The following is a 141,636-nucleotide window of genomic DNA, read 5'->3' as shown; positions in this document are numbered from 1 at the left end:
ACCAATCAGATTGCTTCTTTCATTTTTAAAGAGGCCTGTGAAAAATGAAAGTAGCGATCTGATTGGTTGCTATGGGCAACTGTAGCACTCTTCCCCTACACAGGTTTTGATAAATCCCCCACATAATCCTCATATTCGGACCAAGCTGTTCCTTCAAGCTACAACGCTATCTGCTATTGTGTTTTCTACACATTTGGCATTAGACACCAATACGTACACATATGAATTGCGTAGGACTAATAAGATAGTAGAATCATTGGATTCCGTGCCAGCACAGATGCCAGGGTAATGACTAATGGAAGCTGGTCCATTTTCTCATATTTAGTATTATAGTATGTGAGTAGGATTAGTACAATATTAGAAGTACAAGTATTCAGTATTAAAGGGGTACTCCGCCCCTAGACATGTTATTCCCTATCCAAAGGATAGGGGATAACATGTCTGATCGTAGGGGGTCTGGCTACTGAGACCCCCCGCGATCTCTGGCCCGGCACTACAGCGTTCAAGAACACGGAAGCCTGGGGCACGCCCCCTCTATTCATGTCTATGGGAGAGTGTGTGGTGGCTCCTACCATAGACATGAATAGAGGAGGTGTGGTGGCGAAGTTCCCTCCATGTACCAGATGACTGGGGTGCCAGCGGTGGAGATCGTAAGGGTCCCCAACAGCCGAACTCCCGTGATCAGACATGTTATCCGCTACTCTTTGGATAGGGGATAACATGGCTGGCGGCGGAGTACCTCTTTAAGGAGAGCTCCACCATAAAATGCTGCTTTGGGTGACGTTCTCTGTGAATGATGACCTAAGAGATCTCCATAGCTAGGATAGATATGGGGGGAGATTTATCAAAACCTGTCCAGAGGAAAAGTTGCCCAAAGCAACTAATCAGATCAAAATGAAAGTGAAAGAAGCGATCTGATCGGTTGTTATGGGCAACTGGGCAACTTTATCTCTGGACAGGTTTTGATAAATCTCCCCCATGGTGTGTGATACCTCCATGGACTGGAATAAGAAGTGACTGGAATAGTCATTCATCCTGTTCCCTAATACAGTTTGACTCCTGTATCATATAGAATTACACGAGTTCTATAAATGACACATAACTATAGGTGGGGTCCTGGTACAGGTTTTGACTTTCAAGATGGCTTCCATAATTTGACAATAATCTGACAATTTTAGTATCAAACAGAACAAAGTTATTTAAACCACAGATAGCAACAAACAATGCAAATTATCTAGGGTGCAACCCAGTATCAAAAGTTAGCAGGAAGCAATACATAAAATATTGTCCGGAGAGATTAGAAATAATGGAGCACTCACCCAGTTCGAAGTCTTGCAAGAGGCGGGCACCTAACAGGCAAAAGGCCGGTTGACAGGGACAATGAAATGAGGAGACCTCTCTCAGCAGTGCCACGATAGACTCTCATCTCTGATGAAGGAAAGCGTTACTTTCCGAAATGCGTTAGATGCATTTTGGCCTTGCGCTCTCCCTGTAGTAGTGATGTCACTCGCAGCACCAGCAGTACAGCAAGCCGGTGAGACGCCACCGGCCGGGGCAGATCTCCCGGCTAATAGGCTGACTGGAACCACGGACTTCTGAAAACGACTCCAAGCACAAAAAGCAAGTACAACGGGACAAGCTCCATAATATCAAGGACGCGGACTTACAGCTTAGTGGGATTTTTAAGTGGAGACAAGAACTTCCCTCTGGGCAGAGATTCTGAGTACACTCCCCATCAGGATTTTAGTAAGTGAGCCTCGATTACTATTTGTAGTTTTTATTATTAGAGCGCCGATACACATTTATATATATTGTATACAGACTCCCAAAATTGTTTAACAATGGGGCAGCCCCACCAGGTATGGAACATAGCACCCTGTAGAGAACAACCCCGAAAACAGAGGGGGGAGGAGGGAAACATAGCATGTATCGGGAGGGTACATAATAAGCTCTGTGTAGCACCTTCAAGGAGGTCTCTGTTAAAGGGGTACTCCGGTGGAAAACATTTTTTTAAATCAACTGGTGCCAGAAAGAAACAAATTTGTAAATTACTTCTATTAAAAAATCTTTACCCTTCCAGTACTTATTAGCAGCTGTATGCTACCGATAAAATTATTTTCTTTTTTAATTTCTTTTTTGTCTTGCCCACAGTGCTCTCTGCTGACACCTGATGCCCGTATCAGGAACTGTCCAGAGCAGGAGAAAATCCCCATAGTTAACCTATGCTGCTCTGGACAGTTCCTGACATGGACAGAGGTGTCAGCAGAGAGCATTGTGGACAAGACAAAAAAGAAATAAAAAAAGAACAGGATTTCCTCTGTAGCATACAGCTGCTAATAAGTACTGAAAGGATTAAGATTTTTAAATAGAAGTGATTTACAAATCTGTTTAGCATTCTGGAACAGCTGCAATGACGTCACGATCTTCCGTCCCCGTGGTCGGGAGGAATTAACCTGAGATCCTCCAGCACTTCCGGAAGCAGTTACAGGTTGGTGCTGCTTGCTATATTGCGGGGGTCCCCAGCGGCTGGACCCCGGCGATCTGACACCTTATACCCTATCCTTGGGATAGGGGATAAGATGTCTAGGGGCGGAGTGCCCCTTTAAGGCCAGAAGCTATTGAAATAAGTTTCCTCCGAATATGGGCCACCCATACCGAAATAGGGTCGCTGTTTGGTAAGGCATTATGTTCAAAATAAGATGTGAGGGTATCCGACACCTGTTGCTTAACCACAGGGTTGGTGAGGAGAGCCTCATTCATCCTCTACCGAAATGTAGTAGAAGGGCGGCCCACAAGGTCCAACTCAACTAGGACCATGTCGTGGTCGGACCACGTAGACAAGACATGACATGCATACAATAATGAAGGGAGGGTAGGAGTGTTTGTAAGAATCCAATCTATGCGAGTGTGATGATGGTGGAAGGGGAAGTAATACGTGTAACCTCGGGTAGACCCATTATGTTCCCTCCAGGTATCAGCTAGGGCCAGGGAGCGGAAGTGGTCTAGATGTTGCGTACACCATTGCCGAAAAGGTGCTCCATTGGACCGATCCAGCTTCCCATTTAGCATGAAATTGAAATCACTAGCCCAAAATAGGAGATCATAGGTAAGAGCAGAGAGACAGGAGCACAAGGAGAAAAAAAAGAGAGAGGTTCAGAAGTGGGAGCATAAGAGTTAACAAGACAGACAGTTTTACCATAGAGTGAGCCTAACAAAATAAGAAAACAACCCTCATTGTCATCATAACCAGTGGAGACTTCAAATGGCAGGGCATTATTAATACAGATTGCGACCCCCCGGATTTGGTATGAAAGAGGACAGATAGAGGACAGAGTAAGTGGGGTGGAGGTGTGCAGGGAAGGACGAGGGGGTAAAAGGGGTCTCCTGGAGACATATAATATCAGGGCGGTGATGAAAATAGTCCCGAAAGGCCTTGCGGCATTTGTGGGGGGGGGGGGGGGGGTGGAAATTAAATTCCCTCACATCATGAGACAATATACGACACTTAATGCATTGAGGGGGGCGTGGTGTGACATCAAGAGGGGCGTGGCCGTGATGTCACAACCCCTCCCATAGACTTGCAATGAGGGGGAGTGGCCGTGACATCAAAAGGGGCGTGGAAATTAAATCCCCTCACATCATGAGACAATATACGACAAATAATGCATTGAGGGGGCGTGGTGTAACATCAAGAGGGGCGTGGCCGTGATGTCACAACCCCTCCCATAGACTTGCAATGAGGGGGAGTGGCCATGACATCAAAAGGGGCTAGACCCCTGCCTTCTGCACCCAGGGTTGTAAAAGAACACCAGGTGCTTCACAGAGATCGCGGGTGTCACAGTGGCGGCATCCCCACGATCAGACATCTTATCCCCTATCCCGATTAAGATGCCTAGGAGGGGAGTACCCCTTTAACTCATCCCGCATGCCACAAATCTTCTACAGTTTTATCGTAGACGATGGTCAGTAAATCTCTGGCACAAGACAATGGGATTAAAGTAAGGAGAATACTAGAAATATACAAGGTTAATAGAGACGTCAGAGAAGTATATAAGACGTCCCATCTCCTAATATAACATTGGAGAACTATAGGGTCTCCTGCCGCAATGCAAGATGTCTTCTACCACCCAAGATTCAACGTCAAGTTTGGAATCGATTGGTAAAGGAAATTATCTATTGTTTGAATAAAGAATAAAAATTGTGATCCCCCACAATGCACTGCTCACAGAGGGGTTAACCCAGACTGTAGTCTATCTGTAAACAACAAGGGGAATAATTATATATAATATCCACTTGTGAGTCTGGAGCTTATGCTATAATTATATGTCTTCCCTCCGCTTTGGTTGGGGATCTGTACGGCTTATGATTCAGTGTGCAGCAAAAAATCATACCTGACTGACAGGTGCTACCTACAAAAATGTCCCCGACAAGGATTGATGTGCAAATGTGGTGTTACTTTACATCTCTCTATCTCATATCTATCTCATATCTATCTATCTCATATCTATCTATCTCATATCTGTCTCATATCTATCTATCTATCTCATATCTATCTATCTCATATCTATCTCTTATCTATCTATCTATCTCATATCTATCTCATATCCATATCTCATATCTATCTATCTCATATCCATCTATCTCATATCTATCTCTTATCTATCTATCTATCTCATATCTATCTCATATCCATATCTCATATCTATCTATCTCATATCTATCTATCTCATATCTATCTATCTATCTCATATCTATCTATCTCATATCCATATCTCATATCTATCTATCTCATATCTATCTATCTATCTCATATCCATATCTCATATCTATCTATCTCATATCTATCTATCTCATATCTATTTATCTCATATCTATCTATCTCATATCTATCTATCTCATATCTGTCTCATATCTATCTATCTCATATATATCTATCTCATATGTATCGATATCATACATATCTATCTCATATCTGTCTCATATCCATCTATCTATCTTATATCTATCTCTCATATCTGTCTCATATCTATCTATCCATCTATCTCATATCTATCTATCTCATATCCATATCTCATATCTATCAATCTATGATATCTATCTCATATCTATCTCTCTCATTTCTATCTATCTATCGCATATCTATCTATCTCATATCTATCTCATATCCATCTATCTATCTCATATCCATCTATCTCATATCTATCTATCTAATATCTATCTATCTATCTATCTCATATCTATCTATCTCATATCCAAATCTCATATCTATCTATATCATATCTATCTATCTCATATCCATATCTCATATCTATCTATCTATCTCATATCTATCTATCTCATATCTATCTATCTATCTATCTATCTATCTCATATCCATATCTCATATCTATCTATCTCATATCTATCTTATATCTATCTATCTATCTATCTATCTCATATCTATCTATCTATCTCATATCCATATCTCATATCTATCTATCTCATATCTATCTATCTATCTCATATCCATATCTCATATCTATCTCATATCTATCTCATATCTATCTATCTCATATCTATATCATATCTATCTATCTCATATCTGTCTCATATCTATCTATCTCATATATATCTATCTATCTCATATCTATCGATATCATACATATCTATCTCATATCCATCTATCTTATATCTATCTCTCATATCTATCTATCCATCTATCTCATATCTATCTATCTCATATCCATATCTCATATCTATCTATCTCATATCTATCTATCTCATTTCTATCTATTTATCTATCTCATATATATCTCATATCTAACTATCTATCTCATATCTATCTATCTATCGCATATCTATCTATCGCATATCTATCTATCGCATATCTATCTATCTATCGCATATCTATCTATCTCATATCTATCTATCTCATATCTATCCATCCATCTATCGCATATCTATCTATCTATCTCATATCTATCTATCCATCTATCTATCGCATATCTATCTATCTATCTCATATCTATCTATCTATCTATCTATCTATCTATCTATCTATCCATCCATCCATCTATCTCATATCTATCTATCAATCTATATCATATCTATCTATCTATCTCATATCTATCTATATCATATCTATCTACCTATCTATCTATCTTATATCTATCTATCTCATATCTATCTATCTCATATCTATCTATCTATCTATATCATATCTATCTATATCTCATATCTATCTATCTATCTCATATCTATCTATCTATGCATCCATCAGTGATTTGCAAAGTTCTCCAGAAAGAATGAAGGGGATGAGGGGAGTAGAATAAGTTTAATAACTTGTGTATTGTGAACCTTGTACCTTCTCTAGATGTTCTATGCCATGGATCAGGGTGACAGAACCCGATAGACCTTACTTGGTTCATCTCAGGCCGCCATTACGTGTAGTTGCTTGGCAACCAGACAGGACATCACGATATGGTAAGGGTAGACGGGCGAGCGTGTCTACTGATACGTGCTGTGTTGTGGAAGCCGGACACCAAGAGGAGGAAGTGAGTGTCAACAAACAATGATACTGGTAGGAAAGACAATCCAGTCAAGACCAAAGAAATGGAAACCGTAGGCACCGCCTTGTGTTTGCCGGAACACTTTCATCTGCATGAGGAGACATGTCCGAGGACAGATCTGTACTAAATGGCGGTGACCAGAGGAGAGATAATGGATGGTCATCATCTGTGGTGGCCCAGTATAGGAGTTGTCACCCCGTACCCTTGCTGTCCTGTCAGGCAGTGTCTCCTGGGCCCCTTGTACTTGTTTCCCCCCTGTATATATGTTTTGCTGTGTATTGTGATATATAATGTGTTGTTACTTTAAGAAATGTACCATGTGATTGTTACCCAGGAGGTACCAGTGACCAGGTGATCCCAGGGGTGACCTATGGGCTCCCTGCTAGTCACCCCCATATAAGCCATGGGTGGAGCTTCTCTCTTAGTTCCCGAGTCTTTGCTGAGGTCGAGTCCTAGTGTGTGTGTCCAGAGTCATTGGAGGCCTCAAGTCCGGTCTGCAGCCACAGTCAATTGCAAGTAATCTACAGTCACTGGTCACCCCCTTGGGCCCTGGCTGTACTGTATAGACTTTACCATCTGTCTACCCTCAGTAAAGCTACCGTTGTCCGTAACTTGGCATCAGAGTCATTATTGCCCCCGTGCCTAGCCCAGGATCCAGCGCTATACCTTCGGGTAGTATCGAGGATAAACCAAGCCCTGGCATCACGAACACAAGGGGTTAATGCCATCTGCGCCTAGGGTAATTCCATCTGCCCAGGATCACACCCCATTACCACGATCTATCTTGAGACGTCTGTGCCCAAAGAATTGTCCCCAAATACATTTTCTGGCTGGTGGAGCTTCTCAGTTGTAGCAGGTTGCACAACACTTTTCACCAAACGTTTCATCACCAAACCCAATATTTAGCAGACTGGAGCGGTGCCAGTCCTGAGGAGGACTCAGTAAAGCAGGTTTTTTTGACCACCATAATGTTGAAGGGGTCATATGAACAGGGCTGCCAGGGTCACCATGTCCATTAATACGACACAAAACAGGAAGGTCCCCTTGATGATCAATAGTGGGCAAGCTTCAGAGAACAGAACGCAGGACTTCCAGGTGCTGAACGGACCAACACAGGATTAGGTGACAAACGGAGTTCAACAGACCATCATGCAACGCGTTTCACAGCGCAAACGCTAATTTCTCAGGCATGCCCCAGGCATGCCTGAGGAAGCAGCATTTGTGAAGTAAAACGCATTGCATGATGGTCTATTAAACTATGGAAACACGTTTCATAGCGCAAACACCGCTTCCTCATGCCTGAGGAAGCAGCAATTGCGCTGTGAAACCCGTTGCATGATGGTCTATTAAACTACTGCAACACATTTCACAGCGCAAACGCAGCTTCCTCAGGCATGCCTGAAGAAGCAGCACATGCGCTGTGAAAGACGTTGCCTGATGATATATTAAATTACTGCAACACGTTTCACAGCTCAAACGCAGCTTCCTCAGGCTTGCCTGAGGAAGCAGCATTTGTGCTGTGAAACGCGTTGCATGATGGTCTATTAAACTGCGCAAACGCAGCTTGTGTCAGCAGAGATTACTGTGGTCAGACAGGAAAGAACTACACAACTTCCTCTGGAGCATACAACAACTGATAAGTACTGGAAGGATTAAGATTTTTAAATAGAAGTAATTTACAAATCTGTTTAAAATTCTAGTACCAGTTAATTTGTTTCCCACCAGAGTACCCCTTTAACTTTCACTTAAAGAGCAACCCCTGGGGTTTTAAGACCCCCAACCCCTTTCTTTTTTGACACATGCCGAATGGTCTGGTGCATTATGGGTTAACAGCACGGACTGTGATCACGGTAGATTGAAGTTACAGGAAGAGCAGAGAATCTATAGATTAGAGAGATGCCCGTCCATTAGGGTTTATAAATAAAACAGAATCCGAAGCCAGAAGAGACTCGCTGACCGCCGTAGACCGTCTGGCAGATCAATGTGATGTGCGTTACGAGCCAACGACCTGACATTGCCCGGAGCTAATGAACTGAGACACTCCGATTTTATTTGGTGTATTTATTTATTTTTTTGCTTAGTTAAAAGCCGGTAATTTCGCAGCATCTGTTCGACAATTGCCATCAAGTGCAACATCCTGGGTCACATGACCATCACATAAGAAAAACTCTGGATCACTGTATACGTCCAGGGTGATATCACTGGTGGTGGTTCAGATCATAAGTGGATGATTTAGATTCTTACTTTCTTCGCGTCCTTCATTTAAAGGGGTACTCTGCCGAAAAACATCTTATCCCCTATCCAAAGGATAGGGGATAAGATGTCCAATCGTGGGGGTCCTGATGCCGGCACCCCGTCATCTGTGCACGGAGCGTACTCTGCTCTATTCCGGATGACTGGCGACTACAGCCGCCACGTCTCCTCCATTCATGTCTATGGGAGGAGGCGTGACGGCTACTACGTAGCCGTCACGCCCCCTCCCATAGACATGAATGGAGAGGGCGTGGCGTGATGTCACGTACGCGGGACCCCCGCGATCAGACATCTTATCCCCTATCCTTTGGATAGGAGATAAGATGTTTTTCGGCGGAGTACCCCTTTAAGGCACAATTACATCTATGATTGTAATGGAAGTTATCGGAAGCCAAATTTGACCCTATTTATCATTGGCACAGATTAAGTTTTGAAGTCCTATTTTTTTCCAAAAAGGTGTCCAATAAAAGCTGAGTCAAGGTTTTTTTGGAGGCACAAAGATCTCTAAGATGTCGGAGGGTTACAGGATGATGGGCCATGAGGGATTTATGGGAAACAATTGCCCATTCGGACTGTATTCTAGGGTAGACCTGACTTTATCTCTTGGCGATGACTTCTTCAAATACCCAAAGCTTTTCTTCAAAGTCTTGACCAATGGTCTCAAATTATGGCTCTCCAGATGGTGCAAAACTTAAACTCCCAGCATGCTTTCTCCAGAGGATTCACACTGTTCCTAAAAGGTAAATCAAGGCTTCCCTTTCATCTCATCTCTTACCAGTGGTCTCAAACTGTAACCCTTCAGATGTTGCAAAACTTCAACTACCAGCATGCCCGGACAGCCAAAAACCTGTCTGTTTTCTCCAGAGGATCCACACTGTTCCTAAAAGGTAAAGCAAGGCTTCCCTTTCATCTCATCTCTTACCAGTGGTCTCAAACTGTAACCCTCCAGACGTTGCAAAACTTCAAATACCAGCATGTCCGGACAGTCAAAAGCCTGTCTGCATTCTCCGGAGGATCTACATTGTTCCTAAAAGGTAAATCAAGGCTTCACCTGCGGCTGTCCGGGCATGCTGGAAGTTGAAGTTTTGCAACATCTGGAGTGCCACAGTTTGAGACCACTGGCCTAGACTATCTACACTTTGCAGGCTCCTTTATCCCACTGTTACTTGGAGAATTATAACCCAGGAATAAACCCGTCTGACTTCCTACTACGTGACACTACCTGGCCAATCCTAAGATCCCCCCCGCAGAGGGGGCACCGCCGGAGCTCAGAGTGTACACTGCATGTCATCGCTGCTCATGTGGTGTGAGACACATTTGCAATGACAGTCAGTATCTCGGTATATAAATAGTACTTCCTTCCTGAGCGTGGCCTAGCTGTGCAGAATGGTTTATGAGGTGCCCGGTGTGGCGGTTCATCATGAGCTGCTGGGAAACATGAGAACCTGTCAATCCACAAGACAAAACTTTATTTCCTGAGCAATGGGTGGCGAGTATTATTATTTCAGCTTTACTATAACTGAAGACCCTTCATATAGGTGTAAATAAGGGATCTATATACTTTATATTCTTATACATAGGAGCAGTATTATAGTAGTTATATTCTTGTATATAGGAGCAGTATTATAGTAGTTATATTCTTGTATATAGGGCCAGTATTATAGTAGTTATATTCTTGTACATAGGAGCAGTATTATAGTAGATATATTCTTGTATATAGGAGGCAGTATTATAGTAGTTATATTCTTGTATATAGGAGGCAGTATTATAGTAGTTATATTCTTGTATATAGGAGCAGTATTATAGTAGTTATATTCTTGTATATAGGAGGCAGTATTATAGTAGTTATATTCTTGTATATAGGAGCAGTATTATAGTAGTTATATTCTTGTACATAGAGGTAGTATTATAGTAGTTATATTCTTGTATATAGGAGCAGTATTATAGTAGTTATATTCTTGTACATAGGAGCAGTATTATAGTAGATATATTCTTGTATATAGGAGCAGTATTATAGTAGTTATATTCTTGTACATAGGAGCAGTATTATAGTAGATATATTCTTGTATATAGGAGGCAGTATTATAGTAGTTATATTCTTCTATATAGGAGCAGTATTATAGTAGTTATATTCTTGTACATAGGAGCAGTATTATAGTAGATATATTCTTGTATATAGGAGGCAGTATTATAGTAGTTATATTCTTGTATATAGGGGCAGTATTATAGTAGTTATATTCTTGTATATAGGAGGCAGTATTATAGTAGTTATATTCTTGTATATAGGAGTGTCACGATTCGGCTTACAGGTTGTGGATCCACTGTGTCAGCGAGGGATTGGCGTGGACCGTGCCGGTGGACCGGTTCTAAGAGGCTACTGGTGTTCACCAGAGCCCGCCGCAAAGCGGGATGGTCTTGCTGCGGCGGTAGCAACCAGGTCGTATCCACTAGCAATGGCTCAACCTCGCTGACTGCTGAGAAGGCGTGGGACAAAAGGACTAGGCAGAGGCAAGGTCAGACGTAGCAGAAGGTCGGGGCAGGCGGCAAGGTTCGTAGTCAATATGGATAGCAGGAGATCTGGTAACACAGGCTTTGGACAACACTAACCGCTTTCACTGGCACAAGGCAACAAGATCCGGCAAGGGAGTGCAGGGGAAGTGAGGTATTATAGCCAGGGAGCAGGTGGAAGCTAATCAGGCTAATTGGGCCAGGCACCAATCATTGGTGCACTGGCCCTTTAAGTCTCAGAGAGCTGGCGCGCGCGCGCCCTAGAGAGCGGAGCCGCGCGCGCCAGCACATGACAGCCGGGGACCGGGACGGGTAAGTGACTTGGGATGCGATTCGCGAGCGGGCGCGTCCCGCTATGCGAATCGCATCCCCGCCGGCAATGTCAGTGCAGCGCTCCTGGTCAGCGGGTCTGACCGGGGTGCTGCAGGGAGATAGACGCCGTGAGCGCTCCGGGGAGGAGCAGGGACCGGGAGTGCTCGGCGTAACAGTACCCCCCCCCTTAGGTCTCCCCCTTTTTTTGTCCGGCAACTGCTTCACATGGGACGAGGACACTGGGAGTGATTGTAGGGTTTCCTCAAAGGCAGGCAGTACAGCAGGAGTGGGAATGGGGAGGGAGGGCAGAGGGTGAAGCTTGGCATGGGGCAGGGTGTCACCAGGACGGGGGCCACGAGGAGGCAAGGCACAGTCCTGATAAGCCTTGGGGAGACCAGGTGTAGGAGGAGGCACTGAGGCTTGCCTGATGGGACTGGGAGGGGAGGAGAGGCATTTCTTGTGGCAAGCAGAGCCCCAATTCTTGATCTCCCCGGTGGTCCAGTCAAGGGTGGGAGAATGAAGCTGGAGCCATGGCAGACCGAGGAGGACTTCAGAGGTGCAGTTGGGAAGGACGAAAAATTCAATGTTTTCGTGATGGGGTCCAATGCACATTAAGAGGGGTTTTGTGCGGTAACGCACGGTGCAATCCAATCTAACTCCGTTGACCGCGGAAATGTAGAGCGGCTTGACGAGACGGGTCACCGGGATGCAGAACTTATTCACCAAAGAATCCAGAATAAAATTCCCAGAGGCACCAGAGTCCAAGCAGGCCACGGCTGAGAGGGAGGAGTTGGCAGAAGGAGAAATCCGCACGGGCACCGTGAGACGTGGAGAAGCAGACTTCGTACCAAGAGACGCCACACCCACGTGAGCTGGGTGCGTGCATGCGTTTCCTAGACGTGGAGGACGAATAGGGCAATCCACCAAGAAATGTTCGGTACTGGCACAGTACAGACAAAGATTTTCTTCCCTACGGCGATTCCTCTCTTCCTGGGTCAGGCGAGACCGATCCACTTGCATGGCCTCCTCGACGGGAGGCACAGGCGTAGATTGCAAAGGATACTGTGGGAGAGGTGCCCAGAGATCTAGGTCTTTTTCCTGGTGGAGCTCCTGGTGTCTCTCAGAAAAACGCATGTCAATGCGGGTGGCCAAATGGATAAGTTCTTGCAGGTTGGCAGGAATCTCTCGTGCGGCCAGCACATCCTTGATGTTACTGGATAGGCCTTTTTTAAAGGTCGCGCAGAGAGCCTCGTTATTCCAAGATAATTCGGAAGCGAGAGTACGAAATTGGATGGCGTACTCGCCCACTGAAGAATTACCCTGGACCAGGTTCAACAGGGCAGTCTCGGCAGAAGAAGCTCGGGCTGGTTCCTCGAAGACACTACGGACTTCAGCGAAGAAGGACTGGACTGTGGCAGGATCATTGCGGTCCCAGAGCGGTGTGGCCCAAGACAAGGCCTTTCCAGAAAGAAGGCTCACTACGAACGCCACCTTAGACCGTTCTGTAGGAAACAGGTCCGACAACATCTCCATATGTAGGGAACATTGAGACAAAAATCCACGGCAGAGTCTAGAGTCCCCATCAAATTTGTCTGGCAGGGACAAGCGGAGGCTAGGAGCGGCCACTCGCTGCGGAGGAGGTGCAGGAGCTGGCGGAGGAGATGGTTGCTGCTGTAGCAGTGGCAGAAGTTGCTGTAACGTGGCGGTCAACTGCGACAGCTGCTGTCCTTGTTGGGCAATTTGCTGCGATTGCTGAGCGACCACCGTGGTAAGGTCAGCGAGACTTGGCAGCGGCACCTCAGCGGGATCCATGGCCGGATCTACTGTCACGATTCGGCTTACAGGTTGTGGATCCACTGTGTCAGCGAGGGATTGGCGTGGACCGTGCCGGTGGACCGGTTCTAAGAGGCTACTGGTGTTCACCAGAGCCCGCCGCAAAGCGGGATGGTCTTGCTGCGGCGGTAGCAACCAGGTCGTATCCACTAGCAACGGCTCAACCTCGCTGACTGCTGAGAAAGCGTGGGACAGAAGGACTAGGCAGAGGCAAGGTCAGACGTAGCAGAAGGTCGGGGCAGGCGGCAAGGTTCGTAGTCAATATGGATAGCAGGAGATCTGGTAACACAGGCTTTGGACAACACTAAACGCTTTCACTGGCACAAGATCCGGCAAGGGAGTGCAGGGGAAGTGAGGTATTATAGCCAGGGAGCAGGTGGAAGCTAATCAGGCTAAATGGGCCAGGCACCAATCATTGGTGCACTGGCCCTTTAAGTCTCAGAGAGCTGGCGCGCGCGCGCCAGCACATGACAGCCGGGGACCGGGACGGGTAAGTGACTTGGGATGCGATTCTCGAGCGGGCGCGTCCCGCTATGCGAATCGCATCCCCGCCGGCAATGTAAGTGCAGCGCTCCCGGTCAGCGGGTCTGACCGGGGCACTGCAGGGAGATAGACGCCGTGAGCGCTCCGGGGAGGAGCAGGGACCCGGAGCGCTCTGCGTAACAAGGAGCAGTATTATAGTAGTTATATTTTTGTATATAGGAGCAGTATTATAGTAGTTATATTCTTGTATATGTCACGATGCCGGCTGGCAGGTAGTGGATCCTCTGTGCCAGAGAGGGATTGGCGTGGACCGTGCTAGAGGATCGGTTCTAAGTCACTACTGGTTTTCACCAGAGCCCGCCGCAAAGCGGGATGGTCTTGCTGCGGCGGTAGTGACCAGGTCGTATCCCCTAGCAACGGCTCAACCTCTCTGGCTGCTGAAGATAGGCGCGGTACAAGGGAGTAGACAGAAGCAAGGTCGGACGTAGCAGAAGGTCGGGGCAGGCAGCAAGGATCGTAGTCAGGGGCAACGGCAGAAGGTCTGGAATCACAGGCAAGGAACACACAAGGAACGCTTTCACTGGCACTAGGGCAACAAGATCCGGCGAGGGAGTGAAGGGGAAGTGAGGTGATATAGGGAAGTGCACAGGTGTAAACACTAATTGGAACCACTGCACCAATCAGCGGTGCAGTGGCCCTTTAAATCGCAAAGACCCGGCGCGCGCGCGCCCTAGGGAGCGGGGCCGCGCGCGCCGGGACAGAACTGACGGGGAGCGAGTAAGGTACGGGAGCCGGGGTGCGCATCGCGAGCGGGCGCTACCCGCATCGCGAATCGCATCCCGGCCGGAGGTGGTAACGCAGCGCCCCGGGTCCGTGGAACCGACCGGGGCGCTGCAGTGAGGGAAGTGTAGCGAGCGCTCCGGGGAGGAGCGGGGACCCGGAGCGCTCGGCGTAACAGTACCCCCCCCCTTGGGTCTCCCCCTCTTCTTGGGGCCTGAGAACCTGAGGATCAGACTTTTGTCCAGGATATTGTCCTCAGGTTCCCAGGACCTCTCTTCTGGACCACAACCCTCCCAATCCACTAAAAAAAAAGTTCTTCCCCTGACCTTTTTAGAGGCCAAAATCTCTTTGACAGAGAAGATGTCCGAGGAGCCGGAAACAGGAGTGGGAGGAACAGATTTAGGAGAAAAACGGTTGAGGATGAGAGGTTTAAGAAGAGAGACGTGAAAGGCATTAGGGATACGAAGAGAAGGAGGAAGAAGAAGTTTGTAAGAGACAGGATTAATTTGACACAAAACTTTAAAAGGACCAAGATAGCGTGGTCCCAACTTATAGCTCGGGACACGGAAACGGACATATTTAGCGGAGAGCCATACCTTGTCTCCAGGGGAAAAAATGGGAGGAGCTCTTCTTTTCTTATCTGCGAATCTCTTCATGCGAGAAGAAGCCTGTAAGAGAGAATTTTGGGTCTCTTTCCATATGGTGGAAAGATCACGAGAAATTTCATCCACAGCGGGCAGACCAGAGGGCAAGGGGGTAGGGAGGGGGGGAAGAGGGTGACGGCCGTACACCACGAAAAACGGAGATTTGGAGGAAGATTCAGAGATTCTGAAATTATACGAGAATTCGGCCCAAGGTAGAAGATCTGCCCAGTCATCCTGGCGGGAGGAAACAAAATGTCGTAAATAGTCACCCAAGATCTGGTTAATTCTCTCTACTTGTCCATTGGATTGAGGATGGTATGCAGAAGAAAAATTTAATTTAATCTTGAGTTGTTTACAGAGAGCCCTCCAGAATTTAGACACAAATTGGACGCCTCTATCCGAGACGATCTGTGTAGGCAACCCGTGAAGACGAAAAATGTGTACAAAAAATTGTTTAGCCAACTGAGGCGCTGAAGGAAGGCCAGGAAGAGGGATGAAATGTGCCATTTTGGAGAATCGATCAACGACCACCCAAATAACAGTGTTGCCATGGGATGGGGGTAAGTCAGTAATAAAATCCATACCAATCAGAGACCAAGGTTGTTCGGGGACAGGTAGAGGATGAAGAAAACCAGCGGGCTTCTGGCGAGGAGTCTTATCCCGGGCACAGATAGTGCAGGCTCGCACAAAGTCCACCACATCAGTCTCTAGAGTCGGCCACCAATAGAAGCGAGAGATGAGTTGCACAGATTTCTTGATGCCCGCATGACCTGCGAGATGGGAGGAGTGACCCCATTTGAGGATCCCAAGGCGTTGGCGTGGAGAAACAAAGGTCTTTCCTGGAGGAGTTTGCCTGATGGAGGCTGGAGAAGTGGAAATCAGGCAGTCAGGAGGAATGATGTGTTGAGGAGAGAGTTCAATTTCAGAGGCATCTGAGGAACGAGAGAGAGCATCGGCCCTAATGTTTTTATCAGCAGGCCGAAAGTGAATTTCAAAATTAAATCGGGCAAAGAACAGAGACCACCTGGCCTGACGAGGATTCAGCCGTTGGGCAGACTGGAGGTAGGAGAGGTTCTTGTGATCGGTGTAAATAATAACTGGAAATCTTGATCCCTCCAGCAGATGCCTCCATTCCTCAAGTGCTAATTTAATGGCTAGAAGCTCTCGATCCCCGATGGAGTAGTTCCTCTCCGCCGGAGAGAAGGTCCTGGAAAAAAAACCACAAGTAACAGCATGCCCGGAAGAGTTTTTTTGTAGAAGGACAGCTCCAGCTCCCACTGAGGAGGCATCAACCTCCAATAGGAAGGGTTTAGATGGGTCAGGTCTGGAGAGCACGGGAGCCGAAGAAAAGGCAGACTTGAGTCGTTTAAAGGCGTCTTCCGCTTGAGGAGGCCAGGACTTGGGATCGGCATTTTTTTTTGTTAAAGCCACAATAGGAGCCACAATGGTAGAAAAATGTGGAATAAATTGCCTGTAATAATTGGCGAACCCCAAAAAACGTTGGATGGCACGGAGTCCGGAGGGGCGTGGCCAATCTAAGACGGCAGAGAGTTTATCTGGGTCCATTTGTAGTCCCTGGCCAGAGACCAAGTATCCTAGAAAAGGAAGAGATTGGCATTCAAACAGACATTTCTCTATTTTGGCATAGAGTTGATTATCACGAAGTCTCTGAAGAACCATACGGACATGCTGGCGGTGTTCTTCTAGATTGGCAGAAAAAATCAGGATATCGTCCAGATATACAACAACACAGGAGTATAGTAGATCACGAAAAATTTCATTAACAAAGTCTTGGAAGACGGCAGGGGCGTTGCATAGACCAAAGGGCATGACCAGATACTCAAAGTGTCCATCTCTGGTGTTAAATGCCGTTTTCCATTCATCCCCCTCTCTGATGCGGATGAGATTATAAGCACCTCTTAAGTCCAGTTTGGTAAAAATATGGGCACCTTGGAGACGATCAAAGAGTTCAGAGATGAGGGGTAGGGGGTAGCGGTTCTTAACCGTGATTTTATTAAGACCGCGGTAGTCAATGCAAGGACGTAGAGAGCCATCTTTTTTGGACACAAAGAAAAATCCGGCTCCGGCAGGAGAGGAGGATTTACGGATAAAGCCCTTTTTTAAATTTTCTTGGACGTATTCAGACATGGCAAGAGTCTCTGGGACGGACAGAGGATAGATTCTGCCCCGGGGTGGAGTAGTGCCCGGGAGGAGGTCAATGGGACAATCATAAGGCCTGTGAGGAGGTAGAGTCTCAGCTTGTTTTTTGCAAAAAACGTCCGCAAAGTCCATATAGGCCTTAGGGAGACCGGTTACATGAGGAAGCACAGGGACACGGCAAGGTTTACTGGGAACCGGTTTTAAGCAGTCCTTGGAACAAGAGGGCCCCCAACTCTTGATCTCCCCAGTGGACCAATCCAGGATTGGGGAATGGAGTTGAAGCCAGGGAAGTCCAAGAAGGATTTCAGAAGTGCAATTGGGGAGGACCAACAGTTCAATCCTCTCGTGATGAGATCCGATGCACATTAGAAGGGGCTCCGTGCGGAAACGTATAGTACAGTCCAATCTTTCATTGTTTACACAATTGATGTAGAGGGGTCTGGCGAGACTGGTCACCGGGATGTTGAACTTGTTGACGAGAGAGGCTAAGATGAAATTTCCTGCAGATCCAGAGTCCAAGAAGGCCACAGCAGAGAAGGAGAAGGCAGAGGCAGACATCCGCACAGGCACAGTAAGACGTGGAGAAGCAGAGTAGACATCAAGGACTGTCTCACCTTTGTGCGGAGTCAGCGGACGTCTTTCCAGGCGGGGAGGACGGATAGGACAATCCTTCAGGAAGTGTTCGGTACTAGCACAGTACAGGCAGAGATTCTCCATGCGGCGTCGTGTCCTCTCTTGGGGTGTCAGGCGAGACCGGTCGACCTGCATAGCCTCCACGGCGGGAGGCACAGGAACAGATTGCAGGGGACCAGAGGAGAGAGGAGCCGGGGAGAAGAAACGCCTCGTGCGAACAGAGTCCATATCCTGGCGGAGCTCCTGACGCCGTTCGGAAAAACGCATGTCAATGCGAGTGGCAAGATGGATGAGTTCATGTAGGTTAGCAGGGATTTCTCGTGCGGCCAGAACATCTTTAATGTTGCTGGATAGGCCTTTTTTAAAGGTCGCGCAGAGTGCCTCATTATTCCAGGATAATTCTGAAGCAAGGGTACGGAACTGTACGGCATACTCGCCAACGGAAGAATTACCCTGGACCAGGTTCAACAGGGCAGTCTCAGCAGAAGAGGCTCGGGCAGGTTCCTCAAAGACACTTCGAATTTCCGAGAAGAAGGAGTGTACAGAGGCAGTGACGGGGTCATTGCGGTCCCAGAGCGGTGTGGCCCAAGCCAGGGCTTTTCCAGACAGCAGGCTGACTACGAAAGCCACCTTAGACCTTTCAGTGGGGAACTGGTCCGACATCATCTCCAAGTGTAATGAACATTGGGAAAGAAAGCCACGGCAAAACTTAGAGTCCCCATCAAATTTATCCGGCAAGGATAGTCGTATTCCAGAAGCGGCCACTCGCTGCGGAGGAGGTACAGGAGCTGGCGAAGGAGATGATTGCTGGAGCTGTGGTAGTAACTGTTGTAGCATAACAGTCAGTTGAGACAGCTGTTGGCCTTGTTGCGCAATCTGTTGTGACTGCTGGGCGACCACCGTGGTGAGGTCAGCGACAACTGGCAGAGGAACTTCAGCGGGATCCATGGCCGGATCTACTGTCACGATGCCGGCTGGCAGGTAGTGGATCCTCTGTGCCAGAGAGGGATTGGCGTGGACCGTGCTAGAGGATCGGTTCTAAGTCACTACTGGTTTTCACCAGAGCCCGCCGCAAAGCGGGATGGTCTTGCTGCGGCGGTAGTGACCAGGTCGTATCCCCTAGCAACGGCTCAACCTCTCTGGCTGCTGAAGATAGGCGCGGTACAAGGGAGTAGACAGAAGCAAGGTCGGACGTAGCAGAAGGTCGGGGCAGGCAGCAAGGATCGTAGTCAGGGGCAACGGCAGAAGGTCTGGAATCACAGGCAAGGAACACACAAGGAACGCTTTCACTGGCACTAGGGCAACAAGATCCGGCGAGGGAGTGAAGGGGAAGTGAGGTGATATAGGGAAGTGCACAGGTGTAAACACTAATTGGAACCACTGCACCAATCAGCGGTGCAGTGGCCCTTTAAATCGCAAAGACCCGGCGCGCGCGCGCCCTAGGGAGCGGGGCCGCGCGCGCCGGGACAGAACTGACGGGGAGCGAGTAAGGTACGGGAGCCGGGGTGCGCATCGCGAGCGGGCGCTACCCGCATCGCGAATCGCATCCCGGCCGGAGGTGGTAACGCAGCGCCCCGGGTCCGTGGAACCGACCGGGGCGCTGCAGTGAGGGAAGTGTAGCGAGCGCTCCGGGGAGGAGCGGGGACCCGGAGCGCTCGGCGTAACAGTATATAGGAGGCAGTATTATAGTAGTTATATTCTTGTATATAGGAGCAGTATTATTGTAGTTATATTCTTGTATATAGCAGGCAGTATTATAGTAGTTATATTCTTGTATATAGGAGGCAGTATTATAGTAGTTATATTCTTGTATATAGGAGCAGTATTATTGTAGTTATATTCTTGTACATAAGGACAGTATTAAAGTAGTTATATTCTTGTATATAAGAGCAGTATTATAGTAGTTATATTCTTGTATATAGAGGCAGCATTATAGTAGTTATATTCTTGTATATAGGAGGCAGTATTATATTAGATATATTCTTGTATATAGAGGCAGTATTATAGTAGTTATATTCTTGTATATAGGAGCTGTATTATAGTAGTTAAATTCTTGTATATAGCAGGCAGTATTATAGTAGTTATATACTTGTATATAGGAGCAGTATTATAGTAGTTATATTCTTGTATATAGGAGCAGTATTATAGTAGTTATATTTTTGTACATAGGAGGCAGTATTATAGTAGTTATATTCTTGTATATAGGAGACAGTATTATAGTAGTTATATTCTTGTATATAGGAGCAGTATTATAGTAGTTATATTCTTGTATATAGGAGCAGTATTATAGTAGTTATATCCTTGTATATAGGGGGCAGTATTATAGCAGTTATATTCATGTATATAGGAGCAGCATTATAGTAGTTATATTCTTGTATATAGGGAGCAGTATTATAGTAGTTATATTCTTGTATATAGGAGCAGCATTATAGTAGTTATATTCTTGTATATAGAAGCAGTATTATAGTAGTTATATTCTTGTATATAGAAGCAGTATTATAGTAGTTATATTCTTGTATATAGGAGCAGTATTATCATAGTTATATTCTTGTTTATTAATACATGTGCCATTGTCTCTCTAGTAAAACATAGCAGAGAACAGTGAAACTAACAGAGGCAGGACATCTAGCAGTGAAGGAGTTAATAGTAGTCGTATGATGAGTGTTTGGGGACAGAAGGAATCTCATTAGGTTTTAGTCAGGATACATCAGTAGCTGTAAGCTGGGGATAAGCAAACAAAGAAATTAGGGAATTCGTTCTCTTTGCTATAATTTACCTGTATGTGCGGCTTAAGGACATAAGCACTTAAATGAGACAATATTTTAATTTGCAGGCATAAGTAATTTAAAGAGGTACTCTGGAGGAAAAATAAATGTTGTCAAATCAACTGGTGGCAGAAAGTTAAACAGATTTGTAAATTACATCTATACAAACATCTTAATCCTTCCAGGACTTATCAGCTGCTGTTGTGTAGTTTTTTCCAGTCTGACCACAGTGCTCTCTGCTGACACCTCTGTCAATGTAAGGAACTGTGCAGAGCAGGAGCAAATCCCCATAGCAAACCTCTCCTGCTCTGGACAGTTCCTGACATGGACAGAGGTGTCAGCAAAGAGCACTGTGGTCAGACTGCAGGGAGTCGTAGTTTTGCAACAGCTGGAGGCACCCTGGTTGGAAAACACTGCAAAAGACCATCAACATCGAACAATAACAGCAGCAAAAAGACGAGTGAAGGACATTGGGTTTGTGTAAGATTTTCACGGTCGTATTATAGAGACTCCTGACATTTACAGGGAAGAGATGAAATCACCTTGAGTCAGGCAAGAGCTGAGTCACAGAGAGACGTCAGAATGAAAAGAAAGGGTTAAGGAGACTACAGCATGGGGTACGGCTGGGCATGGGTCTTGGGGCTGAAGCTCTGGGTCTGACACCCATAAGCTGCGGTTCTGATACTTGTGCTCGCACCTGCGCAGTAGCCAAAACCTTTATTTGTGGAAGTAGCGCGGTTCAGTGTTTTACAGAGGTTTAAAGCCTGCAAGGGGCTGTTTGTTTGTTTTTTTAAATCCCGCTCCCACTGGATTTTTGACCATTACCGCCCACTCCCACAACATGTGTGTCCAATCCTGCCCGCTCCCCCAACATGTGTGTCCAATCTCTCCCGCTCCCACAACACGTGTGTCCAATCTCCCCCGCTCCCACAACACGTGTCCAATCCCACCCGCTCCCACAACACGTGTGTCCAATCTCCCCCGCTCCCACAACACGTGTGTCCAATCTCCCCCGCTCCCACAACACGTGTGTCCAATCTCTCCCGCTCCCACAACATGTGTGTCCAATCTCCCCCGCTCCCACAACACGTGTGTCCAATCTCTCCCGCTCCCACAACATGTGTGTCCAATCCCGCCCGCTCCCACAACACATGTGTCCAATCTCCCCCGCTCCCACAACATGTGTGTCCAATCCCACCCGCTCCCACAACATGTGTGTCCAATCCCACCCGCTCCCACAACATGTGTGTCCAATCTCCCCCGCTCCCACAACACGTGTGTCCAATCCCACCCGCTCCCACAACACGTGTGTCCAATCCCACCCGCTCCCACAACACGTGTGTCCAATCCCACCCGCTCCCACAACACGTGTGTCCAATCTCCCCCGCTCCCACAACACGTGTGTCCAATTTCCCCCGCTCCCACAACACGTGTGTCCAATCCCACCCGCTCCCACAACACGTGTGTCCAATCCCACCCGCTCCCACAACACGTGTGTCCAATCCCACCCGCTCCCACAACACGTGTGTCCAATCTCCCCCGCTCCCACAACACGTGTGTCCAATCTCCCCCGCTCCCACAACACGTGTGTCCAATCCCGCCCGCTCCCACAACACGTGTGTCCAATCTCTCCCGCTCCCACAACATGTGTGTCCAATCTCCCCCGCTCCCACAACATGTGTGTCCAATCCCACCCGCTCCCACAACATGTGTGTCCAATCTCCCCCGCTCCCACAACACGTGTGTCCAATCCCACCCGCTCCCACAACACGTGTGTCCAATGCCACCCGCTCCCACAACACGTGTGTCCAATCTCCCCCGCTCCCACAACACGTGTGTTCAATCCCACCCGCTCCCACAACACGTGTGTCCAATCCCACCTGCTCCCACAACATGTGTGTCCAATCCCACCCGCTCCCACAACACGTGTGTCCAATCCCACCCGCTCCCACAACACGTGTGTCCAATCCCGCCCACTCCTACAGCATGGGTGTCCAATCCCGCCCGCTCCCACAACATGGGTGTCCAATCCCGCCCGCTCCCACAACACGTGTGTCCAATCCCGCCCGCTCCCACAACATGGGTGTCCAATCCCGCCCGCTCCCACAACATGGGTGTCCAATCCCGCCCACTCCCACAACACGTGTGTCCAATCTCCCCGCTCCCACAACACGTGTGTCCTATCCCGCCCGCTCCCACAACATGTGTGTCCAATCCTGCCCGCTCCCCCAACATGTGTGTCCAATCCCGCCCGTTCCCACAACACGTGTGTCCAATCCCGCCCGCTCCCACAACACGTGTGTCCAATCCCGCCCGCTCCCACAACATGTGTGTCCAATCCCGCCCGCTCCCACGTGTGTCCAATCCCGCCCACTCCCACAACACATGTGTCCAATCCTGCCCGCTCCCACAACACGTGTGTCCAATCCCACCCGCTCCCACAACACGTGTGTCCAATCCCACCCGCTCCCACAACACGTGTGTCCAATCCCGCCCGCTCCCACAACATGTGTGTCCAATCCCGCCCGCTCCCACAACATGTGTGTCCAATCCGGCCTGCTCCCACAACATCTGTGTCCAATCCCACCCGCTCCCACAACACGTGTCCAATCCCACCAGCTCCCACAACATGTGTCCAATCCCACCCGCTCCCACAACATGTGTGTCCAATCCTGCCCGCTCCCACAACATGTGTGTCCAATCCCGCCTGCTCCCACAACATGTGTGTCCAATCCCACCAGCTCCCACAACACGTGTGTCCAATCCCACCCGCTCCCACAACACATGTGTCCAATCCCACCCGCTCCCACAACACGTGTGTCCAATCCCGCCCACTCCTACAGCATGGGTGTCCAATCCCGCCCGCTCCCACAACATGGGTGTCCAATCCCGCCCGCTCCCACAACATGGGTGTCCAATCCCGCCCGCTCCCGCAACACGTGTGTCCAATCTCCCCGCTCCCACAACACGTGTGTCCAATCCCGCCCGCTCCCACAACATGTGTGTCCAATCCTGCCCGCTCCCCCAACATGTGTGTCCAATCCTGCCCGCTCCCACAACACGTGTGTCCAATCCCACCAGCTCCCACAACATGTGTGTCAAATCCCGCCCGCTCCCACGTGTGTCCAATCCCGCCCACTCCCACAACACGTGTGTCCAATCCTGCCCGCTCCCACAACACGTGTGTCCAATCCCACCCGCTCACCACAACACGTGTGTCCAATCCCGCCCACTCCCACAACACGTGTGTCCAATCCCACCCGCTCCCACAACACATGTGTCCAATCCCGCCCGCTCCCACAACATCTGTGTCCAATCCCGCCCGCTCCCACAACACGTGTGTCCAATCCCGCCCGCTCCCACAACATGTGTGTCCAATCCTGCCCGCTCCCACAACATGTGTGTGCAATCCCACCCGCTCCCACAGCATTTGTGTACAATCCCTACTTCTCCTGCAAAGATTTTATCACAGCTTTTTAGAGATAGGCCCCCTTTACAATATCCTTACCCCCCTCCCCCCCCCCCCGTGCCATTTCATCAGCCCCCTTGACCCATTTCATCAGCCCCCTGTGCAATTTCATCACCCCCTTGTGCCATAGTGATAAAAAGGGTGAAAAGCTCATACACATTCCTATGTCAGCCGAGTCAGACTGGAGAACATGTGCGCCAAAATAAGTGGTAGCCTGCGGTAAATCTGCTAACCATGCCTCCTGGAAGCGCACAAGAAAAATGACAAAAACAGTGCAGACAAAAGAAATATAACAAAACATGAGAAGATTATTCCGGGGCAAAACACCCTGCACACACTATATCGCAGGCGGACACAAAAGTCAAAATTCTGCCCCTGAGTCCCATCTTAGGGATTATGTCAGGTGAATGTGATTTGCTATATACTCACTGCATAGATGAGCTGTATACATACAGTAGAATTCTATATACACGGTCAGGCGAGACTCCGCTCCTAAAATGTCTAGAAAGTGATGTGAACCTTCTGTGTTACTGGGCCATAGATATCAGCCAATGACCTCCCTTGTTATATGATCAAACAGTGAACATGAAGAGCTATAGATGAGACGTCCAGGACATTAGGAGGAGTAGGCAGCTGCCTAGGGCACCAGTGAGGTGGGGGCACAATTTATGTCTGGTGCTGATAAGGCTATACATTGCAGGAAATGATGAGGATTCTCTGTGACATCAATGAATGTCCATACAACAGGGACTGAAGATTGGGCATTCTGGAACCCCCCCGCCTGGGGCGCCAAAGGAGCTTGTCCCACCCTTGTATCCATGCAGGTACCTGCAGTAAGGGATGCCCCTCATTTCTGCCTCTCTATAAGCACTTTCCATGGGACACTGAGTGGCGCCCACTAATCTGGTTTTATGAAGGTATCTCAACATGCCCGGTGCTACATCCCAGGTTGGATACATCCTCTTCGGATACGTATCTAAAGGCACCACGATGAGGCAGAAGGCTCCAGATCACCGCTGAATCACATCCCCATCATACGTCTGCCCCCATCATCATCTCTCCTAGACAAAAATAGATTCCATGCCCTGGATCTTTCAGAGCTACCAACGCTGGCAGGTGACAAGATGACGAGGCCATTTACACCCCCCCCCCCCCCCCCAAACGCTACGACCCCCTCAGATCTGTCAATGCCCCCCCCACATTCCATTATTCATCATGTCATTGTCATTTGCATATTTAATGAAGTCTCATTTCCTACACATCAATAGACTGCGAGAGGATGACGACAGGAAGTCACTGTGGATTCCCTGCCTGTAGGTGGCGCCAGCAGTATGACTCGCTGCATGACTAACACAGGAGCCATAAAATAACTTTATGTGAAGTTTAACACATCCTCCTGACGCTCTGAGATCCCAAGTGTCACTTACTCTTAAGTACCCACTGACAACTGAACGGATTCAACTGCAACAAGGTGAAATACGTCTTAATGCGATTTATTAGGAGAAAGAAAAAACTAAAATGCATTCCCTCCCCCAGCACTGCGTCTTCCATAAGAGCTTAAAGGGGTACTCCAGTGGAAAACGTTTTTTTTTTTTTTAAATGAACTGGTGCCAGAAAGTTAAACAGATTTATAAATGACTTCTATTAAAAAAATCTTAATCCTTCCAGTACTTCTTAGCGTCTGTATACTACAGAGGAAATTCTTTTCTTTTTGGATTTCTTTTCTGTCTGACCACATTGCTCTCTGCTAACACCTCTGTCCATGTCAGGAACTGTCCAGAGCAGGAGAGGTTTGCTATGGGGATTTTCTCCTGCTCTAGACAGTTCCTGACACGGACAGAGGTGTCAGCAGAGAGCACTGTGGTAAGACAGAAGAGAAATCCAAAAAGAAAAGAATTTCCTATGTAGTATACAGCAGCTAATAAGTACTGGAAAGATTAAGATTTTTAAAATAAGTCATTTACAAATCTGTTTAACTTTCTGGCACCAATTGATTTAAAAAAAAAAAAAAAGTTTTCCAGCGGAGTACCCCTTTAATGCGATTTATTAGAAGAAAAAACCTACTGCGCCCTCTCCCCCAGAGCTGCATCTTCCATGAGAGCTTAAAGGGGTACTCTGCTGCTCAACTGTTCCGAACGCTGGAGCTGGCGCCGGGAGCTCATGACGTCATAGCCCCGCCCCCTTATGATGTCTCACCCCCTCAATGCAAGTCTATGGGAGGGGGCGTGACGGCTGTCACGCCCCCTCCCATAGACTTGCATTGAGGGGTACTCCGGTAGAAAACATTTTTTTTTTTTTAAATCAACTGGTGCCAGAAAGTTAAACAGATTAATAAATTACTTCTATAAAAAAAATCTTAATCCTTCCAGTACTTATCAGCTGCTGTGTACTACAGAGGAAGTTCTTTTCTTTTTGGATTTCTTTTCTGTCTGACCACAGTGCTCTCTGCTGACACCTCTGTCCATGTCAGGAACTGTCCAGAGCAGGAGAAAATCCCCATAGCAAACCTCTCCTGCTCTGGACAGTTCCTGACATGGACAGAGGTGTCAGCAGAGAGCACTGTGGTCAGACAGAAAAGAAATCCAAAAAGGAAAGAATTTCCTCTGTAGTATACAGCAGCTAATAAGTACTGGAAGGATTTAGATTTTTTAATAGAAGTCATTTAGAAATCTGTTTAACTTTCTGGCACCAGTTAATAAAAAATAAAAAAATGTTTTCCAGTGGAGTACCCCTTTAAGTAATGAGGCATCTACGGCAGCAGGAATCAGCCAGTTTAGAAGGTTTTGCTCACATACCAGCTGAGTACCCGGCGTTGCCCCATCTTCTTACCAAATCCAGGAAAAGCGGCGCAGGTCTTTCATTTGTGTTGACTTCAATAGCATTTCTCCTATAGCTTTACACCTTAAAATAATCAATAATAAATAATAATAAAGTGACATCTGCTACTTCCCTTCATGAGCTTCAGGAGACTGCGAAAGATTGGTGGCACGCACCAGCTTTCCTAGTCTCCTGAAGAGCTCCAATATGGCTGCTTCACTAGACAGATAATGTCTTTAGGAGACTGGGAAAGCTGGGGGAGTACTGTGAGGCCTGCAGTGTGTACTGCCTGCCACCCAGCTTTTAAAGTTTCCTGTAGAGAATATCTGTCTGGTTAAACAACCATATTGGAGCTTTTCAGGAGACTGGGAAAGAGGGTGGCATGCATACTGCATACCACTGAGCTTTCCCAGTCTCCTGGTACTCCAGTGGTAAACCATTTTTTTTATTTTTTTATTTATTGAACTGGTGCCAGAAAGCTAAACAGATTTGTAAATTACTTCTATTAAAAATCTTAATCCTTCCAGTACTTATCAGCTGCTGTATGCTCCGCAGGAAGTTGTATTTCTTTCTGTAGTTCTTTCAGTCTCACCACAGTGCTCTCTGCTGTCACACTCCCTCCCATAGACTTGCATTGAGGGGCAGGGTGTGACATCACACAGGGGGCGGAGTCGTGATGTCACGATCTTCCGTCCCGGTGGTCGAGATGGACTCAGCCTGAGGACCTCCAGCAGTTCCGGAAGCGGCTACAGGTGGGTGCTGCATGGTAGATCCAGGGGGTCCCCAGCAGCGGGACCCCGGCGATCTGACATCTTATCCCCTATCCTTTGGATAGGGGATAAGATGTCTAGGGGTGGAGTACCCCTGAAATGAAACGCTATGGCAGGAGACCCAGGAGGACCCCACTGCTGACATTTTGCCAAATTTAATTTTGCCAAAATGAACTTCAGTAACCAAAATCCTTCTGGGAAACATCTTGTGGACAGATGAGACCAATATAGAGCTTTTTGGTAAAGCAAATCATTCTACTGTTTACTGAAAACGGAATGAGGCCTACAAAGAAAAGAACACAGAACCTACAGTGACATATGGGGGAGGTCAGTGATGTTTGGGGTTGTTTTGCTGCCTCTGGCACTGGGGGCCTTGAATGTGTACAAGACATCATGAAATCTGAGGATTACCAATGGATTTTGGGTCGCACTGTACAGCCCAGTGTCGGAAAGCTGGGTTTGTGTCCGAGATCTTGGGTCTTCCAGCAGGACAATGACCCCAAACATACGTCAAAAAGCACCAGAAATGGATGACAACAAAGCGCTGGAGAGTTCTGAAGTGTCAGCAATGAGTCCAGATCTAAATCCCATTGATCACCTGTGGAGAGATCTTATAATTACTGTTGGGAAAAGGCGCCTTCCAATAAGAGACCTGGAGCAGTTTGTAAAGGAAGAGTGGTCCAACATTCCGGCTGAGAGGTGTAAGAAGCTTATTGATGGTTATAGGAAGAGTGGTCCAACATTCCGGCTGAGAGGTGTAAGAAGCTTATTGATGGTTATAGGAAGAGTGGTCCAACATTCCGGCTGAGAGGTGTAAGAAGCTTATTGATGGTTATAGGAAGAGTGGTCCAACATTCCGGCTGAGAGGTGTAAGAAGCTTATTGATGGTTATAGGAAGAGTGGTCCAACATTCCGGCTGAGAGGTGTAAGAAGCTTATTGATGGTTATAGGAAGAGTGGTCCAACATTCCGGCTGAGAGGTGTAAGAAGCTTATTGATGGTTATAGGAAGCCACTGATTTCAGTTATTTTTTCCAAAGGGTGTGCAACCAAATATTAAGTTAAGGGGCCAATAATTTTGTACAGCCCATTTTTGGAGTTTGGTGACATTATGTCCAATTAGCTTTTTTTCCTCTTTTTTGGTTTAGTTCTAATACACACAAAGGGAATAAAAATGTGTATAGCAAAACATGTGTTACTGCAATCCTTTCCTGGGAGAAATACTTCATTTTCTAGGAAAATTTCAGGGGTGCCAACATTTACGGCCATGACTGTAGGACAGGTCCAACCCAAGATGCAAAATGCCAACGTCTGTCCGGGCATGCTGGGAGTTGTCATTTTGCAACATCTGGAGGTCCGCGGTTTAAAGACCCCTGTTCTACACAATGAAGATTAGAGGCCATTAGACGTGACAGGTCCAACCCAAGGGCAGGTCCAACCCAAGTTCCTTGACCCACTGTGTCACTAATCTTCTACACCAGTGGTCTCCAAACTTGTGGACCTCCAGCCGTTGCAAAATGCCAATGGCTGCCGGGGCATTCTGGGAGTTGTCATTTTGCAACATCTGGAGGTCCACGGTTTGAAGACCACTGTTCTACACAATGAATACACATGTTATACATGTTACAATATGGTATAATACTAGACTCTTCATAATAACACAAAATACCAGCCTAAGCAGCAACATAAAATACCAGATATTAACCCAGCGTGAACCTTCTCTCCAGCAATTGAGTAGATCCTACCCCCCCCACCTAAAAGTGCATACTTCTCCTCGCTCACTGCCTGTATACAAATGGGTGTGTAGTCCATAATACGAATACATCTGTAGCTTTCTCTCTCTTTTTCCTTGCTCTCACACACAGATCCACACGCACAATGTGACATCACTCAGTACAAAGGGTGGAGTGAGTGAGACCACATTGAAATCAGTTCTGTCTGTAGGGGAAGGGAATTTCTTTGCAGACAACAGCGGCAGCAGCAGCAGCAGGAGGATCTATCAGCTCAGCCACATCCACCCCGGTTGGCATCAAATAGGGAGGAACACCCCAGTCTACCAGAAGAGGAGCACAGCTACCCCTTGTCTCGTAAAGTACAGAGAGGACTTGGTGCTGGTCTGGGGTTGGAGAAGTTACCATCAACCTGAGATACCCCAACACCACTTTATCGTCTTGACAACAAGGAGACGGTAGGGCTAATGGACTTTTTGTGGGTTGTTAGAAGAGGGTTTCGAGGAAGGGTTACTGTATGGAAACCAGGGAGAGGGATGGCGGCATGAAAGGGGTGTGTTGGGAGTGGCACAGGGACAGCTTTGGCACAGACCGGCTTTCGACTTCTCTGCTTCCCATCGTGAGAATCGTCCTATCTTGACATATAAACTACTGTTAGGCGACTTTTTGGTCATGTATTCAGAAGTGATGGAGTTAGGTCTCCTCGTGTGTGGATTCACTTAGTCAACTTTTGCCTTGGAGACGCCTCCGAGACGAAAGAGAAGACAAGCAATTGGAAATTTAGGGCTGGTCTACCATCCCGGGTGTGGATAATTCAAGAAGGAGATGAAAGGAACTCTTGAGAGATTTTGGGATGTGGGAAGTTCTTTGTAGGGTATCTGATAGACTTTGTTGATCGATGATGAAGGAATAGAGGTTGAGGTTCCTCATATCATCTGAGTCATTGCCGTTGCGTCTCATATAGATAATGTTTCTGATGGGTCTGATATATAGATGATGTCCTCGTTAAATATGATACGGATATATCCATGACTTTTCTATTGAGTCTGGTACCGATATATTGATAACGTTTCTATTGAGTCTGATACCGATATATTGATGTTTCTGTTGAGTCTGACACCGATATATCGATGACGTTTCTGTTGAGTCTGATACCAATGTATCGATGACGTTTCTGTTGAGTCTGATAACGATATATCGATGACGTTTCAGTTGAGTCTGATACCGATATATCGATGACGTTTCGGTTGAGCCTGATATTGATGACATTGAATCTGTTCGGGACTGATGCTTATTTATTACAATATGAAGGAGTTTGTGGTGCTAGTAGTTCGTTGCCATCTAATATGCTCCCACCTCTCTCCTCCCTGTCTCAATATTGGTCCTTGTAGTCTCCTGCTACATAGTTGAGTGTCCTGAGAATCAACGCTCAAGTCAGATTCGGAAGTTTGGGCGTGGGATAGGGGGAGAGACAGCACAGAGGAGGCTGACAAGCCCACTTCCTAGTGTCTGTATCAGGCGGAGAACATGCAATACAATGGACTCTCTGGTGTATTAACTCACGCTCGGTCTGATCTAGCAGAGTCACGCTCGTACACAAGAGGCTGATCATTCCATGCAACGTCAAGTACATTACCCGGCAACGCAATGAATGTAAAATGCGTTACTCATAAATATTAGACAGGGTAATGGCACGCAGCAGGCATGATCCAGCTGTAAAATATGCACAAAATACAAGACATTTAAAGGGGTAAGCTGCCTTGATATCCTGCCAAACAGTGGAATAAGTCCAGTAGGTATCCATAGACCAGTGTGTTTCAGGGTCTAAACATTTACCACCAGATGGTGACTCTCAAGTGGCTTTAGGGCTACAAGCCTCAGTATGATTTGACATCATTTGACCCCCTTTAGGGACTACAGATCCCAACATACACTATGTTCATGCAGGATATATGTAGGGCAGACATGGAGAGGACATGCGTAACGGCGTGATGGTCTACATAGTGTCATTCAATAGGAAGCTATGGAGGGAAACACATGAGGGCTGACATGTGACAATAAGTGGGGCATTCATTTAGGAAGCTGAGCATTAACTAGTTCTGTCACTGGGGAATTTGCTATTTCCTGTTTGCTTGCCTGACAACACCAACGATGAGGGCGTCCATGGGGGCCACAGGCACGAGGCAGTAGTTGGCAGGAGAGTAATGTTAATGTCTGACAACCACTGTCCATCTCATGACTATGAATGACATATGGCACAACGGTACTACAATATGGGTACAGGTTGTCACTGTGCCACCATCACATCTAGGGTCGCCCCCCCCCCCGGACGGTATTTTACCGACCCTGCCAGTATTTTATATAAAAAATACCGGCAATGCAATGGCCGGTATTTATCCAACCAATCCTGCAACTTCCGGAATGTTGCACCATAGACTATTCCAGTGTTTCCCAACCAAAATGATTCCAGCTGTTGCAAAACTACAACTCCCAGCATGCCCGGACAGCCGTTGGCTGTCCGGGCATGCTGGGAGTTGTAGTTTTGCAACAGCTGGAGCCACCCCTGGTTGGGAAACACTGACCTATACTATATACTACTATATAGTCCAACATGCTGGGAGTTGTAGTTTTGTAACAGCTGGAGGCACCCTGGTTGGTAAACACTGACCTATACTATATACTACTATATAGTCCAACATGCTGGGAGTTGAAGTTTTGCAACAGCTGGAGGCACCCCTGGTTGGGAAACACTGACCTATACTATATACTACTATATAGTCCAACATGCTGGGAGTTGAAGTTTTGCAACAGCTGGAGACTCTCCTGGTTGGGAAACACTGACCTATACTATATACTACTATATTGTCCAACATGCTGGGAGTTGTAGTTTTGCAACAGCTGTAGGCACCCCTGGTTGTGAAACATTTAATTATACTATATACTACTATATAGTCAAACATGCTGGGAGTTGTAGTTTTGCAACAGCTGGAGGCACCCCTGGTTGGTAAACACTGACCTATACTAAATACTACTATATAGTCAAACATGCTGGGAGTTGTAGTTTTCGTTTGGGGCAGCTTCTGAGCCAAAGGCTGTATCAGGGCATGCTGGGAGTTGTAGTAACTAACTGTAACTCCCGAATTTTATTTAAAAAAAAGCGATCAAAAAGTCACATCAAAACAAAAATGATCCTGTTAAAAACTACAGATCAGGGCACAAAAAATGAGCCTCATACAGGCCCCGTATAAGGAGAAATAAAAAAGTTATAGGGGTCAGAATAGGACAAAATATTCGCCACAAATGTGTATCCTGTGATGTCACGCATATATAATTAATTATGCAAATTAGCATGGCCGCTATGTTTTATGAAAGAAAGGTGGCGACCCTAATCACATGCCTACTGGGATGAGAAAAAGTTGCCATGTGGACCCAATGCAACTGAATTTGACAATTGACATTAACCTTTGGCTGCAATGTGTCATGGGCCAAGTGTTACTACAAACCATGATAACAGACAATGTGCTCCATGAAAAGTGCGAGACTGTGTGCCAGCCATAGTGCCTCTGCTAACAGTGCCTAAGTGACCCATAATCGATACCAGTCAGAATGCCCTACAAACAGTGCTAGGACAGCGCCTCCTTTATGTGCTATGTTAAACAGTCAGAGTTCCCCATAAGCAGTGCCAGCAGTGCCATTAATAAACAGTGCCCCAGAAACAGTGCCAGACAGAGTGCCCCATAAACAGTGCCAGACAGAGTGTCCCATAAACAGTGCCAGACAGAGTGCCCCATAAACAGTTCCAGACAGAGTGCCTCATAAACAGTGCCAGAGTGCCTCATAAACAGTGCCAGAGTGCCCCAGAAACAGTGCCAGAGTGCCCCAGAAACAGTGCCAGAGTGCCCCAGAAACAGTGCCAGACAGAGTGCCCCATAAACAGTGCCAGACAGAGTGCCCCATAAACAGTTCCAGACAGAGTGCCTCATAAACAGTGCCAGAGTGCCTCATAAACAGTGCCAGAGTGCCCCAGAAACAGTGCCAGAGTGCCCCAGAAACAGTGCCAGAGTGCCCCAGAAACAGTGCCAGAGTGCCCCAGAAACAGTGCCAGACAGAGTGCCCCATAAACAGTGCCAGACAGAGTGCCTCATAAACAGCGTCAGAGTGCCCCAGAAACAGCGCCAGAGTGCCCCAGAAACAGTGCCAGACAGAGTGCCCCAGAAACAGCGCCAGAGTGCCCCAGAAACAGTGCCAGACAGAGTGCCCCAGAAACAGTGCCAGAGTGCCCCAGAAACAGTGCCAGACAGAGTGCCCCAGAAACAGTGCCAGACAGGGTGCTCAGGAAAGTGACAAATAGAGAGCCTCAATTAATGGTGTCTCATAAACAATGCCAGAGTGTCCCATTAACAGTGCCTCTGCTTATAAAATGCTATTATAATTCCTCATAACCAGTGCCAGCCGGTGTGTTTATTTCCTGTGCCTAAGCCCCATAAACAGTGTCAGTACAGTCTCTTAGATACTGAAGATGTTGCCTGACTTTTCATGAGAGTGGTAACTTATGATGGTTTTAGAGGCCTCTCATACAGCTCTCTCGTTCCAACTAGAAGTCTTAGAACATGACTGGGAATGTGTACCAACCCAGAAATCTCTCCAGAAAGAAAGAATACCAACCTGTAGACAGATGTTTAAAGGGGTACTCCAGTGGAAAACTTTTATTTATTTATTTTTTTTAAATCAACTGGTGCCAGAAAGTTAAACAGCTTTGTAAATTACTTCTATTAAAAAATCTTAATCCTTCCAGTACTTATTAGCTGCTGAATACTACAGAGATTTCCTCTGTAGTATTCAGCAGCTAATAAGTACTGGAAGGATTAAGATTTTTTAATAGAAGTCTTTTTGGAACACAGAGATCTCTGCTGACATCACGAGAACAGTGCTCTCTGCTGACATGTCTTTTGTGTCAAAGAATTATAGCAGTGTCTTTTGTGTCACAGAATTATAGCAGTGTCTTTTGTGTCACAGAATTATAGCAGTGTCTTTTGTGTCACAGAATTATAGTAGTGTCTTTTGTGTCACAGAATTATAGTAGTGTCTTTTGTGTCACAGAATTATAGTAGTGTCTTTTGTGGTACAAAATTATAGCAGTGTCTTTTGTGGTACAAAATTATAGTAGTGTCTTTTGTGGTACAGAATTATAGCAGTGTCTTTTGTGTCACAGAATTATAGTAGTGTCTTTTGTGTCACAGAATTATAGTAGTGTCTTTTGTGGTACAAAATTATAGCAGTGTCTTTTGTGGTACAGAATTATAGTAGTGTCTTTTGTGTCACAGAATTATAGTAGTGTCTTTTGTGTCACAGAATTATAGTAGTGTCTTTTGTGTCACAGAATTATAGTAGTGTCTTTTGTGGTACAGAATTATAGTAGTGTCTTTTGTGGTACAGAATTATAGTAGTGTCTTTTGTGTCACAGAATTATAGTAGTGTCTTTTGTGTCACAGAATTATAGTAGTGTCTTTTGTGTCACAGAATTATAGTAGTGTCTTTTGTGTCACAGAATTATAGTAGTGTCTTTTGTGTCACAGAATTATAGTAGTGTCTTTTGTGTCACAGAATTATAGTAGTGTCTTTTGTGGTACAGAATTATAGCAGTGTCTTTTGTGGTACAGAATTATAGCAGTGTCTTTTGTGGTACAAAATTATAGTAGTGTCTTTTGTGTCACAGAATTATAGTAGTGTCTTTTGTGGTACAAAATTATAGCAGTGTCTTTTGTGGTACAGAATTATAGCAGTGTCTTTTGTGTCACAGAATTATAGTAGTGTCTTTTGTGTCACAGAATTATAGTAGTGTCTTTTGTGTCACAGAATTATAGTAGTGTCTTTTGTGGTACAGAATTATAGTAGTGTCTTTTGTGGTACAGAATTATAGTAGTGTCTTTTGTGTCACAGAATTATAGTAGTGTCTTTTGTGTCACAGAATTATAGTAGTGTCTTTTGTGTCACAGAATTATAGTGTCTTTTGTGTCACAGAATTATAGCAGTGTCTTTTGTGTCACAGAATTATAGTAGTGTCTTTTGTGTCACAGAATTATAGTAGTGTCTTTTGTGGTACAGAATTATAGTAGTGTCTTTTGTGTCACAGAATTATAGTAGTGTCTTTTGTGTCACAGAATTATAGCAGTGTCTTTTGTGTCACAGAATTACAGAAGTGTCTTTTGTGTCACAGAATTACAGTAGTGTCTTTTGTGTCACAGAATTATAGTGTCTTTTGTGTCACAGAATTATAGCAGTGTCTTTTGTGTCACAGAATTATAGTAGTGTCTTTTGTGTCACAGAATTATAGTAGTGTCTTTTGTGGTACAGAATTATAGTAGTGTCTTTTGTGTCACAGAATTATAGTAGTGTCTTTTGTGTCACAGAATTATAGTAGTGTCTTTTGTGTCACAGAATTATAGTAGTGTCTTTTGTGTCACAGAATTATAGTAGTGTCTTTTGTGGTACAGAATTATAGTAGTGTCTTTTGTGTCACAGAATTATAGTAGTGTCTTTTGTGGTACAAAATTATAGCAGTGTCTTTTGTGGTACAAAATTATAGCAGTGTCTTTTGTGGTACAGAATTATAGCAGTGTCTTTTGTGTCACAGAATTATAGTAGTGTCTTTTGTGTCACAGAATTATAGCAGTGTCTTTTGTGGTACAGAATTATAGCAGTGTCTTTTGTGTCACAGAATTATAGTAGTGTCTTTTGTGGTACAGAATTATAGTAGTGTCTTTTGTGTCACAGAATTATAGCAGTGTCTTTTGTGTCACAGAATTATAGTAGTGTCTTTTGTGGTACAGAATTATAGTAGTGTCTTTTGTGTCACAGAATTATAGCAGTGTCTTTTGTTTCACAGAATTATAGCAGTGTCTTTTGTGTCACAGAATTATAGTAGTGTCTTTTGTGTCACAGAATTATAGCAGTGTCTTTTGTGGTACAGAATTATAGCAGTGTCTTTTGTGTCACAGAATTATAGCAGTGTCTTTTGTGTCACAGAATTATAGTAGTGTCTTTTGTGTCACAGAATTATAGCAGTGTCTTTTGTGGTACAGAATTATAGCAGTGTCTTTTGTTTCACAGAATTATAGCAGTGTCTTTTGTGTCACAGAATTATAGCAGTGTCTTTTGTGTCACAGAATTATAGTAGTGTCTTGTGTCACAGAATTATAGCAGTGTCTTTTGTGTCACAGAATTATAGCAGTGTCTTTTGTGTCACAGAATTATAGCAGTGTCTTTTGTGTCACAGAATTATAGCAGTGTCTTTTGTGTCACAGAATTATAGCAGTGTCTTTTGTGTCACAGAATTATAGCAGTGTCTTTTGTGTCACAGAATTATAGTAGTGTCTTTTGTGTCACAGAATTATAGTAGTGTCTTTTGTGGTACAGAATTATAGTAGTGTCTTGTGTCACAGAATTATAGCAGTGTCTTTTGTGTCACAGAATTATAGTAGTGTCTTTTGTGTCACAGAATTATAGTAGTGTCTTTTGTGTCACAGAATTATAGCAGTGTCTTTTGTGTCACAGAATTATAGCAGTGTCTTTTGTGTCACAGAATTATAGCAGTGTCTTTTGTGTCACAGAATTATAGTAGTGTCTTTTCAGAATTATAGCAGTGTCTTTTGTGTCACAGAATTATAGTAGTGTCTTGTGTCACAGAATTATAGTAGTGTCTTGTGTCACAGAATTATAGTAGTGTCTTTTGTGTCACAGAATTATAGCAGTGTCTTTTGTGTCACAGAATTATAGCAGTGTCTTTTGTGTCACAGAATTATAGCAGTGTCTTTTGTGTCACAGAATTATAGCAGTGTCTTTTGTGTCACAGAATTATAGCAGTGTCTTTTGTGTCACAGAATTATAGCAGTGTCTTTTGTGTCACAGAATTATAGCAGTGTCTTTTGTGTCACAGAATTATAGCAGTGTCTTTTGTGTCACAGAATTATAGTAGTGTCTTTTGTGTCACAGAATTATAGTAGTGTCTTTTCAGAATTATAGCAGTCTTTTGTGTCACAGAATTATAGTAGTGTCTTGTGTCACAGAATTATAGTAGTGTCTTTTGTGTCACAGAATTATAGTAGTGTCTTTTCAGAATTATAGCAGTGTCTTTTGTGTCACAGAATTATAGTAGTGTCTTGTGTCACAGAATTATAGTAGTGTCTTGTGTCACAGAATTATAGTAGTATCTTTTGTGTCACAGAATTATAGCAGTGTCTTTTGTGTCACAGAATTATAGCAGTGTCTTTTGTGTCACAGAATTATAGCAGTGTCTTTTGTGTCACAGAATTATAGCAGTGTCTTTTGTGTCACAGAATTATAGCAGTGTCTTTTGTGTCACAGAATTATAGTAGTGTCTTTTGTGTCACAGAATTATAGCAGTGTCTTTTGTGGTACAGAATTATAGCAGTGTCTTTTGTGTCACAGAATTATAGCAGTGTCTTTTGTGTCACAGAATTATAGTAGTGTCTTTTGTGTCACAGAATTATAGCAGTGTCTTTTGTGGTACAGAATTATAGCAGTGTCTTTTGTGTCACAGAATTATAGCAGTGTCTTTTGTGTCACAGAATTATAGCAGTGTCTTTTGTGTCACAGAATTATAGCAGTATCTTTTGTGTCACAGAATTATAGTAGTGTCTTTTGTGGTACAGAATTATAGCAGTGTCTTTTGTTTCACAGAATTATAGCAGTGTCTTTTGTGTCACAGAATTATAGCAGTGTCTTTTGTGTCACAGAATTATAGTAGTGTCTTGTGTCACAGAATTATAGCAGTGTCTTTTGTGTCACAGAATTATAGCAGTGTCTTTTGTGTCACAGAATTATAGCAGTGTCTTTTGTGTCACAGAATTATAGCAGTGTCTTTTGTGTCACAGAATTATAGCAGTGTCTTTTGTGTCACAGAATTATAGCAGTGTCTTTTGTGTCACAGAATTATAGTAGTGTCTTTTGTGTCACAGAATTATAGTAGTGTCTTTTGTGGTACAGAATTATAGTAGTGTCTTGTGTCACAGAATTATAGCAGTGTCTTTTGTGTCACAGAATTATAGTAGTGTCTTTTGTGTCACAGAATTATAGTAGTGTCTTTTGTGTCACAGAATTATAGCAGTGTCTTTTGTGTCACAGAATTATAGCAGTGTCTTTTGTGTCACAGAATTATAGCAGTGTCTTTTGTGTCACAGAATTATAGTAGTGTCTTTTCAGAATTATAGCAGTGTCTTTTGTGTCACAGAATTATAGTAGTGTCTTGTGTCACAGAATTATAGTAGTGTCTTGTGTCACAGAATTATAGTAGTGTCTTTTGTGTCACAGAATTATAGCAGTGTCTTTTGTGTCACAGAATTATAGCAGTGTCTTTTGTGTCACAGAATTATAGCAGTGTCTTTTGTGTCACAGAATTATAGCAGTGTCTTTTGTGTCACAGAATTATAGCAGTGTCTTTTGTGTCACAGAATTATAGCAGTGTCTTTTGTGTCACAGAATTATAGCAGTGTCTTTTGTGTCACAGAATTATAGTAGTGTCTTTTGTGTCACAGAATTATAGCAGTGTCTTTTGTGGTACAGAATTATAGCAGTGTCTTTTGTGTCACAGAATTATAGCAGTGTCTTTTGTGTCACAGAATTATAGCAGTGTCTTTTGTGTCACAGAATTATAGCAGTATCTTTTGTGTCACAGAATTATAGTAGTGTCTTTTGTGGTACAGAATTATAGCAGTGTCTTTTGTTTCACAGAATTATAGCAGTGTCTTTTGTGTCACAGAATTATAGCAGTGTCTTTTGTGTCACAGAATTATAGTACTGTCTTGTGTCACAGAATTATAGCAGTGTCTTTTGTGTCACAGAATTATAGCAGTGTCTTTTGTGTCACAGAATTATAGCAGTGTCTTTTGTGTCACAGAATTATAGCAGTGTCTTTTGTGTCACAGAATTATAGCAGTGTCTTTTGTGTCACAGAATTATAGCAGTGTCTTTTGTGTCACAGAATTATAGTAGTGTCTTTTGTGTCACAGAATTATAGTAGTGTCTTTTGTGGTACAGAATTATAGTAGTGTCTTGTGTCACAGAATTATAGCAGTGTCTTTTGTGTCACAGAATTATAGTAGTGTCTTTTGTGTCACAGAATTATAGCAGTGTCTTTTGTGTCACAGAATTATAGCAGTGTCTTTTGTGTCACAGAATTATAGCAGTGTCTTTTGTGTCACAGAATTATAGCAGTGTCTTTTGTGTCACAGAATTATAGTAGTGTCTTTTGTGTCACAGAATTATAGCAGTGTCTTTTGTGGTACAGAATTATAGCAGTGTCTTTTGTGTCACAGAATTATAGCAGTGTCTTTTGTGTCACAGAATTATAGTAGTGTCTTTTGTGTCACAGAATTATAGTAGTGTCTTTTGTGGTACAGAATTATAGTAGTGTCTTTTGTGGTACAGAATTATAGTAGTGTCTTTTGTGTCACAGAATTATAGCAGTGTCTTTTGTGTCACAGAATTATAGTAGTGTCTTTTGTGTCACAGAATTATAGCAGTGTCTTTTGTGGTACAGAATTATAGCAGTGTCTTTTGTGTCACAGAATTATAGCAGTGTCTTTTGTGTCACAGAATTATAGCAGTGTCTTTTGTGTCACAGAATTATAGCAGTATCTTTTGTGTCACAGAATTATAGTAGTGTCTTTTGTGGTACAGAATTATAGCAGTGTCTTTTGTTTCACAGAATTATAGCAGTGTCTTTTGTGTCACAGAATTATAGCAGTGTCTTTTGTGTCACAGAATTATAGTAGTGTCTTGTGTCACAGAATTATAGCAGTGTCTTTTGTGTCACAGAATTATAGCAGTATCTTTTGTGTCACAGAATTATAGTAGTGTCTTTTGTGTCACAGAATTATAGTAGTGTCTTTTGTGTCACAGAATTATAGCAGTGTCTTTTGTGTCACAGAATTATAGTAGTGTCTTTTGTGTCACAGAATTATAGTAGTGTCTTTTGTGGTACAGAATTATAGTAGTGTCTTGTGTCACAGAATTATAGCAGTGTCTTTTGTGTCACAGAATTATAGCAGTGTCTTTTGTGTCACAGAATTATAGTAGTGTCTTTTGTGGTACAGAATTATAGCAGTGTCTTTTGTGTCACAGAATTATAGTAGTGTCTTTTGTGTCACAGAATTATAGTAGTGTCTTTTGTGTCACAGAATACATTACATAATTTTGTGTCACAGATTAAACAACATCATTTTGTATAACTGAATAACTGTGGTGTTTTCCGTATCACAAATTTTTGCAGTTTATTCTGTGCCACGAAATGAAGTGTGCGCATTTTCTGCTACAGAGGATTTTGTAAAACAAAATAATATTCTGGGCCACCAAATCCCTACTAAGTCCCAGCCCCGCCCCCGCTCATTAGAGAATAATACCGTCTACAGAAGGAGTTTATAATGAAAAGATCCGACTCCCTCTTGGGCCGCACTCCGCATCCTGCTGGATTAATAGCGCACTACGAGGAGATTTCCGTACATTAGTGACATTAATGGGAATTTCTATCTTAATTTATTTCCCAGATTGGTGTCACGTGTTCTCGCTCTCCTTTGGGGACCCTAAAATTCTCATGCGTTGAGACAGACGCGGCCTGTGTCCCTGATGCAGCTGCAGCCGGTGCTGACAGAGTTAAAGGAGGCATTGAGAGTGAATGAATTAAAGGCATCCAGGCGGCTTCCTCCAGTAACATTAGCAGGCCAGCCATGTAGATAACGCTGGTATTACACAGCCGGCAGGAAGTCAGACCGATTGTCACAGTGCGAGGAAGAAGAATTTAGGATTTAAGCACAGGAAGAAACAAGTTAGGGAGGAAAGGAGGGGGGGGGGGGTCCAGTTGGCTATGACCTATTTTGATGGTACTGTACCTTTAAGAAAGTGGTTAATTAATTACACAGCTGAAGAGAAACTTCTGACCTATTTTTGAGGTGTATCGCAGGCGAATTCTGTCATTCCATACAGAATCACCACATTATACCGAAACTATCACCCGTGTGCCGTCATCAGCACCTCTAAAAATACCGAACTGGGGCGGCAATCTCTCAGAATTTTTTGTTATGGCCGGTTGAACATGTTTCCGTTGGTTTTACATGTTGCTTCCCAGCCTGTCCGCGTTTCGATCTTCAGACCCACAGTCAGACCTAGACTTGCGGCCGCAAGGGTGCATGAACACCACATTTCCAGGCTACGGCTGGGAAAACCATGCGCTCCCGTACCCCAGCCGGACCAGCGCTTAAATCCATTGACTTTAGTGAGCCGACCAGAGTCACCGTTTGACTCCGGTCGGCTAATTTCTGCCCCGTATCCGGTTATGTGACCGGACCTAAAATCCGGGTCAAAAATAAGCCGAGCGGAGTCATACGGTGACTACAGTCAGCTCATTTAAGTAAATGGATTTCAGCGCTGGTCCGGCTGGGGTACGGGAGGGCATGGTTTACCCCTTCCACAGCCAGATCCGGCAGCCGTAGCCTGAAAACGTGGTGTGCATGCACCCTAATATGGTGACATACAATGCAGCTGTATTAGGCCTCGGTCTCTACCAATATATTGCACACCCTGTTGTCACTCCTATAGCCCCCCAGAGCCAATGCTAACAGGTTATAAAGGATTAGAAAAACATGGCTGACTATTTTCAGAAATAGCGCCACACACTAAACGAATGCCGGGTGCAGCTGGGAGATCGCGGGGGTCCCAAGCGCTGGGACCCTCGGGATCAGACATCTTATCCTTTGCATAGGAGATAAGATGTCTAGGGGCGGAGTACCCCTTTAAGGGAAACAGTGGCATGAGAGGGCTCCTGTGCATATCCACTCTTCCACATGGTTATGATGCTCTCCTTGAAGGGGTACTCCACTGGCCAGCGTTCGGAACTAAATGTTCTGAACGCTGTTTTCACGCTACGGGGGTTGGCCACACCCCTCTAGGGGCAGAGCAGAGTAGAGAGTGGACGCCAAAAGAATTGAAATGTCGATTCTTTCCGCCGAGTGAATTTCTTCTGCCGGATTCCACTCGGAAATTCTGTTGTAGTGGAGTCCCATTGTTTTTGGAAAGACAGCACATTTCCGAGTGGTCCTAGTAACTGTTCTTCCAGCGCCCGCTCTTTCAAGAATGTGTTTTCTCTGCGAATATGCCGCAAAGTGAACATAGCCTTATAAATTATAAATGGGTGAAGTCATTGAGGCTGAGGTCACACTCCGTTAGTTATTCTGTCAGACATATCCGACGTATACGATAATGGAGAGCGGCGGATGCAATTCGTTTAACCGGATGTGCTATTTTCAGCATGGTCTGGAGAGATTTTTCAATAATGACCAATCACAGCTTAGCTTACATAGCTGTGGTAAAGTGAAAGCTGAGCTGTGATTGGTGGGTTTTTCTCTCACACAGATTCAAAAATCTCGGCCTTTGTTTTAATGGACAACTTTGAAATCTGTTATTTGTATACTTACATACCCCCGCATATGTCCTCTGCCCGCAATGACATCACTACCGACCTCTTGTCATCAGCGCTCCCGCATTATTTTTTGGTTTTTTATTCCAGAGTATTTATACATCTGTGTATGTCACCATTGTAAGGACCTGACAAAGGGAAGGTCCTTACACCATGCGAAACACATTGGCCCTGATTTACTAAGAGTGTTCTGTACGTTTCTTTGTGGGTTTTAACTCCCTACAATTTTTTTCCCACGGTACAGTGACCCCCTGACCTACGATGGCCCCGACATACGATCACTTCAACATACGATGGCCTCTCAGAGGCCATCGCATGTTGAAGGCAGCATCAACATACGATGCTTTTGTATGTCGGGACCATCGCATAAACGGCTATCCGGCAGCGCAGACTGCTTCAGCTGCCACCGGATAGCCGTGGTCCACTGACGATCACTTACCTGTCCTCGGGGCTCCGTAGCGTACTCCTCGGGATCCCCTGCATCGCCGGCGCCCTCCTTCATCGTCATCATCTCGCCGCACACGCCGTCCCGTCATTCAATAGGAGCGGCGTGATGTCGGCGACGGAGAGCAACGTTCCCAGGCAGCAGAGACCTTCCCGGAGCATCGGGGACACGCCGAGGACGCGGCGACAGCGATGGAGGGCGACATCCCGGGCAGCGGTGAAGAGCGGTGACGGTCCGGAGCAGCGGGGACATGTGAGTATAACCTCCAATACCAGTGGTCTTCAACCTGCGGACCTCCAGATGTTGCAAAACTACAACTCCCAGCATGCCCGGACAGCCGTTGGCTGACCGTTGGAGACCACTGTCCTATACTTTACATTGCACGGATCCCTCAACATACAATGGTTTCAACAAACAATGGTTCATTTGGAACGGATTACCATCGTATGTTGAGGGACCACGGTATTTACTTTCCCTACATTTTGCACTTTTCCCTACACCACATTTTCTGTGGAAACCTTAGTAAATATGTAGTTTTTTTGTGAAAAATGTCGGGGACACGCCCCTTTTCGATTACCACACCCCCTTTTCCCGATTACCACACCCTTTTTCCCGATTACCAACCTCGTTTTTCTGAGTAAAATGGAGAGTTTGTCGTCAATTCTAGCACAAATTCTGGCGCAGACTGAATTTCTGGGACAATGCGCCAGAATCTGGCGCACAACCCGACAAAACATGTCGGGTTTACAATAGTAAATCAGGGACATTGACCATTTGCATAAATAATGTTTTTTTCTTTTATCTACCAAGTCCGTTACCTGGTCATTTGCTCGTTGCGCTGACGCCTACGTGCGTATCGCTATTTCTCCACAAACTTGCTTGTTAAACCTCACCGTCTCCACTTGGCTTTGGGTCTCAGATGCCGGCTGTCACAAGGATGTCTATGAGAGACATATTAGACATTTTTGAATGCTATTTTACAGTATTCTGCCGACGCGGTCAGGTGATCGAATATCCATCACCTTTTACAGATAACCGTATCTGAAAATGATAACTACACTTAGATAGCGCCATATTCTCTGTTTCCTTTTTTTTCTACATACTTTCAGCTGTTTTTTTTTTTTCGAGCTATAGCTTTTCCTACAGCCCAAAAAAGGGAACAATATGGGCAAAAAAAAAAAAACGGCGCCAAAAAAGTGAATAGAACGGCCTGATGGCTGAAAATATATCTGTACTTATGGCTCAATGGACACCGTGTGAACGTAGTGTTATGCGCCACGGGGGTGTGATGAGATGGGGTTGGGGCAGATGTTGTAGCCCAGGGGCAGATGGTGTTAACCCCTAAATGTTCGTGACGCCAGGGCGTGGCTTTACCGAGAACCACCCGAACGGTAGCTCCGCTAGTCCTAGTTAGGCAGGGCAAATGAGAGTCCAAGGCCAGGTCAGGGTTAATGGTAGCTTTACTGAGGTAGACAGATGGTACAGTCTTTACAGCTAGGCCAGGATCCCAGAGAGATGACCAGTAACACAGGGGACCTCGCAGCTTCCTGGGACTTGCAGTGACTTGACAGACTTTAGGACAGCCACGCTGACTATAATAGACTTGACTGTAGGTAGTGACAGCAGACAGAGATGACTTACTGACCTGTGGCTGTAATTTAGGCTTGAGGCCTCCAGATGTGCTGGACAGTGGTTCTGAGACGTCTGGACTGGATTTGACCTCAGGATCTAAGAGAGAGATTGTAGTACCTCCCCCTCTTATAAAGGGGCTGAGCAAGGAGCCCATAGGCTAGTTGCAGGTCATCTGGTCACCTGGTGCTTTCTTCAGTGGGCCGAACTAAGATACAGTTGGGCCCGTTTGGATTATTTTCAGCAGACTAAAAAGCGCAGCCTGCTACACTATCCGGTCCGCTGAAGATTGCGCATAAGGCCCAAACAGTGGCCCTGTTCAAGCCATTGAAATAAATGGTGTCCGCTGCTCTCCAACACCTTAAACCAGTGTTTCCCAACCAGTATGCCTCCAGCTGTCGCAAAACTACAACTCCCAGCATTCAGCGGGGTAGATATGGGGGAGCACAGCAGGGTAGATATGGGGGAGTACAGCGGGGTAGATATGAGGGAGTACAGCGGGGTAGATATGGGGGAGTACAGCAGGGTAGATATGGGGGAGTACAGCAGGGTAGATATGGGGGAGTACAGCAGGGGTAGATATGGGGGAGTACAGCGGGGTAGATATGAGGGAGTACAGCGGGGTAGATATGGGGGAGTACAGCGGGGTAGATATGAGGGAGTACAGCGGGGTAGATATGGGGGAGTACAGCGGGGTAGATATGGGGGAGTACAGCGGGGTAGATATGGGGGAGTACAGCGGGGTAGATATGGGGGAGTACAGCGGGGTAGATATGGGGGAGTACAGCAGGGTAGATATGAGGGAGTACAGCGGGGTAGATATGGGGGGAGTACAGCGGGGTAGATATGGGGGGAGTACAGCGGGGTAGATATGGGGGAGTACAGCGGGGTAGATATGAGGGAGTACAGCGGGGTAGATATGGGGGAGTACAGCGGGATAGATATGGGGGAGTACAGCGGGGTAGATATGAGGGAGTACAGCGGGGTAGATATGGGGGAGTACAGCGGGGTAGATATGGGGGAGTACAGCGGGGTAGATATGGGGGAGTACAGCGGGGTAGATATGGGGCAGTACAGCAGGGTAGATATGGGGGAGTAAGGCAGGGGTAGATATGGGGGAGTACAGCAGGGTAGATATGGGGGAGTACAGCGGGGTAGATATGGGGGAGTACAGCAGGCTAGATATGGGGGAGTACAGCGGGGTAGATATGGGGGAGTACAGCGGGGTAGATATGGGGGAGTACAGCGGGGTAGATATGGGGGAGTACAGCGGGGTAGATATGAGGGAGTACAGCGGGGTAGATATGGGGGAGTACAGCAGGGTAGATATGGGGGAGTACAGCGGGGTAGATATGGGGGAGTACAGCAGGGTAGATATGAGGGAGTACAGCGGGGTAGATATGGGGGAGTACAGCAGGGTAGATATGGGGGAGTACAGCGGGGTAGATATGAGGGAGTACAGCGGGGTAGATATGGGGGAGTACAGCAGGGTAGATATGGGGGAGTACAGCGGGGTAGATATGAGGGAGTACAGCGGGGTAGATATGAGGGAGTACAGCGGGGTAGATATGGGGGAGTACAGCAGGGTAGATATGGGGGAGTACAGCGGGGTAGATATGGGGGAGTACAGCGGGGTAGATATGGGGGAGTACAGCGGGGTAGATATGGGGGAGTACAGCAGGGTAGATATGGGGGAGTACAGCAGGGTAGATATGGGGGAGTACAGCAGGGGTAGATATGGGGGAGTACAGCGGGGTAGATATGAGGGAGTACAGCGGGGTAGATATGGGGGAGTACAGCGGGGTAGATATGAGGGAGTACAGCGGGGTAGATATGGGGGAGTACAGCGGGGTAGATATGGGGGAGTACAGCGGGGTAGATATGGGGGGAGTACAGCGGGGTAGATATGGGGGAGTACAGCGGGGTAGATATGAGGGAGTACAGCGGGGTAGATATGGGGGAGTACAGCGGGATAGATATGGGGGAGTACAGCGGGGTAGATATGAGGGAGTACAGCGGGGTAGATATGGGGGAGTACAGCGGGGTAGATATGGGGGAGTACAGCGGGGTAGATATGGGGGAGTACAGCGGGGTAGATATGGGGCAGTACAGCAGGGTAGATATGGGGGAGTACAGCAGGGGTAGATATGGGGGAGTACAGCAGGGTAGATATGGGGGAGTACAGCGGGGTAGATATGGGGGAGTACAGCAGGCTAGATATGGGGGAGTACAGCGGGGTAGATATGGGGGAGTACAGCGGGGTAGATATGGGGGAGTACAGCGGGGTAGATATGGGGGAGTACAGCGGGGTAGATATGGGGGAGTACAGCGGGGTAGATATGGGGGAGTACAGCAGGGTAGATATGGGGGAGTACAGCAGGGTAGATATGGGGGAGTACAGCAGGGTAGATATGAGGGAGTACAGCGGGGTAGATATGGGGGGAGTACAGCGGGGTAGATATGGGGGAGTACAGCGGGGTAGATATGAGGGAGTACAGCGGGGTAGATATGGGGGAGTACAGCGGGATAGATATGGGGGAGTACAGCGGGGTAGATATGAGGGAGTACAGCGGGGTAGATATGGGGGAGTACAGCGGGGTAGATATGGGGGAGTACAGCGGGGTAGATATGGGGGAGTACAGCGGGGTAGATATGGGGCAGTACAGCAGGGTAGATATGGGGGAGTACAGCAGGGGTAGATATGGGGGAGTACAGCAGGGTAGATATGGGGGAGTACAGCGGGGTAGATATGGGGGAGTACAGCAGGCTAGATATGGGGGAGTACAGCGGGGTAGATATGGGGGAGTACAGCGGGGTAGATATGGGGGAGTACAGCGGGGTAGATATGGGGGAGTACAGCGGGGTAGATATGGGGGAGTACAGCGGGGTAGATATGAGGGAGTACAGCGGGGTAGATATGGGGGAGTACAGCAGGGTAGATATGGGGGAGTACAGCGGGGTAGATATGGGGGAGTACAGCAGGGTAGATATGAGGGAGTACAGCGGGGTAGATATGGGGGAGTACAGCAGGGTAGATATGGGGGAGTACAGCGGGGTAGATATGAGGGTGTACAGCGGGGTAGATATGGGGGAGTACAGCAGGGTAGATATGGGGGAGTACAGCGGGGTAGATATGGGGGAGTACAGCGGGGTAGATATGAGGGAGTACAGCGGGGTAGATATGAGGGAGTACAGCGGGGTAGATATGGGGGAGTACAGCAGGGTAGATATGGGGGAGTACAGCGGGGTAGATATGGGGGAGTACAGCGGGGTAGATATGGGGGAGTACAGCGGGGTAGATATGGGGGAGTACAGCGGGGTAGATATGGGGGAGTACAGCGGGGTAGATATGAGGGAGTACAGCGGGGTAGATATGGGGGAGTACAGCGGGGTAGATATGAGGGAGTACAGCAGGGGTAGAGTACAGCGGGGTAGATATGAGGGAGTACAGCGGGGTAGATATGGGGGAGTACAGCAGGGCAGATATGGGGGAGTACAGCAGGGCAGATATGCGGGAGTACAGCGGGGTAGATATGGGGGAGTACAGCGGGGTAGATATGGGGGAGTACAGCAGGGTAGATATGGGGGGAGTACAGCGGGGTAGATATGGGGGGGGTACAGCGGGGTAGATATGGGGGAGTACAGCGGGGTAGATATGGGGGGAGTACAGCGGGGTAGATATGAGGGGAGTACAGCGGGGGTAGATATGGGGGAGTACAGCGGGGGTAGATATGAGGGAGTACAGCGGGGTAGATATGGGGAGTACAGCGGGGTAGATATGGGGGAGTACAGCGGGGTAGATATGGGGGAGTACAGCAGGGTAGATATGGGGGAGTACAGCGGGGTAGATATGGGGGAGTACAGCGGGGTAGATATGGGGGAGTACAGCAGGGTAGATATGGGGGAGTACAGCGGGGTAGATGATGGGGGGGGTACAGCGGGGTAGATATGGGGGAGTACAGCGGGGTAGATATGGGGGAGTACAGCGGGGTAGATATGGGGGAGTACAGCAGGGTAGATATGGGGGAGTACAGCGGGGTAGATATGGGGGGGGTACAGCGGGGTAGATATGGGGGGGGTACAGCGGGGTAGATATGGGGGAGTACAGCGGGGTAGATATGAGGGAGTACAGCGGGGTAGATATGGGGGAGTACAGCGGGGTAGATATGAGGGAGTACAGCGGGGTAGATATGGGGAGTACAGCGGGGGTAGATATGGGGGAGTACAGCGGGGTAGATATGGGGGAGTACAGCGGGGTAGATATGGGGGAGTACAGCGGGGTATGATATGGGGGAGTACAGCGGGGTAGATATGAGGGAGTACAGCGGGGTAGATATGGGGAGTACAGCAGGGTAGATATGGGGGAGTACAGCGGGGTAGATATGAGGGAGTACAGCAGGGTAGATATGGGGGAGTACAGCAGGGTAGATATGGGGGAGTACAGCAGGGTAGATATGGGGGAGTACAGCAGGGGTAGATATGAGGGGAGTACAGCGGGGTAGATATGGGGGAGTACAGCAGGTGTAGATATGGGGGAGTACAGCAGGGGTAGATATGGGGGAGTACAGCGGGGTAGATATGGGGGAGTACAGCGGGGTAGATATGGGGGAGTACAGCGGGGTAGATATGGGGGAGTACAGCGGGGTAGATATGGAGGGGGTACAGCGGGGTAGATATGGGGGAGTACAGCGGGGTAGATATGGGGGAGTACAGCGGGGTAGATATGGGGGAGTACAGCGGGGTAGATATGGGGGAGTACAGCGGGGTAGATATGGGGGAGTACAGCGGGGTAGATATGGGGGAGTACAGCGGGGTAGATATGGGGGAGTACAGCAGGACACATGAGGTGACTAGAGCAGGACACAAGAACACATGACCACCCTTTACCATCTTTGTACACTCACGTGACTCACCTATGGGGCTGCAGACCGTCTACAGTGTGACAGGATTTCCTTCTGCTGCTTCTCTACAGCCCCCTGCAGTACCAGGCCCAGCCAGAAGGAGCTGCCGATCTCTACAGAGGGGAGCGGGATGTGTGTAATACAGAGGGGGAGGGGGATGTGTGTAATACAGAGGGGGAGGGGGATGTGTGTAATACAGAGGGGGGGATGTGTAATACAGAGGGGGGGGGGAGGGATGTGTGTAATACAGAGGGGGGGATGTGTAATACAGAGGGGGAGAGGGATGTGTGTAATACAGAGGGGGAGGGGGATGTGTGTAATACAGAGGGGGGAGGGGATGTGTGTAATACAGAGGGGGAGGGGGATGTGTGTAATACAGAGGGGGGGGGGATGTGTAATACAGAGGGGGGGATGTGTAATACAGAGGGGGGGGGAGGGATGTGTGTAATACAGAGGGGGGGATGTGTAATACAGAGGGGGAGAGGGATGTGTGTAATACAGAGGGGGAGGGGGATGTGTGTAATACAGAGGGGGAGGGGGATGTGTGTAATACAGAGGGGGAGGGGGATGTGTGTAATACAGAGGGGGAGGGGGATGTGTGTAATACAGAGGGGGGGGGAGGGATGTGTGTAATACAGAGGGGGGGGGAGGGATGTGTGTAATACAGAGGGGGGGGGGATGTGTGTAATACAGAGGGGGAGGGGGATGTGTGTAATACAGAGGGGGGGGGATGTGTAATACAGAGGGGGGGATGTGTAATACAGAGGGGGGGGGGAGGGATGTGTGTAATACAGAGGGGGGGATGTGTAATACAGAGGGGGAGAGGGATGTGTGTAATACAGAGGGGGAGGGGGATGTGTGTAATACAGAGGGGGAGGGGGATGTGTGTAATACAGAGGGGGAGGGGGATGTGTGTAATACAGAGGGGGAGGGGGATGTGTGTAATACAGAGGGGGGGGGAGGGATGTGTGTAATACAGAGGGGGGGGGGGAGGGATGTGTGTAATACAGAGGGGGGGGGAGGGATGTGTGTAATACAGAGGGGGGGAGGGATGTGTGTAATACAGAGGGGGGGGGAGGGATGTGTGTAATACAGAGGGGGGGAGGGATGTGTGTAATACAGAGGGGGGGGGAGGGATGTGTGTAATACAGAGGGGGGGGGAGGGATGTGTGTAATACAGAGGGGGGGGAGGGATGTGTGTAATACAGAGGGGGGGAGGGATGTGTGTAATACAGAGGGGGGGAGGGATGTGTGTAATACAGAGGGGGGGGGAGGGATGTGTGTAATACAGAGGGGGAGGGAGGGATGTGTGTAATACAGAGGGGGGAGGGATGTGTGTAATACAGAGGGGGGGGGGAGGGATGTGTGTAATACAGAGGGGGGGGGATGTGTGTAATACAGAGGGGGGGGAGGGATGTGTGTAATACAGAGGGGGGGGAGGGATGTGTGTAATACAGAGGGGGGGAGGGATGTGTGTAATACAGAGGGGGGGGGAGGGATGTGTGTAATACAGAGGGGGAGGGAGGGATGTGTGTAATACAGAGGGGGGAGGGATGTGTGTAATACAGAGGGGGGGGGGAGGGATGTGTGTAATACAGAGGGGGGGGGATGTGTGTAATACAGAGTGGGAGGGGGATGTGTGTAATACAGAGGGGTGGGAGGGATGTGTGTAATACAGAGGGGGGGAGGGATGTGTGTAATACAGAGGGGGGGGAGGGATGTGTGTAATACAGAGGGGGGGAGGGATGTGTGTAATACAGAGGGGGGGGGATGTGTGTAATACAGAGGGGGGGAGGGATGTGTGTAATACAGAGGGGGGGAGGGATGTGTGTAATACAGAGGGGGGGGAGGGATGTGTGTAATACAGAGGGGAATGTGTGTAATACAGAGGGGGAGGGGGGATTTGTGTAATACAGAGGGGAATGTGTGTAATACAGAGGGGGAGGGGGGATGTGTGTAATACAGAGGGGAATGTGTGTAATACAGAGGGGGAGGGGGGATGTGTGTAATACAGAGGGGAATGTGTGTAATACAGAGGGGGAGGGGGGATGTGTGTAATACAGAGGGGAATGTGTGTAATACAGAGGGGGAGGGGGGATGTGTGTAATACAGAGGGGGATGTGTGTAATACAGAGGGGGATGTGTGTAATACAGAGGGGGAGGGGGGATGTGTGTAATACAGAGGGGAATGTGTGTAATACAGAGGGGGAGGGGGATTTGTGTAATACAGAGGGGGATGTGTGTAATACAGAGGGGGAGCGGGATGTGTGTAATACAGAGGGGAATGTGTGTAATACAGAGGGGGAGGGGGGATTTGTGTAATACAGAGGGGAATGTGTGTAATACAGAGGGGAGGGGGGATGTGTGTAATACAGAGGGGGATGTGTGTAATACAGAGGGGGAGCTGGGAACACAGTGGAGGAGTCACACACTGAGAAGCCGGTGTGAGGTGTTTTTTAACCACCTCACTCCGGGACAGGAAGTGCAGTGAATAAATTATGCAAATGCGCTGACCCCAGGCGGGAATGGAGATCACAGCAGAGGGGAAGAGGCAGGAAGCTTCTCCTCCGCGCTTCTCTCTGGTCATCAGTCACTGTTAGTAAGTGTTATAAAGAGAACATACTGGTGGCGGGTCCCATCTCTCTCCCGGGCCCCATCCCTCTCCCGGGCCCCATCTCTCTCCCGGGCCCCATCTCTCTCCCGGGCCCCATCTCTCTCCCGGGCCCCATCCCTCTCCCGGGCCCCATCCCTCTCCCGGGCCCCATCCCTCTCCCGGGCCCCATCCCTCTCCCGGGCCCCATCCCTCTCCCGGGCCCCATCTCTCTCCCGGGCCCCATCCCTCTCCCGGGCCCCATCCCTCTCCCGGGGCCCCATCCCTCTCCCGGGCCCCATCTCTCTCCCGGGCCCCATCCCTATCCCGGGCCCCATCTCTCTCCCGGGGCCCCATCCCTCTCCCGGGCCCCATCCCTCTCCCCGGGCCCCATCTCTCTCCCGGGCCCCATCTCTCTCCCGGGCCCCATCTCTCTCCCGGGCCCCATCCCTCTCCCGGGCCCCATCCCTATCCCGGGCCCCATCTCTCTCCCGGGCCCCATCCCTATCCCGGGTCCCATCTCTATCCCGGGCCCTTGGGCAGTGACCGGTCAGTCCCTGGGCTAATCTGCTTCTGGCCCGGACAGTATTTTACATACAAAATTACCGGCAGGAGGATGGAAATACCGTCTGGGAGGAAACCCTACCTGATGTGAGGAAGAAAATGGAGCCAAGTAGGCCTGAGAATCCCCTAGTGGACCTCCCAGCAGCACAAAGGGGAGATTTATCAAAACCTGTGCAGAGAAAAGCGCGGTGCAGTTGCCCATAGCAACCAATCAGATCGCTACTTTCATTTTAATGGCCGTGTGGAAAATGAAAGAAGCGATCTGATTGGTTGCTATCTCCCCAGAGATTGGGGGCATAAGGAGATAAGGACAATAATATTAGTGTGGACATTATAGGAAAGAGAATGGAAACATCAGGGTCCCGGATAGCGGTGAGCGCAGATGTGGCGCCGATTTCCCTCTCGCCGCTGAATACTCTGTTTACCCCAATCTCTCTCCCACGCCCTCCGGATCCGAGTCGCGATGACGCGAGGGGAGACGCTTACGCGGCGGAGCCTGAAGTTCACGTTTGTTTTTCAACCCATAAACCGGCACTTTCCAATTGCGCGAGATGCATTAAGGCGGAAAGCGAAGAAAGTTGTATTTCCCCCCGAGGAAAACTTAAAAATAAATAAAGTTGCGATGCGTGCGGCGGCGGCGGCGTCTCACAGGAATCTCTGAATGCAGATAGCGCTGGGGTCTTCTCCTTATTGACTACTAATGTACTTTGTATAGAGAATTCCTCCCGGCTGTCAGTGAATGGAAACTCCCTCCTCATGCGGACACATGATCCAATAGAGAGCTGTCATACACTGTAGTGCAGTGATCCCAACCAGGGTGCCTCCAGCTGTTGCAAAACTACAACTCCCGGCATGCCCAGACAGCCAACGGCTGTCTGGGCATGCTGGGAGTTGTAGTTTTGCAACATAATCCTGTCCGGCTGCAGCATTATCTTTGTCCTGACTGAAGCACAGGCAGGGACAATATCCAGTAAAAGAGGACGGGACTAGCACTCCTCTGTGCTCACTCCTGTCCTATCAGACTACAGCATGACAACAGAGGGGAGGGGGTTACGGAGCAGCCTGCAGGGATTGGATGAAGAGACCCAGCACAGCAGACCCAGGGAGGAAGTGAGGGCGGGACTAGCACTCCTCTGTGCTCACTCCTGTACTATCAGACTACAGCATGAAAACAGAGAGGAGGGGTTACGGAGCAGCCTGCAGTGATTGGATGAAAAGACCCAGCACAGCAGACACAGGGAGGAAGTGAGGGCGGGACTAGCACTCCTCTGTGCTCACTCCCGTCCTATCAGACTACAGTATGACAACAGAGGGGAGGGGGTTACGGAGCAGCCTGCAGGGATTGGATGAAGAGACCCAGCACAGCAGACCCAGGGAGGAAGTGAGGGCGGGACTAGCACTCCTCTGTGCTCACTCCTGTCCTATCAGACTACAGTATGACAACAGAGGGGAGGGGGTTACGGAGCAGCCTGCAGTAATTGGATGAAGAGACCCAGCACAGCAGACCCAGGGAGGAAGTGAGGGCGGGACTAGCACTCCTCTATGCTCACTCCTGTCCTATCAGACTACAGCATGACAACAGAGAGGAGGGGGTTACGGAGCAGCCTGCAGTGATTGGATGAAGAGACACAGCACAGCAGACTCAGGGAGGAAGTGATTGCATAGTGAGGATGGGACCACTGCTTGCCTTGGACACACCCCTTCCTGAGCAGTGGATGTTAGAATGAGTGAACAGCAGAACAGAGGGATTTGTGAGCCAAATACGGAAGCTAGACACCTGATGACCTAGTGAGTATCATATAGAAGCATTATTGTTTTTCGGTGATTTGAAAGGTACGCTTTAAAAGGGGTACTCTGCCCCTGATTGCGTGGGGTCTGGCCGCTGGGACCTCCGCAATCTCTGGCGCGGCACCCCAGTCATCCGCTCCGTGCCGGATGACGATGGACAGCGGGCTGTGTACTAGCCGTCACGTCCCCTCCCATAGACATGAACTGTGCGGCGCTGGACTAGAGATAGCGGAGGTTCCCAGCAGCCGTACCCCTGGCATCAGACATCTTATCCGCTATCCTGTGGATAGAGGGATAAAATATCTAGGGCGGAGTACCCCTTTAAAGCGCAACTCTCATGAAATCTGGGTGCAATAAGCTGCATACATCCTTTGTACTGTCTGCAGGTGGCGGGTATAGCAATGTTTTTACCTAATATTTGGCGGCTTTCATTACCCCAAAAAATGCTTTTTTGACGGTCGGATAGGCGTGGCGCGAGGTACGCGATGCTCTGCCGCCACCACGCCCACCCCTTGTATGTCAGCGCTGGGACCGCTGTGTGATTGACACACAGGTCCCAGCGCAAGCGCCGTTCAGCTAATCTAACGTGCGTGCCGCTGTGTGTCATCCAGCGAGCGCTCGTTCCCGCTGCCGTCTTTCTCCTCAGTGCGCCTGTGCAGTACTAGCTGGATGGCACGCATGCACGGCGCGCACGTTAGATTAGCTGAAAGGCGCATGCGCTGGCACCTGTGTGTCAATCACACAGCGGTCCCAGCGCTGACATACAGGGGGTGGACGTGGCGGCGGCGAGGCATCGCGTACCTCATGCCACGCCTATCCGATCGTCAGTGGCTTTCATCGAAAGCATTTTTTGGGGTCATGAAAGCCGCCAAATATTAGGTAAAAACATTGCTATACCCACCACCTGCAGACAGTACAAAGGCAGCATGCAGGTTATTGCACCCAGATTTCATGATGGTTGCGCTTTAAAGGGGTACTCCGCCCCTAGACATCTTATCCTCTATCCAAAGGATAGGGGATAAGATGTCAGATCGCGGGGGTCCCGCCTCTGGGGACCCCTGGGATATCGGCTGCAGCACCCACCTCAACGGCTTCCGGCAACGCTGGAGGCTTCGGATCCCGACCACGTGAGCGGAAGAGCGTGACATCATGCCCCGCCCCTCAATGCAAGTCTATGGGAGGGGCGTGATGACTGCCACGCCCCCTCCCATAGACTTACATTGAGGGGCGGGGCGTGACGTCACACGGGGGCGGAGTAGTGACATCACGCTCTTCCGCTCGCGTGGTCGGGATCCGAAGCCTCCAGCGTTGCCGGAAGCTGTTGAGGTGGGTGCTGCAGCCCAGATCCCGGGGGTCCCCAGAAGCGGGACCCCCGCGATCTGACATCTTATCCCCTATCCTTTGGATAGGGGATAAGAAGTCTAGGGGTGGAGTATCCCTTTAATATCTGTTGCAACATTGCCACTTTAAGACTCGAGTCCACCATCTTTATACACTGAGTTGTATTCCATTTTTAGGAAATCAAATGAAGGGAGATCCACAACAGAAGAAGAAAATGGCCGACAAGGGACAGAAGTAGATGAGTCTAGACAGGTTTTACATAATATAAAGTCTAGACAGGTTTTACAAAAAAAAAAAAAGCCCCAAAAAATAAAATGATTTGTTTGTGTATGGAAATGGGAAGCAGCGCTGAGAGGGAAGTGGAGGTCAGATGTGAGAGCAGCAGAACAGATTTTACTTCCTCTATAAAAACGCCTGTCAGCCCCGGCGCTCACTGCTGGATCCATAACCCAAAACTGTTCCCACAGATGGATGAGGCGCCGCCTCAGTATTAACCCCTTCCTAACCACACATCCCAGTTTTGCAAAGTAATTTTTCCTAAATCATAAAGTATCCCACCCCCCTCCTCTGCCAGGAGCCTGCACATAGGCAGATTAGGGTACTGCCATGGGGTCCACATACGCCCCCTCCGTCTACAAGGTTTCTTAGGCTGCATTCACACCACGATTTAACCTTCGGATGCACAGATACAATTTCGGGAAGCTCAAATCGCCTGAAATCGTATCTGTGTCTGGATAGGTACGGACAGATACGGAGCCATTAATTATTATGGAGCTGTGACCCGATCGTAGTCAGCTAGTGACTACCATCTGGTCATTTTCTCCGAGGATCCGACTTTTGACTCGGACTGAAAATCGTGGCAGACCAGATGGTAGTCACTAGCTGACTACAGTCGGGTCACAGCCCCATAATAGTTAATGGCTCCGTATCTGTCCGTACCTATCCATGCACAGATGCGATATCGTCAGATCGTGGTGTGAATGCAGCCTTATTCTATTTTCTCATTTCTATTACAGATTCTATGTTTCTATTGGTTCAGACCTAAAGCAAATCCTCATAGTAGGCAGCAAAATAAAAGAAAACATCAAAGGGGGATCCTTCAAAACCACCCAATAAATGATTCCGGCATTGTGAAGCCGGGTCTCAGTAGCTTCAGTGACTGCGCTCAATAGATGTCACCACCATGACAGAGAACTACACTCCGAATATATTTCATATCTACCATAAAGCAGAAGGGCCCATGGGGCATATTATATAGTAGCTGTGTTCTTTTCCGTATGGGCCAGTATTATAGCAGTTATATTCTTGTATATAGGAGCAGTATTATAGTAGTTATATTCCTGTATATAGGAGCAGTATTATAGTAATTATATTCTTGTATATAGGAGCAGTATTATAGTATTTATATTCTTGTATATAGGAGCAGTATTATAGTAGTTATATTCTTGTATATATAGGAGCAGTATTATAGTAGTTATATTCTTGTATATAGGAGGCAGTATTATAGTAGTTATATTCTTGTATATAGGAGGCAGTATTATAGTAGATATATTCTTGTATATAGGAGCAGTATTATAGTAGTTATATTCTTGTATATAGGGAGCAGTATTATAGTAGTTATATTCTTGTATATAGGAGCAGTATTATAGTAGTTATAGTCTTGTATATAGGGAGCAGTATTATAGTAGTTATATTCTTGTATATAGGAGCAGTATTATAGTAGTTATATTCTTGTATATAGGAGCAGTATTATAGTAGTTATATTCTTGTATATAGGAGCAGTATTATAGTAGTTATATTCTTGTATATAGGAGCAGTATTATAGTAGTTATATTCTTGTATATAGGAGCAGTATTATAGTAGTTATATTCTTGTATATAGGAGCAGTATTATAGTAGTTATATTCTTGTATATAGGAGCGGTATTATAGTAGTTATATTATTGTATATAGGAGGCAGTATTTTAGTAGTTATATTCTTAGTTACCATCACTCTTTATAATAATGCGGAATAGAACTAGGTAACATGGTTATATGGTATTAGTTTGGGTTTGGGTCGGCGGATTTAATGGGGTCAGAGATTAGAGAGAGTCAGGGTAATCTCCATGCTGTGATCTGTTTGGAATAGAGACGTCTCCGGATGCGGTGACAGTGGTGGCACGGCTCCATCTCTCCGCCACTTTAGGATGGGGCTTTGCAAGGAGAAGCTTAGAGGCTCAGCCCTTCAGTGCTATACCTTGTGTCGGCCCATCTGTTGGCGGCAGTCAGCTGACTCATGTTCTGCAGATTTCTCTTTTGACCTGAATACTATGGGGCTCGTTGGGACTGAGTAGGAGGAGAAGGGATGAGGGGGGGGGGGGGGGGGGGGGACATGCTTTCAGATCGCTGCAAAATCTCCATCATCAGATAGGAAATGACTTGCAGCTAATCTGGAAGAGAATGCATCCCATTCACCAAGTCAGGGCACGAATTCTATGTTGGCCATTAGCCAACATATAGACCAGCGTTTCCCAGCCAGTACGCCTCCAGCTGTTGCAAAAACTACAACTCCCAGCATGCCCGGACAGCCGTTGGCTGTCCGGGCATGCTGGGAGTTGTAGTTTTGCAACAGCAGAAGGCACGCTGATTGGAAAACACTGATATAGACCCTATGCAACCAAGGAAAATTTTGCGACTTTATGTGCATTTTCTGAGATTCCTCTTTTTTAGAGAAATTTTACCATGTGGTGAAAGTGATTTGACCTATATTCACACTTGAGGTGTTTTATGACGATCTGACGCCTTGGCTGTTTCTGCTGCGATTTTCCGAATTCACTGTAAAAATCATTCATGTTTACTGGGATTTGTACAATTGTGGTATAATAGCAAGACATGCATTGTGTGAACACAGCCTCAGGGGAGGTGTATAACTACAATACACATAGATAGATAGCAACAGGAGAATACAGCAGCACACTGCTAGCACAAAGATATAGATAAAACATGAGTATATAGATAGAACATGAAAAGCTATACAGCTGTAGTGCAATAAATGAAAATATGAAACTATGAAATTATGAGGTACTTAGCTTGCAAATTTAGCGGCCAAATAGCTTGGACCGTCCCACCACGGTAAGGTGACCTCATTCTGGGACGGACCCTACACTATGAATATGCCTCTGTGTGAACATAATTTCATAGTTTCATATTTTCATTTATTGCACTACAGCTGTATAGCTTTTCATGTTCTATCTATATACTCATGTTTCATCTATATCTTTGTGCTAGCAGTGTGCTGCTGTATTCTCCTGTTGCTGCATATTTAGCCCAGCAGCCTGCACCTGTGAGCCAGGTCTATACAATAGTTTGGAATCAATAGTGCTGGCCAACTTATTCTTTGGTTGTATTACACATACGGGGGGAGTGGCTACCTCCATGTTGGTTCTTGCACCCCACCCACCTCTATTAGGTGTATTTAAGGTGCCTTGGATGTTTCAGACCTTGCAATGCCTGCTGTACTGTTCACACAGAGGCATATTCATAGTGTAGGGTCCGTTCCAGAATGAGGTCACCTTACCGTGGTGGGACGGTCCAAGCTATTTGGCCGCCAAATTCGCAAGCTAAGTACCTCATAATTTAATAGTTTCATATTTTCATTTATTGCACTACAGCTGTATAGCTTTTCATGTTCTATCTATATACTCATGTTTTATCTATATCTTTGTGCTAGCAGTGTGCTGCTGTATTCTCCTGTTGCTGTATATTTAGCCCATCAGCTTGCACCTGTAGGCCAGGTCTATACAATAGTTTGGAATCAAATAGTGCTGGCCAACTTGTTCTTTAGATAGATAGATCGATACCTAATACCATAGAGATAGCAGCAGCAGTATACAGATAGAGCTGGAGGGGAGGTGTATAACTACTATATATCCTGATCCCATAGAGATAGCAGCAGCAGTATACAGATAGAGCTGGAGGGGAGGTGTATAATACTATATACACTGATCCCATAGAGATAGCAACAGCAGTATACAGATAGAGCTGAAGAGGAGGAGGATAACTACTAGATATCCTGATACAATAGAGATAGCAACAGAAGTATACAGATAGAGCTGGAGGGGAGGTGTGTAACTACTATATATCCTTATCTCATAGAGATAGCAGCAGCAGTATACAGATAGCACTGGACGGGAGGTGTATAGCTACTATATATCCTAATCCCATAGATATAGCAGCAGCAGTATACAGATGGAGCTGGAGGGGAGGTGTATAACTACTATATATCCTAATCCCATAGAGATAGCAGCAGCAGTGTACAGATAGAGCTGGAGGGGAGGTGTATAACTACTACATATTCTGATGCCATAGAGATAGAAGCAGTATACAGATAGAGTTGGAGGAGAGGTGTATAACTACTATATACCCTGATCTCATAGAGATAGCAGCAGCATACAGATAGAGCTGGAGGGGAGGTGTATAACTACTATATATCCTGATCCCATAGAGATAGCAGCAGTATACAGATAGAGCTGGAGTAGAGGTGTATAACTACTATATATCCTGATAGCATAGAGATAACAGCAGTATACAGATAGAGCTGAAGAGGAGGAGTATACCTACTAGATATCCTGATACAATAGAGATAGCAACAGCAGTATACAGATCGCGCTGGAGGGGAGGTGTGTAACTACTATATATCCTGATCTCATAGAGATAGCAGCAGCAGTATACAGATAGGTCTGGAGGGGAGGTGTATCCTGATTCCATAGAGATAGCAGCAGTATACAGATAGAGTTGAAGGAGAGGGGTATAACTACGATATATTCTGATCTCATAAAGATAGCAGCAGCAGTATAAACATAGAGCTGTAGGAGAGGTGTATAACTACTATAAACCCTGATCTCATAGAGATAGCAGCAGCAGTATACAGATAGAGCTGGAGAGGAGGAGTATAACTACTATATATCCTGATCCCATAGAGATAGCAGCAGTATACAGATAGAGCTGGATGAGAGGTGTATAACTACTATATATCCTGATCTCATAGAGATAGCAGCAGCAGTATTCAGATAGAGCTAGAGGGGAGGTATATAACTACTATATATCCTGATCCCATAGAGATAGCAGCAGTATACAGATAGAGCTGGAGGGGAAGTGTATAACTACTATATATTCTGATCCCATAGAGATAGCAGCAGTATACAGATAGAGCTGGAGGGGAAGTGTATAACTACTATATATCCTGATCCCATAGAAATAGCAGCAGTATACAGATAGAGATGGAGGGGAGGTGTATATCTACAATATATATAGTATAGTAAATTTCCTGTAATTCCTTTTGAAAAATGTGAAAAAAAATTAAAAGAAAAATTAACCCTTTTACCTTGACTTGTGGTAGCACAAGTTTTTAGTTTTTTTTTCCCTTTAGGTGATATCTAAATTTTAATATTTGCTAAAACAGTTTCCGCCAAAAACAGCCGTTGATTCAGGAATTATTTTTTTTTTGTATTTATTTTTGTAAATGTAACTTAAAATTGTGTATTTTTTTCCGTGTAACCTCTACAACAACAGAACCTTTCAGACACTATATTTTATGCCTTTTTGTGCTTTTTACGGGCCTTATATACCCAGTAGTTCAAGGTCCTGGGGAACACGGAGATAAAAGTGTCATTGTTCGCTCCAACCGCAGTGCACCCCCTCTCCATTACTCCTTTTGTTTGCTCCCCACAGTATTTTTGCATAAAGACATCAGCCGTCCGGACATTCCATTCTGTTTAAAGGGGGGGGGGGGGGGATTCTGGATGAAATCTATGGGAGCAAAGCCTGAAAATGAGAACGTTGTGTGGAGCAGGTTAAAAGGACAAGAAGAAAACTAAAGCAGACGGATGTTTGGAAGAAAGTGACGACGAATTTGGAGGCTTAAGAAGCCGCGTCTGGGAGAGTTGGATCATAGAATACCAATGACGCCTGGGATTCCCCCGAAACGTGTAAAACAGCTTCACCAGGGGGAAGCGAATTAAGAAGAAAATGATGACAGACACTTGGCAGATCTCGAGACGTCTTCCTTACGGCCCTATATATACTCCATCTAATGTCTATGGCAGTGTTTTTCAAACCAGCTGTTGCGAAACTACAACTCCCAGCATGCCCGGACAGCCGAAGGCCCTATATATACTCCATCTAATGTCTATGGCAGTGTTTTTCAAACCAGCTGTTGCGAAACTACAACTCCCAGCATGCCCGGACAGCCAAAGGCTGTCCGGGCATGCTGGGAGTTGTAGTTTCGCAACAGCTGGAGGCACACTTTAGAAAAATGATCTTTGGCTTGCGCTACACAACATTTTCTGTAAGCAGTTTTTATTTGTTTATTTTACAATATAGTAAAATAATAAATAAATTAATTAATTAATTAAATGTAAATATGGTAAATATATATATATATATATATATATACACATATAGTAAAATAATAAATAAATTAATTAAATGTAAATAAATAAATATATATATATATATACATATATAGTAAAATAATAAATTAATTACCGTAATTGTAAATATATATATATATATATATATATATATATATATATATACACATATAGTAAAATAAATAAATAAATTAAAGGGGTATTCCAGGCAAAACCTTTTTTTTTATATATATATATATATATATATATATCAACTGGCTCCGGGAAGTTAAACAGATTTGTAAATTACTTCTATTAAAAAATCTTAATCCTTCCAATAGTTATTAGCTTCTGAAGTTTCCTGTCTAACTGCTCAATGATGATGTCACGTCCCGGGAGCTGTGCATGATGGGAGAATATCCCCATAGGAACTGCACAGCTCCCGGGACGTGAGTCATCAGAGAGCAGTTAGACAGAAAACAACAACTCAACTTCAGAAGCTAATAACTATTGGAAGGATTAAGATTTTTTAATAGAAGTTATTTACAAATGTTTAACTTTCCAGAGCCAGTTGATATATATAGAAAAGTTTTGGCCTGGAATACCCCTTTAAATGTAAATATGTACATATATATATATATATATATATATATATATATATATTAAATATAAATTTTTTTTTTTTATAAACCCTTTGACCTTGACTTGTGGTAGCATCCTGGAGTTTTGTGTTTTTCTTTAGGTGAACATTAATATTTGCAAAAAAACACTTTTTTTTTTTTCAATTACATTTTTTTGTTTCATTAATTTTTGAATTTTGTCAGTTAGTATTAGAAATTGTAAAAATTCTTGCCATTAGTTAAAAAATTAATGAATAGACAAAAAAAACTTAAATACATCCTTTGACCTCAACTCGTGGTAGAACCCCGCTAATTCTTTTTTTTTTTGTTTGTTTTTTTATTTTTTTTTTAAGGTGAAACCTGAATATTAATATTTGCTAAAACTTTGTAACTTTTTTAATTAGAATCAAAATTGTTCAATTTGAATTTTTAAATGTTGTCAATTAGTATTAGAAATTGTAAAAAGTCTTGCAATTAATTAAAAATAAGTAAAATTAAAAAAATGTAATGAACCATTTGACTTCAACTTGTAGCAGAACCCTGGTGCTTTTATTTTAAAGGTGAAACTTGAATATTTGCTAAAACTAACTTTTTTTTATTACAATCAAAATAGTTCAATTCAAATTTTTTAATTTTGTCAGTTGGCATTAAACTTTTTTTTAATGATGTTTTAGAATTTCTTTAAAGGGAAAAGTTCTTTCATGATGAGTGGCTGAAGGCTGTTCGTGCAGGGAGTTGTGGTTTTGCAACAGCTGGAGGCACATTCTTTGGGAAACACTGGTCTGTGGCCTAGGGAACATTTTCTGTATGCAGAATTTATTTTCTTTTACAGAATACAATATAGACAATATAGAAAAAGTCTTGCAATTCATTAAAAAAATTCACACAATTATTTTCAAATAAACCCATTGACCTGCAGTATTTTTTTTTTTATTATTTTTTTTTTTTTTTTTTTACAAAATGGTAAAATTATTCCAATTAAATTAAAAAATTTCACAAAAAAAAAATCAAAAACTTTTCTACTTTTCTAATGAACCCATTGACCTCAACTTGTGGTAGCACCCTGGTGTTTGAATATTAATATTGGGTTAAACTTTTATTTTTATTTTTTTACATTACAATCTAAATTGTTTAATTAGAATTTTTTAATTTGGTAAAATTAATATTAGAAATTAGAAATTCTATTTTTATTGAATTATTTTCTTTCTTTCTTTTTATTTATTTATTTATTTGAAGGAAGATGCTATTTCAGGCCTCGCGATGAACAGCCGCAGATCTAGGTACTGTAGGTGAACATTTTTGCTTGCAGTCACGCAGCTCTATGCGCTGAGGCTTTCTCTGACAGCAAACCGAGTAACGCAAAGTAAAAATGGCAGCAGTGGGGGATCTGAGGTCCGGTTACGGCGGGATAGCTGAGCCGGCGGCGGTGGATTATACAACAATTCGATGTTGTCACTTTTCAACACAATATTTTCTTTCCTCCATAAATACCTGTGTGAATTATTCATTCGGCGGCTCGGAGGGAATCAGATGGTATTTTTTATTTTTTTTTGCTTCTTAAAGGAGGAAATCCTGGAAGTGTTTCTAGATCCTCATCGCACCTCGGAAGAAAAGTGCCGGAAGATAAGATCTTGTAGCTGAGGAATAAAATCCTAAAGTACGGTAAAGACTGACACAGGCAGAGGAGTAGACATTAGAGTTCACCTATTTTATCAGGAGAATAAAGGACCCCAATAGAATGGAGCGGTGGGATGCGCATGCGCGCTGCCGCTCCACTCATTCCCTATAGGACCTGCTGGTGACAACCGAGTACAGCATTCGGCTATCTCTGCAGCTATAATAAAGAATGAATGAAGAGGTGCGCGACCCACTGCTCTAATCTATTGAGAGACTTAGGTCTCCATTCTCGTGAGTCCCAGTGGTCGGACCTCCCGTGATCAAAATACTTTGCAAACCATATTTTGTAAATTACGGTATTCATGAAATGTGAAGGGTTAAACTAATCCGTGTAAACCAGAGATGTCCCGATACCATTTCTTTTTTTAAGGCCGAGAACTTTCATTCAAGTACTCACCAATAGCAATTACCGATTCTTAAATAACAAAACAATAAAACAAATAAGTTGTGCTGTATTTTGGGAACACTGTGTGGCACTACTATATATTGGGGCACTGTGTGGCAATGCTAAATATTGGTTGCACTGTGTGGCACTACTATATATTGGGGGCACTATGTGACACTGCTATATAGATTGGGGGCACTATGTGGTACTGTTATATATTTAGAGCACTGTGTGGCACTACTACATACTGGGGCACTATGTTTCACTGCTTTATATTAGGGGCACTATGTGGCACTACTATATATATTGTGAGACTATATGCTACTGCTATGGAGGGCACTGTGTGAGACAGTTATATATTGGGGGCACTGTGTGGCATTACTATACACTCAGGTACAGTGTGGCCCTGCTATGTATCTGGGGCACTGTGTGTCAATGCTATATATTTGGACACTGTGTGGCACTGCTATAATAGCAATGCCACATAGTCTACCCATTGCATAAAAGTGCAACGTGGAAACAGGTAGGGACATCATCTACATTGACAGCTTTAATTAACCTCTCCACAGATATATTATTGATGCCCATATATACAGCTTTAATTTACCTCTCCACAGATAATTATTGATGCCCATATACAGCTTTAATTTACCTCTCCACAGATATATTATTGATGCCCATATACAGCTTTAATTTACCTCTCCACAGATATATTATTGATGCCCATATACAGCTTTAATTTACCTCTCCACAGATATGTTATTGATGCCCATATACAGCTTTAATTTACCTCTCCACAGATATATTATTGATGCCCATATACAGCTTTAATTTACCTCTCCACAGATATGTTATTGATGCCCATATACAGCTTTAATTTACCTCTCCACAAATATATTATTGATGCCCATATACAGCTTTAATTTACCTCTCCACAGATAATTATTGATGCCCATATACAGCTTTAATTTACCTCTCCACAGTTATATTATTGATTCCCATATACAGCTTTAATTTACCTCTCCACAGATATATTATTGATGCCCATATACAGCTTTAATTTACCTCTCCACAGATATATTATTGATGCCCATATACAGCTTTAATTTACCTCTCCACAGATATATTATTGATGCCCATATACAGCTTTAATTTACCTCTCCACAGATATGTCATTGATGCCCATATACAGCTTTAATTTACCTCTCCACAGATATGTTATTGATGCCCATATACAGCTTTAATTTACCTCTCCACATATATGTTATTGATGCCCATATACAGCTTTAATTTACCTCACCACATATACGTTATTGATGCCCATGTGCCGTATAGGGTGGCTGAGGAGCTCCATGCACAACCATGGAGGGTTTTATAGAATATATTGTTATAAATTGATTGTTTTTACACCTATTCAAGGCAGGATGACCCTGAACGTGACCTTAGTCAGAAAATACTGAACAATGTATAATGGGCTGCGCCGCTGGAGGATCCTCCGAGATACTTTGAGCAGAAGATTGTTTAGCAAAGGCGAAAAGGTTGTAAATCAAAAAAAGGAGGGGCCGCGTTCACACAGACTCGTCAGTTGCCATGGCGATTTCATTGCACATAGATGGAAGAAAACATACTCTTCCCTCAAGGCCTCCCTCCCATCTTGTCTGTGCGCGCTAAGCCAATTTTCACATCTAACGCGTTCTGTCGAACCCCACAGAACAGCTCGGTGGGGAGCGGTGGGAAGGGGTTAACGGGGAGGGGGGACGCAAAAGAAGGGACATATAGAAGATGGGCACAGCAAGGAGGGGGGTTACATTATGATATGAGGGGAATTGAATAGGAAGGTGTTAAAATGAAATGAAAGCAGAAATTAGGTACCATAATAATTTTAGGGGGATTCGGTGTCGTACTGCTGCTTTAGGGTATGTTCACACTACAGAAAAGCCGCTCACAAGATTCTGATCCTTCAGCGGTAGGACCGCGCGGACCTGCACCCTCACCATTGACGGCAATGCAGTCTGCACGCTATTTTGCCAAAAGAATAAACATATTTACTCTTTCGGTGGATCGGTTTTAGCGTTGGATTTCTCCGCCACTGAAATTCCGTAGTGTGACTGGGTCCGCAGAAGAGTTTACACAGAGAAATTCCTGAGCACAATTCCGCGCATGGAAATTCTGTAGTGTGAACCTACCCCAAGAACCATGTTACCACAACTGAAAATGTGCGGAATGTCTGCCAGGTGGGGCTAGGACCGCTCAGAAAGGCCCTGTCTCATCGACGGCAATGCATTTGCGAGCGGAATCCAATGAAAGAATAGGCATGACTATTCTTTCTGCAAACCCCAGAATCAGGATTTCCGTGGCAAACGCTTCTGCCATGTAAACAGTGCAGCAGAATCCCATTGAAATCAATTCCGCTCGGAAATTCCACCGTCTGAACATAGCCTCAGCTATGGGACAAAGTAGTCTGGGGTAAATTGTATAGAAGATCTGCAGGACCTGGGACGCCATCATAGTTTTAACCTTAAAGGGGTACTCCGATGGAAAACAATTTTTTTTAAATTAACTGGTGCCAGAAAGTTAAACAGATTTGTAAATTACTTCTATTTAAAAATCTTAATCCTTCCATTACTTATCAGCTGCTGTATGCTACAGAGGAAGTTCTTTTCATTTGGAATTTCTTTTCTTGTCTGAACACAGTGCTCTCTGCTGACACCTCTGTCCATGTCAGGAACTGTCCAGAGCAGGAGAGGTTTGCTATAGGGATTTGACCCTGCTCTGGACAGTTCCTGACATGGACAAAGGTGTCAGCAGAGAGCATTGTGTTCAGACAAGAAAAGAAATTCAAAAAATAAAAGAACTTCCAGTGTAGCATACAGCAGCTGATAAGTACTGGAAGGATTAAGAATTTAAAATAGAAGTAATTTACAATTCTGTTTAACTTTCTGGCACCAGTTGATTTAAAACATATTTTTTTTCACCAGAGTACCCCTTTAATTACCAAACAGCTCCACATTTCTAAGCTACCTGGAACCAGGGTAGGCTCTGCCTATAGGCAAAATAGGCAACCGCCTAGAGCGCCCCCTTGATGGGGGGGGGTGGCGCTCTGCCTGCCGCAAGAAAGACAACCAGCATCTGAACCAATTGCTCAGCCAGCAGCATGAGAAGGAGGTTTGTTACAGTGTGTCACCCAAGTAGTAAGGAGATTACATGAGGAGGTGGTTTGTTACAGTGTGTCACCCCAGTAGTAAGGAGATTACATGAGGAGGAGGTTTGTTACAGTGTGTCACCCTAGTAGTAAGGAGATTATATGAGGAGGAGGTTTGTTACAGTGTGTCACCCTAGTAGTAAGGTGATTACATGAGGAGGAGGTTTGTTACAGTGTGTCACCCTAGTAGTAAGGTGATTACATGAGGAGGAGGTTTGTTACAGTGTGTCACCCTAGTAGTAAGGAGATTACATGAGGAGGAGGTTTGTTACAGTGTGTCACCCCAGTAGTAAGGAGATTACATGAGGAGGAGGTTTGTTACAGTGTGTCACCTCAGTAGTGAGGAGATTACATGAGGAGGTTTGTTACAGTGTGTCACCACAGTGTAAGGAGATTACATGAGGAGGGTTTGTTATAGTGTGTCACCCCAGTAGTAAGGAGATTACATGAGGAGGAGACTTGTTACAGTGTGTCACCCCAGTAGTAAGGAGATTACATGAGGAGGAGACTTGTTACAGTGTTTCACCCCAATAGTAGACTAATAACATGAGGAGGAGGTTTGTTACAGTGTGTCACCCCACTATTAGGCTAATAACATGAGGAGGGGGCTTGTTACAGTGTGTCACCCCACTATTAGGCTAATAACATGAGGAGGGGGCTTGTTACAGTGTGTCACCCCACTATTAGGCTAATAACATGAGGAGGGGGCTTGTTACAGTGTATCACCCCACTATTAGGCTAATAACATGAGGAGGGGGCTTGTTACAGTGTCTCACCCCCAGTATTAGGCTGATAACATGAGGAGGGGGCTTATTACAGAGTGTCACCCCAGAAGCAAGGTGCGGCTAGTCAAAGGCCGGAGGCAAAATTAGCTTTTGCCTAGGGTGGCAAAAATCCTTGCACCAGCCCTGCCTGAAACCGTGAGGCTACGTTCACACAGGCACAAAAGACGCCATTTTGGACAAAAAAATAGAGGGGTTGTACTTCATGTCCAAATGCGATAAAGCTGCCATTGAAGTCAATAGTAACTTCAGGGTCGGCATCCCGCCCCTACACACACACACACTCTCTCAGAGAGAGTCGGGGTCCTTCATGTTTAGCCAGGATTAGGGCAGCTCCCCGCCCCTCCAATTCTATGGTGCCAAAGAACATGGCTCCCACTTTCACCTGTCAGGTCATTACTAGTTGGGAAACTTAAGTTGTTCCTTGGGGCCCTCAATCTAAAGATCACGCTATATCATCTTCTATCCACATTTGAACGTGTAATTCCCCTTTAAGAAGCACAATGTACTCTATTTACTCCTGTGCATGGTGAGGCGGATTTATGGCATCAAATTCCATAGAAAAATATAGGCGTTCCCATAGCAACCAATCAAATGGCTGTGTACAATCACCATAGTGCTGTTGATAAATGAGAGTAGAAATTTCGACAGCAGTGTTTCCCAACCAAGGTACCTACAGCTGATGCAAAACTACAACTCCCAGCAAGCCCAGACAGCCGAAGGCTGTCTGGGCATGCTGGGAGTTGTAGTTTTGCAACAGCTGGAGGCACCCTGGTTGGGAAACACTGATCTACGGTGTTGTTGTTATGGGGCAACTACACTGCTTCCCACTACCCACCTTGGCTGCATTAGCAATGACCGTCATCCTGCTTTACATTCATACAGGACGCTCCGCCACAGCCTGAGTCACCGCTACTCTGCAGATTTGGGTGGAAGAATAATTCTCTGTAAATGTCACTAGGGAAATTTTTTGGGTATCTGAAGGAGAAAGCATTTCCTGTCTGCAATGATCCTCTGAGACAATGTCATGTGTAATCCATCCCAGGAGACATGCCCAATTTATACCAGCTGTACATATATAATTATATACAGTATATACCAGATTATACCAGCATGGTCCATATCACTATATACAGGAGATATATAACTTATACCAGCTGTACATATATAATTATATACAGGTATATACCCAGGATATACCAGCATGGTCCATATCATTATATACAGGAGATATATAACTTATACCAGCTGTACATATATATTATATACAGTATATACCCAGGTTATACCAGCATGGTCCATATCACTATATACAGGAGATATATAACTTATACCAGCTGTACATATATATTATATACAGTATATACCAGGTTATACCAGCATGGTCCATATCACTATATACAGGAGATATATAACTTATACCAGCTGTACATATATAATTATATACAGTATATACCAGGTTATACCAGCATGGTCCATATCACTATATACAGGAGATATATAACTTATACCAGCTGTACATATATAATTATATACAGTATATACCCAGGATATACCAGCATGGTCCATATCATTATATACAGGAGATATATAACTTATACCAGCTGTACATATATATTATATACAGTATATACCCAGGTTATACCAGCATGGTCCATATCACTATATACAGGAGATATATAACTTATACCAGCTGTGCATATATAATTATATACAGGTTATACTAGCATGGTCCATATCACTATATACAGGAGATATATAACTTATACCAGCTGTACATATATAATTATATACAGTATATATCCAGGATATACCAGCATGGTCCATATCACTATATACAGGGGATATATAACTTATACCAGCTGTACATATATAATTATATACAGTATATACCCAGGTTATACCAGCATGGTCCATATCACTATATACAGGAGATATATAACTTATACCAGCTGTACATATATATTATATACAGTATATACCCAGGATATACCAGCATGGTCCATATCACTATATACAGGAGATATATAACTTATACCAGCTGTACATATATAATTATATACAGTATATACCCAGGTTATACCCGCATGGTCCATATCACTATATACAGGAGATATATAACTTATACCAGCTGTGCATATATATTATATACAGTATATACCAGGTTATACCAGCATGGTCCATATCACTATATACAGGAGATATATAACTTATACCAGCTGTGCATATATAATTATATACAGGTTATACTAGCATGGTCCATATCACTATATACAGGAGATATATAACTTATACCAGCTGTACATATATAATTATATACAGTATATACCCAGGATATACCAGCATGGTCCATATCATTATATACAGGAGATATATAACTTATACCAGCTGTACATATATATTATATACAGTATATACCAGGTTATACCAGCATGGTCCATATCACTATATACAGGAGATATATAACTTATACCAGCTGTACATATATATTATATACAGTATATACCAGGTTATACCAGCATGGTCCATATTATTATATACAGGAGATATATAACTTATACCAGCTGTACATATATAATTATATACAGTATATACCCAGGTTATACCAGCATGGTCCATATCATTATATACAGGAGATATATAACTTATACCAGCTGTACATATATATTATATACAGTATATACCAGGTTATACCAGCATGGTCCATATCACTATATACAGGAGATATATAGCTTATACCAGCTGTACATATATAATTATATACAGTATATACCAGGTTATACCAGCATGGTCCATATCACTATATACAAGAGATATATAACTTATACCAGCTGTGCATATATATTATATACAGTATATACCAGGTTATACCAGCATGGTCCATATCACTATATGCAGGAGATATATAACTTATACCAGCTGTACATATATATTATATACAGTATATACCAGGTTATACCAGCATGGTCCATATCACTATATACAGGAGATATATAACTTATACCAGCTGTACATATATAATTATATACAGTATATACCAGGTTATACCAGCATGGTCCATATCACTATATACAGGGCATATATAACTTATACCAGCTGTACATATATAATTATATACAGAATATACCAGGTTATACCAGCATGGTCCATATCACTATATACAGGAGATATATAACTTATACCAGCTGTACATATATAATTATATACAGCATATACCCAGGTTATACCAGCATGGTCCATATCACTATATACAGAAGATATATAACTTATACCAGCTGTACATATATATTATATACAGTATATACCAGGTTATACCAGCATGGTCCATATCACTATATACAAGAGATATATAACTTATACCAGCTGTACATATATATTATATACAGTATATACCAGGTTATACCAGCATGGTCCATATCACTATATACAGGGGATATATAACTTATACCAGCTGTACATATATAATTATATACAGTATATACCCAGGTTATACCAGCATGGTCCATATCACTATATACAGGAGATATATAACTTATACCAGCTGTAAATATATAATTATATACAGTATATACCCAGGTTATACCAGCATGGTCCATATCACTATATACAGGAGATATATAACTTATACCAGCTGTACATATATAATTATATACAGTATATACCAGCATGGTCCATATCACTATATACAGGGGATATATAACTTATACCAGCTGTGGATATATATATTATATACAGTATATACCAGGTTATACCAGCATGGTTCATATCACTATATACAAGAGATATATAACTTATACCAGCTGTACATATATAATTATATACAGTATATACCCAGGTTATACCAGCATGGTCCATACCACTATATATAGGAGATATATAACTTATACCAGCTGTACATATATAATTATATACAGTATATACCAGGTTATACCAATTTGGTCCATCGTGCAGAATAAATCTGTAGCTATATTCCCTGTGATTTTCCATTATAAGAAGATATAATACCGCCATGAGATTGATGTAATGTGAGACAAGATGACCCGATGGGGCGCAGTGACCTCCATCCTGCTGCAGCTACTTAGAAATATCACTCGTTCGGAATGGCATTATCATTCTGCGAGACATGGTCACCACGGATGACCGCGGGACTGTCTGGTGACAAGATGGTAACAAGACGTCTGGCTCCCTTTAAAATGCCACTAGTAGAATTAGTCTGAATGCCAATTTCTAGCAATGCCCATGTTCTAGCTTCTTAAAGGCACGGTGTCATTCACATTTTGGATGCAAGCCAGTCCCAGAGCTTTCCTTACGGATTAGAATAAAATATAAGACATGTCTGGGGGGCGTCTTATTCTAAATTTATTGTAGTTTAGAGATCGGTGTTTTAAGTAAATTAGATCTTGACTTGTTATATATTGGGGGGCGCTGTTTTATTGTTGTCTATGCAGGGAATGTTTTGTGCTAGTAGTGGACAAAAGAGGTACTACAGGTGATAGGTAAAAACCAGGTTAGGAGGAATAGAATGGATACCAGTGTTTCCCAACCAGGGTGCCTCCAGCTGTGGCAAAACCACAACTCCCAGCTGTGACAAACTACAACTACCAGCATGCCCGGTCAGCCATTGGCTGTCCGGGAATGCAGGGATTTGTAGTTTTGCAACAGCGAGTCTTTGCCCTTAACCTGTCACCGAACAAGTAGAAAACTTTATTCAACCTTTTGTCGACCTTTTAAAGGGCAGCGCAAAAGTGGGAGAAGCAGGAGGGGTTGGGAAACTGAAAGCCTCCCCCCCCCCCCCCCACCCTCAACCAGCAAACACCCCCACCATTCTGCAGCCTGACCTTTTTGTAAGGAAATGTCAGCAGTGTCCTGTGATAACCTTAATATCCTTTATTTCTCGCACAAAAATGATCTGTCTGTCCCCCATCAGAGTGCTTGCACCCCCTCCCTGCACCAGACCCCTCCCTTATCAGACCTCCTGGACCCCCTCCCCGCACCAGACCCTCTTCCAACAGAGTACCTGCACCCCCTCCCTGCACCAGACCCTCTCCCACTAAAGTACCTGCACCCCCTCCCTGCACTAGACCCTCTCCCACTAAAGTACCTGCACCCCCTCCCTGCACCAGACCCTCTCCCACCAAAGTACCTGCACCCCCTCCCTGCACCAGACCCTCTCCCACCAAAGTACCTGCACCCCCTCCCTGCACCAGACCCTCTCCCACCAAAGTACCTGCACCCCCTCCCTGCACCAGACCCTCTCCCACCAAAGTACCTGCACCCCCCTCTCTGCACCAGACCCTCTCCCACTAAAGTATCTGCACCCCCTCCCTGCACTAGACCCTCTCCCACCAAAGTATCTGCACGCCCTCCCTGCACCAACGTATCTGCACCCCCTCCCTGCACCAAAGTATTTGCACCCCCTCCCTGCACCAGACCCTCTCCACCAAAGTACCTGCACCCCCTCCCTGCACCAGACCCTCTCCACCAAAGTACCTGCACCCCCTCCCTGCACCAGACCCTCTCCACCAAAGTACCTGAACCCCCTCCCTGCACTAGACCCTCTCCACCAAAGTACCTGCACCCCCTCCCTGCACCAGACCCTCTCCACCAAAGTACCTGCACCCCCTCCCTGCACTAGACCCTCTCCCACCAAAGTACCTGCACCCCCTCCCTGCACTAGACCCTCTCCACCAAAGTACCTGCACCCCCTCCCTGCACCAGACCCTCTTCACCAAAGTACCTGCACCCCCTCCCTGCACTAGACCCTCTCCCACCAAAGTACCTGCACCCCCTCCCTGCACCAGACCCTCTACACCAAAGTACCTGCACCCCCTCTCTGCACCAGACCCTCTCCCACCAAAGTACCTGCACCCCCTCCCTGCACCAGACCCTCTCCCACCAAAGTACCGGCACCCCCTCCCTGCACCAGACCCTCACTCATCACAATACCTGCACCCCCTCCCTGCACCAGACCCTCACTCATCACAATACCTGCACCCCCCTCCCTGCACCAGACCCTCACTCATCACAATACCTGCACCCCCCTCCCTGCACCAGACCCTCACTCATCACAATACCTGCACCCCCTCCCAGCACCAGACCATCACTCATCACAATAACTGCACCCCCCTTCCTGCACCAGATCTTCACTCATCACAATACCTGCACCCCCCTCCCTGCACCAGACCCTCACTCATCACAATGCCTGCACCCCCTCCCTGCACCAGACCATCACTCATCACAATACCTGCACCCCCCTTCCTGCACCAGACCCTCACTCATCACAATACCTGCACCCCCTCCCTGCACCAGACCCTCACTCATCACAATACCTGCACCCCCTCCCTGCACCAGACCCTCACTCATCACAATAACTGCACCCCCCTCCCTGCACCAGACCCTCACTCATCACAATACCTGCCACCCCCTCCCTGCATCAGACCCTCTCTCATCACAATACCTGCACCCCCTCCCTGCACCAGACCCTCACTCATCACAATACCTGCACCCCCTCCCTGCACCAGACCATCACTCATCACAATAACTGCACCCCCCTCCCTGCACCAGACCCTCACTCATCACAATACCTGCACCCCCCTCCCTGCACCAGACCCTCACTCATCACAATACCTGCACCCCCTCCCTGCACCAGACCCTCACTCATCACAATACCTGCACCCCCCTCCCTGCACCAGACCCTCACTCATCACAATACCTGCCACCCCCTCCCTGCACCAGACCCTCACTCATCACAATACCTGCACCCCCTCCCTGCACCAGACCATCACTCATCACAATACCTGCACCCCCCTCCCTGCACCAGACCCTCTCCCACCAAAGTACCTGCACCCCCTCCCTGCACCAGACCCTCTCCCACTAAAGTACCTGCACCCCCCTCCCTGCACCAGACCATCTCCCACCAAAGTACCTGCACCCCCTCTCTGCACCAGACCCTCTCCCACTAAAGTATCTGCACCCCCTCCCTGCACCAAAGTATCTGCACCCCCTCTCTGCACCAGACCCTCTCCCACCAAAGTATCTGCACGCCCTCCCTGCACCAAAGTATCTGCACCCCCTCCCTGCACCAGACCCTCTCCACCAAAGTACCTGCACCCCCTCCCTGCACCAGACCCTCTCCACCAAAGTACCTGCACCCCCTCCCTGCACCAGACCCTCTCCACCAAAGTACCTGCACCCCCTCCCTGCACCAGACCCTCTCCACCAAAGTACCTGAACCCCCTCCCTGCACTAGACCCTCTCCACCAAAGTACCTGCACCCCCTCCCTGCACCAGACCCTCTCCACCAAAGTACCTGCACCCCCTCCCTGCACCAGACCCTCTCCCACCAAAGTACCTGCACCCCCTCCCTGCACCAGACCCTCTCCACCAAAGTACCTGCACCCCCTCCCTGCACCAGACCCTCTTCACCAAAGTACCTGCACCCCCTCTCTGCACCAGACCCTCTCCCACCAAAGTACCGGCACCCCCTCCCTGCACCAGACCATCACTCATCACAATACCTGCACCCCCTCCCTGCACCAGACCCTCACTCATCACAATACCTGCACCCCCCTCCCTGCACCAGACCCTCACTCATCACAATACCTGCACCCCCTCCCAGCACCAGACCCTCACTCATCACAATACCTGCACCCCCTCCCTGCACCAGACCCTCACTCATCACAATAACTGCACCCCCCTCCCTGCACCAGACCCTCACTCATCACAATACCTGCACCCCCCTCCCTGCACCAGACCCTCACTCATCACAATAACTGCACCCCCCCTTCCTGCACCAGACCTTCACTCATCACAATACCTGCACCCCCTCCCTGCACCAGACCCTCACTCATCACAATAACTGCACCCCCCACCCTGCACCAGACCCTCACTCATCACAATACCTGCCACCCCCTCCCTGCACCAGACCCTCTCTCATCACAATACCTGCACCCCCTCCCTGCACCAGACCCTCACTCATCACAATACCTGCACCCCCCTCCCTGCACCAGACCCTCACTCATCACAATAACTGCACCCCCCTCCCTGCACCAGACCCTCACTCATCACAATACCTGCACCCCCTCCCTGCACCAGACCATCACTCATCACAATAACTGCACCCCCCTCCCTGCACCAGACCCTCACTCATCACAATACCTGCACCCCCTCCCTGCACCAGACCCTCACTCATCACAATACCTGCACCCCCTCCCTGCACCAGACCCTCTCTCATCACAATAACTGCACCCCCTCCCTGCACCAGACCCTCACTCATCACAATACCTGCACCCCCTCCCTGCACCAGACCCTCTCTCATCACAATACCTGCACCCCCCTCCCTGCACCAGACCCTCACTCATCACAATACCTGCACCCCCTCCCTGCACCAGACCCTCACTCATCACAATACCTGCACCCCCCTCCCTGCACCAGACCCTCACTCATCACAATACCTGCACCAGACCCTCACTCATCACAATAACTGCACCCCCCTCCCTGCACCAGACCCTCACTCATCACAATACCTGCACCCCCCTCCCTGCACCAGACCCTCACTCATCACAATACCTGCACCCCCCTCCCTGCACCAGACCATCACTCATCACAATACCTGCACCCCCCTCCCTGCACCAGACCCTCACTCATCACAATACCTGCACCCCCTCCCTGCACCAGACCCTCACTCATCACAATACCTGCACCCCCCTCCCTGCACCAGACCCTCACTCATCACAATACCTGCACCCCCTCCCTGCACCAGACCCTCACTCATCACAATACCTGCACCCCCTCCCTGCACCAGACCATCACTCATCTGTTTTTGCAGCCTTTAAGGGCTCGTATGAATGAGCTTGGAAAGATTCACTGTGACATCCGTGCGATAACTACAGAAACATTTTTGATAGAGTTGTCCTTTAACTCTAAGTGACAGGTTATGACATAGAGAATAAAAGAAGTGGTACTGTGCAGTGTCCATATATACGGAATAAGAACAGATACTGAGGAACTCTTATTTTATATAAAATACAAAACATAAACCAACATAACATCCATAACAATGATAATCAAATGAACATAAATAAACCTAAAACAAATTATAATATCACAAACAAAAACAAAATCCCTTCTGGTCCAGGACAACACACACTACATACCTATATATACACACACTACATACCTATATATACACACACTACATACCTATAAATACATACCACAAATCTATATAACTATATACACAACAAACCTATATAACTATATACACCACAACCTATATACACATCACATACCTATCCAAAATGTTTTATATAATATACACACAAAAACAATAATCAATAACAAAATAAGAATTTACTCATAATATCCCCCACCTTCCCTATAACCTACACATAAATATACACAAAATATAAATCAAATATTATAACCTTATTCATAATACTCTTAATACTCCTATACATATATACAACCCCTATACATATATACAGTCCCTATACATATATACAACCCCTATATATATATATAATATATATATATATATATATATACAATTCCTATACACATATACAGTCCCTACACCATAACACCAACCCCTCAGGGCTCCTGTTCAATGTCTGTAAGCCGCCTACATCTTTTCCTCTTTATCAAAACAAAACAAAAATGTCTGGTGACAGCTTCAGCCCATCACCAGGGAGGAGATTACTGGGTCAGGGCACCTTAAAGGAGAACCCCCTCCACAGGGAAGAGGCTGCAAATGCCCCCAACATTTCATACTCCAAAGAACGAACCTTCACCAGGTCACCAAGAGTGTTTCTACAAACCTCATCCACTGGGAGGATTTTCTGTCTCGTCGACACTAAACACCTCACTTGCCACGTGTGATACCTGACCACTGCGCTGACTATAAATGAAGTGCACCGGTCCCGGACACCCATATCTTTGAAGGCCCCATAAAGCCACCCAGCATAGGAAAGGGCAGCCAGCCGATGGAAGCTCCCACCCTTTGATATACCTCTATATTGAAAGGGCACTGAAGCAGGAAGTGGTCCATGTCCTCCAGCACACCCCCACACTCCTCCCAGGGACAACCCTTTTCATTGGAGTTCCTGTACTTCAGATTGCCCCTTACATATAGCTTACCATGGAAGCCTCGCCAGGTCAAGTCTCAATACTTCAAGGGGATCCTAGGTGAATTTAAAAGAGACAACCCAATCCCTTGATCCCGACCTGAGCAATCCTTGGGGGCCAGTGTTTTCTGGAAATGAGTCAGCAAGACCCTGTTATCGAGGATTTTCCTCGGCAGAGTTCTTACCTCCCACATTCCCAGCCCCCACCTCCTGATGACCTTCAGAACCAGTGTAGCATAAGTCGGGAGATGCCCGTGTGGCGTGCGAAGATCCTTCACTTGACCGCCTCTCTCCCATTCCTGGAAGAAAGGCTGAAACCATCTCCTGCAAGAGACTACCCATGGAGGAGCCCTCTCTGTCCAGAGGTTTGGTATATTGGTCTTTAAAAAGGAATTCACTAGGAATACCACCGGGTTGACCATACCCAACCCACCTAGTCTCCTCGTGCGGTAAGTCACCTCCCTCTTAATTAGGTTCAGTCTGTTCCCCCACAACATTAGGAAGAACAGACTGTGGACCCGGGCCCAGAGAGGTTCTGGCAAAAGGCCAAATAGATTAACAACGGGTGCAAGAAAGACCTGATCAAGAAGACCCTTTCCCTAAAGGTCTAAGACCAACCTTTCCACTGTTCCACTCTTTTGGAGACATCTCCCAGTCTGCTTTCCCAATTTGGTGTGGGGTAATCCCCGGGACCAAATTCGATGCCCAGAATTTTTGCAGATTCCTGGGGCACAGGGAGGGTGTCCGGGAGACAAAACTCAGGGTCTCCACCTCCCAACCAAAGACTTTTTCACTTGTCCCGATTGATCTTAGACCCGGATGCCCCCGAGTAGCAATCCACCTCCGACATCACCCACTCCACCTCCCCTTGCGAAGAGACAAAAATGGAGACATCATCAGCATATGCCACTACCCTTAAGGCAGAATCCGGCACCGCCGGGTCCATCATCACCCCCGCCAATGGTCCCTGATCGATCCTTCGAATGAAGGGGTTAAAGCAAAGGGCTTAACGGACAGCCTTGACACACACCAGACTCCACCTCAAAAGGGCGGCTCACCCAACCGTTTACCAATGGAAAAGTCTCAGCCCCTGCGTACAATGTTCTCAGCCAATCCACAAACCCCCCTGGCAGACCGTATTTCAAAAGAGTGGACCAGAGATAATCGTGATCAACTTGATCAAAAGCCTTTGACTGGTCCAAGGACAGCAGAAACCCCTTCCAGTGACCAGCCCCACCCTGCTCCACGGCCTCGTGGACATCCAGCACCGCACTAATAGTGCTACGACCGGGAACAGAGCAGTGCTGGGACCCTGAAAGGAGCTGGGGTGCAAATTTCACCAACCTGTTGAATAGCACTTTTTCCAGGATCTTTCTGTCCACATTGAGAAGCGCTATGGGACGCCAATTCTCAATGCGGCACGAGTCTTTACCCTTTGACAAGATGATCAGAGCTGACCTCCTCATTGACTTCGGCAGAGTGTCCAAGGATAGGCACTCATTTATTACTTCAGTCAAGAGGGAAACCAAAGTGTCCTTAAAGGTCTTATAAAACTCGGATGTTAAGCCATCCGGCCCTGGCGACTTTTTGAGGGCAAGCCTCTCAATCGCCAGCTTCACTTCTTCTACTCTGATCTTCTCTGTCAAAACATTAAGAGAGGGGTCTACTCCTGACTGGGAAATGGCATCAGCCAGGAAAGCCGACATCCTGCCCCGATCTAGATCTCTCTTCCCCAAGAGGTGCGAGTAAAAGGCTCTGACGACCTCCAGGATCCCCGATCTGGACTTGTTCAGAGATCTTGTACTATCGATCAGGCCGGTCACGATCTTACAATCCACTGACATCTTACACCTCCGGCAAGGGTCGGGCGAGCGGTACTTCCCGAAATCCCTCTCGAAAACCAAATATGCGTGTCTATCATACTGGCACTGCTTTAGCAAAGATTTCACTCTGGAGATTTCCTCTCGGTCACCTCCAGTCCAGACCAGAACCTCGAGTTTCCTTCTTAGTTCCTGATAGAGGCGATCCCTATTCAGACTCCTAAGGTTCGCAGTCTGGCGGAAGAATCTCGCCGCCCATTTTTTGAACATCTCCCACCACTCTGAGTGAGTGCTGCATAAGTCCAGTAATGGTACCTGGCTCTGAAGAAACTCCTCAAAGGACCGTCTTATCTCCTTGACTTCCAGGAGAGACGAATTCAGCTTCCACAATCCCCTTCCCATCCTGGGGGTCTCTGAAACATTCAAAGAAAACATAATCAAACAGTGGTCGGAGAACTCTACCTCCACAACCTGCAAAGGTGAAGAGACAGACTCCTCCTTCAAAAAAAACTATCTATCCTAGACCTAATCTCTCTACCTCTAAAGTAAGTGAACCCGCTGTGACCTGGGGTGTGCCGGATGTGGACATCCGCCAGGCGAGGTTCACTAGCTATTATATTCAAGGCGACGCTATTGTAATCTAGCCAATCTCTGGAGCCTCCCCTATCACGAGACCTTGTGACAGTATTAAAGTCTCCTCCGAAGATGACCTGCCGGCTAGTAAAAAGTAGGGGCTTAATCCTCATAAAGAGACTTTTCCGGTCCCACCTAGTCTGTGGACCGTAGATGTTTATAAGACGTAATTCTTGTCCCTTCATGAGGACGTCTAATACCAGACATCTCCCCATTTCTAGCTCGATTACACGTCTGCATTCTACCTGAGCGGTTTTAAAAAGAACCGCCACCCCGCTATACGGCACGGCCGCAAGAGACCAGTGAGAGGGCCCATGGCACCACTCACGCTTCACCTTATGGATAGCGGTTAGATCTGTTAACCTGGTCTCCTGCAAAAATAAAATGTCGGCCTCAATTCGGCCGAGAAAATCAAAGGCCGCAAATCTTGCCGCATCTGACTTTATGCTGGCGACATTAATACTCGCCAGCGTCAATGGGGAGGGTGCCGTCATCATGTGTGATCAAGCTAGACAGCCCTCTTCTTCCCTCCCTTACCCTGAGCATCATCATCAGATTTCCCCACATTGCCCCTTTTTAAGCACACAGACATATCCATAATTTTTTCAGAGCTTCCCTCTTTTCCAGAGGTCACCTCCTGCACCTCCCTTGGTCCTGGGACAGCCCCCCCCCCCTAATTACGAGAGAAGAAGGCTTGATGCTTCCCGAAGGCCTCACTTCGGACACCGGCACCTTGTCCCTGGCCTCCTCATCTGAGGAGGAGATGTCATCCTTGAGGACTTGGCACCGGTTAGGGCTATCTACCAGAGGGGAGCAGGTAGATCCTTCCGCTGGTGCCTGGACAAGGGTGAGGGGGACCGAATGATCCCACTCCAGAGAAGGGGAAACCTTCTCCTTCCTCTTCATCCTCTTTTTTCTAGCACCCGATTTTCTCTTATTCTTTAGCCACTGTTTGCTCTCCTCATCCATACTCTCTCCTGGAGAGATGGTAGCAGTGATGGCCCTTTTCTCCTCCTGCTCTCCATCCAGTCTCCTGACCTCCTCCTCCAGCCCACCATCCCTCAGGTCCTCAGCAGAATCCACCATCTGAGGGTCAGGTAAAGCTACCTCAGCTGCCACCTGAGGAGCCCTTTCCCTTTGGCGTGCCTCCAAACGCCTCAGCCTAGAAGGTGTCATTCTTTTCCTCCTTGGACCAGTAGTCTCCCTGCCTCCGCCGGTACCCTCCCGGGTGGAGTCAGCATCTCGGCTAACCCCAACTGGAGATTCCACCGCATTGGCAAAAGAGACCGGACATCGGCTGAAGGGGTGACCGAGGTCACCACACAGGTGACAACAAATGTCCCCACAGGTTGCGGCGAGACGTCCTATCCCTCCACACAACGTGCACTTCTGGACCCTACATTGTACGCTGAAGTGTGTCGGGTCACCGCACCTATGGCAGACCTTCAGCTGTCCCTGGTAGAAGACCAGGATCCTGTCCCTCCCCAGAAAAGTCGAGGAGAGAATGTGGGTGACAGAATTACCTTAAACCTTCAACTTGACCATGAAGGTCCAGGCCCCTGACCAGATACCAAATTCATCCCTGTTCTTCTGGGGAATCCTGACCACCTCTCCATAACGCCCAATCCAGGTCATGCCATATCTATGCAAGAAAGAGATTCGTTACATGTTAATACCGTCACTTTCGTGATGTTATTCTGGCGAGAAATTGCCTGGACAGCAAAATCTCGCCACTCAGGTTCTATCTTTGCCAGCACGTACCAAGACCAAAAGAGCTCGAGCCCTTCGGCCCGGATTAAACTGACATTGAAAAATGGGGTACCATGAGGATGTATCAGGGCAAAGATGTCATCTGCCCTGAAATCCATCTTGAGGAGGAGCTCTACCACCTTTGTCCTGCTTGGACAAGTATTATTGCCCCTCCACCTAAGACGGACCACATTCCTCCTGGTGACCCCAGACCCAGCTGTGGGGAGTGACCATGACTCCTCTCCTCTCCTTTGCTCTCGGAAGGCCCAGAGGCCGTGCCTCTCTATCCAAAAGGACAGTTCTACCTCTCTACCCTCTACAGTGATAGATTTATCCCCCCTCCGCAAGGCCTCCAGAAAGCGTCTCTGAAGGTCACTATTCCCAGGACCAGAGGGTGCAGGATTCTCATGTGGCCTACGTGACCCGGCAGCAACACTGGCATAACTCCTGTTGGGTACCTCTGATGGACCAATCACTCCAGCATCCCTTTCACTCCCCACAGAAACCATACTCTCCCCCCCTCTCACACTCACATCCCCTCCATCCATCCTCTCATCATCCTTCCCATCCTCCCTCACTCCCTCTCCCCCATTCACACCTCCATTCAGTCCTGGACCAGACCCCACAGACAGATCCCCCGTATGTACAGCATTTACAGTATGTACAATATTTACAGGTGTGACCTCAGCGTCCTCGGGTGATCCTGACCAGTCTTGCTCCGCCACAATTACAGACTCTGACTGGTCAGGAACACCCTCTGCTTCACCGGCCACAGGAAAGTCCTTTGGGGCAGGAGGCCGTTCAGATACAGGAACAGTTTTTGGGATTTTGTCCACAGAACCTCCTGCCCCCATGGGTTCAAGGACAGTCCCTTTAATTTTTTCAACGGCTTTAGCAGCTGCCATAGCCAGTCCAGCCTTGGCCGGTTTTATTATCCCTGCCGAGGTGCCGCCTGCCCCAATCGCAGATGAGGTTCCCTCACGAGAAGCCTCTGCAGACGACACCCCGACAGTAGAAAACACACCTTCTGCAGACCCCACCGCGGAGCCTGCTATGCCCATGGCACCGCTTATCTCCGCCCTCGCTCCTTCTCTCCGGGACCAAAGCTTTACCCCTGCCCGCCTTGCCCTGACCCGGCGCCGAAGAAAAGCAGCCTCCCGCTGGGTTGCTGACCTCACCAAACATGTCCGGCTTCACAGCCAAAATTGCTCCGACGCTCTTACCGCTACTACAAGCTAAAACAGTGTCACGTGACTCTCCTGTAGGAACCTCCATACTCTGCCCACTGCTCTTCCCCTAAATAGAACCCACCGCGGGGCCCTGACTAGGTGGAGCTGGGGAAAGGGGGACATAAGAAAATGACACCGACTCACCCCTTTTCTTGTCACCTCTCCTCTTTCTCCTCATCCAGTACAGGGTCATCTCTGAAAGTAGAGCTCTCCAAATGAACCAGAGACTCCATCTCCCTGATGACCGCCATGAGTCTCCACCCGGGGTCACTGCTGTCCTCCTCCGGGATCCTGGCGCTGAGGCTGGAGGTGCTTGTCCAAGGCAGATCCCGCTCTGAGACCCCTGTGATGGATCCTGGGTCATAATGGGGTCACCATCCTCCTCTGCTCCAGCCATGGGGTCACTTAACCCCTTAATTTCCTCAAACCTCTCCTGGTTACTTAGCTTTTCCAGAAAAGGACCACTGTTGGTCTGGATGTCCATCCGTTTCTTTTCAATCATGTTCATTTCAGTTTTTATCTTTGTAATGTCCTTATTGGCCTCTGCGCGCATGCTCCCGGTCGTGGTGTTTGCCCGCACTCGAGCGCTTTTCAGCTCTGCCATTCATTTTAAAGGCCCGCAGAAGATAGGCAATTCTTGAGCTGTAGTCGCTGACAGACTCCTGGGGCCTCCACACACCCCAATCCTTCACATTCAAGTTTTCCACCAAAACCTCTCGGCTTAGGCTTGGATCCAGAGGGGGGGGGGGGCAGGAAAAACATTGCTGCTTCCCCCACCAGGTCTCCTTACACCCTCTGAACAGGCCAGTCGCTGTGCTTCCTCTGTCCCCGCCGGCCTACTACGGGAACCAGAGGCCTGGGTCTCGCTCTCCTCCTGCATCCCAAGAAAACCTACTCCCCTCCAGGCAGAAGGGAGCAGGAACCACTCAGATCGCCTCCCAGCAGCAGCACTGACTCTACAGACAAACCACACCCGATCCACCTGAGGTTTACACCCAGTATACAGGACAGGAGAAGTGGTACTGTGCAGTGTATATATACAGAATAAGAGCAGATACTGATAATTACACCCAGTATACAGGACAGGAGAAGTGGTACTGTGCAGTGTCCTTATATACAGAATAAGAGCAGATACTGATAATTACACCCAGTATACAGGACAGGAGAAGTGGTACTGTGCAGTGTCCATATATACAGAATAAGAGCAGATACTGATAATTACACCCAGTATACAGGACAGGAGAAGTGGTACTGTGCAGTGTCTATATAAAATCTGACTCTTCTGGGGGATTATATATGATGTTTCTCTATATAATATTGTGAAGTAAAGCAGATGATGGGGATGCTTGAGTGACATCTTAGGTGAGGAAGTCGCTTTTAAATAAATGTTATGACAGGAAAGGATCTGGACAATGTCGCCCTAACTTCCTGACAGTGACCCCGCTGATATATATACAATCCCATATTATACAGAAGATGGTGTAATATATGTGTAATACATGAGTCTATACACCAATCAGTCATTACAGGGAATGGTGTCTGTCGGGGGGGGGGGGGGGGATACATCAGGCAAGGGGTTAATGTTATGGCCGTTCAGTGTCTATGTAGATGCAGACACTACAATTTCCATTATGTAATGTTACTGATAATAATATTGTCCAGGGACAACTGTGGGTGTCGTTGTGGGGCACTGAGGCTGTCACTGTTATGGAGGTTCCATTGCTGTCACTGTTGTAGGGCACTGGGGCTGTTATAAAAAGCCAATGGCTGCCACGTACTCTGGTTGTCACTGTAATGGGGGTACTCTGGTTGTCACTGTAATGGGGTACTCTGGTTGTCACTGTAATGGGGGTACTCTGGTTGTCACTATAATGGGGTACTCTGGTTGTCACTGTAATGGGGGTACTCTGGTTGTCACTGTAATGGGGTACTTTGGTTGTCGCTGTTATGGGGGTACTCTGGTTGTCACTGTTATGGGGGTACTCTGGCTGTCACTGTTATGGGGGTACTCTGGTTGTCATTGTTATGGAGGCTCCATTGCTGTCACTTTCATGGGGTACTCTGGTTGTCACTGCTATGGGGGTTCCATTGCTGTCACTGTCATGGGGGTACTATGGCTGTCACTGTTATGGGGGTACTCTGGTTGTCACTGTTATGGGGGTACTCTGGTTGTCACTGTAATGGGGGTACTCTGGTTGTCACTGTAATGGGGTACTCTGGTTGTCACTGTAATGGGGGTACTCTGGTTGTCACTGTAATGGGGTACTCTGGTTGTCACTGTAATGGGGTACTCTGGTTGTCACTGTAATGGGGATATTCTGGTTGTCACTGTAATGGGGTACTTTGGTTGTCGCTGTTATGGGGGTACTCTGGTTGTCACTGTTATGGGGGTACTCTGGCTGTCACTGTTATGGGGGTACTCTTTTTGTCATTGTTATGGAGGTTCCATTGCTGTCACTTTCATGGGGGTACTCTGGTTGTCACTGTTATGGGGGTACTCTGGCTGTCACTTATGGGGGTACTCTGGCTGTCACTGTTATGGGGGTACTCTGGCTGTCACTGTTATGGGGGTACTCTGGTTGACACTGTTATTGGGATACTCTGGTTGTCACTGTTATGGGGGTACTCTGGTTGTCACTGTTATGGGGGTACTCTTGTTGTCACTGTTATGGGGGTACTCTGGTTGCCACTGTTATGGGGGTACTCTAGTTGTCACTGTTATGGAGGTCCTATAACTGGGCACCTATATGGATTCTGATCACCTCCATATTAAAGTCAAGAAACCAAAAACAAGAAATGTTATGGTGTGGAAAGAGTTAAGTAGTAACCTCCCAAACTGCCCATGAGGCTGGTCAGCTGATCAGGCCTGGTCCTTGTGTAAGGGCACAGAGTTATCACAGGGGCCTGTCGGGGTCAAGTCCTTAGGGAAAAAAAAATGTAGGAACTCACCCAAGATTTCAACTCAAGGCCTGGTCCTGCTAATGGGAACGGTATTCCTGCTGTGGAAAAAGTGCAGGAACTCAGTTCCCACACATTCCTGCAAAGCTTGAGCCCTGGGTCTGGTCCTTGTGTAAGGACACAGCGTTATCAGCGGCTGAGCGGCCTTGTATCTAATATTAGAATGTGTGTTATTTCTGCCGAGTTGCTGTATCTAAGCATACCAGGTGTAAAAGCGACTGCTGAATCTCCGTATCTAAGCCTATTATGTGTCACACTGCCTGATGAGCTTTTGTATCTAAGCCTATCATATGTTATACTGTCTGCTGAACTGTTGCATCTAAGCACATAGTTGATACTCTCATCTTAGATGCTATCATGTGAGATATTTTCTGCTAGGCATCTGTATCTAAATCTATCCTGTGTGATACTGTCTGCTGAGCCTCAGTATCTAAGCACATCATGCATGATACTGTCTGTTGAGCTGGAGTATCTAAACCCATCAGGTGTTATGCTGTCTACTGAGCCTCTGTATCTAAATCTATCATGTGTGATACTGTCTGCTGACCCTCTGTATCTAAGCACATCATGCATGATACTGTCTGTTGAGCTGGTGTATCTAAACCCCTCATGTGTGATACTGTCTGCTGAGCTTCTGTATCTAAATCTATCATATGTGACTCTGTCTGCTGAGCCTCTGCATCTAAACCCCTCATGTGTGATAATGTCTGCTGAGCCTTTGTATCTAAATCTATCATGTGTGATACTGTCTGCTGAGCCTCTGCATCTAAACCCCTCATGTGTGATAATGTCTGCTGAGCCTCTGTATCTAAATCTATCCTGTGTGATACTGTCTGCTGAGCCTCTGTATCTAAATCTATCATGTGTGATACTGTCTGCTGAGCCTCTGTATCTAAATCTATCCTGTGTGATACTGTCTGCTGAGCCTCGGTATCTAAATCTATCCTGTGTGATACTGTCTGCTGAGCCTCTGTATCTAAATCTATCCTGTGTGATACTGTCTGCTGAGCCTCGGTATCTAAATCTATCCTGTGTGATACCGTCTGCTGAGCCTCGGTGACTAAATCTATTCTGTGTGATACTGTCTGCTGAGCCTCGGTATCTAAATCTATCCTGTGTGATACTGTCTGCTGAGCCTCGGTATCTAAATCTATCCTGTGTGATACTGTCTGCTGAGCCTCGGTATCTAAATCTATCCTGTGTGATACTGTCTTCTGAGCCTCGGTATCTAAATCTATCCTGTGTGATACTGTCTGCTGAGCCTCGGTGTCTAAATCTATCCTGTGTGATACTGTCTGCTGAGCCTCGGTATCTCAATCTATCCTGTGTGATACTGTCTGCTGAGCCTCGGTATCTAAATCTATCCTGTGTGATACTGTCTGCTGAGCCTCGGTATCTCAATCTATCCTGTGTGATACTGTCTGCTGAGCCTCGGTGTCTAAATCTATCCTGTGTGATACTGTCTGCTGAGCCCCGGTATCTAAGCACATCATGCATAATACTCTCTGTTGAGCTGGAGTATCCAAACCCCTCAGGTGTGATACTGTCTGCTGAGCTGCTGTACCCTGACATTACGGAGCGCTGTCCTGTGTGACCCCTCTTGCGGTGTACGCCGGCTCTGGCACATATGGTGGATACGGGTTTGTCGCAGTGTCTGTGCGGTGCAGCCGCCTGCAGTACACTCCCCAGTCAGTGTCACATGTGATAACCATCAGGATGGTGCCGACAGTATATGGCACAGTCATCTTTGCCCTGTGTGGTAACCTCACAGACAGCATGTCCGCCTCCGCTGGGCACCAGTTACGTAATAGAAGGGGGGCGGTCCCAGTGGCACTGACCATGGTATTAAAGGGCAAGTAGCACTAATTTACTAAGTGCTATCCACCTATATCAAGCCCACCCCATCAGCCTGTAGTGTGTCTAGTGTTGTATTTAGGTTTTTGTGCTGCCCTAGACCTACAAGTTAGGGGGCGGAGCTTCCTAATGGGTTCGGGGCGGTGCTTATCTGGGAGGGGTGGCGACCTCAATACATATAACTTGATAAAGTTGGTGGCAGCTGCCAAGATTAATATTCTTGTCCCAAGCCACCGCCCCTGATAAAGTAGTGCCCTAGGCCTGGGCCTTGTTGGCCAAGTTAAAGATACAGGGCTGGATGTATCTACTACTTACCGCTGCTATGTGTGTCACCAACTGAGGGCACCCAATTACCAGATAAGAACCAGATAATTAACACTTGGAAGAGCAGAGTCAGTACCTTAGGACCCATCTGTGTTGTTTGTTGGGGCTGTCCATTACTACTTTGCCCCCTTAATGTTCAGTATTAGGGTTTATTCACACTTCTGAATTTCCACTTTCGGAATTCTGCCTCAAATTAAAGCCCATAGACTTCTATGGGATTCCGCACTCCCATTCACACTTCTGAATTTCCGCTTGCGGAATTCCGCCTCAAATTAAAGCTCATAGACTTCTATGGGATTCCGCACTCCCATTCACACTTCTGAATTTCCGCAAGCGGAAATTCAGAAGTGGGAATGGGAGTGCGAAATCCCATAGAAGTCTATGGGCTTTAATTTGAGGTGGAAATCCGCCGTGTGAATAGACCCTTAGTTGTCAGTAGTGATGGGCCCATAGTGCCCTTTGGGCCCGTCACTACTGACAACTAAGGGTCTATTCACACATGTATGTGTTACTACATTGGGAAGCCCCCTAACCCCACAGTACAGTTTAGGGGTTGGGTTCTAGTAGCTAAAACTGTGGCTCTATTAATAAAGTGTTTAAAGGGGTACTCCCATGGAAAACTTTTTTTTTTTTAATCAACTGGTGCCAGAAAGTTAAACAGATTTGTAAATTACTTCTATTAAAAAAAAAAATCTTAATCCTTCCAGTACTTTTTAGGGGCTGTATACTACAGAGCAAATGCTTTTCTTTTTGGATTTCTCTTCTGTCACAACCACAGTGCTCTCTGCTGACCTCTGCTATCCATTTTAGAAACTGTCCAGAGCAGGAGAAAATCTCCATAGCAAACATAGGCTGCTCTGAACAGTTCCTAAAATGGAAAGAGGTGTCAGCAGAGAGCACTGTGCTCGTGACAGAAGAGAAATCCAAAAAGAAAAGAATTTCCTCTGTAATATACAGCCCCTAAAAAGTACTGGAAGGATTAAGATTTTTTTTAAATAGAAGTTATTTACAAATCTGTTTAACTTTCTGGCACCAGTTGATTAAAAAAAAAAAAAAAAGTTTTCCACCGGCGTACCCCTTTAAAGAAATTGTAACTTCCCCTCTCCTAGGGGTGCAAAGATTTTTGGGGATCATTCACTAGATTCCTTAAAGAGGTGGGGCTGAGGAATAACTCCCCCAACACACTTGTACATATTATATGGTAATTACCTTTAAGTTACTTCTCTTATCGATGTTTAACGCTCCAGGTAAATGTATACACTAATACTGGGTCCGTGGGGGCGGGGCATGGCAGAGCACACCCCAGAAGAATCCAAGCCCTGCCCCTGCAGACCCTATACCACTACTAACACAGTGTATTATTTTCTGGACTGTTCCTTTAAAATATATCCTTTTTTCCAAATAAAAAGCCACATTGTTTTAATGATTTTTACCGACCAGCGCCAATTAACCTGTGGTTAGCCAATTAATTCCTGTGGCTGACACCTCGGCAGAGGATACATGATGATTATTACACCGACATGAAAAAGCGGAGGACGTGTAACCTCATTAAAACAGCATCAATTGTGATTCTTTCAGGAGACGGCAGGCCTCACCTGCTGCACACATCTTCCAGGACGTCACCTGCTCCAGTTTTTAGCATTTCTCTTCACACCCCTCGGATCTGCCCCTCCCCCCTCCGTCTCCCATGCAATCAAGTGTAAAGATGCAGCTAATAACTGTTAATTAGTTTCCCCGAGCTGTGAGCGGGGAGGGGTGGGGGGGTTGGGGGGGGGCGATCACGTCAGGCTGCTCCCAATTTACATGGAGTCTGTGATATTAGGGATTAGGGGGCTTGTATAGAGAATGTATAGCGAATGGACCTCTTATGTCCTCTCAATCCCCTTAAAAAAAAAAGAGATGCCCCTCAAACCTTTTCGGAAGGCTACTGCTAGGGATTAAAGGGGTACTCCGGTGGAAAACTTTTTTTTTTTTTTTTTTTTATCAACTGGTGCCAGAAAGTTAAACAGATTTGTAAATTACTTCTATTAAAAAATCTTAATCCTTCCAGTACTTATTAGCTGCTGAATACTACAGAGGAAATTATTTTCTTTTTGGAACACAGAGCTGTCTGCTGACATCACGAGCACAGTGCTCTCTGCTGACATCTCTGTCCATTTTAAGAACTGTCCAGAGTAGGAGAAAATCCCAATAGCAAACATATGCTGCTCTGGACAGTTCCTAAAATGGACAGAGATGTCAGCAGAGAGCACTGTGCTCGTGATGTCAGCAGAGAGCTCTGTGTTCCAAAAAGAAAATAATTTCCTCTGAAGTATTCCACAGCTAATAAGTACTGGAAGGATTAAGATTATTTAATAGAAGTAATTTACAAATCTGTTTATCTTTCTGGCACCAGTTGATTTAAAAAAAAAAAAAAAAAAGTTTTCCACCCGGAGTACCTCTTTAACCCCTAAAGGACTCAGCCCATTTTGGCCTTAAGGACTCAGACAATTTAATTTTTACGTTTAAATTTTTTCCTCCTCGCCTTCTAAAAATCATAACTCTTTTATATTTTCATCCACAGACTAGTATGAGGGCTTGTTTTTTGCGCGACCAGTTGTCCTTTGTAATGACATCACTCATTATATCATAAAATGTATGGCGCAACCAAAAAACACTATTTTTGTGGGGAAATTAAAACGAAAAACGCAATTTTGCTAATTTTGGAAGGTTTTGTTTTCACGCCGTACAATTTATGGTAAAAATGACGCGTGTTCTTTATTCTGAGGGTCAATACGATTAAAATGATACCCATTATTATATATTTTTATATTATTGTTGCGCTTAAAAAAAATCACAAACTTTTTAACCAAATTAGTACGTTTATAATCCCTTTATTTTGATGACCTCTAACTTTTTTATTTTTCCGTATAAGCGGCGGTATGGGGGCTCATTTTTTGCGCCATGATCTGTAATTTTTTTTGATACCACATTTGCATATAAATAACTTTTAATACATTTTTTATAAATTTTTTTTTAATAAAATGTATTAAAAAAGTAGGAATTTTGGAAATTTTTTTTTTCGTTCACGCCGTTCACCGTACGGGATCATTAACATTTTATTTTAATAGTTCGGACATTTACACACGCGGCGATACCAAATATGTCTATAAAAAATGTTTTTTACGCTTTTTGGGGGTAAAATAGGAAAAACGGGCGTTTTACTTTTTTATTGGGGGAGGGGATTTTTCACTTTTTTTTTACTTTTACTTTTTTTTACATTTTTTTTTACACTTGAATAGTCCTCATAGGGGACTATTCATAGCAATACCATGATTGCTAATACTGATCTGTTCTATGTATAGGACATAGAACAGATCAGTATTATCGGTCATCTCCTGCTCTGGTCTGCTCGATCACAGACCAGAGCAGGAGACGCCGGGAGCCGCACGGAGGAAGGTGAGGGGACCTCCGTGCGGCGTTCTGAATGATCGGATCCCCGCAGCAGCGCTGCGGGCGATCCGATCGTTCATTTAAATCGCGAACTGCCGCAGATGCCGGGATCTGTATTGATCCCGGCACCTGAGGGGTTAATGGCGGACGCCCGCGAGATCGCGGGCGTCGGCCATTGCCGGCGGGTCCCTGGCTGCGATCAGCAGCCGGGATCAGCCGTGCATGACACGGGCATCGCTCCGATGCCCGCGGTTATGCACAGGACGTAACTGTACGTCCTGGTGCGTTAAGTACCACCTCACCAGGACGTACATTTACGTCCTGCGTCCTTAAGGGGTTAATAGCTCCCTATCGCCTAAAGGGGTACTCCGGAAATCCTTTTTTATTTATTATTTTTAAATCAACTGGTGCCAGAAAGTTAAACAGATTTGTAAATTACTTCTATTTAAAAATCTTAATCCTTCCAGTACTTATCAGCTGCTGTATTCTACAGAGTAATTTATTTTCTGTCTGACCACAGTGCTCTCTGCTGACACCTCTGTCCATGTCTGGAACTGTCCAGAGCATTAAGAGTGCGCTTTAGGCAGCTGCCTACTTTGCCTATAGGTAGAGCCGACCCTGGCTGTGGGCATCATGAGTGGCACATGGTGTCTCAGTGATACCACCACTCCTAGCGCCATATAGCTGTGTATAGACAATAGAATACCGTACAACCAAGAAGCTGAAGCTGTTAATTCTTAGGAATGTGGAGAATTTTTATCTCGGCATATGGGGTGTGAAGTATGAAGACAAACCGGGTGTTGTGTCATTAACAGTTCATCACCTCGACTCTGCCAGCGCCATACAGCGTGCGACAACTCGACACACTCAACACGCCATGTCAATGGCGGCTCATTCACAGAAAGCCTCCGATCTGTTACTTCCGTCACATGACAACCTGAACTACTGCAAACATTACAGGAACTGTACTAATAAGTGTCATGATATCTGAACCGAGCAACACATCACCTGACCAATCATGTATACGGCTAACTGTTCTGTACATAAGGAGCAGTATTATAGTAGTTATACTCTTGTATATAGGAGCAGTATTATAGTAGTTATATTCTTGTACATAGGAGCAGTATTATAGTAGTTATATTCTTGTATATAGGAGGCAGTGTTATAGTAGTTATATTCTTGTATATAGGAGGCAGTGTTATAGTAGTTATATTCTTGTATATAGGAGCAGTATTATAGTAGATATATTCTTGTATATAGGAGCAGTATTATAGTAGTTATATTCTTGTATATAGGAGCAGTATTATAGTAGTTATATTCTTGTATATAGGAGCAGTATTATAGTAGTTATATTCTTGTACATAGGAGCAGTATTATAGTAGTTATATTCTTGTATATAGGAGGCAGTGTTATAGTAGTTATATTCTTGTATATAGGAGGCAGTGTTATAGTAGTTATATTCTTGTATATAGGAGCAGTATTATAGTAGTTATATTCTTGTATATAGGAGCAGTATTATAGTAGTTATATTCTTGTATATAGGAGCAGTATTATAGTAGTTATATTCTTGTACATAGGAGGCAGTATTATAGTAGTTATATTCTTGTATATAGGAGGCAGTGTTATAGTAGTTATATTCATGTATATAGGAGGCAGTGTTATAGTAGTTATATTCTTGTATATAGGAGCAGTATTATAGTAGTTATATTCTTGTATATAGGCGCAGTATTATAGTAGTTATATTCTTGTATATAGGAGCAGTATTATAGTAGTTATATTCTTGTATATAGGAGGCAGTGTTATAGTAGTTATATTCTTGTATATAGGAGCAGTATTATAGTAGTTATATTCTTGTATATAGGAGCAGTATTATAGTAGTTATATTCTTGTATATAGGAGCAGTATTATAGTAGTTATGTTCTTGTATATAGGAGCAGTATTATAGTAGTTATATTCTTGTATATAGGATCAGTATTATAGTAGTTATATTCTTGTATATAGGAGGCAGTATTATAGTAGTTATATTCTTGTATATAGGAGCAGTATTATAGTAGTTATATTCTTGTATATAGGAGGCAGTATTATAGTAGTCATATTCTTGTATATAGGAGGCAGTATTATAGTAGTTATATTCTTGTATATAGGAGGCAGTATTATAGTAGTTATAGTCTTGTATTTAGGAGCAGTATTATAGTAGTTATATTCTTGTATATAGGAGCAGTATTATAGTAGTTATATTCTTGTCTATAGGAGCAGTATTATAGTAGTTATATTCTTGTATATAGGAGGCAGTATTATAGTAGTCATATTCTTGTATATAGGAGGCAGTATTATAGTAGATATATTCTTGTCTATAGGAGCAGTATTATAGTAGTTATATTCTTGTATATAGGGGCAGTATTATAGTAGTTATATTCCTGTATATAGGAGCAGTATTATAGTAGTTATATTCTTGTATATAGGAGCAGTATTATAGTAGTTATATTCTTGTCTATAGGAGCAGTATTATAGTAGTTATATTCTTGTATATAGGAGCAGTATTATAGTAGTTATATTCTTGTATATAGGAGCAGTATTATAGTAGTTATACTCTTGTATATAGGAGCAGTATTATAGTAGTTATATTCTTGTATATAGGAGCAGTATTATAGTAGTTATATTCCTGTATATAGGAACAGTATTATAGTAGTTATATTCTTGTATATAGGAGGCAGTATTATAGTAGTCATATTCTTGTATATAGGAGGCAGTATTATAGTAGTTATATTCTTGTATATAGGAGGCAGTATTATAGTAGTTATAGTCTTGTATTTAGGAGCAGTATTATAGTAGTTATATTCTTGTATATAGGAGGCAGTATTATAGTAGTTATATTCTTGTATATAGGAGCAGTATTATAGTAGTTATATTCTTGTATATAGGAGCAGTATTATAGTAGTTATATTCTTGTACATAGGAGCAGTATTATAGTAGTTATATTCTTGTATCTAGGAGCAGTATTATAGTAGTTATATTCTTGTATATAGGAGGCAGTATTATAGTAGTTATATTCTTGTATATAGGAGCAGTATTATAGTAGTTATATTCTTGTATATAGGAGCAGTATTATAGTAGTTATATTCTTGTATATAGGAGCAGTATTATAGTAGTTATATTCTTGTATATAGGAGGCAGTATTATAGTAGATATATTCTTGTATATAGGAGCAGTATTATAGTAGTTATATTCATGTATATAGGAGCAGTATTATAGTAGTTATATTCTTGTATATAGGAGCAGTATTATAGTAGTTATATTCTTGTATATAGGAGGCAGTATTATAGTAGTTATATTCTTGTATATAGGAGCAGTATTATAGTAGTTATATTCTTGTATATAGGAGCAGTATTATAGTAGTTATATTCTTGTACATAGGAGCAGTATTATAGTAGTTATATTCTTGTATCTAGGAGCAGTATTATAGTAGTTATATTCTTGTATATAGGAGGCAGTATTATAGTAGTTATATTCTTGTATATAGGAGCAGTATTATAGTAGTTATATTCTTGTATATAGGAGCAGTATTATAGTAGTTATATTCTTGTATATAGGAGCAGTATTATAGTAGTTATATTCTTGTATATAGGAGGCAGTATTATAGTAGTTATATTCTTGTATATAGGAGCAGTATTATAGTAGTTATATTCTTGTATATAGGAGCAGTATTATAGTAGTTATATTCTTGTACATAGGAGCAGTATTATAGTAGTTATATTCTTGTCTATAGGAGCAGTTTTATACATTTTACTAATTTTATCTTCATCTTATTTCCAGGCTGCCATGGAGGAGTACGACGCTTTGTTGCAGGAGCTTTCTGAAAACATTACCAATGAGGATTTAGACCAATTAAAATCAGCCTGCAAGGAGGATATCCCCAGCGAAAAGAGCGAGGAAATCACCTCCTGCCAAGACTGGTTCAATTTCCTGGAAAAACATGATAAATTGGCAAAAGGTAAGGCCTGAATACTGGGGCATGACCTATGGCTGGATAATCTCCAGATAACAGGGGCCTAATATCCCCTTCCTATTGTATAACACACCGCGCCATGACCCTGGGGGGAGAACTGTTTCTGGCTAGAGCTGTTCTAGGTAAAGTCTTCATACCTGGAAGCTACAGATGAAACTTAATGGAGTTATCCAGGATAAAAAAGACGTAGCTGCTTTCTTCTAAAAACAGCGCCACTCTTGTTCTCAGGTTGTGTGAGGTATTACAACTCAGGTGCATTTCCTTCAGTAAAACTGCAATACTAGACATAAGGGTGGCGCTGTTTCTGAAGAAACAAAAGAGCAATATATTTCCTAATCCTGGATAACCCCTTTAATATGATTTTTGTGGATATTTAGGGTCCAGGTCTTCATGAACACTAGACGGTTATTAAAGGGGTACTCCGGCCCCAAGACATCTTATCCTCCATCCAAAGGATAGGGGATAAAATGTCTGATCGCTGGGGTCCCGCCGGTGGGGACCCCCGAAATCTAGCATGCAGCACTCACCTGTAAGTACTGCCGGAAGCGCTGGAGACTCTCAGTCTTATGCCTCCAGACCACGGGGACGGAGTATCGTGACATCACGACTCCGCCCCCCGTGTGACATCACGTTCCGCCCCCTCAATGCAAGTATATTTAAAGGGGTACTCTGGCCCAAAGACATCTTATCCCCTATCCGAAGGATAGGGGATAAGATGTCTTGGGGCCAGAGTACCCCTTTATAATATGAACTACAAAATACAGCAGCTTGTGGAGTTTCCATATTGCTATTGAAAAATAGTTCAGATATGTTGTTATATTCTCATATTTGTTAAAGTCAAATTCGGGTTTCAGAAAATTGTATTAAAATTAGACTATCACCAGATATGTCACTATTATAGTGCTAACACAACTTGTAACGGCTTCAGTGTGCAATTGCGTTATTCACCCCTGACAGGAAGTTGTGTAATCCTCTCATTGTCAGTGAGGTGTTGTCTCAGTAGCTACCAGGCTCCTCCCTCTCTCTAAACAGAAAGTTGTGTAGTTCTCTCATTGTCAGTGTGGTGTTGTCTCAGTAGCTACCAGGCTCCTCCCTCTCTCTGAACAGAAAGTTGTGTAGTCCTTTAATTGTCAGTGGGGTGTTGTCTCAGGAGAGAAGCCTGGTAGCTACTAACAGGACATTGTGTAGTCCTCTCATTGTCAGTGTGGTGTTGTCTCAATAGCTTCCTGGCTCATCTCTCTCTACTAAAATAAAGTTGTGTAGTCCTCTCATTGTCAGTCTGGTTTTGTCTCAGCACCAATGTCTCAGGAGGTTTGACTGGATCATTAGCCCTACCCCCTTAGTGATGTCATCACTTTTAACCATGCCTTATAGGTACATCACCATCTCCTTGTTACACATATACATATTTACACCATGCTGCCTTGTGATGAGCAATGCCACAGGCATTGGAGCAGACAGGGAATGAATAGCAGGTGCTGCAACCTCACTGATTGTGTGATAGTCTGCTGTGAAATTAGATGTCCTGCAACATCTCTGGACGAGGAACTGGCAGGAGCGCTGTGGGAAGGGAGAAGGCAGGGTGGAATGGAAAGCAATGAATTCTGGGAATTGTAATACTGAGCAACTGCTCAACCACAACGTACAGGACTGAAACCCCCCAAAACAAATGGATTTTGGGGGTTTCAGACATGTAAGCAATGCTATATACCTCTGCTGCTTTTTTATTATTATTTTTTTTACCTGATTTAACGGGAATCTGTCAGTTTCATGCTGCCCTAACAACGGACAGCATAAAACTAGTGCCGAGACATTATGAATTACTCTGACCCGCTCGGGCATAACTTGTCATCAGGGCGGGTCCTGGAAGCTGCTCCCCACTCACCGGCTTGAATAATGGGTGAGATTTATCAAAACCCATCTAGAGGAAAAGTTGCCGAGTTGCCCATAGCAACCAATCAGATCGCTTCTTTCATTTTTCAAATGCCTTTTCAAAAAATGAAAGAATCGAGCTGATTGGTTGCTATGGGCAACTCAACAACGTTTCCTCTGGACAGGTTTTGATAAATCTCCCCCAATGTGTCATCCCTTATATACACATATATTCTATACACTGCTAGAGAGAGACACGTCACTCAAGCCTCAAGGGTGGGGCCCAGCCACAGGAACCCGCCCCCGAGGACCGGTGACTGGACTGATTGCTGTAACCTAGTGCCCTCTGTTCCCCCTTTATATGGTGTAATGGACGACACCTTGGTCGCCATATTGTATTTGACAGACCATGCCTACAAATAACCCCATATTAGGCTGCATTCACACCACGTTTTTGCAATACCGTTCCCGTATACGTTTTCAGTGTAAAAACCGTACGGAACCGTATTGAAAACCGTATGCATTGACTCTCCATTTAAAACCGTATGCCAAAAGATGCATCAGGTTGTGTCCATTTTGCATTCTGTACGGTTTTGTCAGTTTTTTTTCCCCGTAACTGAAACCGTAGTCTACTACGGTTTTCGGTCCGGGTGAAAAACTGTATTAAACCGTATACGTTTTTTTTTTTAACATGGAAGTCAATGGGAACTGTACAGAACTGTATGTGCGTACGGTCCCATCTGGTTTTCACCAAACGGATTTTGACTTTGCTCAGTTTTTTTTTTTCTTGGAATTTCAATCAAACAAGTGAAACTTTATTCAAAATGGAGGGAAAAGTTAAAAACGTGTAAGTTTTTGTCTTAAAAAAACGGATGCAACCGGACATCATTTTTCAAACTGTATACGGGTTGACTTTTGTACACACGTTTCGATACAGTTTAGTCCGGTTTTGAGGAATCCGTTTTTCATCAAAAACCTGAGGCGGGAACCGTACTGCAAAAACGTGGCGTGAATGCGCCCTTAAGTCATGATAAATCCGATTTGCTGGCGCCGGTTTTCACAGATACATCCGCCTTAGGGGAGCACTGGTGTCTGCTGCGATTTTCTTTATACCGGGGACGTTAGCTGAGGAGAAGCAACGGTTACAGAAGTGCTTATGCCCTATGGCGCAATCGGAGGGAGGGGACCCACACCGAGGCCTTTACATCAATTCTCAGCTGGTCAGGCCCGTCTTAGAGTCTCTCTGTTGCCATGCCAATGCTTGTCTGATGCCTTCGGAGGGACCACCGCCGGCGACGCTGCTCCCCTGCCGCTGTGAAAACGTTTAACCCTTTGTCATCTATTAAACCGAGATTTATTTAAAGGCTCCTGGCGGGAAAAAAAAAAAAAAAAACACAAGCGGTGTATATCCACAAGCGGTGTACCGCGCCCAAAACGTCTACCATACACTTTGGTGAGACCAGCTGTCTATAGTAGTGTTTTTTTCCAAAGAGTGTGTCTCCAGCTGTTGCGAAACTACAACTTCCAGCATGCCCGGACAGCCGAAGGCTGTCCGTGCATGCTGGAAGTTGAAGTTTCGCAACAGCTGGAGACACACTCTTTGGAAAACACTGATCTATAGTATATGGGGGTCTTCAAACTCTTCCCCAACAGAGGATGCAGGAGAGAAGGGTCAGGAATGTTGGATTTCAACTACTCGACCCTTTAGTTTTCAGAGAGTTAAAGGGGTACTCCAGTGGAAAATATATATATATATATATATATATATATATATTTTTTTTTTTTTTTTTTTAAATCAACTGGTGCCAGAAAGTTAAACAGATTTGTAAATGACTTCTATTAAAAAAAAAATCTTTAGCCTTCCAGTACTTTTTAGCCGCAGTATGCTACAGAGGAAATTCTTTTCTTTTTGAATTTCTTTTTTTGTCTTGTCCACACTGCTCTTTGCTGACACCTGATGCCCGTATCAGGAACTGTCCAGAGCAGGAGAAAAATCCTCATCGCAAACCTATGCTGCTCTGGACAGTTCCTGACACGGACAGAGGTGTCAGCAGAGAGCACTGTGGACAAGACAAAAAAAGAAATTCGAAAAGCAAAGAATTTCCGCCGCAGCATACAGCTGCTAATAAGTACTGGAAGGATAAAGATTTTGTTAATGGAAGTAATTTTGTTTTTGTTAATGATTTTGTTATGATTTTGTTAATGGAAGTAAAATACTAATCTGTTTAACTTTCTGGCACCAGTTCATTTAAAAATAAAAAGTTTTCCACTGGAGTACCCCTTTAAGATGATTTCGGGGGGTTGTCTGGCTACAGCTTACCCTTCCTCTTGCCATTGGAAACACATAACAACATGTATGGGCCGATTAGGAGAGATAGCCATTGGCCAAAGAGACCTTAGTCTGACAGCTATTGAAGGTATGTATATGGCCACCTTTGGGCACGTATTTAGGTTACCATTAAAGGGGTAATCCAACATAAGGTTACTTTATTACTTACCTGCCAGACAGTAATGGACATGCTTAGGAAGGATCTGTGCTTGTTATGGGGCTAAATGGCTGTGTTGTGAGTCCACCATAATGCTACTGCTTTCTTTTTGTGAAATGGCTATTTCCCGTTGGAGTTCCCTCCCTCCAACTACAAGTCACAGAATCCCTTGTTTGTAGGTGTGAGGTCACTACACATCAGTCACCCTGCCCATTGCAGCACAGCTAAGCTCCCTTCCATGCTGTGCTTTGCTTGAAACTACAATTGTGAAGGATCTCCCTCCCACCCAGTGGTCGCTCCACCAACTGAAGCACTGTCATGCTCCCTTTCAACACCTGACTTGGGATGTAATGTCTCGGTCTGCACTGCAACCTATGAAAAGCCTGAGACAACACTTATTTTGTAAGCTGCTAAAAATGAACATTGGCAAAGATCACATAAGGATTGTAAGACCACCCATCAAACACAGGTACAGACACTATATTATGAACAGCAATAGAAGGAAGAACAGAGCACTCACCATAAGGGGCTTGGTTGAGGTAACTTTATTCCATATCAATTGGTAAAATACAGTGGGCACTGAGGGTAGAGGGAGCGGGGAGGCAGGTAGCGCTTCGCAGGGTGGGCCACAGCAGCCGTTTCACGCACAGCCACATATCATCATCATGCATAGCAGTGCGGCGTGCAGCTCAAAGAGGTGGGTGCCGATTGCAAGATTGCAGTGGTCCCCAACGGCGGGACCCCCACGGTCAGACATCTTATCCCATATCCTTTGGATAGGGGATAACATGTCTTAGGGCCGGAGTACCCCTTTAAGGAATTTCTTTATCAAAGTGTCAGTCCACCCAAGTGCCAATTCTGATGTCAGATATATATATATACAAAATTTTTGAATTTGGGGCTGTTACCTGTCATCCATGTGTCTGTGGTCACCAACCCAAGTCCTGTTCTGATCAGTAATAGTGAAGAGCGGCGCCCCCCCCCCCCCCCCCCTCTTATCTCCAGTCTTGTTTGCACAGGAGATTGTTATTTTCACACTATAATTAAAGTGACATTTCTCTCTACATTGGCGCGCTGGATCTGGATGACCTTTCCTGAGCTTCGGCATCTCATTGCCAACCTGGTTCCCTGGCAACGTGGAGCTTGGTCCCTCTAACTCTGAGCAGTCTACGTTTTGATCTGTAAATGCAGAGGGAAGGACAGAATCGTGAAGCCATCGAGACTCGGGGCCAGGACACAACTCATTGAACCACGAGAGATTGGCAAGATGGAGACCTTAAAGTATTGACATTGGTGACTAAGTAGGCATATTGCACCTGGATTAAAGGGGTACTGCGGTGGGAAATAATTTTTTCAAACCAACTGGCGCCAGAAAGTTAAACAGATCGCGGGTCCCCAGCAGCGGGATGCCTGTGATCAGACATCTTAAGATGTCTAGGGGCAGAGTACCCCTTTAAGTATAGGTGTTTTCACCTATATTTTCTCCTTGAGATAAATTAAAGGAGTACTGCAGTCATAGACCACTTATCTCCTATCCTGCGGAGAGGGGATGAGATGTATTAGGCTGCAGTACCCCCTTTAAATAGGGGAGTTCTACCATGCTATTACCCACGTGTAGGTTGCTCCCTTTAACACGCTGAGATATACCCATGCGAGGTGTGAAATAACAGGCACAGCTCTGCTACATCTGTAGAGTAGAAATAAAACAAGACTTTAAAGAATTCAGCCATTCTCCTCTTTCCAGCCACTCAAAACTTCCTACGCCTGGATCGGAGGCATGAACGGTATTTATTACTGTATTACTCACGACCAACCCATTGATGGCTCCAGTCCTCCAGGCCACGTTCCTACAAGTCGGTCAAGACTGGGACCGGGTGAAGGAGTGGTTTATCAATAATTTATCGCAACGTCTGGAGATCTGACTGAGGGTTTTCCTGAAAACCGACCAAAAGGCGTTTACAAGAGATTTGTTGGATGTGACCGGGGGTGGTGGGTGAGGAGGGGGGGGGGGGGATGTGTCGGGACTGAACAATCCCCGAAGTAAATGCAAGGACGAGGCCTTTGTTATCCGGCAGAACAATCCGTGAAAGCCTGAGCCATGTTGAATCCAAACAACCAAAGCATTGTACCTTATGTCACCCGGCATCAGGATCTTGTCTGCAGATCCAATGAGAAGACAATAAAGCTTCTCTGAAAACACAAGGGAAGGTTTATTATTACAGAACGGCCAAAGCGGCAGATCGAGCGATATAGACATTTTAGTTGATTTATATAATAATTTATAGATTAATTAACTAAATATATTAAAATGTATATATATATATATAGTAAATTAATAACAAATTTATATAATAATTTATACATTAATTAACTAATATATTAATATATAAATGAATTAACTAATTTATATAATATAAAAATGATATACATTAGTTATTTAATATATAAATTAGTTATTTAATATATTAATATATATATAAATTAACTCATTTATATAATTTATATATTAACTAAATAATATATTAATATATATATATATCTATACAGTAAATGAATAACTAATTTATATAATAATTTCTAGATTAATTAACTAAATATATTAATTTTACATATATATATATATATATATAGTAAATGAATAACTAATTTATATAATAATTTATATATTAATTAACTAATATATTAATATATAAATGAATTAACTAATTTATATAATGTATATATTAACTAAATAATATATTAATATATATATATATCTATACATTAAATGAATAACTAATTTATATAATCATTTCTAGATTAATTAACTAAATATATTAATTTTACATATATATATATATATATATATATATATAGTAAATGAATAACTAATTTATATAATAATTTATATATTAATTAACTAATATATTAATATATAAATGAATTAACTAATTTATATAATATATAAATGATATACATTAGTTATTTAATATATAAATTAGTTATTTAATATATTAATATATATAAATTAACTAATTTATATATTACCGTAACTAAATAATATATTAATATGTATATATATATATATATATATATACAGTAAATGAATAATTTATATACCGTAATAATTTATAGATTAACTAATTTATCTAATAAATTATATATTATTAATATATATATATATATATAAATTAACTCATTTATCTATTTATTAACTAAATAATATATTAATATATAAATGAATGAACTAATTTAAATAATATATAAATGATATAAATTAGTTATTTAATATATAAATGATATAAATTAGTTATTTAATATATAAATGATATAAATTAGTTATTTAATATATAAATTCATATATATAAATTAATTAACTAATTTATATAATAATTTATATATAAAATAACTAATTTATATAATATTTTTTTTTTTACTATTTCTACCACACACACCATATAAAAAAAAAAAACAATCTCCGAGATATTGTTAGTTATCACGTGTCCACATGCAGGAGACGGGCTCCATAGACTATAATAGAACCCATCTCCTGTAATAAGTCAGACTACAGACGAGCCAGGGAGTGAAGTGCGCTGCCTTTCACTTTACCCGGCTATAATTAACGATCTGAGGGGGACCCCGATTGATCTTAACTTTTGACATGTCTGTGTGACTGGGTTGTCCAGGATAAAAAAATAAAATAAATGATTTTCTTCAAAAACAGCGCCACACTTGTCCATGTCTTGCTTTTGGTATTGCAAGTCAACCACTAGGCTGTAATACTACAGACAACCATATAAGTATTATATATAGGAAAATGGAGGTTGTAAGAAGTCATTGAGGTATTGTATATGGGAAATGGAGTTTGTCGGGGTCATATAGGTATTGTATATGGGAAATGGAGTTTGTCGGGGTCATATAGGTATTGTATATGGGAAATGGAGTTTGTCGGGGTCATATAGGTGTTGTATATGGGAAATGGAGTTTGTCGGGGTCATATAGGTGTTGTATATGGGAAATGGAGTTTGTCAGGGTCATATAGGTGTTGTATATGGGAAATGGAGTTTGTCAGGGTCATATAAGTGTTGTATATGGGAAATGGAGTTTGTCGGGGTCATATAGGTGTTGTATATGGGAAATGGAGTTTGTCAGGGTCAAATAGGTATTGTATATGGGAAATGGAGTTTGTCGGGGTCATATAGGTGTTGTATATGGGAAATGGATTTTGTCAGGGTCAAATATGTATTGTATATGGGAAATGGAGTTTGTCAGGGTCATATAGGTGTTGTATATGGGAAATGGAGTTTGTCGGGGTCAAATAGGTATTGTATATGGGAAATGGAGTTTGTCGGGGTCATATAGGTGTTGTATATGGGAAATGGAGTTTGTCAGGGTCATATAGGTGTTGTATATGGGAAATGGAGTTTGTCGGGGTCAAATAGGTATTGTATATGGGAAATGGAGTTTGTCGGGGTCATATAGGTGTTGTATATGGGAAATGGAGTTTGTCAGGGTCAAATATGTATTGTATATGGGAAATGGAGTTTGTCAGGGTCATATAGGTGTTGTATATGGGAAATGGAGTTTGTCGGGGTCATATAGGTGTTGTATATGGGAAATGGAGTTTGTCAGGGTCATATAGGTGTTGTATATGGGAAATGGAGTTTGTCGAGGTCATATAGGTATTGTATATGGGAAATGGAGTTTGTCAGGGTCAAATATGTATTGTATATGGGAAATGGAGTTTGTCGGGTCATATAGGTATTGTATATGGGAAATGGAGTTTGTCGGGGTCATATAGGTATTGTATATGGGAAATGGAGTTTGTCGGGGTCATATAGGTATTGTATATGGGAAATGGAGTTTGTCGGGGTCATATAGGTATTGTATATGAGAAATGGAGTTTGTCGGGGTCATATAGGTATTGTATATGGCAAATGGAGTTTGTCGGGGTCACATAGGTATTTTATATGAGAAATGGAGTTTGTCGGGGTCATATAGGTATTGTATATGAGAAATGGAGTTTGTCGGGGTCATATAGATATTGCACATGGGTAATGGAGGTTTGTCAGGGGTCATATTGTAACATCTGCACTCTGGCCGTGATCGCTCTCTTGTCATGTCCCCGCTGTCGGCGGGGCTGGGATACGGATGGCGGGGCGTGCCCGCTTGCCGCAGAAAGTCCGTCCCGCTTTGTGGGGACGGCACCTTAGACTCCGCTCCCTGGCATGGCCCGCGTCATCATCCTCCACACAGGCCCAGAGGATCCACTACCTGCCGCGACCCTTACACATATCAGTATTCTACATGGGAAATAGAGGTTGTCAGGGGTCATATATGTATTGTACATAGGTAATGGAGGTTGTCAGAAGTTATATACATATTGTACAGTGAAAATGGAGGTTGTCAGGGGTCATACATGTATTGTACATAGGTAATGGAGGTTGTCAGAAGATATATACATATTGTACAGTGAAAATGGAGGTTGTCAGGGGTCACATAGTTATTGTACAAAGGAAATGTACAAAGGTTGACCAGGGTGATACAGGTATTGTATATACAAAATGGAGGTTGTCAGGGGTCATATAAGTATTGTACATGACTAATGGAAGTTGACAGAGGTCATTGAAGTACAAAACTTTATGTGTGAATGTTTAGGTACACATTAAAGGGGTACTCCACCCCTTGACATCTTATCCCCTTAACCCCAGAGGCTTGTGACATCACGGCCATGCCCCCTCAGTGCAAGTCTATGGGAGGGGGCGTGATGGTTACGTCACGAGTCTCCGCCCCGCATCGCCAGTAATCCGGCACGGAGCGAAGTTCGCTCCATGCACCAGATGCCTGCGGTGCCACTGGACATGGGATAAGATGTCTAGGGGCGGAGTACCCCTTTAAAGGGGTTATCCAGGAAAAAAACTTTATTTATATATATATATATATATATATATATATATATATATATAATCAACTGGCTCCAGAAAGTTAAACAGATTTGTAAATTACTTCTATTAAAAAATCTTAATCCTTTCAGTACTTATGAGCTGCTGAAGTTGAGTTGTTCTTTTCTGTCTAAGTGCTCTCTGATGACACGTGTCTCGGGAAACGCCCAGTTTAGAAGCAAATCCCCATAGCAAACCTCTTCTACTCTGTGCAGTTCCCGGGACAAGCAGAGATGTTAGCAGAGAGCACTGTTGTCAGACAGAAAACAACAACTCAACTTCAGCTGCTGATAATTATTGAAAGGATTAAGAATTTTCAATAGAAGTAATCTACAAATCTGTTTAACTTTCTGGAGCCAGTTGATATATAAAAACGTTTTTTCCTGGAATACCCCTTTAAGTCTGGTAGATAGGGTTATCTTCTTGACTGATGCCATTATTTCACAGGGGTTATGTTTCTCTTAGGCTAAGTTTCCACTTGTCTTTTTTTCTGGCAGTTTTTGGACATCTGCCACTGCAGTTTTTGAGCCAAAGTCAGAAGTGGATCCATAAGGGAGGAGAAGTGTAAGTCCTTCCTTTATATGTCCTATTCCTTTTGAATACACTTCTGAGTTTGGCTCTAAAACTGCAGTGGCAGGAAAAAAAACAAGCGGAAACTTAGCCTAAAGGAGTGTTATAAAGACATGTAACGACTAAGAGGCCATTGATGTTCCACTGGGAATTCTGGGAAATAAGAATATCCTTTCTTCCCACAATTTTAGAGGAATTTGTCCTTGTGACACGTTCCCCGCTTAAAGCACAACATGGCTGCCCTGTGTCTACATTTCAGGATCGGGATATCACACTATGATCTGTATACGATGTGATATTTTAATGCAGAGTTTGTACATTTCCCAGATAACCTGTCCTACATAGAACACATCTTCGAGATCTCTCGACGCCCCGACCTTCTCACCATGGTCATCGACTACAGGACCAAAGTTTTGAAAATTTCAGCAGAAGAAGAACTCGACACAAAACTCACTCGGATCCCTAGTGCTAAGAAATACAAAGGTAAGTCAATGAGACCGATTCTCCACTATGGCCCATAGTATAGGTTAGAAAAATAAAATAAGCCATAGGAAATACGAGAACCTGTTGACTGAGGTGAACTAAAGGCCAAGGGTCAGGTAGAAGAAAACGCAATATTAGAGGGAATAATGAGGAGATCCTGGAACTGCTATGGGCGGCCCAAGAGCATTAAAGGGATATTCCAGGAATAAAATAAAAAAACAGGCCTATTTTCTTTCAAAGACCTTTCCCTGTCTGTCTCCAGATTGGGTGTAATTCTGCAGCTCAGTTCCATTGAGGTGAATGGAGGCAGGTTGTAATACCACACCCAAAGTGGAGACAGACAGGGCGCAGTCTTTGAAAGAAAAAAGGCCTAATTTTTGATTCCTGGAATACACCTTTAAAAAGAAACATGTAATATGATTGATCTTCAGAAGCATTCGAAGTGGGGATCTGGTCTGGTCACCTTCATTCAGGACGATTAAAGGGGTATTCCGGCCAAAGACATCTTATCGCCTATATAAAGGGGGATAGGGGATAAGATATCTGATCGTGGGGGGCCCTCCGCTGGGACCCCCTCCCCCCGTTATCTCCCTGCAGCACCCGCATTTTATAGCTCCTCTTTGCTTCCGGGACTGGAGACATGACACCACGCCCCCTCCATTCATGTCTATGGGAGGGGGCGTAAGATGTCTTTGGCAGGAATAACCCTTTAAAACTAGGACAACGCTACCTAACTCATGCCCATCTGTGCCACCTAATAGTCTTCATCTCTAGGTTCCATGATGGTCACAGTTCCCGTGGTGACCACCTAGGCCCACTAGCATTGACTGCCTCTCCTAGTGATCAGAATGGTTCCCCTTGTAATAAGGTTGCTCAGGCGTTTCGTTCCTCTGCTGTCTAATATCTTAGCGCTTACTTCTTTTACCCAATAAATGTTTTTAATCTTTGTTTCCTCCCCCCTCAGATATTATAAGGCAGCCTTCAGAAGAAGAAATCATCAAATTGGCCCCACCACCAAAGAAAGCCTGAAGAAGGCGAGAGGAGAACGAGAGAAGACTCAATCCTATTTGGTCTCCATTGTTCTATCCCTCTTGTTTACCTTACACCTCCCTGGTCTCACCCTGAGTTATCCCACCACAGGAGTAGAGATTGGGGAGGGGAGGGGGACGGGGAGCGAAAGGAAAATCCGCACCCACCGATGACCACTAACAAGAGTCCTAATCCCGTTGTGTGTGCTCCGTGACCTGCAATCTGTCCTACGATGCGTTTCGTAAGCGTGTGTATTAAGTAGAAGCATTTTTTTTATTTTAGATATATATATATATATATATATATATATCCTTATCGTTGGATAATGTGGCTAAATACGGTTCTAATTTTATTTTTTTGTGGTTTGGAGATTTCTATGCAAATGGAAATAAGGCCCTTGTACATTTTTATCCCCTTTGTTGTTTCTACCCGGTTAGCCATGACCTTGGCGGAAACAGAGAGCGTAGTGCAGTCAGAAGAGCATTGAGTGTGTGTGTTGGTGTGCCGTGTCTTTATGTATTGACTTGTATCCATGTCCCGTAAAGTATGAAGGTGGCCATTTTGAAGGCGGAGGGTTAATGTTTTGTAGGACACAGTGACTTCTCTAAAGCCTTTAACCAGTTCTACAGAAAAGAAAACAGTTTTAAAAATGGCCGCCTCCCGTTACAGGTGCACTTTCTTAAAGGAAACGGTGATTGGTCTCCTCTGAACATTCCATTGTATAGAATATAAGTCTCCACTTTTGGCTACAAAATTTTATAGTCATTTCACTACATAACGGTCAAGTATTTTTGCACAACAGCAATGGAGCTGGATGTCTTAGGGGCTTGGAAGCAAAAAATGGAGGCCAAAGCCAACAAATCAAAAATTCTAGTCGACAAAACAAATGTCCTTGTAATCTATTAGACATAGGCAACTCAGTGGTCTTGGGCGAATGTCTAATGGACGCATAGCAGCTCTTTGACGCCACCTGTTGGAGGTAGTTTCCTCTAGAAATTGGGGGAACTTAAAGGGGTACTCTACTCCCCAGGGTTCGGAACACTTAGTTCCGAACACTGGGTGCAAGCTTCAGGGGTTGCCACGCCCCCTTTGTGGTGTCACATCTCGCCCCTCGTGACGTCACACTCCCCCCCCCCCTTAATGCAAGTCTATGGGAGGGGGAGTGACGGCCGTCACACCCCCTCTCATAGTCTTGCATTGAGGGGAGTGGAGTAACCCTTTATGGTGGTGTCAGAGAACTGCTTTGCATATCCTTCTTCCCAGAAATCCCAGCGGAGCTTAATTGGCCTATAGGGGCTCATTCACACTACGGAATACTCCAGGCTTAGATTCCATCTGCAGCGTGCGCTGGCAACACAAGCCGACGCTAGGACCACTCGGAAATGCGACTTCTCAATAGGGGGCAACGCATTTCAGAGCGGAAAATGTTCATTCTGGGATTTGGAATTTCTGTAGTGTGAACGGTGCAGCAAAACGCCATTGAAAACAATGGGAGACTGCTGCACAGAATTCCGCTCAGAAAATACGTAGTGTGAATGGGCCCCTGAGTCTCCACACGTCTTTATGGTGCTCTCCTTAAGGAGAAACAATAAACCTTTGGTATCATATGGGGAGATTTATCAAAACCTGTGTAGAGGAAGAGTGAACCAGTTGCCCATAGCAACCAATCAGATGGCTACTTTCATTTTCCAGAGGCCTTTTTTTATTTTTTATAAACCTGATTGGTTGCTATGGGCAACTGGCCGGCTTTTCAAGGTTTTGATAAATCTCCCCCATTGGATCCGCAGCCAAAGAGCGGCCAAAGACTTAGCATGGGCGACAGAAGCCAACAATACATACAGGACATGACTCGTGCCAGGGCTTAAGTCCTGCAGGAACGCATGGGAACGGAGTTTCTGCACTTTTTTTGCAGCAGCAACAACAACAACAACAACAAAAATTTAGCGCCACAAAAAAGTACAATAAAAGAGATAGTCAACGACAAATCCTACTGATTCTGCATTCTACGATTACTGTAAAAGTAGACTAGAATATATTTCAAAGGAAAAAACAAAACAAAAAAAGGGATAGGATGGAATAAATAGATGGGTAGATGTTTAATGGAACGTGCCAGCGCTTTCATGCTGCCCGAACCACGAGTCATCAAGGCAGATTCTCCCCTCCAGCCTTGATTTATAGATCTGTCCCTGCACCCAAATGGGTACAGATCTGTCAATCAAGTCTGGTGGGATGGGAAGAAGACAACAGGGACCGCCCCCGATGACGTTGTGGTTCGGGGAGCATGAAATTGATGACGTTGAGAAAGGATTGATAAAAATTAGGAGAAAAGGTGATAAGTAAGTAATAAAAGGCTGTAGTATAGAGCAGTGTTTCCCAAATAGTGTACCTTCAGCTGTTGTAAAACTACAACTCCCAGCATGCCCGGACAGCCTTCGGCTGTCCGGGCATGCTGGGAGTTGTAGTTTTGCAACAGCTGGAGGCACACTGTTTGGAAACACTGGTATAGAGAATGAAAGACATGTACTGTAGGTAGTGTAGTGAGTGCGATAGATAAGTGAAACAATTAGGGGGAAGATAAACAGCAGATGAGAACAGCCATCTTCTAGAAACAGTGCCACTCACGTTCATAGGTCAGGTCTGGTATTGCAGCTGAAACCCATCTAAGTGAATAGGGCTAAGCTGCAATAACACAAACCACCAAGAGCAGTGTCCTTTCTGGCAGCCATGTTTCCTTAAAATTCATACAACCCCATACAATTTAAAGGGGTACTCCGGTGTTTTTTTTTTTTTATCAACTGGTGCCAGAAAGTTAAACAGATTTGTAAATGACTTCTATTAAAAAAAATCTTTGCCCTTCCAGTACTTTTTCAGCAGCTGTATGCTACAGAGGAAATTCTGTTCTTTTTGAATTTCTTTTTTTTTGTCTTGTCCGCAGTGCTCTCTGCTGACACCTCTGTCCGTGTCAGGAACAGTCCAGAGCAGCATAGGTTTTCAATGGGGATTTTCTCCTGCTCTGGACAGTTCCTGATACGGGCATCAGGTGTCAGCAGAGAGCACTGTGGACAAGACAAAAAAAAAAATTCAAAAAGAAAATAATTTCCTCTGTAGCATACAGCTGCTAAAAAGTACTGGAAGGGTAATGATTTTTTAATAGAAGTCATTTACAAATCTGTTTAACTTTCTGACACCAGTTGATTTAAAAAAACCTATATATATATATATATATATATATATGTTTTCCACCGGAGTACCCCTTTAATGTTTGGGGGGATGTGGTCGGAGCCTGCTAATTTTCTATTAACACTATGACCAATGGATAAATTGGCGATACTATTGACTATTCCGATAATGGTAAGATACCCGAAAACCTTAAGCTGGCCATTGGCTGAACCGCCCAATTTCGGCATGATCGGCTGCCCATCAGGGTAGAGAAGGATCGGGCATGTTGGGTTTCAACTGCCCGATCCTTTTGTTTCCAGAGAAATCGAGTCGGGCGTCCATATGTATAGAGGATCAAGAGAGATAGCTGTAGTCTGGACTGACCATTCCATTACAACTATTGTATGTGTATGGCCACAGCAAAGTTTCCCAACCAGGGTGCCTCCAGCTGTTGCAAAACTACAACTCCCAGCATGCCCGGACACATGGTCAACTGAAGCAGAGCGTTCATATGTATAGAGGATCAGGAGAGATAGCTGCGGTCTGGATAGGTATTACCCCGACAACTATGGTACGTGTATGGCCAGCAGAGTTTCCCAACCAGGGTGCCTCCAGCTGTTGCAAAACTACAACTCCCAGCCTGCCCGGACACATGGTCAACTGAAGCAGAGCATTCATATGTATAGAGGATCAGGAGAGATAGCTGCGGTCTGGATAGGTATTACCCCGAGATAGTATCCCAAGCGGTGTGCCTCCAGCTGTTGCAAAAGTACAACTCCCAGCCTTCGGCTGTCCGGGCAGGCTGGGAGTTGTAGTTTTGCAAAAGCCAGAGGCACCCTGCTTGGAAAACACTGGACTAGAGAGAGATAACCAGCTGAATGTGATGTGTGAAAACCGATATAGTGTTTAGATTCAGAGAGCAAGTGCATATACAAGAAAAAAAAAATACAAAAACATTTTTTTTTATATTAATAAAAAAAAATTATTGAAGGTTAAACAGGAACGGGTGAGGTGAGAGTTAAAAATGGCCAGAGTTACGAAGGCTCAAAACAGCAGGAAGGAAATGACAGAATCGGGCAGCGCACATGTTTTCTTGATAAAGAAAAAATAGAATAAAAATAATGTATTCAGAAAAAGCAAAAGCAAAAAAAAAAATTTCTTGGTGAATGTGGATGCTGCTTAAAAAAACAAAAAAAAAGCGATTTCCGCTTTTAATACAAACACTAAAAGAGAATGCAGTAATAATATCCCACCAGACAGAGGTGGCTGCAGCTGGATGAACAATAACACGTAATGAGGACTGAAACTGGAGTGAGAGGCACAGCTGCACCGCGCCGGCTCCCAGGAGCCGCGCCAAAAAATGGGCCGACCTTGGACCCCGAAACAGAACAACCGGGTCTGACTTCTCCCTCCGCAAGTTAACCCATTACTGGGTGCTCAAACTGTACCGAGCGAGACGTGGGCTCCATTTCTTGTCCATAAAATGTTATTTTTTCTCCGGACGAGCCCCCAATTTCTGGCTCACCCGAAAAGCTTATTAACAGATGACAGATAGAAGGTTACAATCCTGTAACCCAAATCCTAAATGACATTAAATGAAATAATATATGGATTTTATTGCAGTAAAAGCTGGGGATGTTTCGGCGGGGACTGCCCATACTCTTAGGCCAAACCGAAGGACTTAGGCCAAACCGAAGGACTTAGGCCAAACCGAAGGACTTAGGCCAAACCGAAGGACTTAGGCCAAACCGAAGGACTTAGGCCAAACCTAAGGATTTAGGCCAAACCTAAGGATTTAGGCCAAACCGAAGGACTTAGGCCAAACCGAAGGACTTAGGCCAAACCGAAGGACTTAGGCCAAACCGAAGGACTTAGGCCAAACCGAAGGACTTAGGCCAAACCTAAGGATTTAGGCCAAACCTAAGGACTTAGGCCAAACCTAAGGAATTCCTAATAGCTGTAGCCTCAATGAAGATTCAGCCAGCAGCTATTAAAGGTTTATGGTCACTCTGACCCAGACTTTTGGTTGGCAGAGTAGTAGGACCTAGGTCTCCAAACTGTGGACCTCCAGCTGTTGCAAAACTACAACTCCAAGCATGCCCGGAGGCCAAACAGTGGGAAATAGTCAGAGGTAGCTGTTGACTGAGTGACGTTCGGCCAGCAGCTATTAAAGGTGTTTGGTCACTTTGACCCAGGCTCTTGGCTGTAGCAAATGGAGTAGGAACTAGGTCCCCAAACTGTGAACCTCCAGCTGTTGCAAAACTACAAACTCCTAGCATTCCCGGACAGCCATTGGCCAAACAACTTTAGTGGGCGATCGGGAGAGAGAGCTGTTGACTGAATAAACTTTGGCCAGCAGCTATTAAATGTGTATGGTCCCTTTGACACTGGTTCTTGGCTGTAGTTATTGGGGTCAGACCTAGGTTTTCAAACTGTGGACCTCCAGCTGTTGCAAAACTACAAACTCCTAGCATTCCCGGACAGCCATTGGCCAAACAACTTTAGTGGGCGATCGGGAGAGAGAGCTGTTGACTGAATAAACTTTGGCCAGCAGCTATTAAATGTGTATGGTCCCTTTGACACTGGTTCTTGGCTGTAGTTATTGGGGTCAGACCTAGGTTTTCAAACTGTGTACCTCCAGCTGTTGCAAAACTACAACTCCCAGCATTCCAGGACAGTCATTGGCCAAACGACTTTAGCGGGTTATTGGGAGAGAGAGCTGTTGACTGAATGACGTTTGGCCAGCAGCTATTGAAGGTGTTTGGTCACTTTGACCCAGGCTGTGGGCTGAAGCTTATAGTGTAGGGCCTAGATCTTAAAACACGGACCTCCAGCTGTTGCAAAACTACAACTCCCAGCATGCCCGGACAGCCGTTGGCTGTCCGGGCATGCTGGGAGTTGTAGTTTTGCAACAGCTGGAAGGTCCACAGTTACGGATTCAAAAATGAACATTTAGTACGGAAAAGTCCATGTCCTCTCGGTGCCCCTGACAAAAACAGGAATGAAAACTTCGCCGTTCAGACATGAAATCCCCCGTATACCAGCCGGATTCTTGTCTACTCCTGTTTCATCACAATACAAACACACCGCGATTTAACCCCCACCTATCCACTAGCTGCCAAAAAAGAGCACTTCCCCTACATCTATATAAGAACACTGGTATAGGATTTCGAGATATTGATAATTTGCCCTGACGATATGCGACTGTCAAAACACGCTGGGACTTAGTTCCGATTCGAAAAAGCACTGCACATTGAGAAGACCTACACGTCTCCCGTGGCCCCTGATACGAAGTCGAACTCCAATTGAAAGCTACTGAAGAAGTAGTGGCCAAATACACAAGCGGAAACTATTATGGAACCACAAGCGCCATAGTGCCCTGACAAGGCCAGACCACTAGGGTTTAATCTACCATTAGAAATAATAGTATATCGAAAGAACATCCTGCTGCGCAAACCACGAAGCAAGGCTATAAAATAACAAATGAAGTAGTAGTCATATATATATATATATATATATATATATATATATACATACACACACAACACTCACTAAACCTACTAATTTTATAGGATCAGCTGACCATTTTGCACATAAAGGGGACGTCTCATTTTTCCCATGACGACAGATGTTGGGAAGAGAAGGATCGGGAAGGATCTTGGGAAGATAAGCCGCTGCCAGGAGGTGTCTGTCAGCGTCTACCTCACTTATCAGAATTCAGAAAACTTAAACTTAAAGGGGTATTTCAGCCCCAAAAACATTTCCCTATAGACAGAGAATAGGGGATAACCCAGAGGCCATAGAACAGAGACCCAACAATCCCTGACTGGTTAAAGGGATTACCCAAGATTAGAAAAATACGGATTCTTTTTCCGCAAAAACAGCGCCACCCTTGTCCACAGGTTGTGTGAAGTAATGCAGCTCAGTCCCATCGAGCTCTAATACCAGATAACCTGTCGACAAGAGTGGTGCTGTTTTTTGCAACAAAAAAAAATCCTGGACAATCCTCTAAGACAGAATCACCAGAGCCGGGTGTACAAAGACTGGTGGGGTACCGGGAGCAGCATCCTTATGGTAGCATGAAAAGATTGGTAAGGCGAGGATTACTACTCTTTTTATTCTATTACAGCATTGTATACTCTTTGCTAAAAATTTCTTGGGGTTGAAAAACTCATCTAAGGGTGGGGTCACTCGTGGCGCATCCGCATCGTCAAATACGCTGCGGATGCCTGTCCCTAGAGTGTGCCTCCTGCTCTGGTCTGCTCGTAGCAGCAAACACACAGTGATCTCACAGGCATCACAGCAGCTCCCCCTGCTCCCCGAGCTAGGCAGAGAGCGGCCGCGATGGTTGCGAGTACACTGCGCATGTGCGCGGCGACTCACAGATTACTGTGTGTCGGCTCGTAGCGGTGGATTGCTGCTACGAGCAGACAAAGCAGGACAAACGGGCACAGCAGGAGGCACAAATTGGGGGGGGGGGGGGGGCGGTAGCCCATGTAGCCCACAGGTGACCCTAGCCTAAAAGTGCAGATTTCTTCCAAAAACAGCGCCACCCCTGTCCTCAGGTTGTGTGCGGTTTCGCAGCTCAGTTCCATTTAAGCAAATGGAGCCAAGTTGTAATACCGCACACAACCTGAAGGGCAGAGGTGGTGCTGTTCTCAGAAGAAATCAGCTGTTTTTTCTATTCCTGGATAACCTTTTTAAGGGGAAAATTATTGTTCCACAATGATTTGGACACTAGACCTTATACTGTTATTCCTAGCGAACAGATGGAAAACAGATCAGGGAGATTTCCCAAAAGTTAAGAAGGGGGGGGGGGGGGGGTCAGTCACATTCCTGCTTCCTACAGACGGATTCTTGATGATTATGGTCAATGAGAGGGGAGGGGGGGGCCTGCGGCAGGCCGGGGCAAGTGAAAATTGTAATGGATCCAGTGCGACCGTAGAAAAAAGCAAAACGTAACTATATTATGTACCGCAACTTATACGCAGTGTGTTAACAGGTTAAGCAGCCGTTACAGAAAGGATATAATAACCAGGCGGGCGCGATGACAGATGAAATCCAATGATATTTCCCAGAGAAAGGGAAAATGTCAACGAAAGGTTAGAAATGAAAAGTAAAAATAGGAAAAAAAAAGAAGTAGTGAAACAGAAAGTAAAACCCACCCTGAGCCTTTAGGGGGCGCAATCGCGGAGATAACTATGTATTTTAATTACTTTAAACTAGTTAAAATGTCACTGAATTGATTGAAAGTGCAGCAGTGGTCGTCTGGGCATGCTGGAAGTTGTAGTTATGCAACCTCTGGAGGGTCACAGTTTGGAGACCACTGGTCTGACATAACCCAAATAATGTTACATGAATAGAATAAAAATACTATATTATAGAGCTGCCAGCAGATGGCAGTGTTGGCAGTGGTTGAGTATGACCGCTTTTGGCCTAGACCGCCAGGTGTTTCATCTATTCACCGGACGGTCCTCGGAGATTTTCAAAAATAAAAGTGAATACAAAAATGTTTTCTGTATCGTTGGCTTCTGCTTCCTATGTTTCAGAGTAATTTGTGGATTCGTGGCCACGTTCAGCAGGCGGCATTTGCGTGCGGAATTCTGACGATCCCATTCACACAGCAGAATTTTCTGCTGCGGCAATTCCGCGATCCGCAAGATTTAAAGCCCAGTTTTGAGGACACAGGATTACGATGAAATTCTGTTGGCGGCTGAACGGAAGCTTGGAGATTTCACGTTCGTGACGTCATGCCACACCCCCTCCATGCATGTCTATGGGAGGGGGTGTGACTGCTAGTACGTAGCCGTCACGGCTCCTCCCATAGACATGAACGGAGGGGGCGCGGCGGCTGTAGTCGCCAGACATCCGTCATGGAGCAGAGTTCGCTCCGTGCACGGACGACTGGGGTGCCGTTCCGGTTCCTTTGGATAGGGGATAAGATGTTTTTCGCGGAGTACCCCTTTAAATTTTGCAGAATTCCATTCAGAGCCCCATTGAAGTTAACAGGACTCTGAATTGGAGCGGAATTTGTGTTTTCGAAATCACAGAAATTCTGCTTGAATTCTGCTCAACTTCTGCGTGAATTCCGCTTTGGCAAAATTCGGCTTTTCTGCGTGGAATAGCAGTGTTACCGCTGTGTGAACATGGCCTTAAAGGGGTACTCCACTGCTCAGCGTTTGGAAGAAACTGCTCCGAACGCTGGAGCCGGCAGCTCTTCATGTCATAGCCCTGCCCCCTCGTGACGTCACGCCCCGCCCCCTCAATGCAAGTCTATGGGAGGGGCCACGCCCCCTCCCATAGACTTGCATTGAGGGGGCGGGGTGACATAATGAGGGGGCAGGGCTATGACATCACAAGCTCCCGGAGACGGCTTCAGCCTTGGGAACAGTTTCTTCCAAACGCCACGTACCCCTTTAAATAGAAACCAGTCATGACTTTCATGCTGCCTTAACCATGAGTTTGCCCGCCGGCCTTGATTGGCCCCCGCCGGTCTTGACTGATATAGACCTCTCCCTGTTTGGGTATAGGGAGAAATCTATGAATCGAGGCCGGTGGGGGAAGGAAGAAAACACCAATGACTTGTCGTTCAGGCAGCATGATAGTTTCCCTCAGGGGTCAAGTCCCAGGAAAAAAAGTGTAGGAAAAAAGTGTCTACTCAAGAGCTGGTCCTGCAGGATTCCTGCTAATCGGAACGACGTTTCTGCTGTGAAAAAAGTGCAGTAACTCAGTTCCCATGCGTTCCTTCAGGACTTGAACCCTGGTTTCCCTTAAAAGAACAATATAGATTTTTTGTCCTGCTTCCACACAAGTGTGTCTACTCCATTTTGCCCTCCTTGATTAACCTTTTGTGGGTTGATGTTGCCTCACAGGAGACCTTTATACTCCTAGTATTGTAATCTGAGCTCTCGCCGGCACAAGTGCCGCTGATTATAAAGGACACCAGCTTTGCTGACTGCTGCGCCGATAGTCGCACGCGGCCAAACACAGGGAAAATAAAAATAAAAAGACAGATATTTTTTAATTGTTCAATCCGGAGCCAATCACCCACTCCTATTGTTTTCGGATATCACTCATTATTGCCAAGGGCGAGAAGAACTCCGTGCTATCACCGATTCTTTCAAACTGCTGGGAGGGAGCGTGTTATGTTGTTGTTGTTGTTTTGTGCCGTGTTTGTTGCTGAAATTTTTTGATGTTGAATATCGAAAAAAAGGTTTACTCTATCCCCAAGAACAGAGGGAAGCCCCCCCCCCCCCCCCAGCATAAACTACCTAGATCAAGAAGCCATGGTGAAGTTTTGAAGACGACCGTTCCCCTCGACAAAGGGAATCATGTATCATACGGGGAGTCTAAAGATCTAAACTCCCCAAGGCTAAAACAAATCAAACCATAGCTGCAGGAAATTCTAAAATATATTTTGTTAAAAAAAACTATTTTATGCTGTATATCGAAGAGAAGAATGCCTTTAACGTATAAGCCAAACAGACCCAAAGTGGTTACTCGGTCTAAAGGAAAATTCCGCCATATTGAACTGTAGGGTGATGATATTTTATTGTGATCACCGGATGGTTGATGGGTGATGTGATGGCCATTGCTTCACCCTTAAAGGAGTAATCCAGTTTAGATAAATGTATTCTTATCCAAAAGGATAGGGGATAAGTGTCAACTCAAGGGGGTCTGACCACTGGGTCCCACAGTGATCTCCTGTCGAAACACGCCCTCCATGCACCTCTATGGGAGAGACAGAGATACACGAGTAGAGTGCTTCAGCTCTCCCATAGAGAGACATGAAAGACACGTGCCAACCCTGGAGATCACGATGAGTCCCAGTGGTCAGACCTCAAACCCCCCCCCCCACAATGACACATCAATTAATTATTAATAAATTTGCCTAAACTGGATAACCCCTATTAGATGTAATATCATATACACCCAATTCATGGTTGGAAGGAAGTTCCATCCGGGGCCATCACTACCACCTTCTAGGGTCCGGCCCAAAATATATTTAAATAATGTAGTTGCACAATGTTCTCATCCTATCACACACTCCAAGACAGCATACTGTAAAGTCAAGAAGCCAAAATTGCCATAAGCAAAGTATATATATTTTTGTAACATTCGCCTACCCATCCCTTAATACTGTGCCTTCCAGACTGATAGACTGCAGACTGTTTTCCTTTTATTTGTTTGTGGAAGAAGTAGGGGTTAGAAAGCTTACTTACTATGGCTGCCGAAAACTTTACCCCCGATAGAAGAGAATCCTTACACTTTGCTACCTAGTTCTGCCGAACATCACTAGATTTCTGAATTGTGGGGGCTCGTCCGGGATCTTGATTTGGGATCGGTTTATCCAGACGTTAGGGAAAGTGCATCAGAGATAAGAAATGGAATTAAAAAAGGTCCCAAGATATTTTTCCATTATAAAAAATAAAAAAATAAGAAGCTTTAAAAACATTTGCATCAATATTCTGTATTTTGTCCTTTAGTAACACACGAGATAAGTTGACAGTTCAAGGTCATGAAATTACTTTATACTGTGACCTTTAAGGATCAACAAAAGGGGATTTCTGATAGGGATTAAGGAGTGATAAGCTCCACACAGGTCAGAGTTCAACGTAATGTGCATCATTTCCAGACAGCTAATATTACGGCCTGAAAATCTTAATAAACACTATATGAGTATGCAGATATTGCTACTAAAAAGGTCTGACATACAGCCAATGCCCCTTACCCTGACGGTACTAAACAGAAGGTTAGCCTAAAAAATCACAAGCCCCCCGCCAATAACAGCCCCTTTTCCTTCTTATCTCCAGCCTAAAAAAAAAAAAGGTGTTATCCAGTGATAGAAGACCAGAGCTGCTTTCTTCCATAAACAGTGCCACACCTGTCCTCAGTTTGTGAGTGGTATTGCAGGTCAGTTCTATTAAAGCGAATAAAGCCATGTGGCATTTGCCCAGGCTAGTGTTATATTAGCAGATCTGTCCATTTTGACAAACTTAGTAAAGGAGATAAAGACACACAAGAAACAAAGCTGCAAAAATTACATTGGGTAAAAAAATAAAAATAAAAAAAAACCACCTGGTAGAAACAAAAAAAAATTACCCTACATTTTAAATGTAGCACTATTCTTAGAATTGTTTAGCTCTATTTAAAGGGGCACTCCGCTGGAAAACTTTTTTTTTTTTTTTTAAATCAACTGGTGCCAAAAAAGTTAAACAGATTTGTAAGTGACTTCTATTTAAAAATACTAATCCTTCCGGTACTTATCAGCTGCTGTATGTTCTACAGGAAGCGCTTTTCTTTTTGAATTTCCTTTCTGTCTGACCACAGTGCTCTCTGCTGACACCTCGGTCCACTTTAGGAACTGTCCAGAGTAGGAGCAAGTCCCCATAGAAAACCTCTCCTGCTCTGGACAGTTCCTGACATGGACAAAAGGTGTCAGCAGAGAGCACTGTGGTCAGACAGAAAGGAAATACAAAAAGAAAAGAATTTCCTTTGTAGTATACAGCAGCTGATAAGTACTGGAAGGATTAAGATTTTTTAAAATAGAAGTAATTTACAAATTAAAAAAATTAAAATAAATTAAAAATAAATAAAAATAAAATGTTTTCCAGTGGATTACCCCTTTAAGCTCTAGATTACATCACTGGAGGAGGATATCCACCTGCACCATTCATACAAAATACAGCAAAACCTCTCTTGAAGACCACCTCTTTGAGAAGACCACCCCCTTAACCAGACCAAATTTTGTGTGACAGTATTTCAGACCTCCCTATGGTTTTGCCTTGTGGCAATTTCCTTAAAGGAGACCATGCCCCTATTTTTTTGGGTAGTGTTTTCTCAAACAGGCTTCACTGTATACTCTAATGACATCTATCTCCACTTTAAAGGGGTACTCCGCTGCCCCAGCGTTCGGAGAACAAAAGGGCGGCAGGGGGCCACGCCCCCTCAATGCAAGTCTATGGGAGGGGGCGTGACGGCCGTCACGCCCCCTCCCATAGACTTGCATTGAGGGGGCGAGGTGTGTCATCATGAGGGGCGTGGCTGAGACATCATAACCCCCGCCGCCCGCACCTAGCGTTCGTTCTAAAAGAACATTGGGCGCTGCACAGAGATCCTTTGGATAGGGGATAAGATGTCTAGGCGCAGAGTACCCCTTTAGGGTACGTTCACACGGGCAGATTACCTGCGGAATTTCCGCAGTGAATTTGCTGCGGAAAGTCCGCAGCGGATTTTGCCATCATTGACTTCAATGCATATCTGCCTCTCTTGCGGATTTTCTGCTGACCCATTGAAGTCAATGGTAGCAAAATCCGCTGCGGATTTTCCGCAGCAAATAAGCCGCGGAAATCCTGCAGGTAATCCGCCCGTGTGAACGTAACCTTAAGGCACAAATCTGGACGCACAAGAATAAGCAGATGACAAAGGATATAGTAAAAGCATACAGACCTATATATTTTATAAATATATATATATCTTGTACAAAGTGTCCTCGATTATCTGAAAATTTTCTTCGAATATGCAGAAATCTAAAAAAAAATTCAATAAAAAAAAATATATATATGTTGTTTCAACAGCCATTATATACCCACTCATGATCTGGTCGCTGCCTATGGAAAAAGCCATATTAGATAAAGGAAAAATAAAAATAAAAAAGAATGATATCTAACCCTAACATTAAAACATAGTCACACAACACACACTTGTTTCCCTATTTTTATTTTTTATTTTTATTGTGAATTTTTTTTTTCCATATATTTGGTCTCAGTATTGACAAACTCTTGTTTATTAGCTCTTTCCCAGCATCCACCGCTCAGACCGTGTTAACTGTGTGTACATATATATTATAAATATATGTATATTAAATATACTAAGTGTTCCTCTGGCTGTTTAGTGTTAATTTATTGCTAAGCTGCAGGACTTGAGATGAAAGACTTCACTTTTGGGTTTCTATATTGCAATATAAACCGATGGTTGTGGAGAAAAAAAAAAAAGAACAAATAAAAAATATAATAATATTTTATATATCCGGACACAGAAGAAAAATCGAAGTAAAATATATATTTTTCAGACTGCTGTCATCGTGAAGAGGCTACATATGGCTCCGAAAAAATAAAAAAATACTACAATATTTTTTCCCCATGTAAAAAAAATAAAAAAATAAAATAATATATATTTAATAATAATAATTCTGATAAATATATTTAATATATTAGTGATGTGCCAAAAGTGGGTAAGGTATAAAAATGTTATTAAAATTATTATTTTTTTTTTTATTTGACAAATTTAAAAAGTACCTGTCATCAAATAAACTGTTCTAAACGAACTCAGACTTTGTGCAATCTCCCAGCAGGAGAAAGTGGGCGTTTCCCAGCAGGTATGACATCACTGAAGCCTGCTGGGGGACCATTTCCGCCCTCACATGGTTGCAGCGCTGTGATGAATAGAAGACCTCAGGCTCTGTGCATGTTTCAGTCTGTGTTGCTTATCAGTGAGGCTCTCCTGCAGGTTTCAGTCTGTGCAGCTTTCAGTGAGAATCTGTGGAGCTTTCACTTTCTGTGCAGCTGTCAATCAAGCTCCGTGCAGAGAAGCACTTTCTGGGTTTGGACTCCTGCCAGGCCGGGAGAAGACCGAACACACTGTATTAATTGTGGCAGGGAACAGAACAGAGCCACCTAGTGGCCGTTTTTTATATAACATTTTAAACATATTTATGTTGATAATTTTAAAAGCAAGTGAATGGGAAAGTGTCAGCTAATTACACAAGGAACACTATATTTAAAGATTTATTTGGTGACAGTGACTCTTTAAATTTTAAGAATTTTTTTTATTTTTATTACATTTTCACCAATTATTATATGGCCTCTACCTAAATATGATGGAGAAATGTGTGTGTGTGTGGAGGGGGGGAGGGGGATCCCTGAATTAGAGAGAGCCTGTTATCACTTTCATGCTGCTCAGACGACAATACATCAGGGCGGTCCCTGGTGCTTCTCCCCGCCCCATCAGCTGTGATTGACAGCTCTCTGCTCATTCAGGTACAGGGAGAGGTCTATCAATCAAGCAGGGAGAAGCCACCAGGGACCGTCCCAATGACTCATGGTTCGGGCAGCATGAAAGCAAAGACTGATTTGCTTTAATTTACATGGAAATGCTCTAACTGTTGTAAAGCTACGACTCCCATCAGGCACGATAGGAGCTTTGGTTCTGCAACGGGCGGAGAGCCATAGGTTTGGGAACGCTGACAGTCATGGTCCTTCCACAGTGACAGCATAAGTAAAAAAAATAAAAAAAGGGGACAATTATTAAAAGAAGTAAAAAAAAAAAAAAAAGTTAAATGTGAATCTAGAACTTTTAACAGCATATTGCACTGACCACTTGGAACACCTTCCATCATAAGTCCCTTGTTTGGTAAAAATTTTGTTATAAAAATAATCATAAAATTAAAATTGAAAAAAAAAAATGTAAAAAAAATAAAATACATAAAAATTCAGAAAATGCATATATTGTTAGAAAGAATGGAAAGTGAATAAATCCAGAGCTTGGCTTTAGCATTCTATTGAAATTGCAAGAAAAAAAAAAAAGTGACAAAAATAATTGTGCTAATAAAAGTTTATTGTATTGAAAAGTATATTGTGTGTTGTGACTGTTTTTTTTTTTTTGCACTAATAGAAAAAGGGGAGAAGCGTTTAATTAAAGAGGAAACCACTTTAATTCTCCAGGTTATCTTTGGGCTCACACAGGTCTAAATCATCTGAATAAGTTTAATACATAACATGGCTATCTGCGCCACCAACAGGGGGAGCTTAAGAGCTTTCCGCATACATTGTTATTGATTTGAGAGGACTTAAAGGGGTACTCCGGTGGTGGTAGTATTTTTCACATCAACTGGCTCCGGAAAGTTAAACGGATTTGTAAATTATGTCTATTAAAAAAAAAAAATCTTAACCCTTCCAGTACTTAGCTGCTGTATGCTCCACAGGAAGTTGTGTAGTTCTTTTCTGTCCAACCACAGTGCTCTCTGCTGACACCTCTGTCCGTGTCAGGAACTGTCCAGAGCAGGAGAGGTTTGCTCCGGGGATTTGCTCCAACTCTGGACAGCTCCTGACACGGACAGAGGTGTCAGCAGAGAGCACTGTGAATGAAAGGACTACACAACTTCCTCTGGAGCATACAGCAGCTGATAAGTACTGGAAGGATTAAGATTTTGAAAACAGAAGTCATTTATAAATCTGTATAAAAGTTTCTGGCACCGGTTCATTTGAAAAAAAATAAATAAAAAAATAAATTACGTTTTCCACCGGAGTACCCCTTTAAAAGGAAAGCCATTATCAGTGTCACCCGCATCACCCGCACTAACCTATTGGTACAGGCTGGTAGTGCGGTTGACACTGAGGATAACAATACTTACCTATCCCCGATCCATTTGTCCATTATCTTCCTTTTTCCAGCGGCAGTCCTGATGCACAGTAGGAGCCTGTGACGTCACCACTGCTGCTTCCCCTAGGCCTGCTTGCAGCGGGACCGAGCAGGGACATCAGCGTGCTCCTGCTATGCACCAAGCCTGCTGCCATAATAAGGAAGATGAACAGGAAAATGGATTGGGGGTAGGCAAGGATCGTTCTAACCGGTGTCACCCGCACTACACACCTCTACCGAGAGGTTAATGCGGTTGACACTGATGACAGATTCTCTTTATGTTCTATTCACACGTACAGTATTCGGCGCAGATTTTCTGCGCAGGATTTTCTGCTGCAGATTTCAATGTAAACTGAATGACTGAGCACAGCTTGAAATCCTGCGCATCAAATCTGCGCAGAATACTGTATGTGTGAATAGAACCTTAAATGGAATGGGATCTTGAAGTCTGCAGCGGGGGGGGGGGGGGGGGGGAGACAAAAAAAAAACTTTAAAATTAAAAATCAGTACAGAATTTTGGAGAAGAGAAACATACTTACCTGCCAATCAGAAGACACCAAGCCGCCCCCCACTGCTGTCTGCTTGGCCAAATCACTGCATGTGTGAGCCTTTATTGTTGGAACAAACCAGGAAAAGAAAGAGAAAAATAAATAAAATAAAATAAAAAAATAAAAAAGGAAAAAGAAGATCAAAAAAATGGAAAAAGAAAAAAGAAGAGAACAAAAGGACAGCAGCAAGGACCTGAAAGTAAAAAGGTAAAAAGGGAACATCCAGGACTAAAGTTGTCCTCAACACAATTACAGAAAATTATACATGGGTCCCTCAAGTTCCAATATTAATTGGTTCCAGGATGACCATTGTATGTAGAAACCATTGTATGTTGAGACCAGAACTCTATGGAAACCTGGTAATTGGTTCTGAAGCCACCAAAATGTCATCCAAAAATAGGAAAAAGTGAGGATTAAAGAAAAATAAGTAGATAACTAATATAGATAAAGCAAATCCTTACATATAAAAGTAACAAAGATCTGCTGGGAGCTGTAATCACTGTCTATTTCAGTGTTTCCCAACCAGGGTGTCTCCAGCTGTTGCAAAACTACAACTCCCAGCATGCCCGGACAGCCAACGGCTGTCCGGGCATGCTGGGAGTTGTAGTTTTGCAACAGCTGGAGGCACCCTGGTTGGGAACCAATGGTTTATGTAGTTTATGTACTATGGTTTATGTACTATACAGTACACACAGTGTCCCAAATGGAGCCGCCCTTACTTGGTGTCCAAAGGAGTAACTAACCCTGACACAGGTAAGGAGTAGTACAGAACTTGTAGTTCCTCCCTGTACTGTAGGGGGCGCTACCAGACAGCCAGTCAGTGCATACGCTTCAGTAATACAGGTAAAGAGTACAGAACATGTAATACCTCCCTGTACTGTAGGGGGCGCTACCAGACACCAGTCAGTGCATACACTTCAGTAATACAGGTAAAGAGTACAGAACATGTAATACCTCCCTGTACTGTAGGGGGCGCTACCAGACACCAGTCAGTTCATACGCTTCAGTAATACAGGTAAAGAGTACAGAACATGTAATACCTCCCTGTACTGTAGGGGGCGCTACCAGACACCAGTCAGTGCATACACTTCAGTAATACAGGTAAAGAGTATACAGAACATGTAACACCTCCCTGTACTGTAGGGGGCGCTACCAGACACCAGTCAGTGCATACACTTCAGTAATACAGGTAAAGAGTATACAGAACATGTAATACCTCCCTGTACTGTAGGGGGTGCTACCAGTCAGGCAGTCCGTGAATGAATTTCAGTAATACAGGGGTTTTACCAGTGAATGCCCATTCTGATTGGTCGGTTCTTCCGGCCATTGACACGTTTCACAGATCTGGACATTGTATGTTGGAGTCTGGTTTCAACTTACGATGGTCCAGAAAAGACCATTGTATGTTGAGGCCATTGTAAGTTGAGGGATCACTGTATAATAAAAAAAAATAAAAAAAAATCCTCTATAAATATCTATAGATAGTAATAAATATGAATGTTTATATTTTTAATTATATAAATATTTATAATCTAAAAATGTACCCAATCATAAAATAACTAACTATATATATATATTTTTTTATATATTATGTAGTTTTGCAACATCTGAAGGCACCCTGATTGGGAAACACTGGTCTAGACAGCGAACACATTTTGGACAAACAAAATTTGCGCAGGCATTTCTGTGACAGCAATACATATCTAAGCAGAATCGGTGAGATAAACGAACTGGTACACGGCAGCGGAATCCCAATGGCAGCATTGGGACTGGGAATTTCCACGAATTCCTCCCAGAATTCCCAGTGGGGCATAATTTGCCTATAAAAAAAATAAAAAGATGGCACTAGGACCACTGGGAAATGTACTCAATAGACGGCAATGCATTTCAGAGCGCATTTCGGGCACGGCTCGACACCAGGGCCGGTTTTAGACTAAGGCAAAAATAAAAATGGGGCCCATGGGTCACATGACCAAAGATCACCATGTTGAATTGTGCTGCATCTCAGCTGAAGGCCATAACACAAATGCATTATGGGGTCCAAATCTAAGCTTTATATGGGGAGATTTATGAAAACCTGTACAGAGGATCAGTGGTGGAGTTGCCCATAGCAACCGATCAGAGGCCTTTTTAAAAATGAGAGTAGCCTCCTCTACATAAATGTCATAAATCTCCCCCACAGTGAATGCTTTTTGATTAAAGCGCAAATGTCACATAAATATAGGTCAATAACCCGTCAGCACAAGCCGATCCCTGGTATACAGCAGCCATACAATTGCTTTGGCTTCCATGCTGTAAATATGACATTTATCTATAGTTGCCAAAAAAGTCAGAGAGGTGTAATCAGGGATCTGCAATCTCTTTTCCGATATAACAGCACCGCCCTGGCACCGCTCTCTGACTGAGAAAGAAACACAACTGCGTGCCAAGTCAGACGGGGGCGGTGCTGTGACGCCAGAGAAAAGAGGCTTCTCAGCCCCGGGTATTGTAGATCCCTGGCCGCTCCTCTCTGACTTTTGGCAACTGTGGGTAAAAGTAATTTTTTACAGCATAGAAGACACAAAGTGCCAAAACAGAGAGATGGCCGCAGTATACCAGTGATCAGCTCGTAGGCCGCAGTATACCAGTGATCAGCTCGTAGGCCGCAGTATACCAGTCATCAGCTCGTAGGCCGCAGTATACCAGTCATCAGCTCGTAGGCCGCAGTATACCCGTGATCAGCTCTTGGTCTGCAGTATACCCGTGATCAGCTCGTAGGCCGCAGTATACCAGTGATCAGCTCGTAGGCCGCAGTATACCAGTCATCAGCTCGTAGGCCGCAGTATACCAGTGATCAGCTCGTAGGCCGCAGTATACCAGTGATCAGCTCGTAGGCCGCAGTATACCAGTGATCAGCTCGTAGGCCGCAGTATACCAGTCATCAGCTCGTAGGCCGCAGTATACCAGTCATCAGCTCGTAGGCCGCAGTATACCCGTGATCAGCTCTTGGTCTGCAGTATACCCGTGATCAGCTCGTAGGCCGCAGTATACCAGTGATCAGCTCGTAGGCCGCAGTATACCAGTCATCAGCTCGTAGGCCGCAGTATACCAGTGATCAGCTCGTAGGCCGCAGTATACCAGTGATCAGCTCATAGGCCGCAGTATACCAGTGATCAGCTCGTAGGCCGCAGTATACCAGTGATCAGCTCGTAGGCCGCAGTATACCAGTCATCAGCTCGTAGGCCGCAGTATACCAGTCATCAGCTCGTAGGCCGCAGTATACCAGTCATCAGCTCGTGGGCCGCAGTATACCAGTGATCAGCTCGTAGGCCGCAGTATACCAGTCATCAGCTCGTAGGCCGCAGTATACCAGTGATCAGCTCGTAGGCCGCAGTATACCAGTGATCAGCTCGTAGGCCGCAGTATACCAGTGATCAGCTCGTAGGCCGCAGTATACCAGTGATCAGCTCGTAGGCCGCAGTATACCAGTGATCAGCTCGTAGGCCGCAGTATACCAGTGATCAGCTCGTAGGCCGCAGTATACCAGTCATCAGCTCGTAGGCCGCAGTATACCAGTCATCAGCTCGTAGGCCGCAGTATACCAGTCATCAGCTCGTAGGCCGCAGTATACCAGTCATCAGCTCGTAGGCCGCAGTATACCAGTGATCAGCTCGTAGGCCGCAGTATACCAGTGATCAGCTCGTAGGCCGCAGTATACCAGTGATCAGCTCGTAGGCCGCAGTATACCAGTGATCAGCTCGTAGGCCGCAGTGTACCAGTGATCAGCTCGTAGGCCGCAGTATACCAGTGATCAGCTCGTAGGCCGCAGTATACCAGTGATCAGCTCGTAGGCCGCAGTATACCAGTGATCAGCTTGTAGGCCGCAGTATACCAGTCATCAGCTCGTAGGCCGCAGTATGCCTGACTTCCACAGGTGGGGGTTGTGCTTACAGCCAGGACGTTTGGCATTTGCCAGAGAACACCAAGATTCACACTGAGCACATGTAACAAGAGTCTGGAGACGCCGTGGACAACATTCTGCTGCCTGCAACATCCTCCAGCATCACTGGTTTGGCGGTGGGTCAGTAATGGGGTGGGGTGGCATTTCTTTGGGGGGGGGGCCGCACAGCCCTCCATGTGCTTGCCAGAGGTAGCCCGACTGCCATTAGGTACCGAGATGAGATCCTCAGACCCCTTGTGAGACCATATTCTGGTGCGGCTGGCCCTGGGTTCCTCCTAATACAAGACAATGCTAGACCTCATGTGGCTGGAGTATGGCAGCAGTACGAGGAAGGCATTGTAAGAGGAAGGCATTGATGCTAAGGACTGGCCCGCCCGAGCCCCAGACCTGAATCCGATTGAGCACATCTGGGACATCTCGCTCCATCCACCACAGACTGTCCAGGAGTTGGCGGATGCTTTAGTCCAGGTCTGGGAGGACATCCCTCAGGAGACCATCCTCCACCTCATCAGGAGCATGCCCAGGCGTTGTAGGGAGGTCATACGGGCACGTGGAGGCCACACACACTACTGAGCCTCATTGGGACTTGTATTAAGGACATTACATAAAGTAGGATCGGCCTGTAGTTGGTTTTCCACTTTGATTTTGAGTGTGACTCCATATCCAGACCTCCATGGGTTGATACATTTGATTTCCATTGATAATTTTTGTGGGATTTTGTTGTCCGCGCATTCAGCTATGTAAAGATGAAAGTTTCATAGTTCATTCATTCAGATCTAGGATGTTATCTTAGGGTCCCCTTAATTTTTTTTTAGCATTGTATATATTTGAAGATTTATCACAGTCGGAGCTACTGGAATAAATCTGGACCAGATTTTAATCCGGGCCATTCAGTTGACGCCATATTTTTTTTTTTGTTAAACCAACCCCCCCTCCCCCTCGTTAAGTAAATAAAACCAAGCAAATCCAGAATTAATTTCTCTTATTGCATTTATTTCTATATAATAATATATAATATTCAATTCTTTAAACTTAACAATTCGCAAATTCATAAACATCCAGCTCAGATAGTCAGATTAATAAAACAGTGATAAAGCAAAAAGCCATTGACTGCTTCAAAATCCTCAAAAAAGGGTCAAAGTTTGGTTCAGCCAGGTTTTTTTTTTTCTTTTTTTTTTTATTAGGTCTCAGAAATGCACAATATTTGTTGGCGGGTGAAGAGAATGTATTTTGTATATTTTATTTAATTTTAATTTTTTTTTAGGATTTTATATATATATTTTTAAAGAGGTTTAATGAAAACTAAAGAGGAAAATACAAAAAAAAAAAAAAAAAAAAATAAAGAAAAGTGCAAACAATCGCATTCTATACACCGTATCCTGCCAGGTAGGAGAAGGATATTGACTCCAAAGAGCCAAGAGACAATAAGTCCCTGTACTGAACCGATTACGTTTCTGATCATGAACCTGTTTTCTCAACATGGCGGCAACCACCCAAAAAAATATTCAGCCACAAAAAAATATTCAGCCTAATACATCACTAGGACCGTGTGTTATTGTGACATCACTATTAGAGATGAGCGAAGTTACAGTACATTCGATTCGTCACTAACTTCTCGGCTCGGCAGTTGATTCCTTTCCCTGCATAAATTAGTTCAGCTTTCCGGTGCTCCGGTGGGCTGGAAAAGGTGGATACAGTCCTAGGAGACTCTTTCCTAGGACTGTATCCACCTTTTCCAGCCCACCGGAACACCGGAAAGCTGAACTAAATTTATGCAGGAAAAGTCATCAACTGCCGAGCCGAGAAGTTCGTGACGAATCGAATTTACTGTAAGCTCGCTCATCTCTAATCACTATTTCTGAGTGATTGAAGAGATCAGTGGTCTTCAACTTGCGGACCTCCAGATGTTTCAAAACTACAACTCCCAGCATGCCCGGACAGCCGATGGCTGTCCGGGCATGCTGGGAGTTGTAGTTTTGAAACATCTGGGAGGTCCGCAGGTTGAAGACCACTGGAATAGATGAATGGCTCACAACATAGGGGAGATCTACTAAGATAAAAAGCCTAAAAAAAAAATATATATATATATATTATTTCATGTATTCAAAAACATTTTTTGCAAGATGAGCAAGGGGGGGGTGGGGCTAGAAAAAAAAAAACTTGAACAAAAAAACATAAAAAAATAAATATCACTCAAAAACTCAAGCAATGAATGCACAAGGAGCTCCGTGCATATTTTCTTGTCATGCAAATTTTACTTTATTTTATTCACACGGCCTTTTTAAGACTTCAAATTTTAATAGGTTCAATAGAAGAGAGAGAAAAAAAAATAGATAAAAAAAAAAAATGATTCCAGAAAAGATGTGGGGTTCAAAAAGAGGCAGACACGTTAAAGAAGGGGGGGCGGGGTATACAAGCTGGCTTAAGATGGCGGCTTTCTTTTTTGTTTTTTTTTCTAGAAAAAAAAAAAAATTACATACAAAAATAACGCTTACTCTCGCCCTTCTGATACTCGTGTTTTTTTTTTATTTTTATTTATTTTATTATTATTATTTTCATCATCTCCATATAGTCCCTCTTTCCCTCTGGGTCTCAAACTGCTGGTAGTAAAAGGGTCTAGAACAAAGAGTTCGGGTAGTGGGAAGAGACTAAGGCTCCATCCTGTGGATCGCCCCTTCTTCATTCTCACTCTTAAGCCGACATTATCCAAAGTGCAGTTATGCAAAGCAAAAAAAAAAAAAAAAGGTTTGCCCCTTTCCAAAAAGAGAGAGAGAAAAACAAAACCAAAAAGATACCAGGGCATAGAGGAATAGCGTGGTTTCTTACACTATAGTCCTAGAACTTTGATAAAAAGCTGAAAAATGTCTGTTAGTAAAGTCGTCCCTGCCGTCCGCCCTCAGAGGAGGAGGAGGAGGAGGAGGAGGAGGAGGAGGGAGGGAAAGCTCCACGCTGAAAAGAAGAAGAGGGGAGAGAGGCGGCTCATGAGGGGATGCACTGGACTCGGTCAGGACCCTCTTCATCGTCGTCAGAACTGTCGGAGGTGCTGGGGGAGTCGTCGGAGTCTGCGTCCGTTGTGTTTAGGCCAGGGTCTCTTCTCCTCTGCCATAGATGAGGGAGGGGGAGAGAAAAAAAAAAAGTTAAAAATAAAGTACAAAACATTACCCTCACTCACTGGCAAACACATGTCCCCCTTTCCAAACTTACCTCCACTGAGAGCAGCAATGGCTCTTAACCCTCATGACAACTACATTCACCCCCTCCCTCCCCCCCCACCCCTAATGGCAGCAACATCGCCTTCTTATTCACCCCTTGTCCACTGGCAGCGGCATTCAATCCTTTCCCAACCCTCCTCCACTGGCAGTAGGATCCAATTCCTTCTCACCCCTCCCCTACTGGCAGCGGCATTCAATCCCTTCCCAACCCTCCCCTACTGGCAGCGGCATTCAATCCCTTCCCAACCCTCCCCTACTGGCAGCGGCATTCAATCCCTTCCCAACCCTCCCCTACTGGCAGCGGCATTCAATCCCTTCCCAACCCTCCCCCACTGGCAGCGGCATTCAATCCCTTCCCAACCCTCCCCCACTGGCAGCGGCATTCAATCCCTTCCCAACCCTCCCGCACTGGCAGCGGCATTCAATCCCTTCCCAACCCTCCCCCACTGGCAGCGGCATTCAATCCCTTCCCAACCCTCCCCCACTGGCAGCGGCATTCAATCCCTTCCCAACCCTCCCCCACTGGCAGCGGCATTCAATCCCTTCCCAACCCTCCCCCACTGGCAGCGGCATTCAATCCCTTCCCAACCCTCCCCCACTGGCAGCGGCATTCAATCCCTTCCCAACCCTCCCCCACTGGCAGCGGCATTCAATCCCTTCCCAACCCTCCCCTACTGGCAGCGGCATTCAATCCCTTCCCAACCCTCCCCCACTGGCAGCGGCATTCAATCCCTTCCCAACCCTCCCCCACTGGCAGCAGCATTCAATCCCTTCCCAACCCTCCCCCACAGGCAGCGGAATTCAATCCCTTCCCCAATCCTCCCCCACTGGCAGCGGCATTCAATCACTTTCATGTTTCGGTGCACTGGCCGACCACTTCATCAAACATGTAGGATACAGGTTTGTTTTTTACATATACACATATACATACATACATATATATATATATATATATATATATATATATATATATATATATATATATATATATATATATATACACACACATATATATATATACACACACATATATATATATATATATATATATATATATATATATATATATATATATATATATATATATATATTTTTTTTTTTTTTATCTAGCTATAAAAAAAAATCATATTTTTGCCATTTTTCCTCTAGTAGTTGTATAAAAACGTTGCTTTTACATGTAAAAATGCATAAAATTTATACAAACTAGATAAAATTGCAAAAAAAAAAATGTATTAAAATTTTTATCTAGTTTTATAAAAAAAAATCTTTTCACATATGCATTTTTTATGTTTGTCTACATGTTCATTTATGGTATAAATCTGTGCTATAAATTGGCAGCAGCCTGTATCCAACATGCCTGATGAAGCGGTCGCCCAGTACCCGAAACGTGTTGCATTATGGGTGTGTTTCTCTTACATGTTAAAGTTCATCCAGCATAGACAGACTCCCAAACCTCGGAGGAAAGTTTTGTAGGTTTGTCTCAAGTTTGCGAGCTACAGGACGACGCATCACATCCTATTTCCAGGGTTGTGCTTGGCAAGCGCAACTATTTACGGTAAGCGTAAGATCACATTGTGCGTTTACTGCTATTGGCACTACTACACTATGGAGACCCACGCCCACGCTGAGAAGGGCTGCTGGAAACTCTGGAAATGTATTTGACTTTATTCTTCCCTTCTGAGATGAGTCAGTGGGAAACAATGTAACGGAACCATCATCTCCGCACCTGCAGCACTAAAATACAAAACTACTGCCCGGACCCGGCAATTTACAGGAACAGAACAGCGAATGGATGCTTCACTCTGAGCAACACAATGGAAGTAATGGAGGAGCGCAGGTGGAGTGGTATTAAAGGGGTATTCAGGCTTTATAGATCTTATCCCCTATACAAAGAATAGGGGATAAGATGTATGATCAAAGGGGTACAGTCGATGGGCATCACGGCTACGCCAAGAGACTGAGGACCCCGGCAATCTCTGTGCAGCCCTGGCATTCTGTGCTGCATGGGAAGGGATTGAATGCCGCTGCCAGTGGGGGAGGGATTGAATGCTGCCGCCAGTGGGGGAGGGTTGGGAAGGGATTGAATGCCGCTGCCAGTGGGGGAGGGTTGGGAAGGGATTGAATGCCGCTGCCAGTGGGGGAGGGTTGGGAAGGGATTGAATGCCGCTGCCAGTGGGGGAGGGTTGGGAAGGGATTGAATGCCGCTGCCAGTGGGGGAGGGTTGGGAAGGGATTGAATGCCGCTGCCAGTGGGGGAGGGTTGGGAAGGGATGGAATGCCGCTGCCAGTGGGGGAGGGTTGGGAAGGGATGGAATGCCGCTGCCAGTGGGGGAGGGATTGAATGCTGCCGCCAGTGGGGGAGGGTTGGGAAGGGATTGAATGCCGCCACCAGTGGGGGAGGGTTGGGAAGGGATGGAATGCCGCTGCCAGTGGGGGAGGGTTGGGAAGGGATGGAATGCCGCTGCCAGTGGGGGAGGGTTGGGAAGGGATGGAATGCCGCTGCCAGTGGGGGAGGGTTGGGAAGGGATGGAATGCCGCTGCCAGTGGGGGAGGGTTGGGAAGGGATGGAATGCCGCTGCCAGTGGGGGAGGGTTGGGAAGGGATGGAATGCCGCTGCCAGTGGGGGAGGGTTAGGAAGGGATTGAATGCCGCTGCCAGTGTGCATGGGCTGCACAGAGATTGCGGGGGACCTCTGCATTGGGACCCCTGTGATCATACATCTTATACCAAAGGATAGGGGATAAGATGTATAAAGAGAAAAAATACCCCTTTAAACCTGGGGACAAGGTTTAGAATATGGGCAGGGAGGAGGATGATTGAGACCTATAGGGAAGCGGCACCATGTGTACATTAGGGCCATAGGGGGAGATTTATGAAAACCTGTTCAGAGGAAAAGTTGCCCATAGCAACCAATCAGATCGCTTCTTTCATTTTGCAGAGGCCTTGTTAAAAATGAAAGAAGCGATCTGATTGGTTGATATGGGCAACTCAGCAACTTTTCCTCTGGACAGGTTTTGATACAGCATGATGCTACCTCTGCCATGTTTCACTGTGGGGATGGTGTGCTCAGGGGGATGGGCAGTGTTGGGTTTCTGCACGCATAGCATTTTGCACTGAGGCCAAAAAGTTCAATTTCGGTCTCCTCTGACCAGAGCCGCCTCTTCCACACGGCAAATCCCTTATAGATTTGTGGAGTATCCGTGCCGGAAGACTGGAACTACAGTCGCCACGCCGCCTCCATTCATGTCTATGGGAGGAGGCGTCACGCCCCCTCCCTCAGACATGAATGGAGGGGGAGTGGCGTGACGTCATGAACACAGAAGCTCCAAGCGGCGGGACCCCTGCAATCAGACATCTTATCCCCTATCCTTTGGATAGGGGATAAGGTTTTTCGGCAGAGTACCCCTTTACGTAAGATGTTTAACCCCTTAAGGACTCAGCCCATTTTGGCCTTAAGGACTCAGACAATTTAATTTTTACGTTTTCATTTTTTACTCCTCGCCTTCTAAAAATCATAACTCTTTTATATTTTCATCCATAGACTAGTATGAGGGCTTGTTTTTTGCGCGACCAGTTGTCCTTTGTAATGACATCACTCATTATATCATAAAATGTATGGCGCAACCAAAAAACACTATTTTTGTGGGGAAATTAAAAAGAAAAACGCAATTTTGCTAATTTTGGAAGGTTTCGTTTTCACGCCGTACAATTTATGGTAAAAATGACATGTGTTCTTTATTCTGAGGGTCAATACGATTAAAATGATACCCATTATTATGTACTTTTATATTATTGTTGTGCTTAAAAAAAATCACAAACTTTTTAACCAAATTAGTACGTTTATAATCCCTTTATTTTGATGACCTCTAACTTTTTTATTTTTCCGTATAAGCGGCGGTATGGGGGGCTCATTTTTTGCACCATGATCTGTACTTTATTTTGATACCACATTTGCATATAAAAAACTTTTAATACATTTTTTATTATTTTTTTTTTAAATAAAATGTATTGAAAAAGTAGCAATTTTGGACTTTTTTTTTCACGCCGTTCACCGTATGGGATAATTAACACTTTATTTTAATAGTTTGGACATTTACGCACGCGGCGATACCAAATATGTCTATAAAAATTGTTTACGCTTTTTGTGGGTAAAACAGGAAAAAAACTGACGTTTAACTTTTTTATTGGGGGAGGGGATTTTTCACTATTTTTTACTTTTACATTTTTTTTTTTACACTTGAATAGTCCCCATAGGGGACTATTCATAGCAATACCATGATTGCTAATACTGATCTGTTCTATGTATAGGACATAGAACAGATCAGTATTATCGGTCATCTCCTGCTCTGGTCTGCTCGATCTCAGACCAGAGCAGAAGACGCCGGGAGCCGGAAGGGGAGGGGACCTCCGTGCGGCGTTCTGAATGATCGGATCCCCGCAGCAGCGCTGCGGGCGATCCGATCATTCATTCAAATCGCGCACTGCCGCAGATGCCGGGATCTGTATTGATCCTGGCACCTGAGGGGTTAATGGCGGACGCCCGCGAGATCGCGGGTGTCGGCCATTGCCGGCGGGTCCCTGGCTGCGATCAGCAGCCGGGATCAGCCGCGCATGACACGGGCATCGCTCCGATGCCCGCGGTTATGCACAGGACGTAAATGTACGTCCTGGTGCGTTAAGTACCACCGCACCAGGATGTACATTTAAGTCCTGCGTCGTTAAGGGGTTAAAGTTTTGAATTTGTTGTTTTTTTATCTTTTTTAATTTTTTTTTATTAATAACCTAACCCTGCTTTGTACTTCTCCACAACTTTATCTCTGGCCTGTTTGGTGAGCTCCTCGGTCTCCATGCTGCTGTTTGTTCAGTAATGCTCTCTAACATACTCTGAGGCCTTCACAGAACAGGTGTGTTTGTACCGGGAATTTTAAGTCCACCTGTCTGCAATTGAATCTAATCATGTGACTTGTGAAGGCAATTGGTTGTGCAAGATCTTTGTTAGGGGTCTCACAGTAAAGAGGGGGTGAACACACAGACACACAACACTTTTTAGATTTGTAAATTATTTTAAATCCATGCAATATTGTTCCCTCTTTCAAATGATGGACTATTTTGTTCTGATCCATTACATAAAAAAAAAATCACAATGAAATAAATTAGAATCTGTGGTTTTGCAATGACAAAAGTAAAAGTCCAAGGAGGGGGGGGGGGGGGGGAGACACACTTACGTAATGCACTGTAGCCACTAATGAACCAACAATTAGGGCTGAGAAATTTACAAAAAAAATAATATTTTTTGAAAAAAAAAATTCTTTCCAATTTAGTAAAGACTGTTCTAAGTAAAGGAATTACAACCTGTCAATTAGCAGTAGTGTCTGGCATATCCCTGGCAGCTTGGCATCTTATTAAAGCTGTGTGTGTGCGGTTCTGTAATTACCCATAAATACAGGACAAGTATTGGTGTTTTTACCAGACAAACGACCCACGCACCAAAGACAGAAAAGAGCAGCGGGATCCTAATCCAGGAGTGTAAAGAAAGAGCCACGAGATAAAAAATACTCACTCACCTGAACCCACGGAGCGACAGAAGGAAACTCATACTAAACCATCACTATCCTCAACATAAAGGACCAGTTACTACAACAGTGAGCTGTGGTGTATATAGGAGCAGTATTATAGTAGTTATATTCTTGTATATAGGAGGCAGTATTATAGTAGTTATATTCTTGTATATAGGAGCAGTATTATAGTAGTTATATTCTTGTATATACGGGCAGTATTATAGTAGTTATATTCTTGTATATAGGAGGCAGTATTATAGTAGTTATATTCTTGTATATAGGAGGCAGTATTATAGTAGTTATACATTTGTATATAGTAGCAGTATTATAGTAGTTATATTCTTGTATATAGGAGCAGTATTATAGTAGTTATATTCTTGTATATAGGAGCAGTATTATAGTAGTTATATTCTTGTATATAGGAGCAGTATTATAGTAGTTATATTCTTGTATATAGGAGGCAGTATTATAGTAGTTATACTCTTGTATATAGGAGCAGTATTATAGTAGTTATATTCTTGTATATAGGAGGCAGTATTATAGTAGTTATATTCTTGTATATAGGAGACAGTATTATAGTAGTTATATTATTGTATATAGGAGCAGTATTATAGTAGTTATATTCTTGTATATAGGAGCAGTATTATAGTAGTTATATTCTTGTATATAGGAGCAGTATTATAGTAGTTATATTCTTATATATAGGGGCAGTATTATAATAGTTATATTCTTGTATATAGGGGCAGTATTATAGTAGTTATATTCTTGTATATAGGAGGCAGTATTATAGTAGTTATATTCTTGTATATAGGTGCAGTATTATAGTAGTTATATTCTTATATATAGGGGCAGTATTATAGTAGTTATATTCTTGTATATAGGAGCAGTATTATAGTAGTTATATTCTTGTATATAGGAGCAGTATTATAGTAATTATATTCTTGTATATAGGAGGCAGTATTATAGTGGTTATATTCTTGTATATAGTTGCAGTATTATAGTAGTTATATTCTAATACATATGGGGCAGTAACATCCAATAACTTGCAACCACTTGAAAGGGAAGGTGTTTAAAATCTACTTGTCCATAAGGGCCTTATAGATTGTTTGGTGTAAACTTTCTCCCCTCTTCCCAGCACTCAATGTATTTTTTGAAAAATGTAAGAACAGAAACAATAAGAAAATGCAAAACAGAAAGATCCCCAGAACGTGTGTTGATCACTTAAGGTATAGACTGGTACTCACCCGGTGGTGCCCCCTTTGACGAAGATGATGCATAAGAAACCAAAGCATGTGGTTGTCAAACAAGTCTGCATGGTGTAGACTGTCTTCATCCCTCTCCCGCTTATTTTTCTTAATGACCTGGAATAAGATATAAGGGGTGAACTAGCTTGATGTGGAGAGGGGTCTCCATCACGTGACACTTTCATATAAACACGTAACAGTCCCAATAATGGATTAAAAGCCATTGCTGCTTTACAATATAAAATTATTACTGCATTTAAAGGGGTATTCCGGCTTTATACATCTTATCCCCCTATCCAAAAGATAGGGGATAAGATGTAGGATCGCAGGGGTCCAGCCACAGCGGACCCCCATGATCTCGGTGCAGCCCCCGGCATTCAGTGCCGAATGCTGCCTCAGAGACGGGGACGTGACGTCACAGCCACGCCCCCTCCCATAGACATGAATTGAGGGGGCGTGACTGTGACGGTACTAGGGGGCGTGGCATCACCTCCCCATCTCAGAGGCAGCACCCGGCACTGAATGCTGGGGGGCTGCACCAAGATCGCAGGGGTCCCCTGTGAT

At 44.7% G+C, this 141,636-nt stretch overlaps 2 protein-coding genes across 2 annotated transcripts in view; one reads left to right on the top strand and one right to left on the bottom strand.

Annotated features, from left to right (window-relative positions):
• Nucleotides 1-29,819: 29,819 nt before the first annotated feature.
• On the top strand, nucleotides 29,820-110,143 carry PEA15 (proliferation and apoptosis adaptor protein 15). Its single transcript, XM_056544973.1, has 4 exons — nucleotides 29,820-30,161; nucleotides 97,440-97,617; nucleotides 108,809-108,964; nucleotides 109,929-110,143. Exons 2-4 carry the CDS (start codon nucleotides 97,446-97,448, stop codon nucleotides 109,991-109,993), a joined length of 393 nt encoding a protein of 130 aa, XP_056400948.1. The 5' UTR covers nucleotides 29,820-30,161; nucleotides 97,440-97,445; the 3' UTR covers nucleotides 109,994-110,143.
• A 22,900-nt stretch (nucleotides 110,144-133,043) lies between these two features.
• Nucleotides 133,044-141,636, bottom strand: part of DCAF8 (DDB1 and CUL4 associated factor 8) — a 43,672-nt gene continuing 35,079 nt past the window's right edge. The window contains exons 12-13 of the mRNA XM_056544967.1: nucleotides 141,073-141,189; nucleotides 133,044-134,158 (exon numbers count right to left, since the gene is read on the bottom strand). Of these exons, the coding sequence (XP_056400942.1) occupies nucleotides 134,039-134,158; nucleotides 141,073-141,189 (237 nt within the window). The 3' untranslated portion in view covers nucleotides 133,044-134,038. The remainder of the gene's footprint in view (nucleotides 134,159-141,072; nucleotides 141,190-141,636) is intronic.

Source organism: Hyla sarda, chromosome 11, assembly GCF_029499605.1.
Source record: "Hyla sarda isolate aHylSar1 chromosome 11, aHylSar1.hap1, whole genome shotgun sequence".
In the NCBI taxonomy this organism is placed as follows: domain Eukaryota; kingdom Metazoa; phylum Chordata; class Amphibia; order Anura; family Hylidae; genus Hyla; species Hyla sarda.
Note: the sequence above shows the minus strand (reverse complement) of the source record. Positions and strands in the feature narration are given on the sequence as shown.

What these genes read in the sequence shown, in the direction of transcription:
- PEA15 (XM_056544973.1), top strand. Translation starts at nt 97,446, where the DNA reads ATGGAGGAGTACGACGCTTTGTTGCAGGAGCTTTCTGAAAACATTACC. An exon ending in ACATGATAAATTGGCAAAAG is followed by an intron (nt 97,618 to 108,808) that starts GTAAGGCCTGAA and finishes TACATTTCCCAG; the next exon opens with ATAACCTGTCCTACATAGAA. An exon ending in TAGTGCTAAGAAATACAAAG is followed by an intron (nt 108,965 to 109,928) that starts GTAAGTCAATGA and finishes CTCCCCCCTCAG; the next exon opens with ATATTATAAGGCAGCCTTCA.